The sequence below is a fragment of the Globicephala melas genome, chromosome 17, assembly GCF_963455315.2.
Source record: "Globicephala melas chromosome 17, mGloMel1.2, whole genome shotgun sequence".
NCBI classification, from domain to species: Eukaryota; Metazoa; Chordata; class Mammalia; order Artiodactyla; family Delphinidae; genus Globicephala; species Globicephala melas.
This window is the reverse complement of record NC_083330.1, coordinates 38,359,714-38,475,300: the sequence shown is the minus strand read 5'-3', so window position 1 is coordinate 38,475,300 and position 115,587 is coordinate 38,359,714. Positions and strand designations below refer to the sequence as shown.

At 37.0% G+C, this 115,587-nt stretch overlaps 2 protein-coding genes across 9 annotated transcripts; both read left to right on the top strand.

Annotated features, from left to right (window-relative positions):
• Positions 1-10,152: 10,152 nt before the first annotated feature.
• Positions 10,153-105,143, top strand: RAD54B (RAD54 homolog B). 8 transcript variants are annotated; one of them, XM_060287166.2, is made up of 16 exons: positions 10,153-10,263; positions 16,418-16,568; positions 27,040-27,208; positions 68,384-68,578; positions 71,944-72,225; positions 75,256-75,418; positions 78,601-78,826; positions 79,094-79,301; positions 85,106-85,245; positions 88,755-89,045; positions 92,038-92,213; positions 98,699-98,960; positions 100,480-100,546; positions 100,735-100,932; positions 104,085-104,324; positions 105,049-105,143. In XM_060287166.2, exons 2-15 carry the CDS (start codon positions 16,434-16,436, stop codon positions 104,300-104,302), a joined length of 2,730 nt encoding a protein of 909 aa, XP_060143149.1. In that variant the 5' UTR covers positions 10,153-10,263; positions 16,418-16,433; the 3' UTR covers positions 104,303-104,324; positions 105,049-105,143. The 8 variants fall into 8 exon arrangements, with proteins under 8 accessions (XP_060143149.1, XP_060143150.1, XP_030718750.2 ...); XM_060287167.1 differs by having other exon boundaries at positions 27,070-27,208; positions 104,085-105,130; XM_030862890.2 differs by having other exon boundaries at positions 104,085-105,130.
• Positions 47,492-58,129, top strand: FSBP (fibrinogen silencer binding protein). The gene is made up of 2 exons (XM_030862893.2): positions 47,492-47,927; positions 51,881-58,129. The coding sequence occupies exons 1-2, from the start codon at positions 47,554-47,556 to the stop codon at positions 52,404-52,406; spliced, it is 900 nt and encodes a 299-aa protein (XP_030718753.1). The 5' UTR covers positions 47,492-47,553; the 3' UTR covers positions 52,407-58,129.
• Positions 105,144-115,587: the final 10,444 nt, after the last annotated feature.

The window sequence follows — 115,587 nt, the reverse complement described above, 5'->3', positions numbered from 1 at the left end:
TTCTCAAAAATTTAAAATGTCATGTGGCACTCATGTTAATTTACTAGGGTGACCTAGTGCAATTTTGGGAACCTTTTAGCTGTTCAGAAAGAAACATGACACTCTTCTCCTTTACGCTAGAAAGAAATACATACGTGCTTTGTGTTTTAGCTTTATACCTACTTACACTATTTTATTATGCAGTTTTTTAAAGCCTAAAATGAGGCATATCCTAATACTGTTATTTTGGAAATCAGAAACATCTAATAAAATCTATACTTTATATACAGAAATGAAGTTTATACTTTGAGAAAATAGTCATATTTTCCTCAAGAGATATCACACTGAGCCTGTATAATCTGGCATAAAATATAGAGTTCTCTGGGCTTCCCTGGTGGCGCAGTGGTTGAGAGTCCGCCTGCCAATGCAGGGGACACGGGTTCGTGCCCCGGTCCGGGAAGATCCCACATGCCGCAGAGCGGCTGGGCCCGTGAGCCATGGCCGCTGAGCCTGCGCATCTGGAGCCTGTGCTCCGCAACGGGAGAGGCCACAACAGTGAGAGGCCCGCGTACTGCAAAAAACAAACAAACAAACAAAGAAAATATAGACTTCTCTTAAACAACAAAGGAGTATATGAGTCTCATTCCATCCCTTTATAATGCTGTTTTGTCGAGCTATTTGTGAGTGAATGGAAAGTTTGTTTGCTAGGAAAACCTTGAAGAAAAACTCAGTTCTAAAGATTCTGTTATTTAAGTGAAAGGTAACGGAAATTTTTTCATAACTAATGGCCTCAAAAACCCAAGGTAACCTAAACCCCTTTTAATCCTGAAACTAATAAGCTCATTTTCTCTAAATATGCATTTTTCACACTAGATAGAATTTGAAGTTTGTCCTTAATGTCTGACACAATATATGTAAAAATAATTGTTTAAATAATTATGTTTCTTAATAAGAGTATATGGCCATATATAGATATGTTTCTTGATTTTCTTTTTTAAGCTTTAGGTTGAATATAAACTCAAATATCAGAGAGCCGTTGCTGCTTGTTTGTTAGGTTAGTACCCAGTAATTCAGGCCAGCCAAAGTAATAAATTATTAATGTAGAAGCAAATTAATACCAGGCATATATCACTCAGTCCAGCAAAGGAGGTATTATCCTAACTTCACAGATGGAGAAAGTTGAGGAACTTTACTCGAAAGCGATAGAAACAGGATTTAAAACCAGGTTGGCTGGCTCCTAATTCTTTACTTCTCCTTTGCGTCATGGAGAGCTAAGAAGCTACTTCTTAGGTTGAATGGTATTAGAGATCCTATTAATTTATTCCATGGAAGTGGAGTTCCAAAGACCTACCAGTCTGTTTTAGTCATTTCAGAAGTGAGCCAGATAGGTACTGGGGGATGTGTATGTAAGACCACGTACCTTCAAAAATAAACATCAGTTTTATGAGTACTTTGGTAGAATAGGTATATGTATTATTTGCAAAATTTTTTTTACGTTAAGAGATTTCAGGAAAAGTTTCAAGTGGTGTTTAGAAATTAATGTAAAACTCAGAATACCTTTGCAAATAAAACATTTAATCTATAACACAAGGAGTTGATAGAATGATCTGTATTTGTTTTCTTTTAAATGATTGCTTTTATTTATTTAATTTTTGGCTGTGTTGGGTCTTCCTTGCTGTGCACGGGCTTTCACTAGTTGCATTGAGTGGGGGCTAGTCTTCGTTGCGGTGCATGGGCTTCTCATTGTGGTGGCTTCTCGTTGCGGAGTATGGGCTCTAGGCACACGGGCTACAGTAGTTGCGGCACGCGGGCTCTAGAGCACAGGCTCAGTAGTTGTGGCGCACGGGCTTAGTTGCTCCGCGGCATGTGGGATCTTCCCGGACCAGGGATTGAACCCGTGTCCCCTGCATTGGCAGACGGACTCTTAACCCCTGCGCCACCATGGAAGTCCCAAAGAAAAAAATGCTCTGAAATATTGCTATGCTTCATTTAAGAGCAATGGTAGTAATCAGGGTGTGTGAAGCAGTACCAGTTCCAGTTTAGTTTTATTGCTTAGTGCAAAGAAATTGCAAAAACAGAGACAGAGAATGTAGGAACGAGAGTAAGTCTTCTAAGTATCGTGTTCCATATACCGTAGTACAGCCTTGGGAATATAAGGATGAATAAGATGCAATTTCTGCCCTCAAGAAGCTCATATCTAATAGAGAAAACAATCATGTAAACAAGTTTTTTTTTAAAGTAGGTGAGCGTATGAATACTGAACAACTTGGAGTTCTTGACTAATCCAACTAGTACCTTTCAAACTGATTTTATTGTGGAGTTTTTAAAGTAAGTGTATATTTAAAATAACCAAAGGAAAAAAAGAAAAGACTTGACATTACAATTATATTGTTAGACCATAAATAACATCTTTGAAATGGTTTTTGTATAAAGGCTAGGATGGAAAAAAATATGCATGTGATTTGTATTTTTAAATTCAAAGGACAGGTTGGGAAGTAATGAGCAAGATCTTATAAACATTCTGTAAATTCATGAGCCAGAGAAGAGGATGCAAACTCAAGTACTAGCAATGGTCTTGAAAGTAACAAATGAGAGAAGAGAACCAGGTGAAGAATAGGCAGTGAAAACTGTGGAAGAGTTGGCCGTTGACACTTTGGCCTTGGTATGAGGGAGAAAACTTGGAGAGTTGGAGCTGGTGGCCCTGGAGAGGGCTTACAGTGTTAAACTACTCTTCTTCAGCTGATTGATACGTTGGAAAACTGACAGATACAATGCTGATGCATCTTCTAAAAAAATTTGTTTTTAATGTTTTAAGTTTTAAAATTAAAAAAAATTTATTTGTGGTTAAAAAAACAAAATTTACCATCTTAACCGTTTTTTAGTCTACAGTTCAGTAGTGTTAAGTATATTAACATTGTTGTGCAACCAACCTCCAGAACCTTTTCATCTTGCACATCTGAAACTATACCCATTAAGCAACAACTTCCCCATCCCCTCTTCCTCCAGTCACTGGCACCCACCATTCTACTTTCTGTCTCTGAATTTGACTACATAACTTATTTAAGTGGCATTTGCCTTTTTGTCACTGGCTTATTTAATTTAGCATGATGTCCTCAAGATTCATCTATTCTGTAACATGTCAAAATTTCCTTCCTTATAAGGCTGAATAATATTCCATTGTATGTATATACCACATTTTGTTTGTTCATCTGTCAATAGACATTTGAGTTGCTTCTACTTTTTGGCTATTATGAATAGTGCTGTTATGAGCATGGATATACAAATATCTGCTCAAGACCCTACTTTGAATTCTTTTGGGAACATACACAGAAACAGGAATGCTGGATCATATGGTAGTTCCTGCTTTTTAGGAATCGCCATACTGTTTTCCATAGTGCTTGCACCATTTTGCATTTCTACCAGTAAGAATTCTAATTTCTCCGCATCCTCAGCAACACTTATTTTCTTTTTGTTTATTTTAATAATATCCATCCTAATGGATGTGCTTTTGACTCTTAAAAAGAAGCAAAAAATCTGGATTGTTGATGTGTAATCAGTTTTCAAGTATGGCAATTGAAATTAAATAATTTAAAACATGATATGAGCAAGCAAATGTGCAGGGCAAAATGTGGCCAGAGGGTTCCAGCCCGAAGATAAGATCAGTTTTAGAAATTGGAACTTGATTACTATAAAAACTTACTTTCATTTGAGATGGTAAAATTTACCGAGTAAGTTTGTGATAGGACGTGATACTGTAGAGAAGTGCTTTGGAGCCAAATCTCTGCTATGCCTACCTCACTGAATTTTGGAGATTAAAGTCTATATTTGATTTTTTTTAAAATATGTAGAGCAATATTCGTTCAAACGTTTGCCTGGAAAAAAGTATACCATATATGACGTACTTGATAAATTATTTCTGAAGTCATTGGAATTAATGCCTGCTTGAGAAATAACATGTAAGTTAGTAGAATTATACTAATTTATAGCTCTACCAGACAAGTTAGATGTGTTTTTTTTAGGGAGGTTTTTAGTTTGGGGGCACTATTTTATAATGGTCTTATAGACATAGATTGTAAGTGAAAATAGTCTACTTTCTAAGAATTTCCAGTATACTTTGGGGCATGTGGTAGTATTTTTAAAATATAGTATTTATACTTTAAAATATAAAAGGTTGTAGACGGTATGAAAATGCAGAGAACAGTGAGTAGTCTACTTTGGCCAGTGTAGAATGCAGGGGTGCAAGTAGAGGAAATGGAGGAAAGGTGTACTTGGAGATAAGGCCTAAATTATGAAAATTATTAAAGGTCTTATTATTTGCTATATAAGCCATAGGGAGTAACTAAAGTTTGGTTGTTGTTAATTTGAATGACTTTTTTTTTTTTTTTTGAAGTACGCGGGCCTCTCACTGCTGTGGCCTCTCCCGTTTCGGAGCACAGGCTCCAGACGCGCAGACTCAGCGGCCATGGCTCACGGGCTCAGCTACTCCGCGGCATGTGGGATCTTCCCGGACCGGGGCACGAACCCGTGTTCCCTGCGTCGGCAGGCGGACTCTCAACCACTGCGCCACCAGGGAAGCCCGACATTTTAAAATTTGGTACATTTTTATGAGGATCTACTATTAGCCAGTCACTATAAAAGGCGTTTTCCATAAATTAATTCGTAATCATCTGCTTTAGAAAGACTCTTCCTCTGGTGCAGCAGGGAGGACGGATTAGAGAGGGAAGAGACTGAGTCAGGAAGAGCAGTTAATCAATTACAGCAAAGATCTGTCGATAAATCAGTGATCCTCAAAGAATGGTTCTCAGCCCAGCAGCCCAGCATCAGCTGGGAATCTATTAGATGTTCATATTCTTAAGCACCACCCCAGACGTAAGAAACTGGAGGTGGAGCCTAGCAATGTGTGCTTTGACAAGTCCTGCAAGTGATTGTGCTAAAGTTTGATGCCCCCCAAAGTTTGTATATCAATGGATTTCAAATTTAGGAATCATCTGGGGAGGTCATAAAAAATTCAGGTTCCAGACAGAGGAATGGATAAAGAAGATGTGGTACATATATACAGTGGAATATTACTCAGCCATTAAAAAGAATGAAATAACGCCATTTTCAGCAACATGGATGGACCCTAGAGATTGTGATACTGAGTGAAGTAAGTCAGAGAGCAGTATCATATGATATTGCTTATATGCAAAAAAGAAATGATACAAATGAACTTATTTACAAAACAGAGAGAGACATAGAGAATGAACTTATGGGGGTGGGGGTGGGGGTGGGGGTGGGAGGAATAGTTAGGGAGTTTGGGATTGATATGTACACACTGCTATATTTAAAATGGATAACCAACAAGGCTTACTGTATAACACAGGGAACTCTGTTCAATATTACATAACAACCTAAATGGGAAAAGATTTTGAAAAAGAATAGATACATGTATATGTATAACGGAATCACTTTGCTGTACACCTGAAACTAACACAACATTGTTAATCAGCTATACTCCAATATAGAATAAAAAGTTTAAAAAAATCCAAGTTCCAGGGGCTACAAATCTATTTTTAAAAACTTCTCAGGAGATTCATCAGCCAGGTTTGGATCCAGTGACCTAGATGAAAAGTAATGTCCTCAGCTAAGATAGTGGTAATGGAAATGGAAGGATCACATAGAAAAGATATTTCTAAGACACTCTAATACCTCTAGAATTATATTAGGCCATGATGGCATAAAATTATACGAAGCAGTTACTGGTTTGAAAGTACTTTCTAGTGGGAAAAGAGACGGGCAGGTGCTTGAACAGGTTGAGGAATAAGTTAGCATGTCAGTAAAGCAGAACTGAAACAGCTGAAGAGACCTGAGGTTTAGGGGTGGTAAGTATGTGCCACATGCTCCAAATGATCACAAAAGGTGAAGATGAAAAGATGGCCTAGATTTGGCAATTTGAAAGATTTTATAACTTTTGTCATGGCAATTATATTGGAGTGTGAATTTGTGGGAAGGTACGCAGAATTCATAATGCTATTTGTAGCATGATTGAGAAGTAAGAAAGTATATGTTCAATTTGTGGGGAACAAAGAAGAGATTGCTAAAAGCTATGTGTGCCAAAGCCCTCCTCTTTCCAATAGTTTACATATAAAGATTGCCTTTGGGTTTATTGTCCTAGATTGTAACTGCAGAATCTAGTTGTACTTTTTGTGATTACCGACTGCTTTGGAAATTCCATTTCTGATTGTTGTGTTCTAGGTTCTTATATCTGCTTCTTTCATATCTAAGATGTTCTTAAATATGCTGCATTGTTTCATGCTGCCTAAGTATCCTCGGAGTGTAGTTTTTTTTAGTTTGTTTTTTGTTTTCTTAATTAATTTTTGGCTGTGTTGGGTCTTCCTTTCTGTGCGAGGGCTTTCTCTAGTCACGGCGAGCAGGGGCCACTCTTCATCGCAGTGCGCAGGCCTCTCACTGTCGCGGCCTCTCTTGTTGGGGAGCACAGGCTCCAGACGTGCAGGCTCAGTAGTTGTGGCTCACGGGCCTAGTTGCTCCGCGGCATGTGGGATCTTCCCAGACCAGGGCTCGAACCCATGTCCCCTGCATTGGCAGGCAGATTCTCAACCACTGCACCACCAGGGAAGCCCTGAAGTGTAGTTTTTTAATGACCCTATTCTGGTTAGTATGTTTATCATATTATGTATTCTTGGGTTTTTGTTTTATTTTGTTTTGTTTTGTTTTTGTCCAAGCCACACGCGGGATCTTAGTTCCCTGACCAGAGAGATTGAACCCCATGCCACGGCAGTGAAAGCACCAAGTCCTAAACACTGGACCACCAGGGAATTCCCTAAGGGTTTTTTTTTTTTTTTGGCGATACGCGGGCCTCTCACTGTTGGGGCCTCTCCCGTTGCGGGGCACAGGCTCCGGACGCGCAGGCTCAGCGGCCATGGCTCATGGGCCCAGTCGCTCCGCGGTATGTGGGATCTTCCTGAACCGGGGCACGAACCCGTGTCCCCTGCATTGGCAGGCGGACTCTCAACCACTGCGCCACCAGGGAAGCCCTCCCTAAGGGTTTTAAATGGAATAATGTTTGGAGGTATTAATTTGGAAAAATATAATGCTGAATTGCAAGGTTTTCATTTTAAAGAAAGGAGAAGACTAAAATAGCCAAAGAAAATTCTTAAAAAATTTTCAAGTTAGTAAATCTTTTTTTAATATTTATTTATTTATTCTTTTGGCTGTGCTGGGTCTTAGTTGTGGCACACAGGATCTTCAGTTGTGGCATGCAAATTCTTAGTTGTGGCATGTGAACTTTTAGTTGCAGCATGTGGGATCTAGTTCCCTGACCAGGGATTGAACCCGGGCCACCTGCATTGAGAGCATGGAGTCTTAGGCACTGGACCACCAGGGAAGTCCTTCAAGTTAATAAATCTTAAAAAATGATTTGTGTTGACAAACTGTATATTATTCCTCAGTGAAGTTCTCTTTGCTAAAGAGAGGCTTTGGGAGTATTTTGGTAAAGGTTTGAACTAAAGCAGGCCTAATGGACCCCCTTAAGTCTGCAGCTGCTTTAAGTTGTTTAGGGATGAAGCTTTTCAATGTTCTGGTAAACCTGGAACAGTACAATTGCTACTTACTCTGACTAAACATTTCACCTGGCTCTACTAGAACAATTTAGGGTCCTCTGGAATCATTGTTTCCTTTAAGTTAAATAAGGAATCAGAAAGAATTCACTTGTAAGCCAAAGTCATGTAAAACAAATATCCAAAGCTGCTCCATAAACATGTGAAATTTTAAAAAGCTGTTCAATAACTGTATCTCCAAAACTCATTTTGATGAAAAAGCATAAAAATTAGGAATGAAAAAGGCTAGGCACTAGTCCTGACTTTCCTATTTGTTAACTTGCTGTGTGATATGAACAAATTAAATTATCAGTGGACCTCTTTTCTCATATATTCTTAAGTATAAAATAGGATTCAGGTGATAAACCATAATGGAAAATAATATGAAAAATTATTTTAAAAAATATAACTGAGTCACTTTGCTGTACAGCAGTAACTAACACATAGTTGTAATTCAACTATACTTCAGTAAAAAATAAATTAAAAAAATAGGATTCAGAATGTGTGTAGAGTATGAATCATAAGAGATGTTATTACAGATATTTATTGAACAGTTGAAGTAAAAAGTAGCAGTCCAAAATTGATGAAATGTAGTGGCTAAGAAATAAGTGGAATAAACACAACTGAAAAAAGAAGGGTAATGTCACGAAAAGGAGGAATTCAAATTCTTTTTCTCCTCTCCATTCCCCCTAGGAGAAACATTCAGCTCTGATGTTGGTGTTGGTTAATCAATTAGCCAACATTATCAAAACCCAATTAACAAATATTAATTCAAAATTTAAAGTTACAGAAACTTTTACTTTCAGTAGTTCTAAAGTTAACTGAACCTGAGGACACAGTATAATGTCCTTATAAAAAGTATTTAATTGTGATAACACTTTAGTATTTAATTAATGATTAAAGAAGGAAAGGAACTAAAGTTTACCAAAATGTTTTTTTTCCAAAGATATCTGTATCCATAGAATTACCTGGATGAAGATTTTTTATTTATTTTTATTTATTTTTGGCTGCACCTCACGGCTTGAGGTATCTTAGTTCCCTGGACAGGGTTTGAACCCAGGACACGGCAGTGAACGCGCTGAGTCCCAACCACTGGACCGCTAGGGAATTCCTCCGGATGAAGATTTTTTTTTTTTTTTAAACTATATTCGCTATCTTGTCCTCATTCAGAGTCATGGCTTTATTTTATTTGTCTGTTTTTTAAATTTTTTGTTCTTGGGGTCACGGCTTTAAATAGCACCTATACATGCTGATTCCTCTAAATTTCCAACCTAGACTTCTCCTGTGATGTCCCAGATTTGCATCTTGACATCTCCACCATTGCCTAGTAAGCACCCAGCAGGAACCACCTCACACAAAAGGGCCCACAACACAAAGGGGATGAGGAACCAAGCAGCAACCACCTCACACCAAAGGGCCCACATCACAAAGGAGATGAGGAACCCATTCCCTCCATGGTAACTACTCCTCTGATATTTTCTTTTTCTCAATAAATGGCAACTCCATGTTTCTAGTTTCTCAGGCCAAAAACCTTAGTCATTCTTATCTACTCTTTTTCTCTCACACTCTACCTCTGATCTGGCTTCTACCTTCAAAACATATCTTGACTCCAAATGTTACCGTCTCTGCTGCAGCCACCCGGGCTAAGCCACCATTGTTTCTTGTCTCAATTATGTAAATAGTCTTCTAACTCAGCTCAAAACCCTCCCATTTCAGAATAAAAGCCAGAGTTCTTATAATGGTCCACAAGTTTCTACATGATTTTCCCCCTCCTTGTTATCTCTTTGACCTCATCTACTACTCCCTGAACTCACTCTGCTTCAGCTACCACTTCCTGATTTTACCAAAATAAAGTCCAAAAAATTGTAACAATTTATTATATAAAAAAGATAGCTACTCTACTACAATTTGGTAAGATTTAATACTGTAATTCTTCACGTATTTTTAGAGTTAATGTCTTTTGAAAATCATGCTAAATAATGAAAATTATTGTATTCACACGTTTTAAGGTGTTTTGTTCAAACTGGAATATTTTTCTACATATTAACAGACGGTGACCTGGTTTGGGGATACTTTTACATTAAAGGGCCCACGACCTATGTATTTCTAACTAGTCACCATATTAAAAAGGTGTTGGACCAACTTTAAAACGTCAGTTCACTTATTTCAGCTGGGTACCTAAAAGGAACATATTAACAAAGTCGTTGAAATTCCCTCATTCCTAAAATGCGGCATAATTTAGGAGCTATATGGTAAAAATCCATTATATTTGTATATTTTTACAATGCAGACAGACCATCAAACTGCACGAACATATCCATGTAGATGTTCTCAGATTTAAGAACTATGCCTCATCTGTCCTAGGATGTGGTCTGTAGCCTCAGCATGAACATCATGTCTGACCGTAGGCAGCAAATAAATACTTCTCTAATTGAACCATAATCCCGAATCAAACTTGGCAGAGGTCAAGGAGAAAGGCAAAAACACTTGCGCAGTGATGCGATAAGGTCGTCCAATCAGAGTCGAGCTGGACTGGGATCTGCGGAAGTAAGGTAGTGCGCACGCGCGATGGGCTCGTCCGCAATTGGCAGAGCCGAGGCGGGAACCTTGAGCCGCTCTGTCGTTGAGGGAGCGCTGTCTCCTCCGGTTCCTCCTGGCTGGTGGCGCAGCGTCCTTCGGATCCTCTCTGGTGCGTCCCTGGAGGGGGAGGCTTGTGAGGCTGCGACAGCCTGTAGGCTTGTGTGGGACAAAGAGGGGAGAGGCGCCGGAGTAGGCCTCCGACGGAGGAGGGAAAGAAGGCGGCGGAGCGCCTGTGGCCGCCTCCTGCGGGTCTGGGAGCGCGGAGGGGTCTCAAGTGTGAGGGGCGCCTTCGCTGCTGGCCGTGGGGTGGCTGGTGGCGGAGGGCGCGCCGTGGGAGTGTGTTTGTGGTGGGGAGGCCGACGCGAGAGGCGACTCCGGACGGTGGTGCTTCCGCGCCCGCACTGCGGTCAGCCCGCTCGGCTTCTGTGGCGCTTGGGTTTCTTTCCCCAGGACTAATCTCCACTCTCCTGCACGGTATTAATTAATAGTAAGTAACGGAAGATTTTTGTAGGCCGGTTTAGCGGGGCCACAAAATCAAAGGAGCGATTTAAGCCACGAAGTGAAATAACTACTACCTAATGTAGTTAGAAGGCGAAAAGCAGAAACAGCAGGGGAGGTGCGTTGCTGGTTCTTGACTGTTTTATTTGCATTCTTGCGTCCTAGAGGTTTTTTTTTTTCATCCTAGAGGTTTGATGGTTGCACCCCATTCCCCCTTCAAAGCCAAACCGAATCCACAGATTCTGGTCATAATCCCCTTTGTCGAACTTCATCCTTTGCTATCCCCCCTCGCGGAAACTTTGTTATCTCTGCTCTTATAGGACCTTATGTATTAAACATCTAATAATGATTATCATAGATAGTAATATTACAGGTAACATTGAGTGCTTACTGTGTGTCAGACTTTGTACTTTAAGTATTTCATTTAATCCTCCCAACAATCTTATGAGTAATTATTGTTGTACCGCCTGTCATAGATGAGGAAAGGGAGACACAAAGAGGTTATGTAAACTGTGCAAGATCACATGCTTGGAAGTGTCAGTCCAGATTTATATTCAGGCATTTGCCTCCAAAACTGTATTCTTAATTATTACACAGTACAGTGTATTAAATTGCCAAGTACTGTAGGCCTTGTGATGTATCATCAGCCTGGATTTGCCATTTTACTTGGGAGAACAGAAGCAGTAGGTGTTAAGAGTGTAACAGATGTTGGAGCATCACAGTAGGGCTGCCAAATGGGCGTTATTTTTAGGGCCTGGGAAGAGGGCTCAAATAGCACTAATTTAAGAAGTAATAAGGATCCAGAAACATTTAGGGGGAAATATACTGATGTCTGCAGTTTACTTTGAAATGCATCAACAAGTTAAATGGCTTGATGGATGCCTAAGGTCACATATAAATGGCAGAGCTAGAAATCAAGCCAAGGCAGGCTGACTCCAGAGTGTTTTCTTAACCACTGCCCTGTGCTGCTTCTCACATGCCTGCATACTCAAATTCATTATTATTTTCTTTAGTTTACAGGTTAAATAAAGGGTTGAAAAATTAGACATTGTGTATTAGGTGTAGAAAAGTTTAAGGGTTTAAGGTAGTGATTCTTAGGATTGAGTGTTGAAAGAAGTTTTAGCAGCTAGTCTGTTCTCTTTATTTTATAAATGAGGAAGTTGATATACAGAGCATTTAAATAGCTTGCCCAAAGTTTCTAGTTACTGTATTTTTCTAGTGTTCCTCTTAAAAAGGTGTCAGTCTGCAGGCGGGTCTGACTAAATGTAGAGAATGGAACCTATTAAATTTCATGATGTGGACATCATGTTTTTTTAAAATTTTAATTAAGTAATTAATATATTTTTATTTTTGGCTGTTTTGGGTCTTTGTTGCTGCGCGTGTTGCTAGGCACGCGGGCTTCAGTAGTTGTGGCACGCAGACTCAGTAGTTGTGGCTCACGGGCTCTAGAGCACAGGCTCAGTAGTTGTGGTGCATGGGCTTATTTGCTCTGCAGCATGTGGGATCTTCCCGGACCAGGGCTTGAACCTGTGTACCCTGCATTGGCAGGCAGATTCTTAACCACTGCGCCACCAGGGAAGCCCTCTGGTCTGTATTTTAATTGAGGTTTCTGTTTATTAATTCTTATACCACTACTAATCCCTCAAACTATATAAAGCCTGGTTATTTATCGAATACTCATGTATGTCATCATTTTTAAGTTGCTGTAATTGGGAAATGTCTAACCATCAGTGATGGCGTGTCACAGCTTAATTGGCTGCAGTTCTTTTTTTTTTTTTTTGTAGAAAATTGGAAATATGTAGGAAAGAACTCAGAAGAAAATAAAAAATTACTGGTAATTCTAACATCTAGACATAGTCAGTGTTAATGTTGTGGCATGTGTTTTTCTAGTCTTTTAAAAATCTTTATAGATGTGTAATTTACAGTTTATAATTCAATGCGTATACTTAGATGAGTTTTGACAAACTTGTAATCATACTACAATCTGATGCAGGTTATCTCAGTCACCCCGAAAAGTTCCTCATGCCCCTTTGCTTTCTAGTCTTTTAAAAAGTACAAACACACATACTATTTTTTTTTTTTTATAAAATTGGAATGATGCTGAACATGTTTGGTAGCCATTTGTGAAATTAAATCTTATTATTTTTAGAGCACTTTTAGGTTTACAGCAAAGTTGAGGGGAAGGTGGAGATTTCCCATATATCCCTGCCTTCCCTCATTATCAGCATCCCTCACCAGAATGGTACATTTTTTACAGTTGACACACATAAGCACCCAAAGTCCATAGTTTACAATAGTATTCATTCTTGGCATTCTACATTCTGTGGATTTGGACAAATATATAATGACATGTATCCATCATTAGGGCATTATACAGAATATTTTCATTGCCTTAAAAAATTCTCTGCTCTGCCTTTGCATCCTGCCCCTCCCCTAACCCTTGGCAACCACTGATCTTTTTAATGTCTCCATAGTTTTGCCTCCATAGTTTTTCAGGATGTCACATTGTTGGAATCATACAGTATGTAGCCTTTTCAGATTGCTTCTTTCATTTAGTAATATACATTTTTGGTTCCTCCATGTCTTTTCATGGCTTGACAGCTTTTTTTTTTTTTAAAGTGTGGAATAACATTCCATGGTCTGGATACACCACAGTTTATTTATCCATTCACCTACTGAATGCTTGGTTGCTTTCAAGTTTGGCAATTACTATTCGTAATTGTAATTATAGTTGCTATAACTATTTGTATGCAAGTTTTTGTGTGGACATAAATTTTCAACTCTTTGTTGAAAGGAGTTATCTTATGTTAAAAGTATGTTCAGTTTTGCAAGAAAGTGCTAAAATGTGCTAAAATGTTTTCCAGAGTGGCTGCACCATTTTGCATTCCCACCAGCAATGAACAAAAATTCCTACTGCTCCACATCCTCACCAGCATTTGGTGTTGTCAGTGTTCTGGATTTTCTTCATTCTTGATGACGTATGATGTGGAGCATCTTTCCATGTACTTATTTGTTATCTGTATATCTTTTGTGATATGTCTTTTAAGGTCTTTGGCCCACTTTTTAACTGGGTTTTCTTATTGTTGAGTTTTAAGATTTCTTTGTACGTTTTGGATAATAGTCCTTTATCAGATGCACCTTTTGCAAATATTTTTTCCCAGTCTGTGGCTTGTCTTTTCATTCCCTTGACATTGCCTTTTTTCAGAGCAGAAGTTTTTAATTTTAATCAGGTCCAGATTATCAATTATCGTCTTTCATGGATTGTGCCTTTGGTGGTGTAGTTAAAAAGTCATCACCATACCCAAGGTCATCTGGCTTTTCTTCTATATTATCTTCTAGGAGTTCTATAGCTTTGCGTTTTACATGTAAGCCTCTGATTCATTTTAAGTTAATTTTTGTGAAGGGTGTAAAGTCTGTTTCTAGATTCATTTTCTTTGATGTGAATGTCCAGTTGTCTTAGCACCATTTGTGGAAGACACTATCTTTGCTCCATTGTATTGCCTTTGCTCCTTTGTCAAAGACTGTCTTTATGTGGGTCTATTTCTGGCTCTCTATTCTATTCTGTTGATTCATTTGTCTATTTCACCAATACCACACTGTCTTGATTACTGTAGCTATATGTTAAGTCTTAAAGTCAGGTATTATCAGTTCTCTTTGTTCTCTTCTTTCCATATTGTGTTGGCTATTCTGGGTCATTTGCCTCTCCATATAAACTTTAGAATCAGTGTTTTGATATCCACAAAATAAATTGCTGGGATTTTAGTTGGGATGGTATTAATCTATAAAGTTGAGAAGAACTGACATCTTAACAATATTTAGTCTTTCTATCCATGAACATGGAATCTCTCCATTTATTTAGTTCTTTGATTTCACTCAGCAGAGTTTTATAGTTTTTCCCCACATAGATCTTATACATGTTTTGTTAGATTACACTTAAGTGTTTCATTTTTATGGGGTGCTGATGTAAATGGTATTGTGTTTTTAATTTCAAATTCCACTTATTCATTGCTGGTATGTTGGAAGACAATTGACTTTTGGGTATTAACCTGGTATCTTGCAGCCTTGCTAAAATTGCTTTCTATAGCCATTTTTTATTTGATATATAAAAAACATTTCACATCATTAAACATTCTTTTATTTTTTTAAATTTAAGGACTTATTTTTATTACTAACTTGGAAATATTTTTGATACCCGTTTTTATTATTTTTTAAATATTTATTTATTTGGTTGCACTGGGTCTTAGTTGCGGCAGGTGGGCTCCTTAGTTGTGGCATGCAAACTCTTAGTTGCGGCATGATGTGGGATCTGGTTCCCTGACCATTGATCGAACCTGGGCCCCCTGCATTGGGACCGCAGAGTCTTATCCACTGCGCCACCAGGGAAGTCCCTAAACATTCTTTTAAAATGTGATTTTTTTCCCCATTAATGGCTGTAGAATTATTTATATAACAAATACTGAATGCCTTCTTGTGTTGGTACTGGCAATATAGTGATGAATGGAATGTAAGACTTCATGCCTGATTCAGGAGTTTACAGCTTGGGTGAATTAATAGGTAGTTTCATTACAGTGTGAAAAGTGCTTGGGTAGTGCACACGTAGGAAGGGTCTCTAATCCAGTCTTTGAGCAGAGATGAAGAGGGCTCATAGTTAAGAGTCCTAAAGGATAAATTGGAATCAATCAGGCAAAGGAAAATGCTAAAGGCATTCCCAACACTGTATAGGGGAAAGTTTGTTCAAAGGCCTAGAGGAAAAGAGAACATGGCTTGCTTGGGAAACTGCAGTACGACTCACCACTTTAGTGGTGTATGAAGAGAGTGTGTTCCATTTTGTGGATGTGATGTAACTTATTTGTCTAGTACCTTGTTATGGATATTCAAATTTCCTTTTTTTTCTCTTACTATAAGTAATATTGGCATGATTACCCTTATACATAATTCTTTGAGTATATCTTTGGTAATTCCTTAGAGTAAATTCCCAGAAGTGGAATTTCTGGATTAAACAAATAATTTTGGTAGCCATGTACATCCTTGTTGATGCCATATCTTGTGTAGTGTTTTGTGAGATTACTTTGAATAAGAGTGCTTACTGCCGTCCATTGCAGAAGCATGATGTGTGCATGTAATGTTCTTGGCTTTTATCTGTCTCACCTGTCCTGTCCTGGTGGAAATAATATTGAGCAAAAGTTTGGAAACCTGGTTCTAGTCTCTTGATTTATATATTTAAAATATCCCATGGTTTTAAAAGGAAATTGAACTGTAAATGTGTTCTTTTAATTGCCAGGATTTTATTCATTCATTCAAAAATATTCTTTAGTGATTATAATGTATCTGGCTTTGTGGTCGAAGCTGCTTACAGAGTGGTGAAGAAAACAAGAATGATTGCTACCCTCATGCAGTTTATGGATTAATGGAATAGAAAAAAAGCAACATGTTGGATGTATGTCTGTGAATAATTATGTTTCTTTTGAAACTACTATGTAAATTGAGTTTAAGGCTATAGAATCATTATCTAATCTATAGTTTTATCAAAACTGATACAATATATGCTCAGGTTTACACCAGGTAATTTAAATCTTAAATATTTTCAGAAGCCTTTTATGATGGAAAATAAAATGTTACCAGCTGTTGAATTTGTTTCCTAAGGCTTTTTACAGGTTTATTCTCTTATATTTTTTAAGATGTCATGATTGTAGTGATGATATATACTTGGAGGTGATTCTAATCTGACTTATGACTAGATCATTTTTGTTTTGGGTATTTTTCAGGTTAATACTGCTGAATATGAGACGATCGGCAGCACCAAGTCAGTTGCAAGGGAATCCCTTCAAAAAGCCAAAATTTATACCGCCAGCAAGAAGTAATCCAAGTCCTAATGAAGAGGTTACAAAGCTGAATTCAGATATAAAATTATCTGAGGTAAAAAGACAAAACAAAACAGTAAAGGAAGTATAATCTAGAGAAGCATGTATTTTTTAAAAAGTGCCATTTAAACAGGTAGTAATACTTAATGCCTATAGGAATTTTCGGTATCTCTGATAAATTCTTCTAAAAACCTTAGAAATAATGACTAAATATATATATTTTAAAGGAACGACATAAAATAAACTTGGGTTAGGTCTGTAAAATAAACTTTTCTTAACAGTGATAAATACCTCTGCAAGGGAAGGGGTGGAGATTCTTGTTAAAAAAAAAGTTGTTCTGATCAGTGTTCTTTTTAAAGGTAACACATAAATAAGTGAAAACTTTAAGGCAACTTAAAGAGAAAACATATAAATAATGCTTTATATCAGTGTTCTGGACACTTCCTTTCATTTATGCTTGTAAAAAGTAAGTGCTCGAAACAGTCTTTTTTTTTAAACAAATCTACATTATTTATTTATTTGTTTATTTATTTGGTTGCGTCAGGTCCTAGTTGCGGCACGCGGGATCTTCTTTGTGGCCTGTGGGGTTCTTTTGCTGCGGCAAGCGGGCGTCTCTCTAGTTGTGGCATGAGGGCTCCAGGGTGCGCAGGCCCAGTAGTTGCAGCATGTGGGATCCCAGTTCCCCAACCAGGGATCGAACCCACACCCCCTGCATTGGAAGGCGGACTCCCAGCCACTGGACCACCAGGGAAGTCCCGAAGCAGTCTTTTTTGTTTTTTAGTTTTATTAATTTTTATAAATTTATTTGTTTATTTTTGACTGCGTTGGGTCTTCGTTGCTGCGCGCGGGCTTTCTCTAGTTGCGGCGAGCAGGGACTACTGTTCATTGTGGTGTGCAGTCTTCTCATTGCGGTGGCTTCTTGTTGCGGAGCGTAGGCTCTAGCCACACAGGCTTCAGTAGTTGTGGCTCGTGGGCTCTAGAGTGCAGGCTCAGTAGTTGTGGCACACGGGCTTAGTTGCTCCACGGCATGTGGGATCTTCCCAGACCAGGGATCAAACCCGCGTCCTCTGCACTGGTAGGTGGATTCTTAACCACTGTGCCACCAGGGAAGCCCCCGAAACAGTCTTAATATATATTCTTTACTACTAATATGAAGGATTGTTTTAGTCTTAGGTATATAGAAGTTATATAAAGGTTATATAGAGCATATATAAAATGGGCAGTCCACACTTCTGCTACTCTACAGTTCTCTGATTCATTTATGTTATGGAGATTAAAGTCTACTAATATTTCTTCTATTTTTTTTATTATGGTAAGATATGTATAACATAAAATTTGCCATTTTACCATTTTTAAGCATGCAGGTAGGTGGCATTAATTTCGTTAACACTGTTGTGCAAAAATCACCACTGTCTGTGTTCAAAACTTTTTCATTACTCTAAACAGAAACTTTGTAACCATTAGGGAATAATTCCCTGCTCTCCCTTCCGGTCATCACTATTCTACTTTCTGTCTCCATGGATTTGATTACCCTAGGTACCTCATATAAATGGAATCATAAATATTTGCCCTGTTGTCTCTGGCTTATTTCATTTAGCCTGACGTTTTCAGGATCATTCATGTTGTAGCAGGTATCAGAACATCAGTGCTTTGTATGGTTAAGTAGTATTCAGTTGTATATGTATATACTGTATTTTGTTTATTCACTCATTTATTGATAGATACTTGAGTTGTTTCCACTTTTTGGCTATTATGAATAATGCTGATGTGAACACTGGCATACAAGTTTCTGTTTGGGTACCTGTTTTCAGTTCTCTTGTGTATATACTTAGGAGTGGAATTGCTAGATCATATGGTGATTCTGTGTTTATTTTTTGAGGAACTACCAAATTGTTTCCATAGCTACTGAACCATTTTACATTCCCACCAGCCATGTATGAGGGTTCCAGTTTCTCCACATCCTCAGCAACACTGGTTATTTTCTGTTTTCATTGCTGTTGTTTTTTTTGTTTTGTTTTGATTATGGCCATTCTTGTTGGTGTGAAGTGGCATTTCATTGTGGTCTTGATTTGCATTTTCCTAATGACTAGTAATGCTGAGCGTCTTTTCGTGTGCTTATTGACCATTTGCTTATCTTCTTTGGAGAAATATCTGTTCAAGTCCTTGGCTTTTAACTGGTGTTTTGTCTTTTTGTTGTTGAAAACATCTATTGATTTTTGACTCTGTTTTTTGACCTGCATCTGTTTGTTTTATCCTACACTCCTTTAGAATTCTGGCCACAATATAAGGAGAAAACTATGTAAGCATAGTTTTTAATTTTAAATAAGGTTTCTTTTTGTACAAGCAGCTTTATTTAAATACAATTCACATACCTGTAGTCTACCTACTACAATTCAGTTGTCTTTAGTATGTTCAGAGTTGTGCAATGCTCACCAAAAGAACATTTTTATCATTCCAGAAAGAGACCTCATACACATCAGCCCATCAAAATCCCCCAGCCCTTAGCAACCACTAATCTACTTTCTGTTTCTATATATTTACCTATTATGAACATTTCATATAAATGAAATCACACATGTGGCCTTTTGTGACTCACTTTTTTCAGTTAGCGTAGTGTTTTTCAAAAGGCTCATCTACATTGTAGCATGTATCAGTAATTCATTTCTTTTTATTGCTGAATGTATTAGTTTTCTATTGCTGCTGTAACGGATTACCGGAAATTTAGTGACTTAATACAATGCAAATGTGGGACTTCCCTGGTGATCCAGTGGTTAAGATTCTGCCTTCCAATGCAAGAGACGTGGATTCGATCCCTGGTCAGAGAACTAAGATCCCACATGCTTCAGGGCAACTAAGCTCACACACCACAACTACACAACTACTGAGTCCGCGCTCTCTTGAACCCACGCACCACAACTAGAGAGAAGCCCACGCGCTGCAACGAAGAGCCTGTGCACTACAACGAAAGATTCCATGTGCTGCAACTAAGAACCGATGCAGCCAAATAAATAAATATTTTAAAAAAAAGGAAAATAATGCAAATGTATTATCTTACAGATCTGTAGGTCAGAAGCCCAACGTGGGTCTCACTGGGCTAAGATCAAGGTGTTGGCAGGGTTGCATTTATTTCTGGAGGTTTTAAGAATGTTTCCTGGGCTTCCCTGGTGGTGCAGTGGTTGAGAGTCTGCCTGCCGATGCAGGTGACATAGGTTCGTGCCCCGGTCCGGGAAGATCCCACATGCCGCGGAGCGGCTGGGCCTGTGAGCCATGGCTGCTGAGCCTGCCCGTCCAGAGCCTGTGCTCCGCAAGAGGAGAGGCCACAACAGTGAAAGGCCCACGTACCGCAAAAAAAAAAAGAATGTTTCCTTTGCCTTTTCTAGATTCTACAGACCACCTACATTCCTTTGCTCATGGTCTCCTTCCTACGTTTTCAAAATTGGTAATGGCGGTTTGAGTTCTTATATTGCCATCTTTTTGGTTCTCTGAAACTGGAACTCATTTGGTTAGATTGGGCCTGCCTGGATAATTCAGGACAATCTCTCTATTTCAAGGTCCTTAACCTTAATTGCACCTGCAAAGAGTCTTCTGCCACATAAGGTAACATATCCACAGGTTCTGGGAATTAGGGTGTAGACACCTTCGGGAGGCATTATTCTGCTTGCCACACTGAATAATATTTCATTTTATTAATATACCGTATTTTATTTTTCCATCTGTCGGTTGATGGGTGTTTGGTTTGTTTCCATTTTTAAAATTTTTTAGGTATTATGAATAATGCTGATGAATATTAGTGTATAAATTGTTGTGTAGACGTATGTTTTTTTTGTTTCTGTTTTTGTTGTTTTTGCGGTATGCGGGCCTCTCACTGTTGTGGCCTCTCCCGTCGCGGAGCACAGGCTCCGGACGCGCAGGCCCAGCGGCCACGGCTCACAGGCCCAGCCGCTCCGCAGCATGTGGGATCCTCCTGGACCGGGGCATGAACCTGTGTCCCCTGCATCGGCAGGCGGACTCTCAACCACTGCGCCACCGGGGAAGCCCTGTCCTTTTTTTAAGTTGGATTATTTGCTTTTTATTATAGAGTTGTAAGGGTTCTTTGTATATTCTAAACATAGGTCGCTTATCAGATACATGATTTGCAAATATTTTCACCCATTCTGTTTTTGCCTTTCACTTTCTTGATGATTTTATTTGTAGCACAAAATTTCTGTTACTCTAGGAGGTGGGTCAAAAAAGATCTTGCTGTGATTTATGTCAAAGAGTGTTTTTCCTTGTTTTCGTCTAAAAGTTTTATAGTGCCTGGTCTTACATTTAGGTATTTAATCCATTTTGAGTTTATTTTTGTTTATGGTGTTAGGTAGTGTTCTAATTTCATTCTTTTACATGTAGCTGTCCAGTTTTCCCAGCACCACTTATTGAAGAGGCTGTCTTTTCTCCATTGTAGGTTCTTGCCTCCTTTGTCGTAAATTAGGTGCCCATATGTACCTGGGTTTATCTCTGGGCATTCTGTCCTGTACCATTGATCTATATTTCTGTTTTTGTGCCAGTACCATACTGACTTGATTACTGTAGCTTTGTGGTGTAGTTTGAAGTTGGGGAGCCTGATTCCTCCAACTCCGTTTTTCTTTCTCAAGATTGCTTTGGCTATTTGGGGTCTTTTGTGTTTCCATACAAATTGTAAGATTTTTTGTTCTAATTCTGTGAAGAATGCCATTGGTAGTTTGATAGGAATTGCACTGAATCTGTAGCTTGCTTTGGGTAGGATAGTCATTTTCACAATATTGATTCTTCCAATCAAAGAACATGGTATATTTCTCCACCTGTTTATGTAATCTTTGAGTTCTTTTCATCCGTGTTTTATAGTTTTCTGAGTACAAGTCTTTCACCTCCTTAGGGAGGTTTATTCCTAGGAATTTTATTCTTTTTGTTGCAGTGGTAAATGGGATTGTTTCCTTAATTTCTTTTTCTGATTTTTTGTTGTTGGTGTATAGGAATGCCAGAGATTTCTGTGCATTAATTTTGTATCCTGCAACCTTACCAAATTCATTGATTAGTTCTAGTAGTTTTCTGGTCGCATCTTTAGGATTTTCTATGTATGGTGTCATGTCATCTGCAAACAGTGACAGTTTCACTTTTTCCTTTCCAATTTGGATTCCTTGTATTTCTTTTTCTTCTTAGATTGCTGTGGCTAGGACTTCCAAACTATGTTGAATAATAGTGACGAGAGTGAACATACTGTTCTTCTTCCTGATCTGAGAGGAAATGCTTTCAGTTTTTCACCATTGAGAATGATGTTAGCTGTGGGTTTGTTGCATATGGGCTTTATTATGTTGAGGTATGTTCCCTCTATGCCCACTTTCTGGAGAGTTTTTATCATACATGGGTGTTGAATTTTGTCAAATGCTTTTTCTGCATGTATTGAGATGATCATATGGTTTTTATTCTTCAGTTTGTTAATGTGGTGTGTCACATTGATTGATTTACGTATATTGAAGAATCTTTGCATCCCTGGGATAAATCCCACTTGATCATGGTGTATGATCCTTTTAATGTGCTGTTGGATTCTGTTTGCTAGTATTTTGTTCAGGATTTTTGCATCTATGTTCATCAGTGATATTGGCCTGTAGTTTTCTTTTTTTGTGGCGTCTTTGCCTGGTTTTGGTATCAGGGTGATGGTGGCTTCGTAAAATGAATTTGGGAGTTTCTCCCTCTGCAGTTTTTTGGAAGAGTTTGAGGAGGATCGGTGTTAGCTCTTCTCTAAACGTTTGATAGAATTTGCCTGTGACGCCATCTGGTCTTAGACTTCTGTTTGTTGGAAGATTTTTAATCACAGTTTCAATTTCATTACTTGTGATGGGTCTGTTTATATTTTCTAATTTTTCTTGGTTCAGTCTTGGAAAATTGTACCTTTCCAAGAATTTGTCCATTTCTTCTTGGTTGTCCATTTTATTGGCATATAATTGTTTGTAGTAGTCTCTTATAATCCTTTGTATTTCTGCAGTGTCAGTTGTGATTTCTCCTTTTTCATTTCTAATTTTATTGATTTGCATCCTCTCCCTTTTTTTCTTGATGAGTCTGGCTAAAGGTTTATCAATTTTATCTTCTCAAAGAATCAACTTTTAGTTTTATTGATCTTTGCTATTGTTTTCTTCATTTCTATTTCATTTATTTCTGTTCTGATCTTTATAATTTCTTTCCTTCTACTGTCTTTGTGTTTTCTTTGTTCTTCCTTCTCTAGTTGCTTTAGGTGTAAGGTTACATTGTTTATTTGACATTTTTCTTGTTTCTTGAGGTGAGATTAAATTTCTGTAATCTTCCCTCTTAGAACTGCTTTGGCTGCATCCCATAGCTTTTGGGTCATCGTGTTTTTGTTGTCATTTGTTTCTGTGTATTTTTTGATTTCCTCAGTGATCTCTTGGTTATTTAGTAGCGCACTGTTTAGCACCCATGTATTTGTGTTTTTTACAGTTTTTTTTCCTGTAATTGATTTCTAATCTCATAGCGTTGTGGTCAGAAAAGATGCTTGATACGATTTCAATTTTCTTAAATTTTCTGAGGCTTGATTTGTGACCCAAGATGTGATCTATCCTGGAGAATGTTCCATGTGCACTTGAGAAGAAAGTGTATTCTGCCACTTTTGGGTGGAATGTCCTACAAATATCAATTAGATCTATCTGGTCTATTGTGTCATTTAAAGCTTGTGTCTCCTTATTTATTTTCTGTTTGGATGATTTGTCCATTGGTGTAAGTGGGGTGTTAATGTCCCCTACTATTATGGTGTTATTGTAGATTTCTCCTTTCATGGTTGTTAGCATTTGCCTTATGTATTAGAGTGCACCTATGTTGGGTGCATAAACATTTATAATTGTTATATCTTCTCAGATTGATCCTTTGATCATTATGTAGGGTCCCTGCTTATCTCCTGTAATAGTCTTTATTTTAAAGTCTATTTTATCTGATGTGAGCATTGCTACTCCAGCTTGCTTTTGATTTCTATTTGCATGGAATATCATTTTCCATCCCTTCAGTTTCAGTCTGTATGTGTCCCTAGGTCTGAAGTGGGTCTCTTATAGACAGCATATATATGGGTCTTGTTTTTGTATCCATTCAGCCAGTCTGTGTCTTTTGGTTGGGGCATTTAATCCATTTACCTTCAGGGTTATTATTGATATATATGTTGCAATTACCATTTTCTTAATTGTTTTGGGTTTGTTTTTGTGGGTGTTTTTCTTCTCTTTTGTTTCGCACTTAGAAAAGTTTCTTTAGTGTTTGTTTTAAAGCTGGTTTGGTGGTACCGAATTCTCTTTGCTTTTGTTTGTCTGAAAAGCTTTTGACTTCTCCATCGAATCTGAATGAGATCTTTGCTGGGGAGAGTAATCTTGGTTGTAGATTTTTTCTCTTTCATCACTTTAAGTATATCCTGCCATTTCCTTCTGGCCTGCAGAGTTTCCACTGAAAAATTAGCTGGTAACCTTATGGGGATTCCTTTGTATGTTATTTTTGTATTTTTCCTTGCTGCTTTTAATATTTTTTCTTTGAATTTAATTTTTGTTAGTTTGATTAATATGTCTCTTGGTGTGTTTTTCATAAGGTTTATCCTGTATGGGACTCTCTTTGCTTCCTGGACTCAGGTGACTATTTCCTTTCCCACATTAGGGAAGTTTTCGACTATAATCTCTTCAAATATTTTCTCAGACCCTTTCTTTTTCTCTTCTTCTTCTGGGACCACTATAATTCAAATGTTGGTGCGTTTAGTGTTGTCCGAGTGGTTTCTGAGATTGTCTTCAATTCTTTTCATTCTTTTTCTTTATTCTGCTCCTCGACAGTTATTTCCACCAGTTTGTCTTCCCACTCACTTATTCGTTCTTCTGCCTCCATTATTCTGTTATTGCTTCCTTCTAGTGTATTTTTTATTTCAGTTATTGTGTTGTTCATCTCTCTTTGTTTGTTCTTTAGTTCTTCTAGATCTTTGTTAAACATTTCTTGTATTTTCTCAATCCATGCTTCCATTCTATTTCTGAGATTCTGGATCACCTTTGCTATCATTACTGTGAATTCTTTTTCAGGTAGATTGCCTATTTCCTCTTCATTTATTTGGTCTTGTAGGTTTTTACCTTGCTTCTTCATCTGTGACATTCTTTTTTGCCATCTCTCTCTCTTTTTTTTTTTTTTTTTTAATGAGTGGGATTGTGTTCCTGTTTTACTCGTTGTTCGGCCTGAGGCTTCCAACACTGGAGTTTGTAGACTCTTGGGTAGAGCTGGGTCTTGGTGCTGAGATGAGGAACTTTGTGAGACCTCACGCCAATGAATATGCCCTGGGGTCAGAGGTTCTCTGTTAGTCCAGTGGTTCGGACTCGGAGCTCCCACTGAAGGAGCTTCCCCCAGCCCCAGGCTCATGAGTCAAGATCCTGCAAGCTGTGCGTGGTGGCAAAAAACTAAAAGAGAGAAAAATAACAAAGTAGAAAATAAAATTAGACTAGGAGACTAACAGATACGTTAGAAAGAATGTAAAAATAAAAATATAGATGAATCAACAACCAGAAGGTACATCAGTACCACAAGAGTAAAAAAGAGGAGGAGGGAAAGGAAGAAAAAAAGGGTGGGCGAGGCCTTGGCTGTGGAGAGCAGGGCCTAAGCAGGGGCGAAGTTTGGGTGGTGGGCCTGGCCCATGATCCAGACTCACAGGGCTGGAAAAGGCCCTGGCAGTGCGGATTAGGCTCAAGGAACAGAAGGGGCCCAGTTGTGCCCCCAACCCCGGTCTCAGAGGGCAGGGAACCGCACCTGGGAGCCTAGCAGGCTTCCTGGGGTTGAGTGGGTGGGGCAAACACCCTCCTCTTCTCTCCTGCTCCTCCGGTCTGGGAGGGCCCTTCCTGCCTGCCTCTCCTGATCTCCCTAGTCTCCCTCCTATGCCCCAGGACCAATGCAGCCGGTGCTGGGGGGAGGACAGGAGAAGGGGGGGCCTTGGAGGGCAGGGGACCGGCCTGGGAGCTCAGCAGCCTCCCCTGCCCAAGAGGGCCATACAATTGCCCTCTGCTCCTCACCCGCTCTCCTGGAGAGTCCGTCCTACCTGCCTCTCCTGATCTCCCTGGCCTCAGAGGCGCTGATCTTGTCTGGCCTCCACTTCTCCCCCCTCGGTACCCCTCTGTCCTACTGGTTCACCTTGGGGTTCCTCCCGTCTCCTTGGGGGTCAAAATCCCCCACCAGCGGCCAGCAGGCACCCTAGTTGTGGGGAGACACTAACTCTGCATCTTCCCACACCGCCATCTTGACTCCTCCCTCACCTGACTTACTTTAAAATCTTATCAGATAGGTTTTTGAATGTCTCTGAAATTTATTATAATGAATATTTATAGAGATATGATGACTGTGTCTGTTACTGTGAGTTGTTATTTAAAAAACATTTCAAACATACTATGGTAAGCAGAAAAATGGCCTTCCAAAAATGTCCATGTCCTAATCCCTGGAACCTGTGAGTATGTTACCTCACGTGGCAAAAGGGACTTTGACTGGGTGATTAATGTTAAGGACCTTGAGATGGGGTGGGGGGTGGTCATCCTGGATTATCCAGATGGGCCCAGTATAATCACAGAGGTCCTTAAAAGTAGAAGAGGGAGACAGATGAGAGGGTTAGAGAAAGAGATGTGATTAAGGAAGCAGGGGCAGAGAGATGCAGAGGAACTGGCTTTGAAGTAGAGGAATGGGGCCACAAGCCAAGGAATGTGGGTAGCTTTTAGAAGTTTGAAAAGTCAAGGAAATGTTTTCTCCCTTAGAACCTCCTGAAAGAAATGCTGCCCTGCTGATTACCTTGATTTTAGTCCATTAAGAGCCAAGTGAGAGTTCAAACTTACAAAATTATAAAATAAATTTGTGTTGCTTTGAGCCACTAAGTTTCTTGTAATTTGTTACAGCAGCAACAGAAAGCTAATACATATACAAAAATAGAGAAAAGAGTATATGAAGGACCCCCATGTACCCATCATCCAGCTTCAACAATTGTCAGTTTATGACAATTGTTCTTGCTTCATTTTTTCCTCTCCAGCTCCCTGCCCCCTTCTTCCCCTCTCATTATTTTGATGCAGATTCCAGGAATATCTTTTCATTTGTAAATATTTTAGTATTTGCCTTTAAAACATAAGGTACTGTTAAAACAACAATACAGTGCAGGTATCATTATCGCACTTAAATGAACAATATTTAAATGTTTCTTTTAATATTGAGAAATTTAGCAAGAATAAAAGCAGTTGACTGAGAATGGCATATTGTGACTTGTTTAAAACCTCATTTGATATATTGCTTAAAATACACTATAATTGTAAGCATAATTTTCATTCTGTGATGTCTTTCAGCTTTTATTATGTAATAAAAGTAGCTTAAAAAACAAACAATAAAAATTATAATTTTTATTTTTAAATATTCCCCATTTAGGTATGAGAAACTAGTAGCTCACATTTTAAATTAGGAATCTATTATGTAAAAATATGGGAAATTAAGTTTAATATCAGCATAAAATACATATTTTGTTCTTTTAGTTTGCTGCAAATAAGAATACTTTTTTGCAGTCACAAAATGATCCCAGAATATGCAGTTTTAATCTGCCTACTGAAGAAAGTTCTAGAGGAATTAATCATGAGGATAATTACAGGGAAAAATATTGTTTGGAAGCATCTGCAAAGACAACATCAGACCCACATCATACAGGTAAGACTGTTCAGGTTTGTACTTGACCAGGCTTATTACAGTATTATTTAAATTGATTATTTACAAGAATGAATATGTTATATTTGAAAATAGTTGATGTAATACCACTAGGTCGCTGGCAATTCAGATTTTTTGTTGTCGTAATTTATCTTTAATGATGGATTAATAACCACATCATTCAAATCTTGCATTTTGTAGTAGGCATATGTCTAAGGTTATTCATTGTAAACTTATTGGTCAAATAATGGTCTTTACCTCAAGTAGCAAAATAAATTGTGTTTAAAGATTTTCTTTTAAATTTACTTATTTTTACTTATTTATTTTTGGCTGCATTGGGTCTTCGTTGCTGCATGTGGGCTTTCTCTAGTTGCGGTGAGTGGGGGCTACTGTTTGTTGCAGTGCACGGGCATCTCATTACGGTGGCTTCTTGTTGCAGAGCACAGGCTCTAGGCGTGTGGGCTTCAGTAGTTGTGACACGTGGGCTCAGTAGTTGTGGCTTGCGGTTCTAGTGCATGGGCTAAGTAATTGTGGCGCATAGGCTTAATTGCTCCGTGGCATGTGAGATCTTCCTGGACCAGGGCTTGAACCCATGTCCCCTATATTGGCAGGTGGATTCTTAACCACTGAGCCACCAGGGAAGTTCTAAAGATTTGATTTTTAAAAAAGTTTTAAAATGCATTAACAGCACTAAAAGGAGTGGTGAACTTTAAATGAGTAAAACTGTTGATTCATTTTAGTCCATTGGAGTAAGTTAAAATCAGTTAGATTTGAATTATGAAAGTATATAATTGCAGGAAAACCAAGCATTTAACAAGTTGAATTGAGTTAAAATAATGGCTATGGTTCTTTTTGCATCTGTAAGAGATTAGTATTTTTCAGGTAATTAAAATTTATCTAGGATGTTCATGGATGTTTATTTGGCCTGTGAAAGGCACCATTAAGACTACATTTTTCTAAATAACATTTTATTTTTTGGTTGAATAAGGAGTGTCAGGGAGAGAGCCTCATTTGCTGGTCTATAGAATATAACTACTATTTTAAGATACCAGTGCAAATCAACAAAGTGCCTTAAACGCTTAACCCTTTTGAAGGAAGTTTTGGAGCTTTGTGATAATTAATACGTTTTACATATAAATGGGTTCATTTCTTGTGGGGCAGAAGGGACTTCTGATTTTTCCCAACTGGCCAGGATCCTTAGTACCATTTACGTGCTCTCAAATTTGTAACAAGTGTCAGGATGAAGTTGAGAAGGGCTTTTGGTGGTATCAATTTAGGGAGATCCCTAGAGACAGCTCTGGGTATGGCAGTTTAGCTTCTGCCCTGTTTCACGGATTTGCTCTCTCTTTATTACTTTCCTCCTTACCTCCCTCCTTTTCTCTTTTCTTCCTTCCATCTTCGTTAGGTGAATATCCTATTTTCCCAGACTTTTTTCTCTACTGTCAAGCCTGTGATGGATAATGATCCATCTATGCCTGTTTCTTTTCTATCTTGGTAGCTAATCTCTTCACCAGAGAATGATATTTAGCCTCTAGAGTATAATACATTTCATGTTACTGATTTGGGGCTTTTTTTGCATTCTACTATAGTTTCTCATTCTGTTCCCTGTTAAATATGAGAAGGGAGTTAAGAGTTAAAATAAATTGAAGAGAGAGTTAATTTACTCAACCTTTAATCCCTTAATCCCTTCTTTTTTTTAGTACATTCACTGGACTGGGGAACCTGTGCCAACCTCCTGATACCCTCCTGCCTCTCATTTAGAAAGAGGTTAACTGGGGAAAAGAGCATTGTGAGAAACATCTTGCTTTCCATGGTGATTGCTGGAGAGGAATATTGTATATAGAAAAGTATGGAGATGAAAGACCTGTATAGTATATATTCACCTTTTGACATTCTTTCAATTCCAGGTCTAATCCACCTTGAAGTCAGGTCCAAGCCTGCATGTCCCAGTTAAAATATGTCCTCATTTCCGGTTACCTTTTTATTTTGAAAAATTTCCTACATATAGAGAGGTTGAAAGAATAATCCAGTTATCATCATAAATTCAATAGTTGTTAACATTCTGCCTCATTTGTCCCTCCCCACCCAGCCCCGCCCCGTGTATGCAACTTTTTTTTTTCTGGACCATTTGAAAATAAGTTGCAGATATCATGCCACTTCACCTCTAAATACTTCAGCATGTATATCTTAAAATAAATGTTTTCTCCTATATAACCACATTATTACACCAAACAAGATTAACAGTAATTCATAATATTTAATATCTAGTTCATCAGGAAAACCATTTTTACTTAAGCTAGTTTAAGTTTGGTTTCTTAACAACCAAAAGAGCCCTAATAAGTACATTTTCACTCTATTGAATTTTACTGCGCACTTCAAGTCTCATCAAGTCTGTTGAGGTCATACTGGATTAGGGTGGACCCTAAATCTGTTGAAGGAAGGGGGACCGCTTCCAAGGGCCCGAGAGTGGGCTTCTGTCTAACTCTTGGAAATGAAATGTCCGAGGAGACACACGTGCTGACAAAGCAAGAGACTTTAGTGGGAAGGAGCACCCGCGTGGAGAGCAGGAGGGAAAGGGAACCCAGGAGGACTGCTGTGCCACGTGGCTCACAGTCCCGGGTTTTATGCTGATGGGATTAGTTTCTGGATTAGTCTCTGGCCAATCATTCTGACTCAGGGTCCTTCCTGGTGGTGCACGCATGGCTCAGCCAAGAAGGAGTCCAGCGAGGAGGATTCTGGGAGGTTGGTAGGACATATGGGCTGGCGTCTCCTTTTGACCTTTCCCGAATTCTTCTGGTTGGTGGTGGCTTGTTAGTTCCATGTTCCTTACCAGGACCTCCTTTTGGAAAACAGCTCATGCAGATGGTTACTGTGGTGCCTGGCCAGGGTGGGCAGTTTTTGGTCAGTGGTTCCCCTAACAAATCCAATGGCTGGTTATGAGGAGAGCGACATAGAAATACAGAGGGAAAAAGGCCTTGTGACAGTGGAGACAGAGATCAGAGTAATCCAGCTGCAAGCCTAGGAGCACCAAGGATTGCTGGCAACCACCAGAAGCTAGAAAGGGGCACGGAATAATTCTCCCACAGATCCTTCAGAGAGAGCATGGCCCTGCTGACGTCTTGATTTTGAACTTCTGGTCTCCAGGTTGTGAGACAATAAATTCTGTTGTTTTAAGTGTTTGTGGTACTTTGTTATAGCAGTCCTTGGAAATTAATAAAGGGAGCCCTAGACCTTCTGACCGGCTATACTTACATTCTTTAGAAAAACAAAGAAATTTTTTCATTCTTTCTGATTCCTTTTCATTGTGATGAAGTGTAAGATGAGACCATTAATTCTCCCTCAGGCTGTTCAGCTATACTCTTTATATTTTATCTATTTACCTGAGTCTCCTTCACTAAACTGTGGCATACAAAGGCAGGAACTTTCTCTTGTTTGGGTTTTAAGTCAAACAGTATGAATTCAAAAACATTTTATGACTGATGGAAGGGATCTTGAAAAACTTGTAGTTGAGTCCCTTGGCTAAGCCCTTTGGCCCTGAAGTACTTCAGATAAGTCAGGAAGTCAAGAAGAAGCTGCTGGAACATTATAGTTTGCAAGTATTGGTAATACTTAAAAGAGAATAGTTTCAGAAAGTGTTTGGAACAAAAGCCATATTGTAATGGATATGTGATGAGTGGAGACAGGCAAATGGAGGCAGTGAATGTAAATAAATAATGTATGTAAATCAATAAAGAAATTTGGTTTTGAAGGGAAGGAGTAGTATCTTGAGGGATAGCAGGAAACCATAGAAGTTTTTTGGTTGTTTTTAAAGGTAGTATGTTGTCGGTTGAGAGGAAAGAGATATTGAAGAGGGGAAGATTAAAGGTATAAAAAGGGAGTGATAAAACCTCTGTTGGAGAGATAAGTGTTTTTCTAATGATTTTTAGGTCCCTGGAGATGTTCGGACATATTTTCAGGGGTTTATAAATTCTCAGAGAAGCTTAGAATTCTGTGTTTTCTTTTAAATAATATGAATAAAAGTATATAAGCCTATGTTGGATCTTTCGGTTGGCCACCATATAATTGAGTTTTTTTTTTAAGTGCTGCTTGATTTTTTTTTTTTTTTTAAATAAATTTATTTATTTTTGGCTGTGTTGGGTGTTCGTTGCTGCGCGCGGGCTTTCTTTAGTTGCGGTAAGCGGGGGCTACTCGTTGTGGTGTGCACGCTTCTCATTGTGGTTTCTCTTGTTGCGGAGCACGGGCTCTAGGCGTGTGGGCTTCAGTAGTTGTGGCACATGGGCTCAGTAGTTGTGGCTTGTGGGCTCGAGAGCGCAGGCTCAGTAGTTGTGGCACAAGGGCATAGCTGCTCTGTGGCACATGGGATCTTCGTGGACCAGGGCTTGAACCCGTGTCCCCTGCATTGGCAGGTGGATTGTTAACCACAATTGAGTATTATTACAAGATTTCATGTCAGCAGATGAGAACAGAGGTAGACAGAATGGGGTATACTCCTACCAAATGAGGTTTCGTATATTCAGATTAAGGACAGTCAAAGAATTGAGCCTTCATATGCTGTATTGGAGAAGAGGCTTGTTGGACACAAAAGGACTTGTATGTGCCAAATCTTTTGGTACCATACTTATATTGTGATTAGCAGTTTAATTTCAGTAAAATAACATTGTCATTAAATTAATGTGATTTTTGAATTTTATTGGTTTATAATTAATTTATAAATGTTTGATTTATCTTTGAAATCTTTTTTCAGTACATTTAGAACTCCTACATTCTTTTTTTTTTCTTTTTCTTTCTTTTTTTTTTTGGCCCTGCCACATGGCTTGCGGGATCTCATAGTTCTGTGACCAAGGATTGAACCCAGGCCATGGCAGTGAAAGCCCGAAATCCTAACACTAGGCCACCAGGGAACTCCCCTACCTCATTCTTTTTAAAAACTACATAATATTCCATTGTGTGGATTTGCCAGATGTACCTAACCAGTGCCATATTAATGGATATTTAGGTTGCTTGGTATCTTTTCTTATTACAAACAAAGCTACAATGAATAGCTGTATATTATAATCATATGTGAGAATGTATTCATAGGATACCTTTGAGTATCAAAGGTCTCAAGGTATGTGCATTTACCTAAGTGTCCATTGACAGATGAATGGGTAAAGAAGATGTGGCACATATATACAATGGAATATTACTCAGCCATAAAAAGAAACAAAATTGAGTTATTTGTAGTGAGGTGGATGGACCTAGAGTCTGTCATACAGAGTGAAGTAAGTCAGAAAGAGAAAAACAAATACTGTATGCTAACACGTATATATGGAATCTAAAAAAAAAAATGGTTCTGATGAACCTAGGGGTAGGACAGGAATAAAGACGCAGATGTAGAGAATGGACTTGAGGACACGGGGAGAGGAAAGTGTAAGCTGGGATGAAGTGAAAGAGTAGCCTTGACATATATACACTACCAAATGTAAAATAGATAGCTAGTGGGAAGCAACTGCATAGCACAGGGAGATCAGCTCTGTGCTTTGTGACCACCTAGAGGGGTGGGGTAGAGAGGGTGGGAGGGAGACGCAAGAGGGGGGGGATATGGGCATATATGTATACATATAGCGAATTCACTTTGTTATACAGCAGAAACTAACACAACATTGTAAACCAATTATGCTTCAATAAAGATGTTAAAAAAAATAAAAACAAAGTGTGAAGTTGTGATTTAAGCAGGATAAAATAGGCAAACAGGATAAGCACAATGGAAAGAAAGGAAACAATTTTTTAAATATCAGTTAATATGCTTTTGGTTCAAGTATTGTTAAAAATACTGGATTATAAAATTGAATTTTATTAGCATGTATATTTGGAAATTGCAGGCTTTAGGATTGACTAATGTAGCAGTTTAAAGGATGTCATTATGATCCCAATTTCTGTCTACTCCTGTCATCAACAAGATTGGCTTCATTCTTAGACTGGTTCTCCTCATGTTAAATTATAGATACCAGCAACCACTGGGACCACATACTTCCTTTTTCTCGTCAATCTGATGATATGTAGATGGTCCCTACTCATAATCGTTAAATAAGGTTTCTTAACTTTGTGCTGATATAGAGTTACTTTCCTGTGTCCAGAGGGATTCCTAACTTTAGACCTATGGTACCTCAGTGAAGAAGAAGCCTAAGTGGCTTCTGAGAATCATCAGATACACACTCTCCATCCCTTCCTTGGACGTGGGAGCTATCTCACCAAAATTTCCTTGCCGCTACCTGCAGGGGGAACACCCATGTTAACTATACTGAAAAATGATTAAGTGAAAAATGTTAAGTTAAAATAAAGATGAATAGCTTTAGCAACATTTTTAGTATACAAAATTTAACAAAAGGCTAGTTCCCTTTAGCTTACAATGTTTTTACCCCAAAGATAAGACTTGGTCAAACTGAGTTCCTTAATAGGTGGCTGGGAGCTATTTAAAGAAAATGTATGTAAATTTAGATTGTATAGAGTAGGTCTGTGATTCACATAGCATGGCTGGATTAAGTTTACATAATTTGACTCTGTGAGATAATAGAAAATGTCTGTATTGGTCTCTACCCCCAGTTCCTGGCACAGAGGTCCTAAAACCCTTGTAATTTCCTCAGTGATAAGAGCTTTAGGAGCATCTTTTTTTCTTCTAATACTTGGTCTTTGACCTTAGTTCCTGACACAGAGTTCCTAAATCCCTTGGAATTTCCTGGGTGATAGAAATGTCTTTTGTTCTAATGAGGTGACTCTGGGTGGGCTCCTGGTTGAGGGCTGGTCACCAGAAAGACTAAGCCACGATTAGAAGCTTGGAATTTTCAGCCCCATTCCCATTCTCCAGAGAGGGGAGATGAGTTGGAAATGGAGTTGATGGTTGATCATGCCAATGTGATGAAACCTCTGTAAAAATCCCCAAAGTACGGGGTTTGGAGACCTTCCGCGTTGGTGAACATATGGAGGTGCTGAGAGAGTGGTGGTGCCCAGAGAGGGCATAGACACTCCGAGCCTTTTACCTGTGCCTTGCCTATGCATCTCTTCTGTCTGAATGTTCATCTTTTATCATATACTTTTTGTTTTTTAATTTAATTTTATTTATTTTTTTATACAGCAGGTTCTTATTAGTTATCTGTTTTATACATATTAGTGTATATATGTCAATCCCAATCTCCCAATTTTATCATATACTTTTATAATTAACTCGTAAAAGTAAGTAAACTGTTTTCCTGAGTTTTGTGAGCTGCTCTAGCAAATTAATTGATCCTGAGGAGGGGGTCCTAGGAACCTCTGATTTATAGCCGATTGGTCAGAAGCACAGCTGACAACCTGGACTTGTGATTGGCATCTGAAGTGGTGTGGGAGCAGTCTTGTGGGACTGAGCCCTTAACCTGTGGGATGTGATGCTATCTCCAGATAGATGGTGTCAGAATTGAGTTGAATTGTAGAACACCCAGGTGGTGTCGGAGTGGTATGAAAGTAAAGGAGAAACATGGCAGGAGCACTGAGTTTTTCCTTCTTAGACTTCTTTCAGTTCTGTAAGGGTTTTCAAGATCCCTGTTAACCTAGGTTTTGATTGTCTTTTTTTTGGCTGCACTGCGTGGCTTGCAGGATCTTAGTTCCCTGACCAGGGAATTGAACCCAGTCCCGTGGCAGTGAAAGTGCTGAGTTCTAACCACTGGACCGCCAGGGAATTCATGGTTTTGATTGTCTTGAGTGCTTAACATTACAGGGTATCATCACCAAAGCACAGTGCTGAAGTGTGAGATATAAATGCTATAACTCAGAATGATTCTTAGGGTTTGGATTCACCCTGGCTTTTAACCCTGTTTTTATGTGGCAGATTTTTAAAGTGTCATCTTCCTCACATATTGCAGTGTGATATACGCCTTCTCAGATTCTCTTGCCACTGTGTGCTTCCTAGAGTGACTGCTTCACTGTACCGCACTGTGCTGCCTCACTTGAGCCACCACCTCACGGTGGCCGCCACCCCACCGGGCCGATGAACCACACTCTGAGAGGGTCTGGTGGATGACACACCACACCAGGGCTTGGGGGTAGCACCCTGTGCCCCTGTGGAGGCTGGATGACACAGGCTGAAAGTGCGGTAGAGTTTACTCCTAGTGGGGTGAGCTTGGCCACTGGGAAATGGGAGACAGGAGGGAACCTGCCTGATAAATTCCACATTTTCCTCCATGAACTACTCTGAGGAATGGTTTCTTTTTGTAGTCTATCAGATGTTCCAAAGAGTACCAAGTGGATGCATTTGCCAAGTGACCTACTCTGTGTTTTCATAGCTTGTTGTAAAGATGTAGCCAGCACTTTTAAAAATAGTATTTATTTATTTACTTATATTTTGACCTCGTGGCCTTCCCGACCAGAGATCGAACCCATGCCCCCTGCAGTGGAAGCACGGAGTCTTAACCACTGGACTGCCAGAGAAGTCCCCCAGCCACCATTTCACATAGTTCCTTGCTTCAGTTTATTTTTTTTTCACTCTTGATACCCTGTATATGCAACGCCCAAGTAAAGCCTCAGCGTTCTAGTCATTGCTTCAGGCCCTGTTTGCCAGAGAACCTGGGCTAAGACAAAGATTAATAAGGCGTAATATCCTTACCTTCGTGTTTTTTTTTTTTTATCTCCTAAAATATAGAAATAATCTCAGTAGTCATGGTGAGCTTTTTGCCTAACAAGTAATTCATAGGAAAAAAAAAATCACTCCTACCCACAGTTATTCCTTATTTATTAAATTTAATAGATCTAATTATCAAAATTCTATTTTAGAAATTTAGCTTTGTTCAAACTTCTCACATTTTTAATAGCTAAAGAGTTAAAATATATTAGCTGCTATTATTTTATTTTTAAGGATACTTTTTTGAACATATTAGAATTTTCAGACATTAAGAAAAGTTGATCATTTTACATTGACTACCCATATACCAACGACCTAGATTCCAGAATTAAAATTTTACTGTATTTGCTTTATTGCATATCTATTCATCCATCAGTCTGTCTCACTTTTATTTTTTATTTATTTATTTTAAAATATTTACTTATTTACCTTGGCTGCACCAGGTCTTAGTTGCGGCATGCGGGATCTTTAGTTGTGGCATGCGGGCTTCTTAGTTGCAGCATGCATGTGGGATCCAGTTCCCCGACCAGGGATCGAACCTGGGCCCCTTGGATTAGGAGCGCGGAGTGTTACCCACTGGACTACCAGGGAAGTCCCTATCTTACTTTTAAAAAATGAATTTTAAAGTTGCAGACATCAGTACATTTTCCTCAGAATACTTAATGCATTCATTAAGATTAATGTACCTAGGGGTGTCCCTGGTGGCACAGTGGTTGAGAGAGTCCGCCTGCCGATGCAGGGGACACGGGTTCGTGCCCCGGTCCGGGAGGATTCCACATGCCGCGGAGCGGCTGGGCCCGTGAGCCATGGCCGCTGAGACTGCGCGTCTGGAGCCTGTGCTCCGCAACGGGAGAGGCCACAGCAGCGAGAGGCCCGCGTACCGCAAAAAAAAAAAAAAAAAAAAAAAAAGATTAATGTACCTAAATACGTTTCTCCCCATAAAATTATCTAAAATACTACAGGTAAAACTAGGCTCTTATATATTTTACCTGTAGAAATTGGTATTATTATTATGATTATTTTTTATTTTTTTCATTTTAACATCTTTATTGGAGTATAATTGCTTTACAGTGGTATGTTAGTTTCAGCTTCACAACAAAATGAATCAGTTATATATATACATATGTTCCCATATCTCTTCCCGCTTGCGTCTCCCTCCCTCCCACCCTCCCTATCCCACCCCTCCAGGCGGTCACAAAGCACCGAGCTGATTTCCCTGTGCTATGCGGCTGCTTCCCACTAGCTATCTACCTTACGTTTGGTAGTGTATATATGTCCATGCCTCTCTCTCGCTTTGTCACCGTTTACCCTTCCCCCTCCCCATAGCCTGAAGTCCATTCTCTAGTAAGTCTGTGTCTTTATTCCTGTTTCACCCCTAGGTTTTCCATGACATTTTTTTTCCCTTAAATTCCATATATATGTGTTAGCATACGGTATTTGTCTCTCTCTTTCTGACTTACTTCACTCTGTATGACAGACTCTAGGTCTATCTACCTCATTACAAATAGCTCAATTTCGTTTCTTTTTACGGCTGAGTAATATTCCATTGTATATATGTGCCACATCTTCTTTATCCATTCATCCGATGATGGGCACTTAGGTTGTTTCCATCTCTGGGCTATTGTAAATAGAGCTGCAATGAACATTTTGGTACATGACTCTTTTTGAATTATGGTTTTCTCAGGGTGTATGCCCAGTAGTGGGATTGCTGGGTCATTTGGTAGTTCTATTTGTAGTTTTTTAAGGAACCTCCATACTGTTCTCCACAGTGGCTGTATCAATTTACATTCCCACCAACACTGTAAGAGGGTTCCCTTTTCTCCACACCCTCTCCAGCATTTATTGTTTCTAGATTTTTTGATGATGGCCATTCTGACCAGTGTGAGATGATATCTCATTGTAGTTTTGATTTGCATTTCTCTAATGATTAGTGATGTTGAGCATTCTTTCATGTGTTTGTTGGCACTCTGTATATCTTCTTTGGAGAAATGTCTATTTAGGTCTTCTGCCCATTTTTGGATTGGGTTGTTTGTATTTTTGTTATTAAGCTGCATGAGCTGCTTATAAATTTTGGAGATTAATCCTTTGTCAGTTGCTTCATTTGCAAATATTTTCTCCCATTCTGAGGGTTGTCTTTTGGTCTTCTTTATGGTTTCCGTTGCTGCGCAAAAGCTTTTAAATTTCATTAGGTCCCATTTGTTTACTTTTGTTTTTATTTCCATTTCTCTAGGAGGTGGGTCAAAAAGGACCTTGCTGTGATTTATGTCATAGAGTGTTCTGCCTATGTTTTCCTCTAAGAGTTTGATAGTTTCTGGCCTTATATTTAGGTCTTTAATCCATTTTGAGCTTATTTTTGTGTATGGTGTTAGGGAGTGATCTAATCTCATACTTTTACATGTAGCTGTCCAGTTTTCCCAGCAGCACTTATTGAAGAGGCTGTCCTTTCTCCACTGTACATTCCTGCCTCCTTTATCAAAGATAAGGTGACCATATGTGCGTGGGTTTATCTCTGGGCTTTCTATCCTGTTCCATTGATCTATATTTTTGTTTTTGTGCCAGTACCATTCTGTCTTGATTACTGTAGCTTTGTAGTATAGTCTGAAGTCAGGAAGCCTGATTCCTCCAGCTCCGTTTTTCGTTCTCAAGATTGCTTTGGCTATTCGGGGTCTTTTGTGTTTCCATACAAATTGTGAAATTTTTTGTTCTAGTTCTGTGAAAAATGCCAGTGGTAGTTTGATAGGGATTGCATTGAATCTGTAGATGGCTTTGGGTAGTAGAGTCATTTTCACAATGTTGATTCTTCCACTCCAAGAACATGGTATATCTCTCCATCTATTTGTATCATCTTTAATTTCTTTCATTAGTGTCTTATAATTTTCTGCATACAGGTCTTTTGTCTCCTTGGGTAGGTTTATTCCTAGATATTTTATTCTTTTTGTTGCAATGGTAAATGGGAGTGTTTTCTTGATTTCACTTTCAGATTTTTCATCCTTAGTGTATAGGAATGCCAGAGATTTCTGTGCATTAATTTTGTATCCTGCTACTTTACCAGATTCATTGATTAGCTCTAGTAGTTTTCTGGTAGCATCTTTAGGATTCTCTATGTATAGTATCATGTCATCTGCAAAGAGTGACAGCTTTACTTCTTCTTTTCCGATTTGGATTCCTTTTATTTCCTTTTCTTCTCTGATTGCTGTGGCTAAAACGTTCAAAACTATGTTGAATAAGAGTGGTGAGAGTGGGCAACCTTGTCTTGTTCCTGATCTTAGTGGAAATGCTTTCAGTTTTTCACCATTGAGGACGATGTTGGCTGTGGGTTTGTCATATATGGCCTTTATTATGTTGAGGAAAGTTCCCTCTATGCCTACTTTCTGCAGGGTTTTTATCATAAATGGGTGTTGAATTTTGTCGAAAGCTTTCTCTGCATCTATTGAGATGATCATATGGTTTTTCTCCTTCAATTTGTTAATATGGTGTATCTAAATTACTACAGGTAATTATCTACAGGTAAATTATCTAAAATACTACAGGTAAAGCTAGGCTCTTATATATTTTACCTGTAGAAATTGGTATTATTATTTTTTGCGATAATAATAATTATTGCCCCAGGGAAGCCCCTAGAAATTGGTATTATTGATGTGGATGGTGTGTTTCAAATAAATGATACCATACAGTATACATATATCTACCTACAACTTGATTTTTTCATTCGCTAATGTCAAAGATAAACAAAGCCAGACATTAGTTAAAGCAGTGGAAGCAGATTTTATTCATTAACTCCTGACAGTGGGGTAAAGACCTGAGCTCCATTCTGATTTGTGCAGCTTTTGAAGGGAGGATGAGGGAGTCAAAGAGGGAGCTCAAGTAGAGTCAGGGAAGTGAAAAATTACAAAAGGTAGGTCTGTGTAAATGAGATTAGGGCAGCTCTGTCTGCTAGCTAGCAGTTATCAAAGTTAGGATTCTACCTTCTCACTAAGACTGGGAGGCCTTGGCTCTGTTCTTCCTGATAATTACATTTCAAAGGAATGACTTTCAGGTCCTTGAGACACTCCTGAGTTGTGGGAGATTTAGTAAATGCCCTACCAAAGGGAGGTCAGGGGCCTAGGGTCAGGTGTTAGCTAGAACAAACAGTAAATTCTTTTGATAGCTCTGAGCTTTTCCAGAATGGAGCTCATGAGGAGGCTAGATTGGGGCCTTTAGGCTGCTAGAGGCCATCCTAGGGTTGGTCAAGTCTCTTAGTGCAGGGGTTTGGATGGAGTTGTTCCATGCTGAGAGTACTTTGCAGCTCTCACTAGTATGCTTTGGAGACTTGTTTTCATTTTAGAACATATAGATGAACCTATTCTTTTAATTGCTGCAGGATATACCATGGTATGAATATAACATGATTTATTTAGGGTTTTTATTAAAAACAATCCTGCAGAGAACATCCTTGTACATGTGGTCTTATGAACTTATGCAAATATTTCTCAGTTGTCAGATCATAATGTGTTTATATTATATTTTAATATGGTTTGCTAATTGCCTTCTGAAGTGGCTCTGCCATCATTACTGTATGAGAGAATTTATTCCCCCAAATTCCTTAACACATGCTATTAAACTTTTTAACTTTTGCCAGTTGAATGGGTAAAAACAACTATGGTCTTTTACTTTCCATCTCCCTGATTACTTGTTGAGCTCTTTATATATTGGACGTTTATATTTTATTCTTTAAATTCTGTTTGTATTCTATATTTGTTTTTCTGTTGCATTGTTTTTCTTAGTTTGTAAGAATTATTTATAATTTAATTTTGATTATCTAAGTAATATGAATATATTTTTATAAATTTCATAATAATACAGTTAAGTTAAAGGTTCTTAACTGTCCCTGTCAATCTTAGTCTCCTTCCAGTAATAGCTGCTGTCATTAGTTTGGTGCCTATCCTTCTATACCAAAGCTGTCGAATAGAAATATAATATAAATCATATATAAATATTAAAAAATTTTCTAGTAACCATGTTACAAAAGTAAAAAGAAGCAGGTGAAATTAATTTTAATTATACATTTTAATTAACTCAATATGTATATCATCTCAACATGTGATTAAAAGTTATTAATTATTATTATTCATATTAAGTCTTTGAAAGCTGGTGTATATTATACATTTACGGCATATCTCAATTTGGATGCTGTATTTTTATTTTGAATTCTTGATTAGTATTTAGATTTCATAATATTTATGAAATAAATAAGTTCTAAACATACATAAAAGTTGTCCATTAGCTGAATTGAGTTTTAAAAAATTTCTGTTTATATTTGTATCTACATCAACAAAACTAGTTCATCTTTTTTAGAAGAATTGATATGACTTGGAAACAAAAGCATGTCAGTTTCAAAAAAAAATGTCCAAATTTACTAATTTACTAATTCTTGTGTCAACTCAGTATTATTAACATTGAATTCAAAAGAGCAGTGTATAAATTTAAAAGCAGCTCTAAATTTATCAATATCAACAAAGTGTTTTTCAAATTCTTCTTGTAGTTTTTCCATGCAATTTACATAAAACTTAATTATAATTAAAATTTTCTGTCGATTCATGTTAGAGGGATATATACGGTTAGTTACTGAGTTGTATGTTTATGGAAATTTTTACATTAAACATGTATTCTTCTACCTATCTAACCAGGTCACAAATATGCCTTTTCCTTGGATTTTCCAATTTAGCTCACTCATATACAGTGTGATATTGATGAGAAAACGTAAATCACATTGCCACTGTTTTGTCTTTGATTATTGAATGTTTAGCAAGTATTCTTTTTGTTTTAAAAAAAATCTTGAGTTGGAGTTAACAGTACAATAATTATAAACAATAATAATTATAAATTTTATAGACAGTACAATAATTTATAGAACTCTCCATGACTCAACCAATGAGCACTGGCAAAGAACAAAAAAAATCATTAGTGTTCTTTTTTTTTTTTTTTTGCGGTACGTGGGCCCCTCACTGCCGCGGCCTTTCCCATTGCGGAGCACAGGCTCTGGACGCGCAGGCCCAGCGGCCACGGCTCACGGGCCCAGCCGCTCCACGGCATGCGGGATCCCCCCAGACCGGGGCATGAACCCGCGTCCCCTGCACTGGCAGGCGGACTCCCAACCACTGTGCCACCAGGGAAGCCCTATTTTTTTCTTTTTTAACCAGTTCCATAAACTGGTATTTGCATATGTATTCCAAATGGTTTTAACAACTATATTCTTGACATTTTTTTAAAAAATTAATTTATTTTTTGTCTGTGTTGGGTCTTCGTTTCTGTGCGAGGGCTTTCTCTAGTTGCAGCAAGCAGGGGCCACTCTTCATTGCGGTGTGCGGGCCTCTCACTGTTGCGGCCTCTCGTTGCGGAGCATGTGCAGGCTCAGTAGTTGTGGCTCACGGGCCTAGTTGCTCCGTGGCATGTGGGATCTTCCCAGACCAGGGCTCGAACCTGTGTCCCCTGCATCGGCAGGCAGATTCTCAACCACTGCGCCACCAGGGAAGCCCCTATTCTTGATACTTTTCATAGAGTCTGCTCTAGAAAGTTGAGCACAATATTTTCATAATGTGTGTGGAACAGAGTAATAAATGAAATATTAATTTCTTGTTTTAAAATTGCAATAAATCCAGATTTTTAAACTTAACCTAACAGAGCATCATCTATTGCAGTAGAACTATTATTTTTCCATGTCTAGCTAAAATTCTTTGACAGATATAGATTAAAAAATATCTGTGTTATGAGTTCATATATCTATTTGGTCATGAATTGATAACATTCCTTTGTAAATTTTGAAGTCCTTTGAGATAAAATGTGACCCATGTGTTAATAGGGCAGTATCTCTTTTATTGTATAACTTTTATTATATAACTTTTATTGTATAACTCATTTAAATCTAAAGAGAAGTACTTGCAATTTAAAAAATATTGAATCAATTGATGTTTGATATGTTAGGTCTTGTATTCTACAGGCAATTATTGGCTGCTTAATTGAAGCTCTTTCGTTTTTAAAATATCGTTTAAAATCCTTTCCCAATAATTTTCTGACAAAATTTCCGTAACTGAAATAGTATGTATGTATTTTTACCATCTCTTTACTAACAATGGTTTTCTTTTTTTGTGTGTGCAAGAAACCAAACCATTTTATAGCTGGCCAAAGTTACAAGGTCAGACGTTGTTACATATTATTTAAAAATATTTCTGGATATTTAATTCTGATTTGAGGTGCCTAAACTTCATCAGTTCTTGTTTGTTGAGAGGAAACTGCTTGTCAAATTTACTATGTGTCTGTTGACAGTGTCTCTTAACGTTGTCTATTTTATTTTCTTTACCTTTTTAAAATGCATTAAACAGCTTATTCCTGTTGTTCTGCTTTAGCAAATTGCATTTGGTATTCAGTATGAAATATGTAATATGCTTTAGTTCGGGCTCTCATTTTTTTCTTTATTATTCCAGCAAGAGTACTAGCTTCTGCATCTGCACTTGATTCTGCATCAGTAGTATACTTTTTTATATTAAAAAGTTTGCCCATTATTTTTTTAGCTAGAAAAATAATTTAATTATAATTAAGACAGAATAAGTAATTCAGATTAATAATCAATTACAGTTTATACAGGGTATCACTATAATTTGTGCTGTCTGCATAAAATATTCAAACAAATCCATTAAATGTTATATCAGTGCATAGAAAAAATTCATTCAAGCAGAATTTATGTACACTAACACAATGTACCTAGCATTTTCATGAAATGAGGTTTCCACAAAAGTAAATTTCCAGATAACTAAAGCTTAGTCAAGTGCTTTGTAAAATAGATTTCAGAAGTTAACAATAAACATTCTTCTTGTATGTATTATGTACTTATTAGACAGAATATTTGAATAATGAATTAAATAATGAATTAATTAATTCTTTCAAAAAAAAACAGAATCAATTTAAGATTGACTACACTGCTGATGTGATTATGTGTAATGTCAAGAAAAATTCTACCGGACAAGTTAAACAGGCAAGAAGACTTTATTCAAGACTACTGTGGACTTCCCTGGTGGCACAGTAGTTGAGAATCCGCCTGCCAATGCAGGGGAGCCCTGGTCTGGGAAGATCCCCCATGCCGTGGAGCAACTAAGCCCATGCGCCACAACTACTGAGCCTACACTCTAGAGCCCGTGAGCCACAACTACTGAAGTGCGTGTGCTCTAGGGCCCGTGTGCTGCAACTACTGAGCCCATGTGCTGCAACTACTACTGAAGCCCATGCGCCTAGAGCCTGTGCTCTGCAACAAGAGAAACCACTGCAATGAGATGCCCATGCACCGCAATGAAGACCCAATGCAGCCAAAAATAAATAAATTAAATAAATAAATTAAAAGAATCCGCCTGCCAGTGCAGGGTACATGGGTTCGATCGCTGCTCCAGGAAGATCCCACATGTTGTGGAGCAACTAAGCTTGTGCGCCACAACTCCTGAGCCTGTGCTCTAGAGCCTGCGAGCCACAGCTACTGAGGCTGCATGCCACAAATACTGAAGCCCGCGTGCCTAGAGCCCTTGCTCCGCAACAAGAGAAGCCACCGCAATGAGAAGCCCACGCACCACAGCAAAGAGTAGCCCCTGTTCACTGCAAGTAAAAAAAGCCCATGTGCAGCAACAAAGACCCAATGCAGCCTAAATAAATAAATAAATAATTTATTTAAAAAAAAAAAAGACTGTTGCAACAGGGGAGAGAGACTGAACTCAACTGCTACTACAACAGGGATTTACAGCCAATAGGCAGGGTAAGGGGGTCAGTGGGTGGAAAATTACTGAGAAGAACTTGGTTAGGTATTAACGGTGGGAGTATGAAGAATTTGGTTAGGTATCAAGGGTAGGGGGATTCTCTATAAACTGGTTTAGCAGGATCCTTGCTAAAGTCCTAGTTGAGAAGAAGGCTCAGAGGAGCCTGACTAACGTTTGGTCCAGGAGGGAGTTCTTGTCCATAATACTAGAAACAATAGTATCATTTGTGACAAAAGGGTTAAGTAAAATGTAATCCTACCCAAACAATAAAGTTGTGTTTAATGGAAAAATATGCTGCCTCAGGTAAAAAATTTTGTTTAATTAAAATTCAATAAAGTAAAAAATTCAGTCCCATTAACCACATTTAAAATGCTCAATAGCTGGACTTCCCTGGTGGTCCAGTGGGGCCAAAAAAAGAAAAAAGAAAAATGCTCCATAGCTACCTGCAAGTCATGGCTCCTGTAATTAGGCAGAAGAGTTCCAGACCTTCTTGGAGTACATTTTCATACCTATGTATGGACCTGCATTCTATACCTACACATATATTTTCTGTACCTACAGAAATATTTAGCTTTGGGTGTTTTGGGTAAGCATAATGGGATTATAATTGTATGTATTTTTGTTTTACTTGCTTTTTTCACTTACCATATATTTTGGAGCTTGTTCTGTGTCAATACACAGAAATCTACCTTTTGCATTTTAGTGCTGCCCAGAGTAGACCATAGTATGGATATACTTTAGTGACTTTAACTTGTCCCCAACTGATGTGCTGTTAGATTGCTTCCAATACTATGCAACTACTAAGAAGGCTCTGCTGCTCCTTGTGTGTTTGAGTATTTTTCAAGGTAGATTCTGAGAAGTAAAATTACTGCAAGTTTAGAAGTTTTTACACATGTAAACTATTAATACGTACTCTGAGATTGCCATCACAAATGCCATTTCACACTCTCATGAACGGTACAGAAGAGTACTCTGCCCTGCACCCTCATCCACTCCTGACATTTTCATTCTTTAAGAATTTTGCCAGTCTTGTGGATGAAAATCATTTTTCGTATACATTTCCTTGATAGTGAGATTGAACGTTTTTTCACATTTCCTCATGGATGTCTTATGGATGAAAATCGTTTTTGGTATACATTTCCTTTATGGTGAGATTGAACGTTTTTTCACATCCTTATGGATGTCTTATGGATGAAAATCATTTTTGGTATACATTTCCTTGATAGTGAGATTGAACGTTTTTTCACATTTCCATTAGCACATCATTTCTTAACACAATGCCTGTATTTCTTCCAAAAATAATAATATTGTTTAAAGACAGTGTATATCCTGTGTTCTTGCTTTCCTTTGAGTAACTGTGGTCAGGTTGTTGGAGCAGGTCAATTTTCAGTTTGCATCTCTAGGGGCAAGAATCATTTGCATTACTATTTTCTACAACTTTACTCAGCAATAAAACTGCTCAAAGACGGTGAAAGGCTAGGACTGCTAAAAATCAGATTACCCAGTAGAGTATGCCAGAAAACACCTAGCATCCTATAGTGTACCCAGCAATCTTTCACTTTTTTTCCTGACAAATAACACATTTCCTGACAAATAACACATTCTAGCACACTGTCTGGTTCAAAGTGAGAACTTAACAAATTTAATTTAATTCTCTTCTATTGAAAGAATGAAAAATAAAGTAATTGAAAATTGATGGCATTTCTGTAGAGCTATAGTTCTTTGGATAGGGGCTGTATCTAGATTTACCTTTGTTTTCTTTGGGCCTTCCTCAGTGCTTGGGAACATTTTTACAGGTGTTCAGCAGTTGATTGAATGGAACTGTGTTCAAGTATGTTCTAATTCATTCTCCTATCTGGAGAAACATGTATATCAGGAGAAAATAGGCTTATTTGTTTACATTGTTATTTATCATGTTTCAGACAGAGATTAGAAAATATATCCTAAACACGCAAATTGGTGGCCTTGCAAATGACTAGACTAGCTGTTTCCTTTCATAGCTCAAATTGTGTGAAAATGGCTAAATAAAGATCGTACTCTAATAATAGCGAATGCGATTTTGTTGTGTGCAGTCTTAAGGTGTTATTATGCTGTTCTTACTGTGAATGGTGTTTTTTACACATGCTAAAGCGGGCTAGCATATTCATGTACGTTACAGCTGGAATAATGCATTGCTTTAAAAACATAATTTTTATCTGCTTTTTAGATTTAGTGTTCAACAAAAATTTCTTCTTAAGTAACTGAAAAAAAAAAAAACAACACGGTGTTTACTGTAGACTGTAAAATGAAGGAGAAGCTTAGCTTTACCGTGGAGTCTGAGCTGGGTGTAACCTAACTAGCTAGAGGATATGCAATTCCTGATTGACAGCAGGACCAGCATTATGCAGATTTTGTAAGAGAGAACAGCAGCTCAGAAACAGTGATTAGGGTCTCTGTTAGGAATCACTACATTCACCACTCATATCTTTAGTTTTTCATTTTTCTGTCTACTGGATTTGTAAACAAATAGTACAAAACAGTTCCTCTTTTGTTTTTATTAAAGTGATACCGCAGTGCATTTTCAATCTATCAGTTAGGCAAACGTGTTGGAATTCGATATTCTCCCTAAATTAGCTAATTTTTAGCTGTGTTCCATGCTTATCTCTAGACCTTTGTGTGTTAAATCCTACCTCGAGCTGTTCTCTTTATACACAAGTGTGTTTTGCTTGTGCCTTCCTGTCTTCTTCAGTGAGAAGCTTTATGTAGGTCAGGCTTGGCTTAAGCAGATTTCCTGAACCTGCGTCAGCTTAAGCTGGAGGAATTTTAATAAACCCTCCCCTGTAGGCGTGGGCCTAAATGAGGCTAGCCTAGTTAAGCCTGATCTTTTTCTGTTTGTGAAAAGAGCTGAGCAGAGCTGAAGGCTGCATGGTGGTTTCAGAAACTGCCTACTTAATTTGAAAAGAACAATGGTAGGAAAAGCTAGATCTTCCAATTTTACCTTATCTGAAAAGCTTGATTTGTTAAAGCTTGTGAAGCCATATGTTAAAATTCTGGAAGAACACACTAACAAACATTCAGTAATAGTGGAAAAGAATAGATGTTGGGATATCATAGCAGTTAACTATAATGCAAGTGGAGTAGACCGCCCTCCTCGAACAGCGCAGGGCCTACGCACTCTTTACAAAAGGCTCAAAGAATATGCCAAACAGGAGCTATTGCAGCAAAAAGAGACCCAATCAGATTTTAAAAGCAATATTTCTGAGCCAACCAAGAAAGTTATGGAGATGATTCCCCAGATTTCCAGTTTTTGCCTGATAAGAGACAGGAACCACATACAAAGGTAAGCTTTATTTTATTTTGTTGTGAAAATTATGGCGCCTCCTATCTATTGGGCTCTGGCTTAGTTGTGATAAAGATATGCATAGTAAGCATCCCCACTACGGGAGCAGTGAATAGTGTCTTTGTTTTGTATTCTTAAAAAAGAAAAGTGAGGCTATAAGGAATTTTTCTGCTGCACTGGATTTAAGCCACTTTTTATTGTCTTCCCCTCCCCCTTCCCTCCTTCTGTAGTTTCTAAAAAGTAAAGGTTAGGGAGGAATAAATGGGATGTAATTTGTGACATTACCTCATAAACTTTTAAAGCTTTAAAATTAAATTGTTTAATTAGCTTCTGAGAGATACCTTTTTCTTATTTCATTTAAGATTACATTTCATTAGAATTTTCAATTTTGTATAAAGTTAGCAGTTTCAGGAAAAATGGAACCCTTGCTTTTTTTTAATGAATTATCAGTGTCTACACTTACTGAATATTAATTGAGCTAAAAACCTAAAATGAACAATTAAGTAAACTTGTTAATGGCATCATAGTATATATTAAAGTTTAAAGTATTTTTAAATGTACAGTTTAAAGTATTTTTCTAACTTAACATTCAAAATAAAAAAGACAAGAACACAAGAAAAGGAGTTAATGCCTAATTAGGGATTCAGATTACTTAATAAAACTAAAAACTTTTGTTGTTTTTACACAATAATGGTCTAGTTTCACTTTGATTTGGGGTCATACAGGAAAGGGTAAGCTCTCCCATACTATTCTGCAAGGGTATCAAATTATGAATTTTAATATATCAATAAGAGCAGCTGGATTAGAAACAGTTTTTTTGGTTGAATTTGTGCTCTACATAAGTGCTTGCCTGGAAATCTTCAAAAACTATTATCCTGCTGCTGATTCAGATTTTAACCTCTGGCAAAAGATAAAAATGGCAGCTACAGGCTTCTTCTGAATCATTTAGGGTAATTTAAGCAAACTGTAAACTCCTTGTTAGTTGAGGAACCTTCAAACAAAACTTTACAAGGTACTTTCCTATTGATGGAAGAGTCATTATATAAGCAAAATTATTAATTACCTATGAAATCCCTTTGAAGTTAGGGAAGAAATGGAAAAACCTTTTTAGCCAAACATATTTGTTATTTTGATAATTTACTAGGATAATATTTTTGAGCCCAGCTTCTTACCATATACTTCTTATTTCTAGTTGATAGCATAGTAAAAAAATAGCACCAGTGGGAATCCAAGATGTGGATACACAGTATATTAATTCATGGGGTCACTGCTTAAACTGTTCACTGTGATGACAGATGATTAAATCCTAGTATGCTGAATGTCCAAAAAAAAAAAAACTCCACAGTAAGACTGTTTTATACTCATTAAAATTTTTTCCCTCTTTGAATCATAAAGAACAGTGGCTTTGTATTATAGGTATAAAACTACCTTTGGGGTATAGGTTTTTATAATTTGAAAACTACACGTAGAAACTGTAGTTTTATCAAGTTGTGTATTTTAAAAATACACTGATATAGAAGAAAAATAATATATAAGATACAAAGATATATTTACATTTTGACCGCTTGTGTGTGTGTGTATGTATGTATGGTATATATACACATACATACATAGAATATATATACCTACACAGTCAGTCTTTGGGACACCAACATTTCTCTGATTAAATGCATTGATTTACACATTTCTATACCTACTGTTTAAACAATCAGTTTTTCAGATTTTAAAGGTAAGAATATCAGAAATATGCCAATTAAATGCTTATTTTTATTAGTGTGTCTGCTCTGCCACTTTCTCTATACTAGCATTTTAATTTATAATATATTTATGTACTTAATATACTTGTTTGACATCATCTTGAATCTTAATTATCTCAGAAGTTTATAATTCACTATCTTAATTATACTTCTATATAAATATGACAGTTAATCTCATCAAACTCTCTATACTTAATAAGGAAAATATTACTGCTTATATAATTTAACGTATTTAAGTATATACAGGTATTTTGTAAGGCTATTTATTTCTACAACTGACATTGATTTATGTCTTTATATTTACCTCTCTTTAACATCAGATTATATTTTGTGTTTTTATAACCAATTTTATCCTCAGAGTTCATGTTCATACATTTTAGAAGTTCTTTTCTGTTTTATCATTTTTTTGTGACCTCTAAATCATTTTTAGGCTTTGTTATGCCTTATTTGTAATGTTTTAACTAAAGTGGAATGGAATATTCCAGATATAAGGCGTATTTTTAATTTACATGGGAGTATATTGTCTATGTTTAATTGTGAGTCTTATAGTCTATTATACATACTAATTTGGAAAAGTAATTATGTGGATTTAAAAAATTTAATTTATATCTGTTGTTTTAACTTTTTCCCAATCTAGGATTTAGAGATGTTAATAAAAGCAAATCTTACTAATTTGAATTACATTTATATTCCATTGTTTTGCTTTTGAAAATCATAAAATGACAAAAAAAGACAAGAATGAAAATGAAGGAATTTATATAATCTACAAATAGGTTTTTTATAACATACTAAATATCTTATTATTTCATTTGTGCCTCTTAGACAAATATCTGATATTTCTGGCAATTTAATGTTATTAGTAAGTGACATATGGGGAGTTTAAATTCTTTTCCTTATGTTCTACTTAAACTTGTTCCAGCATTTTAATCATCCATGTAGAATGTATTCTAACCTATATTACTTATTTATAATTTATAAAATGTTATTTAAATAATGTGAAGTGTAGCATTTCCATTAATGTTCCAATAATCTCTTTCACCTCGATAACTTTTATTTTTAAGTTAAGCAGAAACATAAATTAAAAAAAAAACCCTCAAGAAACATTATGTATTCTTAATTCACAACTTCATGTTATACATGAAATTATTTAAAAACCAACAGAATTTTCAGGAACATTGTGTTTATGTCATAACAAATATTGTAATGTCAAAGTTTAAATTATGCTAAAACTGTAGTCGCCTCTAATAGGAATGCATATTTTATGGAAATTTCATGTAAATTTAATAAATTTTCAATATATCATATATAGGCCATTAAAAAAACATTGCATTGAAAAAACCCACTTCATTTATTCAATCATTCAACATATGATGAGCACCTGTGAGGTTCCAAGTAGAGTATTATACTGGGTACTGATGATCCAGTGGTAGATCTAAACCCTTGCCCTTGTACACTTCACCTGACCACTGGTTAAAAGACTTAAAGATCACCTGAGTCATGTAGTTTAGGATAGGTAAAGGGGAAACACCATTGCATCTGAAATTGGATAGTTAGGAGAACCCCCTGATAGTTGGGCATACCCAAAATCATACACAATCTTGTTTTTCCTCTGTGTGTGTGTGTGTGTGTGTGTGTGTGTGTGTGTGTGTGAGAGTGTGACTACTGAGAAATCAATACGTCTCAGAGATTGCCTTCCACTGTCCTGCTGGAAGTCATAGACTCTGGTGATTTTTAGATCAGGACAGGAGAGGAGAAGCAGGAGGTCTAGGACTAAGGTGTCGGGATAGCAAGGCCCAGAATGAATTAAATGACACTTTACACCATTTAAGAACCTCAGGCTTATAGGGACAATTGGTATCTCTTTGAGAGTATCAAAAATGCCTTTTCTTTTGTATTTACCTTGATAGCCTTGTGTAGTATTTGTAAGTTCCTGTTCTTTTAAGAGGCCAATTTTAAAGTTAAGGATGGAGATATATATATGTGTGTGTATATATATATATATATATATATATATATAAAATTAAAATCCCAACCATAGTCACTTTAATTTATTATTGCAAGGGTTAAAAATATTTTTTGTTTCATAATTTTCTTTATAGCTTGATAATTTAATGTATATTAAATATGAAATTATGCTTTAAAATGCTCTTATATTCATTTGATTTACATTTTATAATGCTTTTTTGTGTGCTGTAGTGCAAACTTGGATGAGGAAGCACAGGCTGGTACAAGTTCACTACAGGTAATGTTGGACCACCATCCAGTTGCTATTACAGTGGAGGTGAAGCAAGAAGAAGACATTAAGCCCCCTCCTCCACTGGTTTTAAATTCTCAACAGAGTGATACTTTAGAGCAAAGAGAAGAACATGAATTAGTACATGTTATGGAAAGATCTTTGTCACCGTCACTTTCCTCTGTTGATATGAGAATGACATCGTCTCCATCTTCTATCCCAAGGAGAGATGATTTTTTTCGGCATGAAAGTGGAGAAAATTTTAGGTCACAGTTAGGGTATGATCCTCAGATTCTGCAAATGCTGAAAGAGGAGCATCAGATAATTTTAGAAAATCAAAAAAATTTTGGATTATATGTTCAGGAGAAGAGGGATGGATTGAAAAGAAGGCAGCAGCTAGAGGAAGAGCTGCTAAGAGCAAAAATTGAAGTGGAGAAGCTGAAAGCAATTCGCTTACGGCATGATCTATCTGAATATAATAGTCTCTAAGATTTTTTTTTGCAGTCTTGCAATTTGATAATTTTAATTTTGGCCAAATTACTTTCATTTGGGAATATCCTGAAGCAGAGTACATATTCTTTTTTTTTTTTGTGGCCACGCCGCACGGCATGTTATGATCTTAGTTCCCTGACCAGGGATCGAACCCACACCCCCTGCAGTGGAAGCACAGAGTCTTAACCACTGGACCACCGGGGAAGTCCCAGAGTACATATTCTTAAAAAATATTGTTAATCTCTATTATGAAAAAGGCTTTTTTGACAGGATTTTCTAATTAATTAATTTTCCTTTGATATATATTAAAACGCTGATTGGTATGGTTATAAATTTTTTTGTCTTCCTCTAATTTTTTTCCTAAGATGTTTTAATTGTTGGCCTTACAAAAGATGTTTTATTTTGGTTATTAACATATATATAAATAACATATATAAATACATAAGTATTCTTTCAAAGTTCTGAATCTTCAGCATTTTTAATTAGCACTTTGAAAGCTGTATGTAGTTCAAAGTTTTTAAGTCAATCTAATTTAGAAGCAATACTAGCCTAATAGAAGCTTGTCTGTATGACATTGATTTTTATGCTTTCATTCTTTGACAGAGTAAGTCCAAGGATTTTAGGGATGGAAGGTATTTGGAGAACACTTTTTCCCACCTCAGTTTTGAGGTAATGAAACCGAGGTCCAGGGAGAACTCAATGATTTACTTGATGTAACAAAGCTCTTTATGGCAGAGCAATGACCAGCACTCAGTTTTTGTTTCTCTGTAATTTTTTTCCCCCTGCCATTCCACAGAAGTAAAAATCCACAAAAATATCCTACATGTTAAAAAATTAGAAACATTTATTTCATTAAAATTGCTTTTAAAAATTGGTGGGTTATGAAATCAGGGGAATTGTGTCAATTACCCCCTTCCTGAACCTCCTCCTTTTTTTGTCCAGCAAAATAAGATATTCTATTGGAGCTGTTACATATTTTGACTACAAGATTTAATACGTCAATTCATTTGCAATGTCTTAGTCTGAAAAAGATTTCTTTCACAGTAAAATCACAGTAAAAACTTTAATGAACAAAATTAAAATTTTATTTAGAATAAAAATAGCAAAAATTATATGTTTATAATTTATGATATCTATAGTCTTTTATGTTTTTGTAAATATTGCTATTTTAGTGTTTGTGGAAATAAAACCTTGATTCTTAAAGCACACATAGACATTTATGTTAAATCTTTAATATGTTTATTACTTAAGGATTTCTATTTTTGCTGGGACTGTGTTGAGGAAGGATATTCAAGCCAAGCTTTAGAATGGGGTAGGTAGGATTTCAGCCGTATTGGGGAGAAAGGATGTTTATGCCAGAGTGAGCAGCATGAAAAAGGCATAGAGAATGAGAAAAAGTGGGTCAGAGTGTATAAGCACAAATACAGTGCTAAGCCAGGTGATTTTTAAGTGATTTTAAGTGAGCATAGGGCCAATTAGGGCTGTGATAATCTGGACAAGGACATATACCTTGACTAACTGGTGTAGCTACCCTTGAGCTCCAGCAGAATTTTTACATGCAGAAATGAGCCAGAAATCTGCATTTTTATGAGAAATTTTTATTTGTAAAACATTTGCAAATAATTAAAATTATTTAAAATAATAAATAGACGAAACATGTGAATGGGCCTCATTCAGCCAGTGGGCTTTCGGCTCATGGCCTGTGGTGTAGAGCAGTGGTTCACCAAGAGTAGACCCTGACCAGCAGCATCAGCATCTCTTGAGAACTTGTGAGATATGTAAATCCATTCCTTTCGGATCAGCAACTTGAGGGGTAGAGTACAGCAATCTGTTTTAATAAGTTCTCTAGAGATTCTGATGCAAGCTAAAAAACCACTCAAAGAACCACTGGAATAGAGTATTTTGAAACCTAACATGGTGCCTAAATCATATTAGATTTTCAGAAATTTTTTTTGAAGAGTGGGTGAAGGTAAATTGAGGGATATCAATTTGGAAGTTGGAAGCTGGTTGGTGCCACATTATGGATTACATTAAATGCTGTTTTTAAGGAATCGAAAGTGAATATATAATGGCAAGCCATGGAAGGCTTTTGACTAGGGACATATGACTAGAGCTCTGATTTAATGTCATAATAGCAGCATTTCAGGGTGGGCATTGTAGTGAGGGGAAATTAAATCTGAAATTTAGGTTATGGCTATAGGAATAGAAAGAATAAAAATAAAACGGACTCTTACAGTACTGTTTTAGCTTGTTGACTGCTTAATTTCATTGGTGTTTTGTATCTGCTGTTAGAGTTAAGTATTTTATTATAAAAATGCCTTGAATGTATGATATATCCCTTTGACAATTTCATCTTTAATCTGTGCTTTGACTTTTCTTTCAGTCTAATGAATCTTATAATTCTTATTTGAGGTAATGTTTTTACAATATTATTCCAGTAAATCTTTAAGGTAGTAAGCTTTAACTTTTTGAAATGATTGAAAGCAAATTACCATACAAAATGTAATTCATGTTATAATCTTAGCATGGTACTACTCAGAATTGTTAATGAATGTTCAATTTGAATGCTGACTTTGTACAGCTAAATCAGTTTTCCAGGTGTGTTCTGTGGAACATTAATTCTGTGAAATGTTTTTAGCCAAGTTATGTGTTCAGAAAAGTGCAATATACATCTTTTTTGGTGGTTAGATTCTAATATAAGTGTGGAAGCTAAAAATGTATACTATATAAAATTGCCCTTGAAAATTTTTTTGCTGCCCAGAAAATAGTGTAAACATAGTCTGCTACAGTCTATTTTTCTCCAGCAGTGTTCAAGATTGTTGTTTCGTTGCTTATGTCATGTGACAGACTTGTTAGCATGTAGGGACCGAGTAGAATAAAAACCTTATTTTACATATTTTTAAACAACAGAATTACACTCATTGCAGTGAGTTTACTGCAGCAGTTTTTCTGAGTCAATCTTGTTTAATTTTAATCTGCAAAAATTAAAGTGAATGTGGTTCTGCTCCATTTTCATTGCTCCATCTCCCCACCTATGCAATTATAATTAGCATAGTATAGTTTATGGGAATTTCTGTGTAAAGAAGACTTGTTTGATGACTGAACTCTTTTTAGAGGCTGTTTATTATTATCTTGCAGAGTATCTTAGGGAAATTATGAGCTAAAGCTTTTTTCTTTTTCTTTCTATATTGAGACTTTTTTGAGTTTTTGACTACTTACCAACTTACATTAGCAGTTTTTGCTGAGGACAAGTTTCACTAAGGGGAATATATAAGGGCAAATTCTATTAGTACCAATGGAATACAATTGAAGCCACCAGACATCCTACTATAGAGAACTGTTTGGGGCTGTGAGTTTACTTACGAAATGTAATGCTGGAAAAACATAGGAAAGAGTGTTTTTATTTTTAAAATGTAGACTTGGTTCTGTAGAAATACTATTTCATCCAATATATTAGAAATTTAGATAGTGCCTAGTTATTCTTGCCACCTTCTTGTCTTTTCTTATCCATTTGAACTTAAATGGATGTTTGTTTTTTTACAAGTTATGATTTTATAAACCTAGGTATGATTTATAGTGACATTCTGAAAAAGTTAATGAAGCTCTTTCATTTCTAACAAATGCCAGATTTCTTAAAATATTCAAATTAAATATTTTCCTTTTTTGTATAATGCGACATCAACTTGGTGTTATTTTATTTTTGAAAGATTCACTCTACCCTATTGCCTCTTTACTTACATGAAAATGTTTGAAATATGAATTATTTTCCATGTGCCTTCTTTTAAAGTAATGTCAAGTTTTAAATAGATATGTTTAAATAATTAAGTGTGGTAAATTGTAATTAATATATACTGTAGATGATAGTGGTTAAATGTGTTGTTAATACATGTTCTTTTAAATACATGGTAATACATTGTACTACTCTTTGTGTGTGCCATGAAACAAAGAATTCAGTACTATAGAGGTAAATTTTTTTGATGAGGCATAATTGAAATATATTTCTTTAGGTGATATAATAGATGCCAAATGTACCATGTCTAAATTTCATAATATATTTATTTTTTTCAAATGTTAAGATTCACAAATTCTCAAAATCAATTAAATATTTGATGGTGACTTTGATTGTAAATAGTTAAAAATAATTAGATGAAATATGGTTGCAGTACTTAACAAATACAAAAGAGTAAATTCTTAAAATATGCAACCTAATTAAACATTAGCAGTCATGCTAGATCTTGTATATAATTTTGAGAAATTGGTTCCGTATTTTTTAATGTATCTTCTTAAAGTTGTTTCATTAAAAGTAGCAGCTATAATGTGAATTTATATAATTTATTTTTAGTTTTCAATTCCTTTGTAAATAGTAGAAAGCAAAGTAAATAAATAAATAAAAATACCACCCAAGTTAGCCCAAACAATTTAAACTAAAATGGATGTATCATTAGACTTACACTTTGTTAGTAGATCTTTCATGAGTGTGAATTCACCTCTGTTACAAAGATTAAGAAATCCTTCAAATGTATAGAAACGAAAAAATTTATAGTAAACATTCATATGCCTACCACCTACATTCTACAATTAATGTTTTGCTGTATTTGCTTTATCACATGTTTATCTGTCTATCCATCCATACATTTTTTATTTTTTAAGAAAACTTATTTTAAAACAAGTTGCAGAATTAGAATACTTTACCCATAAACACTTCAGCATGAGTATTATGAACTGGAGTTCAGTATTTATTTGTGTGTTTATGATTTTTTAGGTAAGATTTACAAACAGTGAAATGCACCAATCTTAAATGCACCATTTGATGAGTTTTGACAAATGACTACATCTGTGTAGCTTAAACCCCCATCAAGATTTTAAAAGTTATCACCCCAGAAAGTTCTCTCCTGCCCTTTCCTAACCAATACCCTGGTACCTCAGGCAACCACTGTTTTTAAAAAAACACTAATTTCTAAAAAAACAGATAAGTTTTGCTTGTTCTATGACACAGTATAATTGAGATCATATATAGTATAGATCCTTTGTTTCTGTTTTTTTCACCCGTCTTAATGTTTTTAATATTCATCCATCCTCTAATCAGTAGTTCATTGTTTTTTGTGGCTGAGTAGTATCCATTTTATAAATATACCACAGTTTGTTTATCCATTATCTTTTGACGGACTTCTGGGCTATTTCCGGATTTTGGCTGTTATGTATATTATTGTATAAATGTGTTATGGACTTAATGCTGGATTAAGGAAGATATATGTTTAACTTTTTAAGAAACTGCCAGACCTTTTCTCAAAGTGATTGTACCATTTTACACTTCCCTCCATAGTGTATGGATTACTATTTTTTTAAATAAAGCTTTGCGTGTTCATTGATTGGAATGTCAGAATTGAAATTGATGAATAACTTTTTTTGATATTTAAATGAATTTAAAATGCTGGGCAGATAGTTTAGATATCTGGGAATATTATAGTTTTACTGATTTTTTTTCTATTTTAGCACTTTTTGCCACTTATTGCATATATGCTTTGACATGAAGTACTGAGAAATATGATAAAATGTATATATAGTCCCTGCCATGCTCATGAAGTATCATTCTGAAAATGATCTTTAATGCAAAGAAATAACTTCTAGGTTTATTTTGTACGTAATGATACTTGTACTTAGTTGACCTTCATTCTGTTTTGTTAAAGAAAACTGGATGATTAGCAGTTTGAAGTAATTTGTATATTAATGTTTGTATATTTTTTAGTGTAATAAAAACTATGTTTTAAATCTTATATTTATATTGCAGTTATATGTTAATGCATATTAAAAGTTCTGGTAGCTTTTGGTAATTTTGAAACTCAAAAAATACAGTCTGCAAGAGTATTTACATTTTTTATTGAATTTGATGATATATGAGATTTTAAATTTTATTTGCTCCGTTGAAAACAGTGTGTGTATTTAGAATTGTTAAAAAAAAAGAATATTAAAGGCTTAGGTTTATGGAATGCATAATTAAACCATGCAACCCTAGAGTTACTATGCTTAGGACTCATTCATTAAGATGATAATGTCCGGGCTTCCCTGGTGGCACAGTGGTTGAGGGTCCGCCTGCCGATGCAGGGGACACGGGTTTGTGCCCCGGTCCGGGAGGATCCCACATGCTGTGGAGCGGCTGAGCCTGTGAGCCATGGCCGCTGAGCCTGCCTGTCTGGAGCCTGTGCTCCACAACGGGAGAGGCCACAGCAGTGAGAGGCCTGTGTACCACAAAAAAAAAAAAGATGATAATGTCCACTATTAAAATGACAGTGTCTCCCCCTTCCTCTTTTATCAAAGCATGGTTTTAAGCACTCTTACCTTGTGAATCTTGCTGTAGGCATTCAAGCCTCTTGTTTATGAAGACCATTTTTGGTGTTTATTTGGGAAGTAAATTACAGGGTCAAGGGGGAAATAGATCAGAACCAAGTTCAGAAACAAAAATTACAGGTAGAGTGGAATTGTTAGTGATGGTTAGTCTGGGATATAGCAAATTAGTCATTATTTTATACATTACAAATAGTCTAGATGAAGGCAGTTATGTTCCATATATGTTTAATTCCCAGTTATCTTCATTCGACTTTTTTGCAGTCATTCACCCTCTCCCTTCCCTGCCCTATAGCCTACATTTAAAATGGGGCTAAATGCGAAGGGACTAGTGCAAGATGATGATGATAATGGTAGTTAACATTTAGAGAGCACTTACTGCATGGCAAGTACTGTTCTAAGTATCTTATATATATTAGCTAATTAGATGAAATATGGTCGCAGCAAGTCTGTGAGGTAGGTATTAGTATTACATTCATTTGGCAATTCATAAACTGGCAGAGGGGTGAGTAACTTGTCCAGGGTCACATAGCTAGTAAGGGACAGACTCAAGATTCATACTCAACCAGTCTTGGCTTCCGAGTTCATGCTTTTATCTTTCTTCTGTTCTGCAAAAGAAAGGATATATCTAATTCTGAGAATCTTATGGTATTTCAAAGTGATTATAAGAAATTCTGGATTTTTAGAATTTAACTACTGTCTTTTGTTCTAGTCAGCTTTTTTTTTTCTTTTGCAGGGGAAAGTTTGGACATAACAGCATAACAGTCAGCTCCTGAGAATATAACAGGATATTTGACTCTAGGAATGTTTTTCCCAGCCATTTTTGATGAAGACACGCTTTTTATCCCCTCTTTAACAGCAATCCTGAAGAATTTCACTTTTCTGTTAGATAACCAAGTAAAAAATGGGAACAAATTTGAAAAACGCAGAAAGATATTGTCAGTTTTTTTTTTTTTTTTTGCCGTACGCGGGCCTCTCACTGTTGGGACCTCTCCCGTTGCAGAGCACAGGCTCCGGATGCGCAGGCTCAGCGGCCATGGCTCACGGGCCCAGCCGCTCCGCAGCATGTGGGATCTTCCCAGACCGGGGCACGAACCCGTGTCCCCTGCATCGGCAAGGTGGACTCTCAACCACTGCGCCACCAGGGAAGCCCTGTCAGTCTTTTATTTAGTGTACAGAGACTGCTACTGGTAGAAATAGTGTAAAAAGGAAACTAATTGAAATTGTCCAAAATTGCACATCACAGATTTTTTTAGAATTAAAAAACTGATCAAAGCATCTCATCTTTTTCGTTAATGCTAAAACCCTCAAAACTTTATCTGGAAAAATCAAGGTTCGTGAAACAACAAAACTAACACATGACAACTAACTTACCTAAAAACTGGTAACTTTTTTTTGACTAAAAACTAATGGAGTAATACAGTCTTCATAATATTTAGGCAAAATATGATTTAGCAAAACTGTATTTGGTAGAAATTATAGTTATAAAAGAAAATTCATGTTGGCAAAAGCTATAATCAGGAAAATACTATATATAAAGAAGTGACCGATGAATCAAATCTTTGTAATAACATTTACTTGGAAAATAATCCTGACTGTACAGTATGTACAATAATGCAGCTGGGTTCAAAGTTAATTTCTCAGGCTACTTTCTTAATGAAGATTAATTTTAAAATTAATTAAGTAAAAAAATTAATTTTTTACCATCTTTATTGGAGTATAATTGCTTTACAATGTTGTGTTAGTTTCTGCTGTATAACAAAGTGAATCAGCTATATGCATACATATATCCCCATATCCCCTTCCCTCTTGCATCTCCCTCCCACCCTCACTATCTCACCCCTCTAGGTGGTCACAAAGCACCGAGCTGATCTCCCTGTGCTATGCAGCTGCTTCCCACTAGCTAGCTATTTTTTTTTTTTTTTTTAGCTATCTATTTTACATTTGGTAGTGTGTGTGTCAATGCTACTCTCTCACTTCGTCCCAGCTTACCCTTCCCCCTCCCCGTGTCCTCAAGTCCATTTTCTACGTCTGCATCTTTATTCCTGTCCTGCCCCTAGGTTCATCAGAACCACTTTTATTTTTTAGATTCCATATGTATGTGTTAGCATATAGTATTTATTTTTCTCTTTCTGACTTACTTCAATCTGTATGACAGACTCTCGGTCCATCCACCTCACTACAAATAACTCAATTTCTTTTTATGGCTGAGTAATATTCCATTATATATATGTGCCATATCTTCTTCATCCATTCATCTGTCAGTGGACACTTAGGTTGCTTCCATATCCTGGCTATCGTAAATAGAGCTGCAGTAAATATTCTGATACATGACTCTTTTTGAATTGTGGTTTTCTCAGGATATATGCCCAGTAGTGGGATTGCTGGATTGTATGGTAGTTCTATTTTTAGTTTTTTAAGGAACCTCCATACTGTTCTCCATAGTGGCTGTATCAATTTACATTCCCACCAACAGTGCAAGAGGGTTCCCTTTTCTCCACACCCTCTCCAGCATTTATTGTTTGTAGATTTTTTGATGCTGGCCATTCTGATCGGTGTGAGTTTTGATTTGTAATTTTGATTTGCATTTCTCTAATGAGGTAATTCTGCTTTCATTTAATATTTTTATAATCATGAAGGAAAAATGTGCCTAGAATCAAAATGGCAGTTTTGAAAACTACCTGTTGTTATGGGAATATGATGATGCCCAAGATCAAAAGAGACCCTCCTCTCAACACTTTATAGTTTAGTGGGGAAGGTTTACATTAAATCATTTGTCACATAATTAATTGCTGAGTTAATGCTGAGATAATAACGCAACTTGACGTAGTTTGGCAGTCAGGGAAATTTAAACTATGGAAAGCTGAGTAGAAGTTTATTTAGATCAGTGTGTTGGAGGAAGAGAGGTAGAAGGCCCTTTGGCTGGAAGTAGTGTTTTCTTCAATACCTTTAAGACAAATGCATGATCAGATTTACATTTAAAAATAGATATAGTAAGTATGGAAAATGGCTTTAGGGAGTAGAGGTGGCAAGAGAAGACTTCAACAGAACTGTTTGGAAGACCCAACAATAATCGTACAGTAGTCCAGACCAGAGATGATGACTTGGAAAGAGTAGAGATAATGCAGAAGGCAAACAGTACACAGCTTTGAGAACCATGGAGGGGATAGAATCATCTGGGTTTTGTGGTTGATTGGCTCTGGAACTGAGAAAATGAAGAATGTCGTGGATGATTTCCAATTTTTGGCTTGAATAAGGGTGGTAGTACTTTCACTGAGAAATGGGAAAACTGAAGGAGGAGCAGTTTTTGGAGAGAAGAGAGGTGGACCTGGTGAGTTGGAGATGTTTATCAGACATTCATGTGGATCCAATGGATATACTGGTATACTTACAGATCTAGAATCATGATCTGGGCTAGAGAAAAAATTTTAAGTTAGTACAGGGAAGGTATTGAACCCATGGGAGTAGATGAGCTAATTTTAAGGAGAAGTGGTGCACAGTGAGGGGAGGAGGGCCTAGAACTCAGGAAGAACTCCAATAAACAAAGGTTAGACAAAAAAGTAAGAACTGGCAAAGATGTTTAAGACACAGCAACCAAAGGAGGAGGAAAATTTGAAGTGTGTTAGAAGCTATAAAAATGGAGTTCAGTATTTCAAGGTAGAAGTGGTCAACATTGTCCAATGCTTTTTGAGAACTGTGGTCAGGACTAAAAAGTAACCTGTGGATTTATTGACAAAGAGCTCCTTAGTGGCTTTTAACCAGGCAGCTTTGGGGGAGGATCAGACTGGAAGCCAGATTGGAGAAGTTGAGGAGTGACTGGGAATTTGAAGAAACGGAGGGAGTTAAGTGGGTGTTTGGGTGCTTGAAGTGGAAACATGGGGGCAGGCAGCTTTTTCAGGCAGTATAAGTTCCCTTTTTATGCATGTGTTCTAGTTTATCCCTGAACATAACGCATCACAGAATAACTTTATTTTTCCATGCTGTGGCCTTTTTCTGTGATTTATTGTGGGGAAAGGAGTTTAGCAAGTGGGAAGTCAAGAGTGATCTTTTTAAGAGCTCTTTATTACCCCTAAAATAATGCACTAATTATCCCTCATTGTTTCTCTCATTAAGTTTCTCTTAATGAGAAACTAATTCTCATTAAGAAATAAAAAGAATCAACCTTTGGACCTGTTGCTAAAACATAATCATTTATTGAGTTACAGAATGATGTTTAATAATTTCTAGTGAGTGGGCTTATTTCAACCTGGCACATTTTAATCTGTTAAATGCTACATGTTGCCAAAACATAATAGTTTTCTTTTTTTAGGGGGGAGGGATAGAGAGGAGTGTTTAAATGACGTGGACTTATTTAAAATTCCACAAGTTATGTAAAATTTTATTACAATAGAAGGTATAGTGAATTCCTTATATTAAAGAAGATGTAAATGGATTCTTGATTCTTCCAGCAACAGTCAACACTTTTTAAGTGTTAGCCTTTTACATACTAAAATTTAATAGTGTTTTATATTTTAATTTTGACATAATTTCTTATAATTCAGGTTCTCTTTAATGCCTGTTTTCTACTCATAGACTTCACTGAAATTTTGTAATAAGATAAGAGTTTGGGTTTAGAGTACATTTTGGGCAATCTATAAGTTGTTGGATGAATGAATGTTGAGGGTTTTCAGATCAGATTGAAAATGCAGTTTAAAGAAATGAAACTTATTTTAGGTGCATCCTTTATAGTGTGAAATTAGAGGAGTCAAGCAAAGAAGAGATGTATATATATATAAAAACCACTAATAATGAAATTCAAATTATAATGTTAAGTAAATGCCATTTCTGTCTATTAAATTGGTAAAGATGAATGTTTACACAAAAATCTGTACATAAATGTTCATAGCAGCTTGATTTGTGATAGTTAAGAGCTAGAAACACTTCAACTGTCTGTCAGTATTCCGTACAATAATAAGGAACAAACTTGATACAGGCAGCAACTTGGGATGAATCTCAGAGACATTATGCTGAGTGGGAGAAACCAGCTTGAAAGGTTGTATACTGTATGATTTCCATTTATTCGACATTCTCAAAAAGACAAAACTATATTGGTAGAAAACAGATTAGTAACTGATTAGGGTTAGGGTCTGACTAAAAAGGAATAGCCTGAGGGAGACTTTTGGAGTGATAGAACTCTTCTATATCCTGATTGTAGTAGTGGGTAAATAAATTTATACCTGTGTTAAAATTTGTAAAACTGTACACCAAGAGAAAAAGTCAGTTTTACTGTATGATAATTGTAACAAAAAATAACTACAGTTAGAGAAAAATTGGTAAGGTAATATATTATGCTGATATATAGTAGTGAAGTGGATCCTCTCCGTTGGTGGGAATATCATTGGTAATATCATTATGCAGATATTAAACACCATTTTACTTTTTAATTTAATGATATGGGAAATGTATTCACAATAATATATCAAAAGAGGAGGCTAAAAAACTCTACATCATAATTCCTGGTATATTAGAAGCATGTTTTCCCCCAAAGAAGTATATAAAATTACCCTTTGTTCAAACACCCTCATTATGAGAGGAAAGCCGGAAACTGGGGCCACTGCACTTAAGTCCTTTGCCTGCTTGACTGTTCTGTTCAGGATTATAGCAGCCAGAGTCCTTTCAGGGACTGATAAAAGGTCATTGGGCCAAGCATTCTGAACACAGCTGTTTCAGCTGCATATCAATCATTTGTTTTCTTAGAAAAAAGCTTTGATGGTTCTGAGGATAATTTATTGTTTGGAGAGAGTCAAGATTCACTTTCTAAATCCATGAATACCAATGATGAACATATGCATTAACTGAATTCTAGTAGTGACTGGTTTTTCAGGCTTTCAGGAGATTGGTTTACCTGGCTTGAAGTTGTACAAGTTTTTTTTTTTTTTGTCATATGTTTTCTCTTTGGTAAATACCTTCCAGTGGAATGACTGGTTATAGGAGGTGTATGTTTAACTTTCTAGGAGTCTGCCAAACTGTTTTCCAAAGTGATTGTACTACTTTACATTCCTTCCAGTAGTGTGTGATATTTCTAGGTGCTCAACATCTTTTTTTTTTTTTAAGTTATAATTGACTCTACATCTTTGTTAACACTTAATATAGTCAGTTTAAAAAATTTTAGTCAATTTAGTGAGTGTGTGGTGTTATGTCATGTTTTGAAACAACTTTATTGATTTATAATTCACATACCATATAATTCACCCACATAAAACATATAATTAATAATTTTTAGTAGTATATTCACAGTTATGTGCAACTATCACTACTATTGTAAGGTGTTTTCAACACTTCAAAAAGAAATCCTGGGGACTTCCCTGGTGGCACAGTGGTTAAGAATCCACCTGCCAGGGCTTCCCTGGTGGCGCAGTGGTTGAGAGTCCGCCTGCCGATGCAGGGGACACGGGTTCATGCCCCGGTCCGGGAAGATCCCACATGCCGCGGAGCGGCTGGGCCCGTGAGCCATGGCCGCTGAGCCTGCGCGTCCGGAGCCTGTGCTCCGCAACGGGAGAGGCCACAACAGTGAGAGGCCTGTGTACCGCAAAAAACAAAACCAAAACAAACAAACAAACAAAGAATCCACCTGCTAATGCAGGGGACACGGGTTCGAGCCCTGGTCCAGGAAGATCCCACATGCTGGAGAGCAGCTAAATCCATGCACCACAACTACTGAGCCTGCGCTCTAGAGCCTGTGAGCCACAACTGCTGAGCCCACGAGCCACAACTACTGAAGACCTTGCGCCTAGAGCCTGTGGTCCGTAACAAGAGAAACCACTGCAATGAGAAGCCTGTGCACCATAACGAAGAGTAGCCCCCGCTCGCCGCAACTAGAAAAAGCCTGCGCACAACAAGACCCAACACAGCCATAAATAAACAAACAAACAAATAAATAAATTTATTAAAAAAAAAAAGAAATCCTGTACTCTTTAGCTTTCAACCCGCCCCCACCATGTGCCCCACCCCCACCCCAACTCACCCTCACCTCCCAGCCCTAAGTAACCACTAAACTAAACTACTTTCTGTCTGTATAGATTTACCTGTTCTGGACATTTCATATAAATGGAATCATGTAATGTGTAGTCCTTTGGTGACTGGCTTCTCTCACTTAGCATAATGTTTTCAAGGTTTATACATGTTGTAGCATGTATCGGTATTTTAATCCTTTTAATGGCTGAATAATATTACATTGTAGTGATGTACCACAATTTGTTTATTCATTTGTCAGTTGAATGGATATTTGGGATGTTTCTACCTTTGGGCTATTATGAATAATCCTGGTATAAACATTCATGTACAAGTTTTTTGTGTGGATGTGTTTTTCTCTCTCTTGAGCATATACCTAGGAGTGGAATTGCTGGGTCATATGGTAACTCTAACCTTTTGAAGAACTGCAAATCTGTTTTCTAAAGTGGCGGTACTATTTTACATTCCACCAGCAGTGTGTGAGGATTCCAATTTCTCCGCGTCTGCACCACACTTTTTATTATCTATTTGATACTTATCATCCTAGTGGATGTGAAGTGTATCTTGTAAATTCATTTATTTATTTATTTTTGGCTGCATTGGATCTTTGCTACACACAGGCTTTCTCTAGTTGTGGCGAGTGGGGACTACTGTTCATTGCAGTGCGCGGGCTTCTCGTTGCGGAGCATTGGCTCTAGGCGCGTGAGCTTCAGTAGTTGTGGCACGTGGGCTCAGTAGTTGTGGCTTGCGGGCTCTAGAGTGCAGGCTCAGTAGTTGTGGCACACTGGCTTAGTTGCTCCGTGGCATGTGAGATCTTCCTGGACCAGAGATCAAACCGGTGTCCCCTGCATTGGGAGGTGGATTCTTAACCACTGTGCCACCAGGGAAGTCCCATTAAGTAGGTGGTGTATTTTAAAAGATAAAGTAATCATTTGGTTTTTGTTTTGTAAATTATATTGTTTTGATAGCTTCCTGGGGTCAAGTGTGTATTTGGTAAAAGACATAGTGAATAGCTCTTCAGTGATGGGGGAATGAGATTTCCCTCTCTTCAGCTGGAATAACTTTTATCTAGCCATTGAAAATATAGTGTACAAGTTAGGTGAGAAGTAAGAGCTAGGGCTCGGTATGAGGGTGGTCTGTATTCCTCAAGGAAGTGCTCATGTTTTAACTATAACTGCCAAGGGGAAAAGAGAAAATAAGACAGAAATAAGGGGAGATTTTGTCTAGTGTCAAGTGTACTTTGAATTAATAGATAACTTTTAGTGTTTTTGCTTCAAAACACTAAAAGATATCATTATATAGAATATCATATACATACCTTTCAACCTATTCTGCTGTTATTCTTTGTCTTATTTTATTATGTTTTATCTTTTTTAAGTTGAACTATAATTTACATGCAATAAAATGTATAGCTCTTAAATGATCAGTGATGATTTTTGTTAAATGTATATACACGTGTACCTGTCACTCAGAACAAATTCTTGTATTTATTTTTTTAAAATTTGTATTGGAGTATAGTTGATTTACAATGTTGTGTTAGTTTCAGGTGTACAGCAAAGTGAATCAGTTATACATATACATATATCCACTCTTTTTTAGATTCTTTTCCCATATAGGTCATTACAGAGTATTGAGTAGAGTTCCCTGTGCTATACAGTAAGTGCTTATTAGTTATCTGTCTTATATATAGTAGTGTGTATGTGTTGATCCAATCTCCCAATTTATCCCTCCCCCTCTCCATCCCCGCCTTACCCCTGGTAACGGTTTGTTTTCTACATCTGTAACTCTGTTTCTGTTTTGTAGATAAGTTCATTTGTACCCCTTTTTTAGATTCCACATATAAGTGATATCATATGATATTTGTCTTTCTCTGACTTACTTCACTCAGTATGACAATAGAACAAATTCTTCTCTCCTGCCTCTTTCCAGTCAATTTCCCAATTGTAGAGGCAGCGACCACTTTCTGGTTTCTATCACCATAAATTAGTTTCCCCATTGCTGGAGAATTTTCTGTGTTAGACTGTTTGGATATGTTTTTGTAAGGTGATATTGGAAATGTTTTCAAGAGGAATATAGACTTTTGTAAGAAACTTTTGATTTCCTGATTATATACTACTGAATTCTCAAAATCAGTGGTCCAACCTGATTGCTCCCTAACTAGGAGACAAGAGTATATTAATGAAATTTAGTCTGATTGCTACTTTACTGTTTTACTTTGTTCTTATTTGAAAAAACTACAGGTGTTTCTTTGAGAGAACTCTGTGATCTTATATTACTTTTCCTTGATTTTGTCATGTCACTGTTAATTAAATCAGTTGTTTATTCAGAATGTGATGATAGATCTTTTTCCATGGATGCTGAAATTTTATCTTTAATTAGTAGAGTTTAAAATGTTGCCAGTGATTATTATGTTATTTTATTTCAACATAGTTTGTATGATGATAAGAAATTTACATTCATTGTACTCATGGTAATGTTAACATGTGACATTTGCAATTTCCCAGTTTATAAAATGCTAACGTGCATGAAATAATACTTAATACAATCTAATTCACCTGCGCTTTTATTTGTTGAATGATCTTACTATTTAAATATTAAAGTCGTCTTTAATAATGTGGTTTTTATTTTATTTTTTATTCTAGTTCATTTAGCCCCTAAAGAAATAACAGTGTCTAAGGGACAAGAAGAGGAGCCTGATAGCCTAGTTAAATATTTCAGTGTTGTTTGGTGTAAGCCTTCAAAGAAAAAACACAAAAAGTGGGAAGGCGATGCTATTCTTATTGTAAAAGGAAAGTCATTCACATTAAAGGATTTGGAAGGCAAAGACATTGGAAGAGGTATTGTGATATTACCTGATGTTTATGATTTGGTCTAAAATTAATATATATCTCTGGCTACAAAATTGAAATGTAATTGGGTTTTACAAAGTTGTTCCTTAATTGACTTTCATGTCTAAATTATCTCATAAACATTAAATTATCTCTTAATCGTGAGTCGGACAGTCTTATGTATACTCAGTGAGATGAATCTCATCCCATGGTTTCATTTTCTCCAAAAATAAAATGGCCATCCAGGTATATACAGTTACATTGGCATTTTTGTGAGATTAAGCAGTTTGTCTTGGTGTGTTTTACATCTTTTTTTTTTTTTTTCCAGAATGCTGAGTGATTAAAAGTTAAAAAAATGTTGGTATTAGGAGTGGAATGATATTTAACTTCAATGATACCTAAAAAAATTTGAAAAATAGCAAGGAGATAATGACTAGACATGACCTAGATTAATACATACAAATTGGAGGTTACCATTATTTCCATTATAAAATGTTGCCAGCATGATTTGTACAAGTTAGCCCACAAATTCAGAATACCTAAAACCATTATGGTTGTTTTGCATTGTCTCTTACTGTTCAGTTCTGAGTGTGGCCCATAATTATAAAATCTGTTCTACAAGTTCACTCATTCATTTGAAAACACCATAGTTTATAGCTTTCAGTAACTGTTATGTGCTAAGCAGTATGCTAGGAGTAAGCATTCAAAGATGGATATAGTTTACAGTTTAGTGGGGACAGGGCAATGTAATTAATAATTAGGAAGCACTAAGGTAATTGTTTCAATGAGAATTTTTGCTAAGCACAATACGAGCATATATAGAAGGACCATTTAAGTTGACCTTCGAGGCTAACGGAAAGCTTCATAGGAGTTATTGTTTAAGGTAATATTTGAAGGATGGATAATTTTGTAGGAGATGAGAAAGGGGCAAGGCATATGTACAGTTTCAAAGGCAAAACTACTTCAGTGTTTCAGGAATATAGTATATGAAGGGCAGTGGCAAAGAGGCAAGAGTTGAGGCTGTATGGAATTATCTGCAATAGAATTTTTTATTATAAAAATATTGAACAAATGCTATATATTCACTATTATTCTTAGTGTTTAGAGAAATTTAAAAAGAAAAATTGCAGTACACATTCTACGTTGTTGGTTAGGGTAGATTGAGGCAAAATTTTTGGAGAACTTGTTTATAACTATTTAGTGAAATTATATTCTAAAGCCACGTAGAGAGGTAAAAATTATCAAAATTACTCTGGAACATGTTACCCATAAGGTATAGTATATATGGTTTTGAGTATGTATAGTTTGTAATAAAATGCTCTTTCAGTTGCAAGTAGTGATAAATGCAGATTAGTTTATAAACAGTGGGTTTTTGCTCTGACTACCCAAGTACAATCACCTGTGGTGCTTTTAAAAAATGCCAGTGCTTAGGCCTTGACCTCTGAGGCTCTGATTATTTGGTCTGGATGGTGGGGAGAGGGGCTGGACATCCGTATGTTTTAGATTTCCAGATGATTCTCATATCCAGCAGGAGTTGAATCCACTGGTTTAAACATTAATGGAGGTTTTAATTGGCTTTCACAGTGAAAACATGCAAACATAAGACTTGGTTGCTTAATTATAACATTAATAAATATATCAACCTGGAGTTAATCTTGCAAGTTATTGCCTATAATGCAAGCGGTTTTTCTTTTAAATAAATTGGATATACAGCATTTAAATATTGTTAATGTAGGAATAAACACTCTTAAGAAAACTGAAGGCTGTAATGCTGAAGTTGCTAATAGCTTGTGATAATGTAGTCAGATTCATTTGACTGTCATTACACAATACCCAGAAAAGAACAGGTGTGGGAAACAGAGTTCAAGAGTTTAAAGAAGGTCTTCTGGAGACTTAGAGATGTTTGAGACAGTCATCACTATGGATCAAAGTGAAATGAGAGATCTTGGAATTAGAGACTTCTGAAGATGCCTCAAAATTATGTTTATTCTTATCTCCCATTTTCATGTGATTAATAGGAATTGGATTAATAGTGTTGGATTCTATATGAAGATAAAACTATTCTCTTCCTTAGTGTGGAGAGATCAAGACTGGTGTTGAATTGAGATAGTCTGGGAAATGGAGGGATGGGTCTTTAGCATTGAGGAGCTCCAGCCAAATAACTTCTTCCTATATCAGACCTCTGTCATAAATAATTGAAGAATGTATATTATGTAGTTACCAATTGGCACGGATTATAACGATTAGCCCAGTTTTAATAGGGAATTGTAGCAATTTCCAGCTAGTTTTAAAAGGGTCATGTCATGTTTTCTAAAATGTGATGATCTTTTATTTTTTGTTTTTAGAGACTTTAAAAAGTTTTTGTTGTACACAGTTTTTGCCCCTCCTAGTGGCACAAAAACCATGCATTTAATGTAGACAAGCATAGGAATCTAAAATTCCCTCACTCTATCTGGTTAATGAGTTCATTTTAAACAGACTCTGACTAACTTACTCATATTTATATTGCATCAGCACCTTACACCTGGCAGCACTTAATAAATGTCTGTTGAATTAATAATAACTCAAGTTTGTTATTATAAAATATGCCACTTTTTTTTTTTTTTTTTTTTTTTTTGCGGTACGCGGGCCTCTCACTGTTGTGGCCTCTCCTGTTGCGGAGCACAGGCTCCGGACGCACAGGCTCAGCGGCCATGGCTCATGGGCCCAGCCGCTCCGCGGCATGTGGGATCCTCCCAGACCGGGGCATGAACCCGTGTCCCCTGCATCGGCAGGCGGACTCTCAACCACTGCACCACCAGGGAAGCCCTATGCCACTTTTTATTCAGGAGCTAGAACTTGGACTATCAGTGGCCTCTATGACAAATATACTTTTACTATGCTATCTCAGGTGGAACAGTAGAGTACTAGTTGTGGTAGAAATTGTTTTTATTGCTAGTTCTGCACATTTCCAGCTGTTTCCAAGTGGAAATAGAGCTGCCCTCATATTTCTCTAGTTTGTTCACAAGAAAGGAGGGTCCATATAGTCTATCAAACTCTTTTCTTGGCATGATTTTCTACAGACAGCAGATGGCAAAACTATGAATACAATAGGCTGTATTTTCAGTAATTAAGAAAAGCCTTGCCTCTCTAAAACTTGCCTAATTTTTATAACTATATAATTATTTATGCCTTCTGATTTTTGCATGTATGTGTGTGTGTTTTTACTAAAATGATAAATTATATTTTTGGTCTGGCTAATGATTATATGGGGCTATTTGCATTCCAAGTAGTTTTTATTCTGTACAGTTACAGGAAGAAGACTCTGGTTACACTAATCAAGTCATTTTAGAGTGTCAATAAATTAAATTAATTTTTTTCTTCTCAATTTAAAGGCATTGGATATAAATTCAAAGAGCTTGAAAAGATTGAAGAGGGCCAAACAATGACGATTGGTGGAAAAGAAATAGAAGTCATGGGTATAATCTCTCCAGATGATTTCAACAGTGGCAGATGTTTTCAGCTTGGAGGAGGAAGTTCTGCTGCCTTATGTTCTTCTCAAGCTGTCAAGAAGTGTTTCTCTAACCCTTTCAAAAGTGTCTGTAAACTAAGTTCAAAGGAAAATAGACAGAAAAGTTTCCAAAATTGTAAACCACGCCATGACCCATATGCACCAAGTAAGATTTCAAAACTAATTTGAGTATTATGTTTTTACTGTCTAAAGATATTTTGGTATGTGAATTTAAAGTTTAAATTTTGTATTAAAGCTTTCAGGTAAAAGTAAATACTATTTTTCAGACATACAGTCTGATGTAAGGGATAATGTTGAAGTTGAGTAACAATATAGTGTGAGAATTATTTCATAAGTATATGTACAATTGCAAGAATACAGTAATCAAAATACTATACATGTGTTAAAGGAAAGTTGTGTAAATTGTAGATGTATACACACATACATACATGTATATGATTTTGAGTAAAATCTGATATCTTTAGTAGGGAGAAAAATTAGTAAATTCATGAGTTAGGAATATTTTTGAGTTTCCGTTTTGAAGGCCATATGCTTTGATCACGTATATTAGTGATTTAATTCAGTATTAAAATATTGAAAGGTCAGATGTCATGTAAAGAATTCAAATTTTATTCATGAGAATTCAATTCATCAAGTTAATTTTCACATTAATGAATTTAATTTAAAAATTACATAAAAAATAAAACCATGTCTGTTTATGACTTTTTAAAATTTAATGGTTCAGTCAACAAGTATTTTTTGTGTGCCTTTTATACATTGGGCCCAGAGGTGAAACTGTCGTGACAGAGCTTCTCATTTGGTGAGGAGACAGACAAGAAATTTGAATTATAGTGTAGTAGATGTAGAAGTTGGAGAATAGGCTTTTTTCGTAACAGTAGTAAAATAAAAGTATTAAAATAACTATTAAAATAATCATAAATAAAAGTATTAAAATAACTATTTTCCCCTCTTGCAAGTATTATGGAAACAGAATTTTTGAAATAAAGGGACCTTTTAGGTAATTTAGACCAATCCCTTCACTATGCATTTGAGGAAACTGAGTTCCAGAAGGATGAACTGACTTGCTTGAATTAAAATAACTGTTGGCATAATTGAGATTAAAACCCCCAAATTAAAAATTCCTAGCTCTATTCTAGCTTGTTTGAGACTTAATTGAAATTTAGAGAGTGGAAGCTTATGCTTCTGATTTTTCTCTTTATCTAAATATTTTGTCTGTCCCACTAGCTCTTTTAACAAGCCTCCTTCTCTCCTTTATTCTTATTTCTCTTTGCCTTCCTGTCATGTAATAATAGAGGGCTGTGGGGAACTGAAAAGAATACTGTACTTAGTCAAAGACCTGAGTTAGAGTCTTGGTTTTACCACTGAACTAACTGGTCCTTCAACCTGTTGGGGGAGTCACTTCATTAATATTTTTGCCTCCTCATGTGTAAAATATGGGTTCTAATAACTACCATAGAGACTTAGAGTGCTTGGTATATGTTGTGTATGATAAATATTTGTTGACTGAATGAATGAAAAATTTTATTGTGATAATTTGTATATATGTGTATATGAGCATGTGTGGGTGTGTGTAAGCAAGCCCTTTTTGTAAATGGTAAATAGTTGATTATTCTCTCTCTCTTTTTTTTATCTTGCTAAGGTTAGGACTAAGTTGTACACTTAAAACTAAAGCATGACAGATTTTGTTAGCATTGAACAATGCCTCATCATTGTGAACGTAGAGGAGCATCTTAAGATTTGAATTGGTGTCCTATTGCTGTGGTGCTTTAGGTTTTACTTTTCTTGAAGCTGGGTACTTTGTTAGATGACCTGTGATTCTGTGGTCCTTCTTGCTTGAGCTGTGTATCATCTTTACCTCTATCTTCTTTTTTTCCCTTTGTCCTTTTTAAAAGATAGAAAAAAATGGGGCTATTTCTTGGTTGGAAATCCACAAGGCATACACTCTTGCTTTGTTACCGGGATATAGAGGAAACCCAAGGGCCAAGTTTTCCATTTTCACTCCCTAGTCCCCTACCTGCCAGGAATTCATCTCAAAAATGAGAGGTGAATTCCTGGTTGCTCAGAAACATGGGAAGATCACAGAAAATTTTCTTCTGGGTAATTGCTATCAGTAAACACAACCAGACTCTCATTCCTGTGACTATGTATTTCCACATTGATGGTTATTTATTTAATCTTCTTTTTTTTTTGGCCACACCATGCAGCTTGTAGGATTTTAATTCCCCGACCAGGATTTGAACCCGTGTCCTCGGTAGTGAAAGCTCAGAGTCTTAAGCACTGGACTGCCAGGGAATTCCCCATATTTGATTTCCTGGAACCCATTTTTAAAAAATCTCCTTTTCTCATCTTTGTTCTTCTCTTTTTTCCTTTTTGTTTATTTTTTAAAATTTATTTTTTTAACCATGATGTAGACATACAAATATATCCAAAAAATTATTTTGATGAGTTTATTTTCTGATTTCAGATTTATCAGTTGAGACCAGCTTTCTAGTTATGTTTGATTTTGTTTTTTTGGGTGACTTTTAATAAATCTTTTAAATTGTATTAGCGTGTTTCTAAAGAATTACATTGTTATTTGATGGTTACTTCATGCTGCTTTGCAAAGATTTATGAATGAAGTAATTAACTTTAAGCAAATAATGGTGGTGAAGTCAATGGAAAATTTGTCATTCTTTCTCAGTTCTTCTGAATAATAGGAGTAATGGTCATTGTTAGTGGGTACAAGAATGAAAAAAGGGAGCCTTTATATTAAATTTAGAAAGCCTTTCCAGAATAAGAAGTTGTGAGTATTAGCAAGAGCATCTTGGCAAAATTCCAACCTGTGCTTTCAGTTGGAAATAGTTCTCTTTGCTCTGAATACTGAACTATTAAGTGTTGTGGCTGAATTCTTTATGAGACAACAGTGAATTTCAGTGGTTTCAAAGCACTTTTGGGCATGAAGTTTGGAAAGCTCTTCACAATTCTTTGCATGAAATCTTACATCAATAAGGCAAGAGATTTTATTTTTTTAATTTTGTACCTTTGCTTAGCATTGATGTTACTGAATTTCAAAGTTTTTTTGCCACAAATGATGGCAAATAGTTCTACCTTCTGAGTAATTAGAGCAAGATAATGTAGTTACTGACAGAGTGAAATTGGAATACATTTATAATTATACTTTTCTCTTTTTCTTAAGATTCACTTGTTATGCCACAACCAGATAATAATCACCAGCAGATGTTCAGTAAGAACTGTTTTCCTGTTGTGGATGTAGTGATAGATCCTCACCTTGTATTTCACCTTCGACCACATCAGAAAGAAGGGATCATATTCCTTTATGAATGTGTGATGGGAATGAGGTAGGAAAATAATCTGTTTAATCTGAGCTTTGATTTAACCTGTAACATAATGGTTTTCTAGGACAAGCCTGATATATAATGCATCTCAGTGGGTACAGCATATATTTTAGTTGGTGGGAATGGCAAATGGTACTTAATGTGTATGTTTATTCCGCAGGTAGTTCTTTTTTTTTTTTTGCAGTACGTGGGCCTCTCACTGTGTGGCCTCTCCTGTTGCGGAGCACAGGCTCCGGACGCGCAGGCCCAGTGGCCACGGATCACGAGCCCAGCCGCTCCGCAGCATGTGGGATCCTCCCGGACCGGGGCACGAACCTGCGTCCCCTGAATTGGTAGGCGGATTCCCAACCATTGCGCCACCAGGGAAGCCGCCCCCCAGCTTTTTTTAAGCAGATTTTTTTTTAAATTTATTTTTAAAATTTATTTTTGGTTGCGTTGGGTCTTCGTTGCAGTGCACGGGCTTTTTCTAGTTGCGACGAGTGGAGGCTACTCTTCATTATGGTGTGCAGGCTTCTCATTGCGGTGGCCTCTCTTGTTGTGGAGCATGGGCTCTAGGCGCGTGGGCTTCAGTAGTTGTGGCATGTGGGCTCAGTAGTTGTGGCTTGCAGGCTCGAGAGTGCAGGCTCAGTAGTTTTGGCTTACTGACTTAGTTGCTCCATGGCATGTGGGATCTTCCCGGACCAGGGATCGAACCCGTGTCCCCTGCATTGGCAGGGGGATTCCTAAGCACTGCACCACCAGGGAAGTCCCCCTCCTCCCCTTTTAAAATTGAGTTTTCTTAAAGAACTGTAGTCGAAGTACAGTTGAAGTATCAATAGAAGACACACACATACATACAAACCAGACAAAGGGAGTAAAAAGAAATCAAAGGTCTCTGCTAACATGTTAGTACATTTCCTTCCAGTCCTTTTTTGTTTTGTTTTTAATGCATAGGACCTTGACTTTTATACTGGTCATTTACTAGGGAGTTGGGAATGTAAATTTCCCCAAACTCTAAGAACCCGTTGAATGATGACAAGTTAAGGGAAAACTATTTCCTAGAAACTTTCTAGATTCATGTTCTTTCTCAAATCTGTTCTTCCTTTTGGAGATCTTATCTCACTTGGCCTGAGAATCATCTTTGATTTCTTCTCTCTCACCTTCTCTATCTAATCAAACCTAAACTTTTGATTATTTTGACCTCCCAAATATCATTTGGGTCCTGATTGTTTCTGGCACCTCACTGTAGCAGCTCTAGTAACTGGTGTCATAAAATTATATTTTATCTGGACTATTGCAGTGGTTTCTAACTTGTGTATCTGCTTCTGATACTTGTCAGATTCATTCTCCTTATCACCACCAGCTTGATTTTTCTGAAAACAATTCTGAACATGGCATTTCCTTACTTAAATTTATTACAATTCTCAGAACTTAGAGCAGTGTTTCCTAATCTGTGATATGCACTTTACTGGGTTGTGTATGGGATCATTTTAGGTATACATGGACAAACTTTATTTTTAACTTTTAATAGTAGCATATTGAGTTAATGAATAATTAGAAAGAAATAGCACATTAAACTTTTTGTTTCACAGATAAATTATGCTTAGAAAGAGTTTTCAAATAAATCTAAGTAAAAAAGTGAGTTGGTTTAGAGAAAAATAATAAATAATAACATATAGTATCACATGTATGGCAAAAAATTGTAATGGTAGTCATGAAAGACTGATGTTTGGGAGATGCTGACCTACAGGATACAGTCTGAGCTTTCAAGGATAAGTATCCTCATCTTCTGTCTTCCTCCTATTTTGCCAGCTTCCTAGCTTTTATTTTCTTGCTTGGAATTCAGTTCAAGCTCCAACTGTACTGATCTACCTGATTAATGTAGTGAATTCCTATTTACCTTTAAAACTCTGCTCAAGTTTCATCTTCTTCAAGAGAAGTCTTCCTGTTCTCTTCCCTATACCATGATGGTGGATGATGGATGGTGGATCACTATTTTCTCTCTGCCACTCACTATGTCTCAGTTAGCTGGCATCTTGCAGTGGCAAATTGTTGATCTAAAATAATAATAGTGGCTATGATGCATGTTTGTAATTTTTTCTCTACACTTTGAAATGGATAACATATGTAAAATTGTGTGGTTTTTTTTTTTTTTTTTTTTTGGCTGCGTCGGGTCTTAGTTGAGGCCTGCGGGATCTTTCATTGCAGCGTGCGGGCTCTTCGTTGCAGTGCGCAGGCTTCTCTCTAGTTGTGGTGTGCAGGTTCCAGAGCTTGTGGGCTCAGTAGTTACGGCGCACAGGCTTAGTTGCCCCGTGGCATGTGGAATCTTACTTCCCCGACCAGGGATCGAACCCGCGTCCCCTGCATTGGAAGGCACATTCTTAACCACAGGACCACCAGGGAAGTCCCCTATAAAATTGTTTTTGGTTATTATTTCTACTAGTAAGAAATACAATAGATTAACAAACTACACTTATATTTTTGGTAATATCCTTAATTCCTTTGGATTTTGTAACTTTAAAAATGTATATCTAATACCTTCAAAGAGCTTTAAAAACTATGAATGTTATAAAATGCCACTTACTTATATTATTATATTCCTTATAATATTTAATTTTAAATTACATTAACCAAGTAGGTTTGTTGGATGAGAGTTTTACTAAATTACATGTATTAGATCAAATAGTGTTTATTTTTTCTTACAGCTCAAGGAGCTATTTTGGTTGAGGACTTCATTTACTGCCAGAGAATTATAAATACAGACCAATAGATCTTTCTGGTTTACATTTCAATGTATTTTAAACTGTTTTGATATCTAATACTGAAACTGATAAAAACTGCTCAACTGTTGGTGATGAGAAGCATGGTTATAGTTAAATTATTCAAAGGTAGATATAAAATTGGGATTCATTTCTAATCTCTAAATATAGATACATGATAGTAACAGATGATTTAGATTCAACTCTAATTTCAAGTTGTTTTAGTAATTTAGTTCACAAATATGTAATGAATATAATTAGCAAAGATGCAAAAGAGAGATATGTCATAAATCAGCTGATTGAAGAGCTAGAAAAAGTGTTTAGTGGGGGCTAGGATCATCCTACGTACAAAATATCAGCTTCTGGTTCTTGACTAATAGGTGATGATATTAGGGACATAAAATATTTTCCTTTTGTAATTGAAGGAAGCATAATTGTTTCTAACAGGGTGAATGGCAGATGTGGAGCTATTCTTGCTGATGAAATGGGTTTAGGGAAAACATTGCAATGTATTTCGCTCATCTGGACTCTACAGTGTCAAGGACCCTACGGTGGCAAGCCAGTAATAAAGAAGACACTTATTGTCTCACCTGGAAGCTTGGTGAATAATTGGAGGAAAGAATTTCAAAAATGGCTAGGAATTGAAAGGATCAAGATATTTACTGTTGATCAGGTAAGAGACTTTTAAAAGTTTAGCCCTGGTCATTTACTAAATCTCTAGATTTTCAAATCAATACTGCAGTTTTCACTGTCTACGTAGCAGTTTTTCAAGTGTAAGTAGCTCTGACCCTTTGCAGATAAATGGAATCTTGTCCTACAATTTGGTCATGAGTTAACATATTCTAATACCTAGTTAATGGTTGTCAGGAATACGCTGCTTAAATTTGATTTCACACAGTTTTTGCCCATGATTTGTTAAATATTATCTTTTTTTTCTTAGGACCACAAAGTAGAAGAATTCACCAAATCTCCATTTTATTCTGTTCTTATCATCAGTTATGAAATGTTACTTCGTTCCCTGGATCAAATTAAGAATATAAAATTTGATCTTCTAATTTGTGATGAAGGGCATCGTTTGAAGAACAGTACCATTAAGACAGCTACAGCCCTCATTAGCCTCGCCTGTGAGAAAAGGATAATTCTAACTGGTCCGTATTTACTTTTGGGGAGATATGATGGTATTTTTGCCTAGTGAATATGCAAAACTTGTAATATGATGTTTGGCATCCAAAGAATTGATGGTATTGAGTGGAATTCATACTAATAAACCTATGTTAGTTGAGTCTTGGTAGGATTCTGAATTATTTAAATCCTATGTAATGTTCTGCAATCCAGATTTTGGATTCTTTGAGGAATAAACACAATGGTATCATGGTAAAGAAGGTAGGAGATGGGACTAGACTGCTTGTGCTTGGTTTCCAAGTCTGATATTTACAGCTGTGCAACTTTGGGCAAGTTATACTTCTCTGTACCTCAGTTTCCTTATGTGTGAAATAGGGATAGTAAGACCATCTACTTCATAGAGTTGTTGTGAGGGTCAAATGAGTTAATCCATGTAAAGGTCTTGGAAGACTACCCTATACATGGTAAGTGTTTAATATAAATATCCTCTATTTTTATATGTTTGTGCTGTATGCATATGGTTTTTTGCTGGCCAAAGCTTCTGGCCCAGACTGTCTGGAAGGATGAGATAGACTGTGTGTAAATACAAGAATCTGTTTCTACCGAATCCTTTTTAGCTTAAGGCCTAGACTAGAATTAGGCCTGAATAACTCAGTGTAGCTTTTCTCCCACACCTCACTTTGGTCTTATGTGGTAGCAGAGGAAATTAGAGAGTTACATTCATTACTAAGGTTTGCAACATTTCCATTTTCTACTTAAGGCTCTATTTCCCTATCATCTTTAATCCTTTTGGAAGGGATGGGCAGGGCATGATTATCCTTATTACATCATATCTTATGGTGTCCTTCATGTGTCCTATATGCATGTCAGAGCTCTCCTCTGAAGTTTAAGTGAGGAGGGAGAAAGGGTGTGACCAACAGCTTATTCCTCCATTCCATATCTTTAGGGTAGAAGTATGCCCTGGAGCAACAGAGAAAACTCCCCCTGTTGTGCTCTCATTGAGTTGGGGTGTGGAGGGTACCCATCTTTAAGTAATTTATGATCATTTGACTTCCAGTTCGTGAAGAAGGATTGTATTAACCATTACCAAATGTGATTTTTAAAACTATATGTGCTTTTTAGAAATGATTTTGGGAACTGTTAAATGACCTTTACATTCTTCACATTTAGTCACTTAAAGATAATAAAGATAAAAAGGACAGGGATCAAATCTTACATTTATATCTGCCCCCCAAATTTAGTAGATGTTCAACGAATGTTTGTCGGTAATACTGGTGATATGGAAACCAGAGAATAGAAAAATGGACTTTGAACATTTAGTAGAGGCTGTTTTTAAAGAAAAAAATGAGTTGGGGAAATGGAAAACTTAATCTAGGTAATTTCTGTATCTTTGGCTATTTGAGAAACTAAGTGGATTCCTTATACTTCTTGACTAGCTTTTGATTTTGAGATCCTTGGGGTCAGAAAAGCAATGGAAAAAAAGATTTAGCTGAATTTAGTTACACTGTGTTGGAAGAAAAAAGCAGAGACTGTTTCTTTTTACTGCTCAATGTGGGGTCAATATTGCTTATGGAGTTAACAGCTATGGAGTTAAAAAGATTGGCATTTGAAGGGGAAAGAAAAATAAAATGGGAGAGTGAGAAACTAAGATTACTTTTAGGTAATAATAATAGATAATAAAAAAATAATAGATTCTCCTCTATTTGAAAAACAGATAATGTCCTTTAGCAAAAACGGACAGTTTTACTAATATTCTCAATTATAAGCAAATACCAGTTCAAATAGCGTTACAAATTAAATTTAATATTTTCAGTAGAAAATGATTCTGGGACTTCATTTAGAAGGACTGTCCTGATGATGACCAGTGAGTTGCTTCCTTTGAGGAATTAGCATTGCCCCCTTTATTCGTACTTTGTCTTCTTTATCTTGTTTCTGTTTTCCAGTCCTTGTCTCTGTTGCTCCTGAGCTGTGAAGGTAGGTGAAAACTAGCACTAACTAACCTCTTACATTTAGAATTACTTACAGTTGGTTTTTATCTCCTTAGAATTGCCTGAATAAATTCTTCTTTTTTATAGTGGCAGCATATCTTACTCCCAATGTGATTTGTGTCTTATTAGGAAGTAACATTTATATATGAGTATGTACAGTGCTCATATATCATAGGTGCTCAGAAGCTATCTAAGAATCAAATGAAAGTAATTTTGATTTTGTTTCCTTCTGCTATCTAGCCTAGTGCTGTGAAGAACATTTAGTTAATATTTACTGGAAATTTTAATATTAAAATTAAATTAAAATTTAATAGAGGTGTATTAGACTTCTAGGGCTGCCGTAACAAAATACCACAGACTGGGTGGTAAATTTCTTCAATGACAGAAATGTATTTTCTCACAGTTCTGGAAGCTGGAAGTCCAGTGTCAAGATGTCAGCAGGTTTGGTTTCTCCTGAGGCCTCTCTCTTCGCCTTGCAGATGACCATCTGCTCGCTGGGTCCTCTCATGGCCTGCTCTCTGAGTGTGTGCATCCCTGTGTCTTTCTCTCTTCTTGAAAGGATACGTATTGGATTAGGGCTCCACCCTTATGAGCTTTTTTAACCTTAATTACCTCCTAAAAGGCCCTGTTTCCAAATATAGTCACATTGGGAATTAGGGCTTCAACATAAGAATTTTGAGGGGACACAGTTCAATCCACAATATCTTATTATGTTAGATATCCTTCATTAGATGTTAGATATCCTTTCTTTATATTATAAAAAAGAAAAATCTGAGATTTGAAAAAATTCTCATTAAAAAGTGAGAGTTAAAAATATATATCACACACAGACACAGACACACAGAGATACATACACATATTGCTATATTATAGCATGCTTAGAAACTAGAGAATGGAAATATCCTTCAATCTCAATTTCTTAATGAGCCATTAACAAACATTTTTGTCATGTTTCATTATTCTCTCACACATGCATGCACACATGCACACAGAGAACATACATACATATTCCTTTTTTATATATACATACAAAATCCGTCTTTTCATAGACACACATGCACAGCAAAATACACTTAATGTAAACATTTTCCTATGATAGTGCATAATTTTGAAATGTGGTGATGGATATCTACAAGCACATACTTTTCTGTATAGATTCCTAGAAGTGGAATTATAGGACCTGAAGGAAAGATACATGTATGAATATGTATAAAGAGCTCTTAGAGCTTTTTATGGAGATAATAGATGCGGATATAGCTGTAGGTTATTAGCAATGTTCCAGTACTTTGGTTGGGTGGTAGATTTATGTCTCCTTAAAAAGTAAACAGTAAAACAAAGAAAAAGCTTTTATTGCTGGGATAGAGGTAGGGAAAGAGAAAGAGTTCTCTCAGTTTCCCTAGAAGTTTCACTTCCATAGCCCTGAAAATAGTTTTAGTAAACGTACAAACTTTACTTGAAAATCTTTAGTGTTTCCTTTTTTCTTGTCACAGGACTTTGCTGCTCGACTTTTATTAATGTTATATTATTTAGCTTCTTCTACAGGTTCTGCATAGTCTAGAATTAGAAAAGAATACTAAAAGCAGCGAACTGGGGACTAAACTACTTCTAGACAACATTTGTGACAACTCAGAATGATACTATACTAGTGTATTGGCTATCTTGTAGGCCCTTCTTTTCTTTTCTTTTCTTTTTCTTCTTTACTCTTTTTCCTTATTATTTTCTGCCCTAAATCCTTTTCCTGATCCCCTTCTTATTGTCTGCCTTTCTTTTTTCCAGTTTTGCTTTTGCCTCTTTCCCTTGTGTATCAGTTGGCGTGATTTCAGGTGTAAGTAACAGATATGTGGATCAAATGTGCTTATTCTCCCACATAACTGCAGGTCTAGAGCTAGGGCATGTTCCAGGGGTGGGGTTACATCAGCTCAACAGTGTTGTTAAGGATTCTGATTCTTTTTGTTCTCTGCTGTGCCATGTTTGGTGTTGACTTCATATTCATGCTTGTAACAAGTGGCCAGAGCAGTTGCAGACATCACATCTAGATGTGGTGATATTTAAAGGAGAACAGGGGCTGGCTCTGCCTTTATCTCCATCTTTAAGAGTGAGGAGACTATCCCAGGCTCCTCCCGACTTCCTTTTATATCTCATTGGGCAGGATGGGTCACATGCTGTTGGTAGAAACTGTCGGTGCCCCATGAGCTCCCCTTTTCTGGGCTGTTGGACCCACCCCATAGCTGCTGGAACTGTTGATTAAACAACCTATGTCTCCTGCCTTTTCTGGAGAATTATCATTGGTTGAGTGAGAGGTCCTTCTCTCCCCTGCAGCTTGGTCAGTGATTGACTCGTATAGAGGAGCAAGTAAAATGCCAGCTCCTTTGCCTCAGGTTAATTTCAGGAGGACCTTTATAATGTAGTTTATGCTCTAAGACTCCCTGTAATTTTGCTCAAGCTAAATTGTTAGTTTCTTCCCCTGCATTTTCTGATTCCATTATTCCCTTTCTCTTGAGAATAATTTCTCCATTAATCATGTGTAGCCTAATCCTTATCTCAGGCTCTGCTTCTGAGAACCCAGTCTAAGACAAACCTTTTCTTACATAAGTCATTGGCGAAGGGGTAGAACTACCATGATTACCTTGGATTCATCATTTGGCTGGCTGGCTGGAAGCCAACCACAATGATCCTTGTACCTTTTGTTCCCTTCTTTGCTTCTTGTTTTTCCCATTCCCCCTATTTTTATTAATCATTGTCATGGATATTCTTTTAAAGGTTTAACAAAATGCATACCAACATAAATATATTTCCTCTAATTCTGTGATGTGTCTAAAAAAATTTAGAACTAACTAGGTGTATTAAAAAAAATTAGTAAGCATTGGTCCAACCTCGAGTCTATGCATTGACTTTCAAAGGAAGTGATCATGAAACTCCTTAACATTGTAAAAATTTGTGTTGTCTGTTATTGAAATAAGTGCATTTTTATTTACTTCTATTATTTATATTTTTGGACAACTTTTTGTAGTCTGTTATTTGAAACTCATCTGGAATTATGCTGTTTTACTATGCTGATATATATGTTCACTTGATATTATTATAATTATTGAAACATGCTAGTGTCTCTTTGAAAATTAGTTAGCCAAATATTATTGAGTATGTAGTATGTGCAGGATATATCAATCTATTACAGTCTGTGTCAGTCTTTAGGATCAATGAAGATCCCAATTTTATCTGATAACTTTGTAAGGTATTAATAATAGGTACCATTCACTGTGTCTACTAAATGTAAGGCACTTCACATCCATTGTCTTTAGTTTTCATTGTAATACCACTGGGAAATTATTATCTTCCCACTGTTATAAGGAAAAACATCCCGAGTTTAACTTAAAAGAGCTTAAGTAACTTTGTTCAGAGTCACACAATTATAATAATAACAACTAACAGTTATGGAACGTTTATTGTGCTGCAGGCACAATAGTATATGAATTAACTCATTTGATCCTTACAACCCTAGGAACTGCTATTATTATCCTAATTTGACAGCAAATAAAATTGGGGTAAGTAACTTTCAGGGTAACTCAGAGAATAAGTGATGCAGGTAGGATTTGAACCCAAGCAGTCAGACTCTGGAGCCTATTCTCAGCCAAAGTGCTGTACTAAATAGACTTCAGTTCACAGTTAAAACCAGAGTTAAAATTTTGTACGATTATTAATTTTTTAAAACTTGATTTAGCTGGTCTTTCTTAGTTTGAGACTTTGCTTGTATTTAGTGATCTTAGGGAAGAGAGTACGAATTTCTATAAAGACCTGATACTGTATAACACAAACTTGACCTCTCATCACTTTTCTCTCTTTAGGTACTCCAGTTCAGAATGATCTCCAAGAATTTTTTGCATTAATTGATTTTGTAAATCCAGGAATATTAGGCTCTTTGCCGTCTTATAGAAAAATATATGAAGAACCCATTATTAAATCGAGACAACCTTCTGCTTCTGAGGTATAATTTACTTCAATAAGTAGGATAAAAATGAGCAGTTTGGGAAAATCATTCATAACTTGGGTATTATTTTAATTTAGGAAAAAGTAAATTAGTAGAGTGATTTTTAAAATTTTACCCACAATCGTTCAACTCCTTTTGCATATCTTACTTAAGAAAATGACCCTATCACGTGAAAAAGATTCATAAATAGGCACTTCACAGAGAATTATAAATGACAGTAAAACACATAAAAACGTTCATCTTTACTGGTATTGAAAAAGGTAAACCAAATAACTATGAAGTAACTTTCGTACTTTTCTACTGATGTTTTAGTTGGTTAGATTTACATTGTAATAGCAAGTTTACCTAGGGGTACTATTCTCTACTGATTGGAATATAAATTGGTACGACTGGAGGATAGTTTGGCAATATGTATCAAAAGCCTTAAAATTGGGTATAAATATTTACTGAGCATTTTCCGTGAACTAGGAACTATATAAAAAATAATGATTGGGCTTCCCTGGTGGCACAGTGGTTAAGAATCCACCTGCCAATGCAGGGGACATGGGTTCGAGTCCTGGTCCAGGAAGATCCCACATGCCGCAGAGCAACTAAGCCCGTGCACCACAACTACTGAGCCTGCGCTCTAGAGCCCATGAGCCACAACTACTGAAGCCCATGCGCTTAGAGCCCGTGCTCTGCAACAAGAGAAGCCACTGCAGTGAGAAGCCTGCGCACCTTGCACACCACAATGAAGAGTAGCCCGCGCTCGCCGCAACTAGAGGAAGCCCGCGTGCAGCAATGAAAACCCAATGCAGCCAAAAATAAATAAAATTAAATTAAAGGAAAAATAATGATTTAAGCATATATTTAATAGAATGGGAAATGTTTATGATACATTATTTAAAAATAAAATCACATTCATTTATTTACCCAACACTTACATATTAAATACCTAAAGTGGGCCAAATGCTAAGTGCCAGACACCGGGGAATATGGTGATAAGCCAAACTGGTTGGTTGTTCCCATGAAGCTTTGTGGTTTGAGATACTGTTTTTGTTACAAATAAAAATAAAACATCTAATATATTTACATATTTATGCAAACAAAATGGTTTTGAAGATATACATAGAAAGTCTTGGCAGCATTGGCTGTTTCTGGTTGATGAAAGTTAGCTTTAATTTTCTTATTTTTGCATAACTATATTTTCTGACCTTTCTCCAGTGAACCAATTATTTTGTAATAAAAATTGAGAATAGTTTTAAAATATAAGGGAAATTTTCTGTGATTTATATAGAAACAAATATGTACATATGGGATTTATTTTAAGCTTCCCTGTGAAGTTCTATACACTTTAAAGAGTCTATGTAGAGAATTTATTTTTTTATTTATTTATATTTTTTGGCTGCGTTGGGTCTTCACTGCTGCGCCGGGCTTTCTCTAGTTGCGAGTGGGGGGCTACTCTTCGTTGTGGTGTGCGGGCTTTTCATTGCGGTGGCTTCTCTTGTTGCAGAGCATGGGCTCTAGGTGCGCAGTCTCAGTAGTTGTGGCGCACAGGCTTAGTTGCTCCGTGGCATGTGGGATCTTACTGGACCAGGGATCGAACCCATGTCCCCTGCATTGAAAGGCAGATTCTTAACCACTGCACTACCAGGGAACTCCCCTATGTAGAGAATGTAAACGTAAATTTCATTCATACTGTATTTTGACTTTAAAAATGTACTATTATTTTACGAACAATGTGTAATGATTTTGAAAGAGTCAGCAGTACCTTGTGCCAATAATTTCTTGTAAGCTTAGTTTTAGGATCAATTACTTGTCAAAATATTTTCTTCCAAGAATTTGCTCTATTAGTGCTTTGATAATGATTTTAAGACCATGTACTGTTACAGTCTTCTCATAAAAGCTTACTTTCAGACAATTCAGTTTGTGGATTATTGATTTCCAGTGGTTCTCAATGGTGGCAATAGCCAAACAAACAAGGATTCGGAGACTGTGGCTTCACTTAATTAAATGATTATGCTAAACATTTAAAGAGATGATTGATGATTTTTCTATTCTAAACTGTATTTCATTTCTTTTATTTAAAAAAAATCTGAAGGGAAGCAATTAGTAAATGGTTGATCATTATAAAATGTTTAATGTTCATTTAACTGCATGTTCTGGGTTGGCCAAAAGGTTCGTTTGATTTTTTTCTGTAAGATTTGGCTCTAGTAGCGCTTAGTTGTCTTTAACTTCATTCGAAACAATTTTGTTAGATCGTATTGTGACAGCTGTCATATCAGCATGCATTTAAAAAAAAACTTATCAGAATTGGTGATTTTTTGTGTAGGCATTTTAATATTGAAGATGAAAGAAACAAAGCAACATTTTTGGCATATTATGCTTTCTTATTTCAAGAAAGGTAAAAACACAACTGAAATGCAAAAAAAGATTTGTGCAGTGTATGGAGAAGGTGCTGTGACTGACTGAATGTGTCAAAAGTGGTTTGCGAAGTTTCGTGCTGGAGATTTCTCACTGGATGATGCTCCATGGTCGGGTAGACCAGTTGAAGTTGATAGCGATCAAATCAAGACATTAATTGAGAACAATTAATCAACATTAAACCACATGGGAGATAGCCAACATACTCAAAATATCCATATTAAGCATTGAAAATCATTTGCACCAGCTTGGTTTTGTTAATCACTTTGATGTTTGGGTTCCACATAAGTTAAGCAAAACAAACAAACAAACAAAAACCTTCTTGACTGTATTTTCACATGCAATTATCTACTTAAATGTAATGAAAACGTTCCAGTTTTAAAACAAATCGTCTCGGGCGATGAAAAGTGGATACTGTACAATAATGTGGAATGGCAGAGATCGTGGGGCAAGTGAAATGAACCACCACCAACCACACCAAAGGCCGGTCTTCATCCAAAGAAGGTGATGTGTGTATACGGTGGGATTGGGAGTCCTCTATTATGAGCTCCTTCCAGAAAACCAAACGATTAATTCCAACAGTACTGCTACCAATTAGACCAACCGAAAGCAGCACTTGACGAAAAGCATACGGAATTAGTCAACAGAAAACGCATAATCTTCCATCAGGATAATGCAAGAACATATGTTTTTTGATAACCAGGCAAAAACTGTTACAGCTTGGCTGGGAAGTTCTGATTCATCTGCTGTATTCACCAGACATTGCACCTTAGTATTTCCATTTATTTCAGTCTTTACAAAATTCTCTTAGTGGGAAAAAATTTCACTTCCCTAGAAGACTATAAAAGGCACCTGGAACAGTTCTTTGCTCAAAAAGACAGAAAGTTTTGGGAAGATGGAATTATGAAGTTGCCTGAAAAATGACAGAAGGTAGTGGAACAAAACAGTGAATATGTTGTTCAATAAGGATCTTGGTGAGAATGAAAAATGTGTCTTTTATTTTTACTTTAAAACCGAAGGAACTTTTTGGCCAGCCCAGTGGTTTTTTTTTTTTTTTTTTTTTTTTTGTCTAAAACACTTTTAAGTCTGCTGTTTTTCCATAGGAAGAAAAGGAGTTAGGAGAGAGAAGAGCGGCTGAACTTACTTGCCTCACTGGGCTCTTTGTCCTTAGAAGAACCCAAGAAGTCATAAATAAATATCTCCCACCTAAGATAGAGAATGTAGTCTTTTGCCGACCAGGAGCCCTACAGATTGAACTTTATCGAAAACTGTTGAATTCTCAGGCTGTCAGATTCTGTCTTCAAGGATTGTTGGAAAATAGTTCTCATCTAATATGTATTGGAGCTCTTAAAAAACTGTGCAATCACCCCTGCCTTTTGTTCAGCTCAGTAAAGGTAAGTAGTGTATGAGCCTACGTCAGGAATATGAGCTGAAGGTTCTATGTCATGTGAACCTAAGAGGGCAGATTGGACTAATCCCTGGGGTTGCATTTGTGGGTTTTCCAAAAGCTGTGCAGCCTCTCCAGTGTGATTCTTCTTTAGAGTTTATCCAGCCTTCTACTTGTTCTTCAGAGCATGACCATATTCATAGAGCTGAATGAGGGATGAAATGGGCTTGAGGCTCTGCCTTCTAGAGTTTGTGCCCCCTGCCCTTTGGCGCCTCATCTAATGCTCGGTCCTGGTTTCCCTTCCTATTTTATATTAATACAGCCAGTCAGTTTGTTTGGAGCTAACAAATACAAAATTTACCATTAAGAAATAATTTATTTTTTCCTCATAAAAGTAATACATGATTGTTATATGAAATCTATAAAATTCAAAAAATCACAAAGAAGAAAATAAAGATCATCTACTGGTTACAATGTAAATTGGTACAACTGGGAGACAGTTTGGCAATATGTATCAAAAACCTTAAAATTTAATGTATCTTGTGACCTGGTAATACCACTTTGAATAATTTGTCATAAAGAGATAAAGCTCTCCAGCCACAGAAAACCACATTTGGTATTAATAATCTTAGTTAATACTTATTAAACACCATGTACCAAACACTAAGTACTTTTCTAGTATTTTTTTTTTATTCTTCACAAAATTCTATGGAGTAAGTACTATTGTTACCATCTCCATTTTTGGGTGAGGAAACGGACTCAAAGATACCCATAAGTAGTCTTTTCTAGAGGAACTTAATTCTAATGATGCTATGCTTATTATTTAAAAATCTATTATTATTATTATTACTAAATAAATTGTGGACATTTCCCCAAATTAGATGCCTTCTACAAGTATGATTTTTAATGGCTACATAGTTGACCTGACCATTTGGATATTAATGAACATAAGGCAGTTTGGGGTATAGTGAGAGTTTTCTGTTTTGGTGTTGGAACTAGGTATCAGTCCCTACTCTACTACTTGTTTAATTACAGACAAGTTTAACCATGGCCAGGTTGTGTCTGTGAGCCTTAGTTTGTCTTAACTGAAACACAGAGACAATAATAACTTCCTGATAATGTTATTGTGGCTATCTGATGAATTTTTATCACAACTATACCTGAATATTACAACTCATAACTGAAGAGTATTGGGTTGCGGAGAGTCAGAGAAGAGATTGCCCTGTCTAGTTGATGTGAGGAATCTAACTGGTAAATCTCTGTGATGCACCTCCACGCATCAGGCTGTCTCAGCATAAAGATATTGTCTGTTAGTTGATTCTTAATTAGGATTATACATTACAGTCTTCAGGGAAGCTTTTAAGACTACATTTGTCCAGCCTAGACACATATGAGCCGATTCAGATTCTCTGAGAGTAGGACCCAGTCATGAAGATTTTAAAAAAGCTCTCCCAAGTGATTCTGATTATGTGTTCCTGGCTAAGAACTTGTGCATTAAGGTCATTCATCTCCCTTGTATTTTGATTTAATGTTCACCAGACAACTTTCTGCTAATGATTTGCTTCCCCATGCACCTTTCATAGGACAGAATGCATAGACCAGTTGGTTTAAACAGGCAGGTCTCATTTATAGGTCAATAAATATATATTCTGATTTATTCAGTCTCTTAATTTGGTTAGTACGGCTCATTTCCCTAGAGCTTAAGCTTATGTAAGTTTCTGAACATGAAAAGCTGTAGATTAGACCCTGGGTCTGTGGTCCTTTGATAACCTCGCCAAGGTGTAGGCATTTTAGGAAACCTAACCCAAAGCAGCCAGCAACCATCTCTCCTCTCATGTGTATCCCAGTTATGTAAATATCTTAGGGTTCCCAGTATTTTTAATCAAGTGACTTTACCCAAATATTGCTATGTTTTGGGAATAAGCCAGATTAAAATTAGTACTTTGTGCCTAGCATTTTATACTACTTGATTCACTGCCCTTAAGATGTTTCTAGTATTATTAAAGGATTACAACACACATTAAAACATTAGGGAATTATTTTAAAAAAGTATATAGTTAATTGAATAATTAAATAAATTCGAAGTTGAAATGTACTGTGTAACCATAAAGGTTAAAAGTCAATGCCCCCCAAAAGGGGGCATGTGAGTAATCAGGTGGAATTTGCATTGGGCCCTCAAGTATTTATAGGATTGGGATAATTGGGCAAAAAAAAGATGGCGTATTCTAGGCAGGGGTAGTAGGTTGAACAAAGTTTCAAGAACAATGATAAATCTGGTAAATGTGGGAGAGAGTGAGGAGAACTGCCAATCCCAGAAATTTTATCTGAAAAAGTGATGCAGTCATTAACAAATGTAATCTCCAGTGTGTGTTCACATGTCAGCTAGGCAGTTTGAGGGGGAATTTCAGAGGTGGTGATAATCTCTTTGGAATAAAATTATATAAAAACTATTGGTAAAATAAACAAAATATTATAAATAACAATAGATTTCTCTGTTAACTTCTTGGCAGAATTGTTCCTTCTTGTAGAAGAAATTGATAAGATCGAGTGGACTGTTGTGCTTGATTTTGAGTATCACCTGGGAGGTGCTGTGTGAGCCTGCAAACTGGGAGAGAAAAGTAATAGCAGGGAGGGAAGGGGGGAAGAAGAGAGAAAAAGGTAGCAATGATGAGGTCTCGGTTTTGGAGAGGATAGATTTCCTAGAACTGTTTGCCCTCTATTTTCCTCCTGTTTATTTCTCTGCTACCCACCTCCCCATCAATCACACATCGGCAATGATACTGCGCTTGTGGGGTTCAGGGAACAGGCATTTGGAGACAGCATTAGAACTGCTCTGTAATCAAAAATGACCAAATTGTGACCTATGAAGATTAACATAGCAATTAGATTGGGCTTTTCAGGTAGCTATTAATCTTCAGTTTTTTCCCCATAATTTTAGCATTTTTTCCCTTCCGATTAAAAAAACATGAACCAGTGTTGACAGTCATCCTTTTGAACAGGAAAAAGAATGCAGCTCAACTTGGGATGAGAATGAAGAAAGGAATCTATATGAAGGCTTGATAAATGTGTTTCCCGCTGATTACAACCCACTCATGTTTGCTGAGGAAGAGTCAGGAAAACTACAGGTGCTGTCAAAGCTCTTAGCTGTTATCCACGAACTTTGTCCTGATGAAAAGTAAGAAGTCAATTTAATAAACCACTTGTAAGTGCTTATGGAATTTCAGCTTAGACTCTGTCCTTATTCCCACCCCTCACTGCCTCTTTTTGAAAAGAAGAAAACATTAAAAATAAGTTGTTTTCTTCTTTGGGGGCATGGTTAGCTCCCAGTCTTTTGTAAACTTATCATTAACAATGTGTCTGTAAGCTTTTATTTAAGAAAAACTAAATGTAAATACATATATTTAAAAAACCCTAGAGATGTCTTTTGATATTATAACACCTAACTTGTTTCTTTATCACTTTCAGAATCCTTTGTTCTTTTTCTGTCCTGAAACGTTGATACTCCTGAGGGCTTTGTCTTCAGCCTCCTTCTCACTCTAAACACCCTTCCTGGTTTAGCTCTACTCGTAGTTTCAGCTATCATCCACATGGTGTTGATTCAAAATCTGTATCTCTAGTCCAAGCCTCTCTTCTAGTTTCCACATCCTTCTTTCTATTTAATGTACATCTAAATCTGTCTGGACCTCAACTTCTCGTGTACTAAACCAGCTTTATCATTTTGCCATTGCAAGACTGATCCTTTTTCATTATTCCTTGGCTTGATGAATGGTACCATAATGCAAGCAAAAAACACTCGTCATTCTAGACTGACTTTTCTCCTTCACTTTCCCAGTGTCATCAGTCACTACATTCTATTCTATTGATTTTATTTCTTAATTTCAGGAATCCATTTCCTTTCAGGTACCAAGATTTTTTTTTTAGTAACTATTTTAAATTTTATTTAAAAAATTTAATTTTAAAATTTTTTAAAATTTATCTTTTATTGACGTAGAGTTGAATTATAATGTTGTGTTAATTACTGCTGTACAGCACCAAGATACTTGTTTTGATTCTTGTAATTACTGATTGGCTTGTGGTGGTCTCTTATAAATTATGTCCCTCTTTCAATCCCATTGCATATCAATATTGCCCTAAATTATATTAAATACAAATGTGAACATGTTACTCCTTTTCCTAAAAATCATTCAAAGATTCCTAGTTGCCTTCCAGAAATTTCTAAACTATAGCACATTGAGCAAGACTCTTCATGACCTGGGTGGTGCCTCCTTTTCCAGCCTCAAACCTCTTGACTCCTTCACACTTATCATGTGGTCCAATCATACCAGACTATTTGCAAAACCGGCAATTTGCTCTACTTCTCTCCTCTGTTCTTACCTGTTTCAGGTTCCTATGCCTGGTGTACCTCCACTTCTCATTCTTCTGACCAACTTTCTCTTCTTTAAGACTCAGCTCGGATGCTTTCTCCTCTTAGAAGCCACTGGCCTCATAGTGAGTTAGATGCCCCTCTTCTGTACTCCCTTAGCATCCTGTACCTCCCTCTAATGGAGCTCTTCTCACGTTATATTGTAATCATTAGTTCTCTTCTGTGTCAGCACCTATAGTGCAGGGACTATGTCTTAATTATTCTTGTAGGAGGTATTCAAACTGTTTCTGAATTAAGGCAAAAATACAGAGAAAAGATTGCAAAATAATAATTATATTTAATTGTCAAGGAATCTACTTAACCTCTTTGGAGCATTAATAGTATCATTTGACTTGTGAAAATTTTTAGATTTATTTTTCATAATAATGAAGTGACTAAAATAAGGAAACTTTCTATGAACTCTTTAATACAGTTTGATTAAAATGTTTTATTAGATAATATTTTATATATACAAGAGTGTGTAATGTATGTGTGTATATATATATATATATATGCAGATTGTGACCCAGTTTGAACTTAGAGTGTAAACTTTTAGTTAGACTTTTATTTGCATCTTGTCTTCACTGGATTCTGTTTTTCCTTTTTTTCTGAACATGGGATAGGTGGTTATTGTTGGACAAGGAATATGAGTGAACAGAATTTTAGAGGAAATGGGAAGAGATCAAGTGTGACTGTAGGTGTGAGAATTTATCCTTGAAGATGTTCTAGAGGAAAGTTCCCCTCTTGTTGTGGGAAGGAAGGAACGAGGAAGAAAAATATAATTTGGGGGTAGGGGTTGGGTTGGAGTCATTTTGACTGCTTGTGTATCCTAAGAAAACTGAATCCTGCCTTGTCCGATGAAAGAAGAAATAGCACTTTCATCAGTGGCACAGACTGTTCTGGTGCTTCACATTATCTGAAGAGATGGACCTTTCTTTTTAAATTGTGGTAAAATACACATAACATGAATTTACTATCTTAATTATTTCTAAGTGTATTGTTCATTAGTGTTAGGTATACTCACACAGTTGTGCAACCAATCTCCAGTACTCTTTTCATCTTGCAAAACTGAGCTATACCCATTAAGCAACAACTCCCCATTCCTGCTTTTTCCCAGCCCCTGGCAACCACCCGTCTACTTTCTGTCTCCACGAATCTGACTACTGTAGGCACCTTATATAAGTGAAATCATACGATGTTTTGTCTTTTTATGACCAGCTTATTCTACTTAGCATAGTGTCCTCAAAGTTCATCGATGTTGTAGCATGTCAGAATTTCTTTCCTTTTTAAGACTGAGTAGTGTTCCACTGCATATATATAACATTTTGTTTACCCATTCGTCTGTCGATGGATAGTTGGGTTGCTTCTGCCTTTTGACTATTATGAATAATGTTGCTGTGAACATGGGTGTACCAACACCTTTTTGAGACCCTGTTTTCAGTTCCTTTGAAAATATGTCCAGAAGTAGGATTGTTGGATCATATGATAATTCTCTCTTTAATTTTCTGTGGAACCTCCATAATCTTTTTCGTAGCGGCCGCACCATTTTACATTCTCACTAACAGTGGACAAAGGTTCCAACTTCTCAACAACCTCTCCAGCTTTGCTATTTTCTGGTCTGTTTTGTTTTGTTTTTGACAGTAGCCATTCTAACGGGTATGAGATGATATCTCATTGTGGTTTTGATTTGCATTTCCCTAGTAATTAGTAATGTTGGGCATCTTTTGATGTACTTGTTGACTATTTGTATATTTTCTTGCAAAGACGTCTGTTCAAGTCCTTTGCCCATTTTTTTAAATTGGGTTGTTTTTTTTGTTGTTGTTGTTATTGAATTGTAGCCCCCTCCCCCTTCTTTTTTAATGGCCAATTGGGTATAGAGGCCAGGTTTTCCACATCTGAGCTGCCTATGCACAAACATCTCCTAAACCTTTAAAATACGTAGCTAGAAGTTGCTCACAGTGTTTGACTTCAGGGATAGTATTACTGTCTATACCTGATCTACTGTGTTATTGTTAACTAGAACTGGATAGTTCTATTTTCGGTCTACAGGCAGAACTTTTATGGAATTTTTTAAAAGAATACTTCAAAATTTAAAAAGTTCCTCTTCCCTCCTGGTTGTTGCATTCACGCACTAGGCTTCATGGCTTGGAGAGTAGAGTTCATGCCGAATTCCACACCCCGTGCATCTCTTGGTTGGACACTCTTGTGCTGGGTGCAGCTTGCACTGTACCTGACATGGCAGCCTTGCCTACAGATTTCAACTGCTTTCAGGGACAGTATAGTGACCATAAAAATAATAGCCTTGTTTGAAAGTGGTATGTATGTGTGGCGGGGCTTTAGACCTCTGGAAGGGGATTGTCCAAGGCTCTTTACCAAGATAGTCACCTATCCCATCAATCTACATCTAGCCTTGTAAGAACTTGTTGGGGGAAAATATTCTGAAGCCAGATTTCCTCCAGTCCAGTAAAGTTGTATCAGCAAAACTATGTTTAGATAATGTTATTCATCCCTGTAATAGTATAGAAAAGGAAGGGAAAAATGACTGAATTATTAGTATAGGAATTTTGGCAGATTGCATAAATGGTCTTAAGTTCTCCCTCCCTATATCCATGTTCCTTTGCTGGGTAACTTTGGGTGATCTACCATTCTGACTCTGAGCTCAGCCACGTGATCTGAATTGGTCCATGAGGTGCTGGCACACATGGCACAAGAAGAGGCTTGAGAAGATCTTGTGCACTGGGGCTTGTCCTCCTTTGTGCTTCCTGGAAACTTTTTGTCACCATGTGAATAAGCCTGGGCTAGCCTGCTAGAGGGTAAGAGACCTGAGAAACTCAGATGAGGCTTCCCAGCCGAGGCCCCTCACCAGTCAGCCAGTTCCCAGTCTACTTGGCAGCTGACTGCAGATGCTTGAGTCAGCACAGCCACGACCAGCAGAGGAACCTCTTAGCTGAGCCCAGCCCAAATTGCCAACCTACGGAATTGTGAGCTAAATATAAAATACATGGTTGTTGTTTTAAGCCACTGAGTTTTGGTTTGGTTTGTTATGTAGCCAAAGGTAACTGATACAGGAATACAAATATACATGATCTTTACCTTGTTAGCATAGATAATTAAGATAATTCTAACTGTTAAACATTTGCTTTATTTTAAAAATTTCTAGTGCTAATAATTATCTCACTAGTTATAAAACTTGTAGGAAATATTCTTGATCTGTTTTTTATTTTTTGCTTAATTCATCAAACTTTAGCTATTAGATAAATTCTGGTTTTACTTTTTACCATATTTTATTGTTTAAAATTTTTATTTTATCAAAATGTTAAAAGGGCTTATCATTAAAAAAGACAGGAGTTCGTAGTTCCATCTCTCCCCCTTTGCATCCTGTTTCTCAGAGTCAATCACCAGCTCCCATAGTATGTTGCCAGACCGTGTACTTATACGGCTATCTCTTGTCTTTTCCATATTTTCTTCATGAAAAACTCTAGCAATTTTTCTTCATTCTTTATACATTGAGTTATAATCTTTTTTTTAATATGACAATGCTTTTTGATAGTTTCCCATGGCTTTTATTTTATTTTATTTATTTAGTTTTTGGTGGCACGCAGAACTTCCCTGACCAGGGATTGAACCCTTGCCCCCTGCAGGGGAAGCGCAGAGTCTTAAACACTGGACTACTAGGGAAGTCCTGAGTTATAATCTTGATGTGCCTTAATATGGATCATGTTTTCATTTATTGAACTGAAAACTCTATAGTAAGTCGTTTTAATCTGAAGATCCCATGTCTGGGAAGCAGCCTCTTTCAGAAAACAATTTTCTTTTGTTTTATTTGGAATTTCTGTCAGTCATATATTGAACCTCATGGATTTATTCTATAATTCTTTTTTCTTTCCTCTCCTATTGGTCATCACTTTTCCTTTTTAATCTATTTCCGGGAAGATTCTCTTTCTTTCTTCTAAATCTCCTATTAAATTTTTATTTGGGCTGTCATTTTAAATTTCCAAGATAATTTTCTTATTCTTGATTGTTCTTTTTTATTGCCACCTCTTCTTGTGAATGCTATCTCTTATATGAGGGTATTAATTATTTCCTTAAAATTGTCTTCTGTTTCCTCCATTGCTCTGTTTTATTCATGTTTCTTTTTTTCTGTTTATTCGTTTTGGTTTCTATTTTTCGTGTTGGAGGCTGGCTTCAAGTAGCTGGTGGCCCTTGGTGTCCATTTATATTTAAGAGTAAGGCAGTAAAACACTAACTGAATGCTCTGTGTGCATGGGCAGGGCTTGTGGACTGCTGACCTGCGTTAGGTAACAGATAGCGAGCTGGCTTTTTTATTTGGGGATTCCCTATCTGTGGACCTTTTCTCTGGGGTCATTCAAATGAGTCATTCCAGAGGTGAATCTTCCAATAATATCTTTCTTGGGGTGTGGAATGCTTCGCTGCTGGTGTTCTGGGAGTTGGCAGAAAAGGGGGACTGGAATCTTACCATCCATTTTGCAGACCTTCATTTTGGTTTGTCACTATATCCCTGCCTTCTAGAGTTCCCTGGTCTAAGTTTCTTTGGTTTACTTTCTCCAGAGAATAAACATTCTAGTTGAGAAAGAAAAGTCAACTAGTTACATGGGATGAGGGCCTGAGTTCTACTTACCAGTGCTCTTGTAATAGCCCCAGTCTAAACTCCTTTCTTCTGAGCTGGCTTTACGAGAGTATATGGTGTTAATGAACTTGTACCTGTTTCTTATTGGAATCTCTCTCTTTGGGCACTTAAGTTTCACTTCCTCTGTACTCCTAAGCAGGTCACCATTCCACTATTCTCTGTTTTCATATATAAATGTCTCCTGTTTCATTAAAGATAGAGTTTGTCTTTCTGTTTCTTATTCTCCTGCTGTTCTTAGGGTGACTTAAGAGAGGTAAAGAAAGCAGAAAATTCTTTACTCCACTATCTTGATGCTGGAAGTCTCTTAGATATTGACTTTTTTTTTTGGCCACATGGCTTGTGGGAATCCCAGCTCCCCAACCAGGGATTGAACCTGTGCCCTCGGCAGTGAGAGTGCAGAGTCCTAACCACTGGATGGCCAGGGAATTCCCTCTTAGATACTGATTTTAAAATTGAATTTGAAGGAGAATGTGTGTTTTAATTGTACAAGGTCATTGTTGGATGTTCTATAAATATCAGTGATAGTATTATTGTGGTATTTTCCTTCAATTAAAAAAATCTAATATTGCTTTTCAATTGTGTATAAAGATTCTTTCTTTTTGATTGACAGGGTGGTGTTGGTATCCAACTATACACAAACCTTGAATATTTTACAAGAAGTATGCAAGCGTCATGGATATGCTTATACAAGACTTGATGGACAAACACAGATCTCTCAAAGGCAACAAATTGTTGATGGCTTTAATAGTAAATACTCTTCTGATTTTATTTTTTTGTTAAGTTCAAAAGCTGGTGGTGTGGGACTTAACCTTATTGGAGGATCTCACTTAATTCTCTATGACATTGATTGGAATCCAGCCACTGATATCCAGGTAGGACTGTTTATGTATTAAACAAACATTATAGAATGCCTATGGGGGATACAGGGCCTGCTGGGGATACGAGGATGATGATGATGTATAATAACTGCTGCATATTGAGCCCTTATTTTGTATCAGGCACTCTGCTAAGTGCTTTACATCTGTTTAATCTTCACAATAACCCTACAAGTGTGGATATTCTAAGCCCTGTTTTACAGATGAAGATATGGAAGTTTGTTCTCAGTCACATAGCTTATAAGAGGCAGAGCCAGGATTCACACCCAAACCTGTTATGTCTCCAGGCTCTAATATACTGTGTAGTTGGGCCTTCAGGATCCTCATGACCATCAGGGGAAGACAATAAAGTGTTACAGGTGCTATGATCAGCGTTTGTGCAGGGTATGGTAAAGATATAAAATTAGCTTATTTAAGGAAATATTTCAGAAGCAGCCTTTGGTTTTCTTCAGAATACAGTCCATTTTCATGTATTTTGAGATTTCTACCTATGGATTTGCATCTCATATGGTATCTGTGTTAGGAGACCTGGAGACAACCCTCGGGTTCAATGATTCACTAGAAAGACTCACAGAATCAAGAAAAACAGCTATATTCATAGTTAAGTTTTATTACAGTGAAAGAATACAGACTAAAATCAACACAGGTAGAAGGTGCATAGGGTAGAGTCCAGGAGAGACCAGGCACAAGCTTCCAGTTGTCCTTTTCCACTAGATTTGTATGGAACAACACTTAATTTTCCCAACATTAATGAGTGACAACACATGGAATATTGTCAACCAGAGAAATTCACTTGAGCCTTGGTGTCCAGAGTTTTTGTTGGAGGTCAGTCATGTAGGCGTGGATACCTGTGTGACTGACCTTAGTTGCTCAGTCTTCAATCCCTGCAGAGGTCAACTGGCCCAAGTCCCCACCTAAATCACACTGTTAGCATAAACTACTTGGTGTGGCCCAAGGCCCCAGGTAAACTAAGAAGCTCTTATCGGGCAGGATACTCCAGGGTTCCAGGAGCTGGTTGAAGGCCAGACTTTTCTTTGGAATGTGCAAGGTTTGAACATCAACCTTTTACTGTACAGTATCATTGATAAATCCTAACACCACAGAGATCTACGTAGAGCCTGAGCTGATTGCAGGTATCCTAGGGATTCCTTAGGGGTGAATCATTAGCCTCTTGGACTGAGAATAAACCCTCCATGCTATGCTATACTTGATTCTTTGCATTCTTACTGCCCAAACTCACTGTCCCATTTTTTGATGCAGATAGACCCTCTCACTGTTGCATGGCACCCTGTAATTATTTTACAGTACCACAGTGAGTGTTCATTCATCCCTTTCTTTATCCCAGGAAAAAAATTTGAAGTGGAGAATGCTTAGGTATGCCTGGGCTTTGTTTTTTGAAGCTGTAAGTGAAATCTAGAATTCCTAATCTTAATTGTATTAATGCAGGTTGCTTATGTGGGAAGGGTTATCATTAGTTTCTGCTTGTACTCTCAGAATTCTCATTAATTTTCTATAGGCAATGTCTAGAGTGTGGAGAGATGGTCAGAAACATCCTGTACATATTTACAGACTCCTAACCACAGGTAATAACTCTTCAGTGTGACAAAAATGTATTCCCTTTGAATAATTAAAGATTTTTTTTTTTGTTAATCTGTGCTTCAGTATCAGGAATAGTTATTTTGTTAGCTAGTATACTAAGAAACATGCTTTACCCTACAAAAATAACAGATGTAAAGATCTGAAGGAAATCTAATGAATGTTTCCTCTTCAGGTACGATAGAAGAAAAGATCTATCAAAGGCAGATCAGTAAGCAAGGTCTTTCTGGGGCAGTTGTAGACCTAACCAAGACATGTGATCATATTCAGTTTTCAGTAGAAGAACTTAAAAATTTGTTCACATTACATGAAAGTTCACATTGTGTTACTCATGACCTGCTTGACTGTGAATGTACAGGAGAAAATTATACAGGTTAGTTGTATTTTAATTGTTATGATGGTAAAGTTAATTGGTCTCCCTTTAGTAGTTGAAAATATTTAAATACAGAATAACTAAAATATTTACCCCTTGCATATGTTAGTTTTCTTTTTTCCTCAGGTCACAGGGCAGCTGCCACATGGGTATTTGAGAAAATTTTAGTTAGAACCTTATTCTTTCAATTTAGCTTCTTATTTCCGAATCAGTTGTGAAAAATTTGGCCTATTGGTAAAATCTTTCAAATCCTGATAATAATGACTTCAGAATTAGGGAAATGTTTTTAATCCTTATTTCTGTTTCACAAAAAACATAACACTTGACAGAATAATCCTACTGTTTATTTTGTGTAGAACTTATTCCTAATGAGGTCATATTTTATGGGGCAGTAAGCATGCGCTGCCATACTTCTCAGTGCTTCATGCACTGCTCGTGCTGCTTAAATGAGGCTGAAAGCGTCAACCCTCCAGAATTAATACCATTCAAATAGGTACTGGATCAGGAGTAGCACTTGAGCAACCAATGTCCAGTAGTTGGAAATCACTTGATAAATTGTGTTGAGATGGGTTTAAGAAGTAAAACTGTATAAGACTAACATGGAAGAATTTACATTTTATATAATCCACACTGATCTTCTCTATAGTATGATTTTTCCATCTTAGTAATTTCTTCTCTTATTATTTCTCTTTTCCCCTGTATTTATCTAAATTTTTTTTTTTCTTATTTTCTAAAGCTGAATCCTTAGCTTAATGGCTCTCAGTCCTCTTTTCTGAAATGGGAATTTAAGGCTGTAAATTTTCGTCTAAGCTGAATCTCATAATTTTGATATGCAGTCTTTTTATTATTCAGTTCTAAATATTTTTTTCCATTATAATTTATTCTTTGGCTCAGAGGTGTTTAAAAGTATGTTTTATGATGTATTTTAGTTTTTGTTATTGAATTTTAGCTACTGCACTGTAGTCACAAATATGGTCTGCATGATATTGATTCTTTGGAAACTATAGAGACTTGGTGTGTGGCCTGGTGTGTTTACTTTGTAAATATTTTTGTACATGAAAAGAATGTGTATTCTCTTAATTACTTAGTTTAGAGTTCGCCATATTAGTCAAATTTTCTGTTACCGAATTAGTTTTTTCTTATTTTACACATTTAAAAATTTACTAATTTAACTGAAAAATTGATAATATATTTACCTGTCTCAACTATTTAAAAATATAAAATGTATATGGTGAAAACTCTTCCTCCCATAATGCCATCATCTGCCTAGTTTCTAGTCCTGCTACCCTATGCAAAACCAGTATTATTAGTTTTATGTGTATCCTTCTAGATATATTTTTCTGCATATGCAAGGAACTCTTGCCCAGTTTCCCCCCCAATAAAGGGTAGTGTAATATGTGTATAGTTCCGTACCTGTTTTATTTAATAGTATCTTGAGATCTCCCCATATCATTAAAGAGTTTCCTCATTCTTTTTTTCTCTCAGCTATATAATCCTCCCTTGTATGAATAGACCATAATTTATTTATCTGACCTTACAGCTGTATAATTAGGTTCTTTCCAGTCAGTATATATCTTTATTCGTACATCTTTTTCCATATCTTCAAATATCTCTATAAGGTAAATTATCAGTGTTGCTGTGTCAGAGAATGTGTGCATTTGTAATTCTGATAGATCTTGCTAAGGTGCCCTCCACTGGGGATTGTATCATTTATACCCCACCAACAATATACTATTTCCCCACAGCTTTACCAGTTTAGGATTATCAATTGTTTGGATTTTTGCCAATCTGATAGTAAAAAAAATGGTATATTGGTCTAGTTTTAATTTAATTTTATTATGAGTGAAGTTGGGTATATTTTCCTATGGTTAAGAGCTGTATTTCCTTTATGTGAACCACCTGCTCATATCATTTGCCCATTTTTCTATTAATGACCTAATTCTGTGTTAGGCATATCTGTTATTGAAAGAGATATGTTAAAATCTTACAGTATGACAGTGGATTTGTCAGTTTCTTGTTATTCTGTCAATTTCTGCTTTATATATTTTGTATCTTCTTTGTAAAAATTTTTTCATTATTATTTATTTATTTTATTATTATGTAGTGATTGCTTTATCCCTGATGTCTTTTGCTTTCATTTTGTCTTTAGTTAACATATTACACTGACTTTTTAAAATTTTTATTGGAGTATAGTGGATTTACGATGTGTTAGTTTCAGGTGTACAGCAAATACACTGACTTTCTTATTGTTAGTATTTGTCTGGTATATCTTTTTCTGTTCTTTTATCTTGAATCTTTCTGTGTCCTTATGTTTTAGGTATCTTTCATGTAAATAATATGAGGCTGGATTTTCTTTTTTATCCAGTCTGATGTTCTCTTTTTTAAAGATTTAATTTTATTTATTTTTGGCTGCATTGGGTCTTCGTTGATGCACGCGGGCTTTCTCTAGTTGCGGCGAGCAGGGGCTACTCTTTGTTGCGGTGCGTGGGCTTCTCATTGCGGTGGCTTCTCTTGTTGTGGAGCACGGGCTCTAGGCACGTGGGCTTCAGTAGTTGTGGCACGAGGGCTCAGTAGTTGTGGCTCACGGGCTGTATAGTGCAGCCTCAGTAGTTGTGGCACATGGGCTTAGTTGCTCTGCGGCATGTGGGATCTTCCTGGACCAGGGCTCGAACCCACATCCCCTGCATTGGCAGGCGGATTCTTAACCACTATGCCACCAGGGAAGCCCTTGCTACAGAATATTAATGAGTTTGATTATGGAGTGTTAACCCACATTGTTACAGTTATGTTCTGAATTTGGAAACGTATCTGGCCCCACAGGCTTTTAGGTAAGAAACTGTGGACCTGTAATACATCTCTTTGGATGATTAATTTGTTTAATGTGTATTTCTCCTGCTAGACCATAAAGTCCTTGAAAACAGACCATGTCTATTTTTGTTCACCATTTTGGCCCCCATTGCTCAAATCAGCACATTGTAAACAATTTATAAATATTTGTAGAAGGAATGAATTAATTGAATTTGCTTATTTTAACATAAACCATGGTGATCAAATGTAACAAATCATATAAACTCATTATATATTTAAAAAGTATTGTATGTAATAGGATATTGATTGGCCTAAGGATTTCCTCATTGTTTTACTTATTTCAGGTGATTCATTGGAAAAATTCCCTGTCTTTAGAAATTGTCAGCTTGGTACACATCAACAGAAGTCTGACTCCCTGAAACCTGTCTCCATGTCACAGCTGAAGCAATGGAAACATTTTTCTGGAGATCATTTAAATCTTACAGATCCTTTTCTTGAAAGAATAAGAGAAAATGTGTCATTCTTTTTTCAGAATATAACCAATCAAACTACTGCTATATAACCCCCTTTAAAAAATTAATCTAGTAAGTAAATGTAATTTTGGAAAACAAATAGAATTATTTTAATTATAATAATATATTTTATTGCAAAATGTATTATAGTTTTGATATAATAATCAAAACTGAGTTGTTTAACTTTTTGTATATATTCTTAAATATTGAAACATTAAAGACATACTTGTATCATCCTATAATTGTTTATTAATAATTCCGTAATTAATGCAGTTTCATTAAGTAATTTCTAAGGAATTTTCATAAGGAATATTAAAAGGTAAAATGCCCTGTTTCTATCTTTGGGAAATCTAAACTGATTAGGAATATTAGACAGATGTGGGAGACAACTGAAAAATTTGGTAAGTTTAAACTACAGCTCAAAGGAGAAAGAGAATCAGAGACTAGGATTGCTAATGCTGAAGATTCAGTTGGACATAATAGTTGCTGCAGGGCGGTTTGGGTGAGAGTGGTCTGTGGGTTGTGGCAGGACGGGGAGGAGTACTGGACACTTCAAAGCACCGGTTTCTAATCTGGGACTTCAGACTGTAAAGCCATGTCCAGCAAGCATTGTTTGTACTCTGGTTAATGGTTCAGCTACCATCATGTCAAGGGGTTTCTGTAGTAATTTTTGACATTAAATAGAAAGTTTTAATGTATAAAGCAAGCTTTAGAAGACTGAAGTCTGCAAGGAGAAAGGAGTTACTCATTTAATCTCCAATTGGGGTTTCTGTAATCAGCTTTTGCTTCCTTTTAGGGAAATTTCTTTTAGACTGAATATTGTCTTGAGGTGTTGAATAAAGACTCAGTTGTGTATCATCAAGTCTGAGTTCTTTGGATCTGTGGTGCCATGCCTGGGCACTTGTACATCTAGGATTCATGAACTGGCAGTTTGGGGATCAAGTTTGTCGGTAAGGAAGTAGTCAACTAATAAAAAGCAAAAATGGTGTTTCTTGGCCCTTTGTATATGCCTCTTATATGAGGCTTTGCATATAAAACGTCTTCCAATATGTATCTTGCATCACATATTCTCAGGTGTAAAATCTTAAAAAAAAATGATAAGAGACTAGCAACTTTATTGTCTATCTTAACTGTAGTGGATACTAGTGTGTATTGCCCAGATTGCCCCCTTCAGGACCAATGTGCTCATTTACCCATCTATTGGGGGTGCTGCCTCTGACCACTCATAGCCAGATCTCTCCCTAAGAATATCCCACAGCTGAAAGGAGCTGCCTCGCTCAAGGTTACCCTCCCTCCCCTGGGTGGCTGGCATCCAGTGATTTGTTGTTACAGGGTAGAAAGGCCCAGCCTCCTTGCCTCAATTTGGGACAACCCTTCAGGATCATTCCAGCTCCATAGCTCCTCAGTTGAGGCCGGTGTTGCAGCTTCATTGCAGTCCAGCTTCTCTGTCTTTCCAGGCCTGCTTCCTTCAGTGCCTTACAGATAATCGTGTATTATAAGCTTTGCTTTATACCACATTTGAAAAATAGACCATGACAAAATGAATTACTATTTGTACATTCACAGTGTTGTACAATCATCACTACTATCCATTTTCAGAAGAGAGTTCTCTTCTTAATGTGTCCCTTCCCAGCACTCAAGGCCTCTATCCTAGCAACTCCCTAGTTGACAAATGCAGTGAACTCTTTGCAGTCTTTATCTTGACTTCTGTTCACATTAGGTATTGGTAAACTTCTTGAAATTCCTGCCTTTCTTAATTTTGATTAAATGATTAAACTAATTTGTCATTCCACAGATATTTATTGAGTACCTAGTACATGCTGGACATTGTCTTAGGGGTTATGCCTATAACAATTAAATAGGCAAAGTCTCTGCCCTCATTGTGCTTTCGTTCTAGCACCGTGAGAATAATACACATATATAATATTGTACATGGTGATAATTGCTATGAAAAGAAATAAGCAGAATAAGGGAGATACTAAACAAGGTGGGGATGGGGGTTGCTATTTATATAGGGTGGATTTATGCAGAGACCTGAAAAAACTGAGGGATTGAGAACCATGACATTCTCTGGAAAAAAGTGTTCCAGACGGAAGGAACCAAAAGTGCAGGGTCCTGAGACAGGTGAAGGAGTGTTCGACATAGCTGAGAAACAGCCAGAGGCCGTGTGGAGAAAGTAAGAAGCAAGTTAGAGCTGAGGTGAAAGAGGTAATTGCAATGGGGGATCAAATGTTACAGGGCATTGAAAACCACTTTGAGGGCTTTAGTTTTACTCTGAGGGAGATGGAAAACCTCTGGAAATTAGCCAAGGAAAGTCATGAGCTGAGTTGCTCTGTGATGAGAACAGACTGTGGTGGAAACAATGAGATGAGTTAGGAGGCTCTTGCCATAATCCAGTCAAGAGGTGTTGGTCGTTTAGACCAAGTGGCAGCAGGGCAGTGTTGAATTCTGCATATTTTTGAAGGCAGGGCCAACAAGATACCTGAATGGATTGAGTGAAAGGTATAAGAAAAAGAGAAAAATCATGAGTGATCTTGGAGTCATTTGGAATGATCCAAGGTTTCTGGTCTGAGCCAAAGGAGAAGTGGAGTTGCCAGTTACTGGGATAAGAAGACTGGGAGAGGAGAGGTTTGTGGGGGAAAAGCACAAGTTCACATTTGATTATGTCAAGTTTGATATGCCTATTAGATATCCAGTGGAGATGTCAGATAAGCAGTTTGGTACATGAGTTGAATTCAGAAGCATTGGTCAAGGCTGGAGATAAATTTAGGATTTGTCAGCATGTAGATGGTATTTAATAAAGTCATGAGATTGGAGGATATTACCTAGGTAGTAAGTGTAGCTACAAAAGAGATAGAACGAATATTATAGTGATAAAAATAATAATGGCTAACATTTATTAAGTGTTTATTACTGTGTTCTAAATGCTAAGTGCTTTTAACTCCGCAACGGGAGAGGCCACAGCAGTGAGAGGCCCGCGTACCGAAAAAAAAAAAAAAAGAGTACATGTTAACATCTGGGTTACACATACAAAGCACCTCTTCTGTGGTAGATACTCAATTTATAAAAAATTCTCTTCTTTTGTCCATCATCTACTCCTAGTCCTTACCTCTGCTATGTAGCATTTAACATAGTTTGTAACTGTTTATTTACCTTCCTCCCTCTCATGCTAAGCTGAATTCTTTGAGGACAGGGATTTTATCTTATTCATCCTAGTATCTCAGTACCTTGTATAGTCCCTGGTACAAGACAGCTACTTTTTTTTTTTTTTTTTGCAGTACGCGGGCTTCTCACTGTTGTGGCCTCTCCCGTTGCGGAGCACAGGCTCCGGACGCGCAGGCTCAGCGGCCGTGACTCACGGGCACAGCCCCTCCGCGGCATGTGGGATCTTCCCGGACCGGGGCACGAACCCGTGTCCCCTGATTCGGCAGGCGGACTCTCAACCACTGCGCCACCAGGGAAGCCCAAGACAGCTACTTTTAAGTAAGAAATGAATGAATGAATGAATGAATGAATACTTCATTGTTTTTCCCCCTTAGCTGCCATGATTGGGTTCCTTGCTCAGAGATGTCAGTTCCAGGGTATTTTTTAAGCCAATTTCTGAGCATGGAGCTATGCTTGACACTGAAGAAGGCAGAGCCAGCGATTTTTTTTGCCCTTCTGGCAGCATAGAGATTTCCCTTTTTGATTCCATGATTTCCATCAATCTGCTGCACGAGCTGACAAAAGCTGTCAGCGCAATGGGTATTATTTGAGTTACATACATGATTCATTTCTAATTACACAAATACACCTTTGACACATTCATGTGAAAATCTTGCTCTAAATGACAATATAAATACATTTTAATCACATTCAAATACATTTTAATCACATTCTCATTAGGACTGAATCACTAATGATGAATTAAAACGTGAGCAGCTCTGATCTGTAGAATTCAACTTCCTGACAGCCTATCCATCCATTGAACAGGGTGTATGATAAAGGAATAAGTCAAAAAACCCTGCTGTCGTTTTGTTTCTGAGTATTGCAACCTAGGCGTACATCACATTGCCTGGCAACTTTATTTATTTATGTTAAAAAAAATATTACCCACATCGGGCTTCCCTGGTGGCACAGTGGTTGAGAGTCCACTTGCTGATGCAGGGGACACGGGTTCGTGTCCCGGTCCGGGAAGATCCCACATGCTGCGGAGTGGCTGGGCCCGTGAGCCATGGCTGCTGAGCCTGCGTGTCCGGAGCCTGTGCTCCGCAACAGGAGAGGCCACAGCAGTGAGAGGCCCGCATACCGAAAAAAAAAAAATTACCCACTGATAATACAGTATAATTCTATTTCCAGTATCGCTGTTCATTTTATTTATTTATTTATTTATTTATTTACTTACTTACTTACTTAGGCTGCGCCGGGTCTTAGTTGTGGCATGTGGGATCTTTGTTGTGGCATGCAGAATCTTTAGTTGCTGCCTGCAGGCTTCTTAGCTGTGGCACGTGTGCAGGATCTAGTCCCCAATGCAGGGGTCCCGGGATCGAACCCAGGACCCCTGCGTTGGGAGTGGGGAGTCTTACCCACTGGACCCCCAGGGAAGTCCCTTTCCTGGCAACTTTAATGTTTGTCATATTAATGTTGGCAAGGTTGAAATTCTGTGACTTGCAGCAAACAGCATGTATAACCAGCAGATGGCACTGTTTCTCTGAGTTGGTTCCAAATTAGTATATTGGGCCTTAGAGGGGTTTGTGGACATGCAATTTTTGTTGTTGGAGGAAGGACGCAATTAAGGGGTATTATTTTCTCTTACCTTGTGTGGCACAGAGTTTTTTTTTTTTTTTTGGTTTACAATAGCTTCCTGTGGCACTCTTCTATAGCTGGTCTGTGTTCTTTGCTTCAAGCCATTACAAACTTTCATCCCCTGAGAGCCCTTGTTGTCCACAAAATCAAAACCAGTTCAGCATACAGCTTTTATGGTAAAAAAAAAAAAAAAAAAAAACGGGGAAAAAAATCTTTATTGACGCAGACAGAATGGTTTGTTGGAGTTTGTTACACTTATTTGAAAACCTAAAGTGTTAAATGTAATTTAATCTTTATTAAAAAAATTATAAATCTCTTTGAGTAAGAGATAATGAAAATCCAACAAAGCAGACCAAACAATTCCTTTATTTTTATTTTTTGTGGAAATATCAGCAAATACTAGACATTTTTGAGTAGTTTTAAATATGTTTAATGTCATAGGTAGGGACGTAGCATGGGGTGGGAGGGAAGCTCACTTCAACGTCTTATCCCTCATCTTTGCTGTTATCTTTATTTTTATCTTGATGGAAATATTTGGTCCACATAGATGTTCGTACTGTCACAGAACAGTATAGAAATGATATTTTACCATCAATGCAGTTGATTTGATTGTACCACCTATTCTGCTCAGGTCGTTCAGATTGACAAACTCACAAGACACAGTAGGCTGCATCCAGCTCTAGGGTTACTTATATTCAGGATGGGGAAAAAGAAAGCATGTATCGTAAAAGCAGAGCAGAAGTTTCCTGACTCCAGGTAAGGCTTCCAAATGTCGCAGCCACTCTGTACTTGGGGTACACGTGGTCATGGGAGATAAGACTGAGTTGGTGTGGACAACCTCAGTTACTGGGAGCCATCAGCCCTGGCGTCCTTCAGCCTTTATGCCCTGTTGAGGTTGGGGAATAAAGAGTCAATATGGAGGCCAAGCTATCCCTTTCATTATCGACAGTAGCTTAGTTGCTGGACTTGGCTTGAGGTCTGTTACCAAGTGAGTGTGATACTGAACTCTATGCTGCCCATGAGGAAATGCTTCCCTGGGAAAGCTATGACATGGAGGCACTAGGAGAGCTTGGGCTTTCTCTGTCTCGTCAAGCAGGAAGGAGGTGGAAATTTTTTTATTGAGGTAAAATTCGCATCACATAAAATTCATCATTGAAAATTTATTGGGGACGTCCCTGGTGGTCCAGTGGTTAAGACTCTGTGCTTCCACTGCTGGGGTCACGGGTTTGATCCCTGGTCAGGGAACTAAGATCCCTCATGCTGCAAGGCACGGCCAAAAAAAAAAAGAATTTATTGAGGTGAGGTTCACATAACAAAATCAATCATTTTAAAGTGAATAATTCACTTCCATTTATTATATTCGAAATGTTGCTTAGCCATCACCACTCTCTTATTCTAGAACATTTTCATCACCCCAAAAAGAAACACTGTGCCTATAAAGCTTTACTCCCAGTGCTGGGGTAGACTGTTACCATTATGGGTCCTCTCATCTGCGCTAAATCAGTGGCAAGGAAAGGAGTGTGACTGAACATTTGGGGTCCTGGAGAGGTTATTCCTCAGGGCGGCTGTGAGAGGAGAGGAGGTATGGGGAGTGATGGATGGTGTGTTGAACAAGGCTTCTAGTCTGACTACTCTGGTCCCTCAACCCACCTCCCAGCTGTCAACATACAAATTCCAGTGGCTTCTAGTACAGGTTTATATTAACTTTCCATTTGTATTAGCGTTCTCTAGAGAAACAGAATCAGTACAGGGTCAGTCTACTTTACTTATAGTCATCTGATTGTAATCTTTAATCATATCTAAAATATACCTTCACCACAGACTTTAGACCAGTGCTTTACTAAACAACTGGGCACCATAGCCTAGCCAACTTGACACAAAATTAACCACCACACCATTCATTCTTATTTATTTATTTTTAGTTAGTAGCACCTTTATAATATTTACTGTGTGCTAGGGGTTTTTCTAAGTGCTTTATAAATATTAATTCATTTAGTGTATTTATGCTTATTAATGAGAATCCATTATATGTGCACGTGAATACAAATCTTGTGTATGAATATAGATCATGACTTATTAGATTGTTCCCCAGATATGTTCCCCCCCCACCACCATTCATCTACTTTCTGTTCACCCTTCATCACTTTACTCTTTCATTTGGACTTATTGACTGAGTTTCCTTTTCCTGGGCTGCATCTCCCCCTGCCCCTGCATTCCTAGACTCTCTGCTGCCATTCTGTGGCTATAATTGTCAGAGAATCCAAAATAACAGGAGCTAAAATGAGGCAGAAGTTTATTTCTTAAGTTAAAAGTCTGGGTTGGTAGTCCAGGCTGGTGTGATAATTTCAGTCATCAGGGACCCAGGCTCCCAGCTTGCTGCTACCCCTCTGTTCTTATTATGCAGCTTCTGCCTTGCGGTCCAGACTGGCTCTAGCAATAGTCTCTGTATTACAGCAGACAGGAAGGAGGAGGACAAGCTCTTCACTTGAGGGCCCATTCTTGAAATTGCATGCCCCACTTTCACTTATATTGGCCAGAACTCATCATATGCCAAGGTGGCATTATTCTTGACAAATGTGCCAGAGAAGTCAGCCCTTCTCCCAGGGGGTATGGAATAAAGGAGCAAAGAGAGGCAGGGGTTATATTAATCGAGCCCTCTTTACTGGAATGTTGGGAAAGAAGCACACCCCCCTAATAATGCTCAGTCTGCACAATGTTAATGAACATCAACATACGGAAAACCATTCACTAGACAACTGGGGACGATGGGGAGTGTGGTATCCAGTAAGATTTGAAAAAGTAGCTTGTAAGAGGGCTTTGTAAAGAAGACTGATGTACATATAGGCTACGATTATTTTAGGCATTGTTGAATTTATTTTCAAGTTTTGGACAGAGTGTGATTATGTATATGATTGCTATTTAATCTGTCATAATGAGAACAGCAGTAATGCTAATAGCCTGTGGCTTATATCAGCACTTGGAAATGTTAACACAGTAATGACTATTTTCTACTGTTAGCAATAACCATCACAATAGGGTGTCACATTAACCTTTATTCTCTGAATCCTGTTTATATTTTAAAATTCAATCACTGGAATAGCAGACACTGCCAGCTTTATTATAGGAAGTCAGTTGCTGTTATCTGTCTCCCTTTATTCATTCACACCTTCTCAACCATAGGAGGAAACCATCAAGGAGAAACTTCTTGTTTTCTTCATGAGGCCTCATTAAACATGGTCAGGATGGAAATGTAGCCGTAATTTCCCCCAGGGTTGGCTTTGAAAATCAGTTTCTAATTAGGGGCCAGCAAAAAAATGTAGCACTAAGGCCGTTGTGGGTGACACTTTTTTCTTTCTTCCTGACGTTTATGCTCCCTTTACTCAGGGGCAAGGCTAAGTTAAGACAGCTCACGGTACACCAGAGTCCATAAGCTGTGAGGAGGGGCCCACGGCTCTGTCATCTCAGCTAGAACAAGGGACTTTGCTCATCCCACAGAACAGCCACTAACGTGCTCACTCTTATAGTTGATGAGGAATTCCTGGAGAGGAGATTAGGGAAAGTAGGAAGGGTAGGCAAGTGTTAGAGAGCAAGAGGGAGGTGACTGATGTGGAACCAAAGCCCCTGTTCAGGTCCCAGTCCATGGGCTACTTTGTAAGACCGAGCAATAGTCTACTCTGAACATTTGGTTCAATCCTGCAGTGCCTGGGGGTGTCTGTGGAAGCCCCTGTGACAATGCCCAGGGGGTTGGGGACATGGTACCTAATACTAGGGCATCCATTTTTAATAATTTGGTAATTTTGCTCTTACCAACAAAGGAAAAAAAAATTTCTGCTTTTTCCCTCCAAACCTCATTCTTCTCACAGTGAGAGTCTAAGTCCTAGCAATGGCCTCAGGCAGACATGATCTGGCTGCATTACCTTTATGACCTCGTCTTCCCTCAGTAACTCCACTCCATGCCCACCATCCTCGCTGTTCCTTGAATGTCAAGCAGGCTCCCGTCCAGGTGCCCTGCGGCCTGACCCATAGTGAGTAGATTCTCAGCAACTGATTGGGAACTTGAATTGAAGGAAAGAGTGTCCAATAGTATCTAACCTTTTCTGTGGAAACAAGAAGGAATGGGAGACAGGAAAAAGCCGTCAGATGAGTACCAAGACTTTCCTTGTAGTGAAGGCACTTTTAAAAATGGGTTTCACAGGTCCGTTGCACATATTGACATACTGTTGCCGGAGACAAAATTCTTAGGTGTCGCTGTACCCTTGAAAGGTAATTAAGAAAGAACTGCATAATTGAGAAGGTCGACAGGATGCCAAAGAGCATTGACGTTTACTTTTCTCATACACTAAGACCCACTATCAGTCGTGGAGAGCTAGAGCCTTAAGAAAACACAGTAAGTGGCGGGGGTGTGAGTGGGTGGGGAGTCAGGATGGTGGAATAGGAGGCTGCACTCCTCACAAGTACATCTACAGATGGAACAGTTCCCACAGAGCATCCACTGAGCATTAGCGGAAGACTTCGGACACCTAAAAGAATGAAAGAAAGAAGAAAAAAAGAAAAGAGGAATCAAAAAAGGGACCAGCTAGGAGATGAAAACATCATAGGGATTTGTAGATGCGTTCATGCTTTGTGTAGGTGCTTTAAAAAACATTTTTAATAGTAAAAAATGAGTTATGTGCTTTAAAAAAAGTTACAAACTTCTAGTTGTAAGATAAATAAGCACCAGGGATATAATGCACAAAATGATAAGTATAATTACCACTGCTGCATGTTATTTATAAAAGTCGTTAAGAGAGCAAATCCCAAGAGTTCTCATCACAGGAAAAATATTTTTTTCTATTTCTTTAATTTTGTATCTATATGAGATGATGGATGGTCACTAAATTTATTGTGATAATCATTTCATGATGCATGTAAGTCAAATCATTATGCTGTACACCTTAAACTTATACAGCACTGCATGTCAATTATATCTCAATAAAAGTAGACAACAAAAATTAAAAAAAAAAAAAGAAAAGGGACCAGCAACCCTGGCGGGAAGCTGAAGGTAAGCAGAAGTCCCCACACTCAGGAAAACTCCCTCATGGTGGGGAAGTCAGCTGGGACAGAAAAGGACCTTCAGGGGATCAAAGGAGAATGCAGCAGATGTGCTGCAAATTTTTACGTTTATTTTTTAATCTTTTTTCAATATATACAATTTTTTATTTTTCTGTTTTTACTTTTTTGTTGCTTTGTGGGTTTTTTCTTGTTTTTGTCCTTTGTTTTTTATTTTCTTTTTTTTAGCATCTTTATTGGAGTATAATTGCTCGTTTTTACTTTCATTTCTTTTTTTCATTGTTTTTATGTGTATATTTTATATTTTCTTTGCTTTTTTGTTGTTTGTTTGCTTTCTGTTATTTTTCATTCTTTGTTTTTGTCAGTTTAGTCCTTATTGACTGTTCCCTTTTCTTTGCTTGTCTGTTCCCTTGGTTTCTTTGTGTTTTTTTTTTTTTTTTTTTGTCTGTTTGCTTGTTTTTTCTTTTTTCTGTGTGTATGTTTGTGTACTGTTGCTGCTGTTTGTTTGCTATTGTTTTTGCTATTTGTCTTGAGTTTTGTTTGTTTGTTTTCCTTTCTTTTTTTCTTTCCTTTTCTTTTCTTTCATTTTTTTGTCTGGCTGCACTGTGAGGCTTGTGGGCTCTTGGTTCCCTGGGTCTCTGGGGTGGGAGCGTAGAGTCCAGGATGGTGGACCACCAGAGAATTCCCAGGTCCAGGGAATATTAATTGGCATGTGCACTCCCAGGGGTATCCATATCAACACCAAGACCCACCCCACACAACTGCCTGCAGGCTCCAGTGCTGGACATCTCATGCCAAACAACCAGCAAGACAGGAACACAGCCCCACCCATCAGGAGACAGGCTGCCTAAAGTTGTACTAAGCTCACAGACACCCCAGAACACACCACCTGACAAGGCCTTCCCCTTGGGAAGGGGAAAAGACTCTACTCCACCCATCAAAGTGCAGGTGCCAGTCCCTCCCACCAGGAAGCCTACACAAGCCCCTGGACCAATCTCACTCACCAGGGGCCAGACAACAGAAGCAAGAGGAACTACGACCCTGCCGCCTGCAGAAAGAAGACCATAAACACAGTAGGTTAGACAAAATGAAATGACAGAGTAATATGTTGCAGACAGAGGACCAAGGTAAAATCCCAAAAGACCAAATAAATGAACAGTAAATAGGCAATCTACCTGAAAAAGAATAAAGAGTAATGATAGTAAAGATGATCCAAGATCTTTGAAATAGAATGGAGGCATAGATTGAGATGATTCAAGAAATGTTTAACAAGGACCTAGAAGAACTAAAGAACAAATAATCAGTGATGGACAACACAATAACTGAAATGAAAAATACACTAGAAGAAATCAACAGCAGAATAACTGAGGCAGAAGAACGGATAAGTGAGTTGGAAGATAGAATGGTGGAAATAATTGCTGAAGAGCAGAATAAAGAAAAAAGAATGAAAAGAATTGAGGACAGTCTCAGAGCCTCTGGGACAACATTAAACACAACAACA

What these genes read in the sequence shown, in the direction of transcription:
- FSBP (XM_030862893.2), top strand. Translation starts at nt 47,554, where the DNA reads ATGGTAGGAAAAGCTAGATCTTCCAATTTTACCTTATCTGAAAAGCTT. An exon ending in GACAGGAACCACATACAAAG is followed by an intron (nt 47,928 to 51,880) that starts GTAAGCTTTATT and finishes TGTGTGCTGTAG; the next exon opens with TGCAAACTTGGATGAGGAAG.
- RAD54B (XM_060287166.2), top strand. Translation starts at nt 16,434, where the DNA reads ATGAGACGATCGGCAGCACCAAGTCAGTTGCAAGGGAATCCCTTCAAA. An exon ending in GAATGTGTGATGGGAATGAG is followed by an intron (nt 75,419 to 78,600) that starts GTAGGAAAATAA and finishes TGTTTCTAACAG; the next exon opens with GGTGAATGGCAGATGTGGAG. An exon ending in GACAACCTTCTGCTTCTGAG is followed by an intron (nt 85,246 to 88,754) that starts GTATAATTTACT and finishes GTTTTTCCATAG; the next exon opens with GAAGAAAAGGAGTTAGGAGA.